The 144,179-nt window shown below is 38.2% G+C and overlaps 1 protein-coding gene across 4 annotated transcripts; it reads right to left on the bottom strand.

Annotated features, from left to right (window-relative positions):
* Positions 1-50,288: 50,288 nt before the first annotated feature.
* Positions 50,289-121,225, bottom strand: SNX13 (sorting nexin 13). Of its 4 annotated transcripts, none has more exons than XM_064444484.1 (26): positions 120,988-121,225; positions 100,288-100,400; positions 94,676-94,778; positions 89,618-89,707; positions 89,069-89,190; positions 86,563-86,684; positions 86,310-86,411; positions 85,579-85,667; positions 85,091-85,174; positions 82,603-82,741; positions 81,980-82,068; positions 80,745-80,844; positions 79,586-79,779; positions 77,865-77,969; positions 76,139-76,271; positions 75,353-75,390; positions 69,389-69,458; positions 66,540-66,712; positions 63,712-63,819; positions 62,640-62,750; positions 61,184-61,345; positions 59,933-60,004; positions 57,273-57,418; positions 55,423-55,491; positions 54,194-54,306; positions 50,289-53,849 (listed from the first exon to the last, which is right to left on the bottom strand). In XM_064444484.1, the coding sequence occupies exons 1-26, from the start codon at positions 120,997-120,999 to the stop codon at positions 53,602-53,604; spliced, it is 2,907 nt and encodes a 968-aa protein (XP_064300554.1). In that variant the 5' UTR covers positions 121,000-121,225; the 3' UTR covers positions 50,289-53,601. The 4 variants fall into 4 exon arrangements, with proteins under 4 accessions (XP_064300554.1, XP_064300556.1, XP_064300557.1 ...); XM_064444486.1 differs by having other exon boundaries at positions 66,540-66,679; positions 120,988-121,224; XM_064444487.1 differs by lacking the exon at positions 61,184-61,345.
* Between the last annotated feature and the right edge of the window lie 22,954 nt (positions 121,226-144,179).

Genomic DNA, 144,179 nt, shown 5'->3' with positions numbered 1-144,179 from the left:
AAAGGTAGTAGTTGCTTCATTTAGGACAGAGAACAGAAAGACTTCTTTTTTTCCCAGATATAACCATAAATCTCAGTAGAAGGCATCAGTTCCAGCTCACTGTGCCACAAGGCTGACTTTTGCATTTCATTGGTTTATTTGAAGTGATCTGAGCAGATGAGGGACGTGATTTGGACATTGCTGTGCCTTGTGATGAAACCCATTTTCTTTTAGAGCTCTGAAGGCATCCTCGCAGAGTGTGTGAAGCAGTCACACCACTCTTCTGTTCAATTTAGATAGTGCTGCTTCTTTTAAAGGCGCTACTAATGTCTTGAGTGACATATTCTGACCATCTATTATTTTTCCTAAAGAAAAAGGTGCAAGTCATGAAATTATTTGAATTTTGATGTCCATGCATATCATACAGTGCTGCTGTCAGCTATAGTGGAAATAAAGCTGTTATAACCACACTGTTCTATGAATGACAGGCAACTCTGCTTTAAGGACTATATGCAGAAACACAAAGGCATGACTCTTCTAAAGAAATAATGACATACAAATTCACTAAAGCAACATAGTTGAAGGACAGGTACCATGCAGTAGTTTTATATCCTGGAGATTCATTTGGGTGCTGTGGAAACTAAAACATCACATGATGTGGATTCTAATGGAACAAAATAAATGAGACTGGGAGAGATGCACCGACCCTGAAAAACCAGGTGTAAAATCCATAAAGAGGCACCCACCAAGCCAGGTGTTATGTCCTAATGCCCTTCTTTAACAAACAGCAAAAGGACAAAGTGCAGCACATTACTAAGGACAATCCTGCTATATTCTCTGTCCTGAGAAATGTATGGTGTTAAAAGATCCATTTAACTACAGACACAGCTTTTTAACACAAGACATTATCCTCACATAGACATCCAAAAAGAAAGATGAAGGAAAAGTTTGTTCAGCCACTCAGATTATCTGTATGCTTGATAAGGAAGAAAGCTCTGCTGCCCTTCACAGAAATAAATAACCATAATGATCTGGTGCCTAAAATTCTGTCAAAATTATAAATATTTTATATAAGAATATTTCAAAGCAGGTGGTGTTTGTCTGAAAATATAAAATAAATGTGATTTTATTTCAATGAGACACCAAAACAAAATCAAAAACATTAAAATGAAATGTAGAAAATAATATGGAGAAGCTGGGTCAATTAGAAGGACATCAAAGAGCCCATTACTGTATCTCGAGTTAAGTAAGCATGCTGTCACTCTAACAGACTGGTTTTAATTTGTTCAAACCACTCTGTTGGAATGATTTATATTCCAACCTTTCTGGCAAACACATTTAGGAGAGTTAATTATCTTTCCTGAAAGGCACAACAGGTTTTTGTTGACTGAACTGAGGTGCAGACTGTCCACATGTATGTTCAATAACATTGAACAGGCTGCTTAAATTGGATATTCTAATTAAGCACCTCCAACCCAAATCAGAATCTACCACTTTCAGTTTAAAAAAGGCCTTTTTACTTTATTTTTTTTCTGATCTTGCATGTTCCGTTCACTGCTTAGTTCTGGAGGAAATTTATGGGATGGAATTTATGGGATAGACTGAGAGCCATAGTGACCCCACAGGAACAAATACTCAGCGGTGGTTTGCTGCCCCTTCAGCCACACCAATGCAACCCGTTACAAGAAGCGTTTTTTTTGCTTTGATTTTTTTAAAATGTAGATCATTTCAGTAATTCAGCTCACTGAGTAGCCCCACATGCTGCTGTTCTTGTGCAATGAGGATGAGGTTTCTCAACAGCTTAAACCAATCTCAACTGGCTTTGCCACCATCCTCCCTCCCTTTCTCTTGCGATCACCACCCCCTCTTACGCTGGTGCTGATGGTTCCCAGTGACTCGGAGCTGGTTCAAAGGGCTTTACAGAAACCTATTAGGGTTTTCTGTAGGGTTTCCTGGCACTGTCAGTGCCAGGGTTAGTACAAGAAAGGCGGTGGGGAGGCCAGAGTAAAGTATTAATATGAGACCATGGCTGTGCTGAGACAGATTGGTTTAATTTGTCACAGAAGTACAACCTGAGGGTATAGTAAACACTAGCATGGGGGGATACAAGGCGCCAGGGCAGAGTGGGGGACTGGAAACTGCTGAAGCCAGCTTTTCCAGCAATGCCAACCTCTTGAGTAATTTCAGCCACAGGGCTAAGATTGGCATAGGTGGAGTCCGTAGCTACTCACAGCATGTCCTGTCACAGCTGGGCCCCCTGCATGTCCCTGCGCTGCGTATTGCAGTAGGGAAGGGAGGGGTGGGAGGCAGAGGACCAGAGGATTTGCCACAGCTAGGAGACTGTCCTGCAAAGGAAAACACTACAGCCAATGTTCAGACAGTTTTTAGATTTTTTCCCTCTCTTAAGTAACAAACTTATTAAAGACACTGCCTGTTATATCACTTTACATGTTGGGTTGCTGCTTGTCTTTCTACTCTTCCACTCATTGCATCTGCAGTGTATTAACAAGTATTAATAGCTAACCCTATTACTTGGATTCTTTCTTCTGGTGATTTTTCACTGGGATTGTTTTTGTGCCTTTTGTGAGCAGAACACTTGGGACCCACATTCACCCAGTAAAGGGTATTCATTTTCAAGCAGAGAAAATACAATCAAGACTGCAAGGGTAATGTCATGTCCGATCGGTGGAGGAGGACTGTAGATTCCCTTTACAGACATAGCACTGTTAGAACTGATTCACAATGAGGTTTTTAAACCCTCTTTTGAGTGCTACATTTTAAAAAAGGGGTTGTCCCATACTCTGAATGTATGCCTTCAGGGAATAGTGATTTGAGATGCATATCAGGATTGGAAGATTATTCTCAGAATTTTCCTGGACAACTCCTCAGGGACAAAATTAACAGTATCATGGAGGAATTCAATTATTTTCCGTACAAATTAATTTAAAAGCATAGGGAACAAAAAAAAAATCACACATAAGTTGGTTGTTTTGGCAAGCATCCTGCTCTATGCAGCTCTGTAGGAGCTGCCAGAGAGTTTATGGAAGGTTCAACACTTTAATTTCAGTCCTTTTGACCATTTCAGATGACAGTGACCTGTGGGATGTATTATGCATGCTTACTCAGAAAAATGTCTGAAATACCACTGTATGCTCCGGATGTTCAAACAAGAAGGAAGAATGATTTAACTGCTGGCCATGACCAAATGTGGATGACAATAGTTAATGTGGGATTCCCGTCTCAGTAGAAATTTACTTCAGCATCTGCGACATTCAACAATAGAAGGAAACAGTGGAAACCAATAGCAGGATTTCCTTTGACAATTCACTTTTATTCTTTCTTCCCTTAAATCCCTTTATTCTTGCCTAGTAAAAATTGTATACATCAGTAGCAGCTGGAGGGAATGCAACTTCAGGCTTGAAAACACCTCAATCCATCAGCAAAGAGGTGTGGCAGCTGGTCAGTCTGCTGTCACGGAGGAAGGAAGCCATAGCCTTTGCTTGGAGTCATGAGAAGCAGCCAAGAAGGGAAACATCCATGCTTAGATGGTGGATACGGTAGGGTCAAGCTCTGGAGGAAAGTTGTGCATAGAAGGTACCATCATGCAAAGCTGCTCATTCATCACTTTCCAGCAAACACCAGTTTACATCTATGTTCACAAGACACTGAGATACTACCTGTGTCTGCATTAGCAAGTGGTGGATTGTAATAGGATCATACCTTTAGAAAGAAAAAGTTCCTGAGGACCCAGCTCATTACTTTGCTCGTTACAGAGGATTTTACTGCAGACTAGTTCTAGCCTGGCCCAACTTGTCAGAAGTGGTGTGAACACGAGGAGTCTGGCTGGATCTCATCTCTGATTTGAAAGCTCTCCAGCTTGGTCCACATTGTAATGTGGTCTTAAAGTGAGCAAAATACAAGAAGTGGGCATAACAGGAGACTTGTTTCAGAAGTTAACTCCTGATACAAACTAAAATGAAAATGCTATTGGTCCTATAGCAGCTGTTTTTTCTCTGCTTCACTAGTGAACGGGTTGTGAGATTAACATCCTGGTAAGAGGCAGAAAGGAGACATATTGACCTTGGAAAGGAGTTACCAGCAATGATCCTTGGAAGAACAGATCCCATCCCTCCCCCTGGGGTCACATCAGAGTGGTGCCTTCTGGTCAGGAGTTGTGAGATCACAGCAAATCTACTGCTGAGAATACCCAAGCAGCTACGGCACGACACAAGGTCTCCATTACAACCAAAAACACCTGTGTGAGAGGGTATGTAGTTTAACCACATAATACATCTCACATGAAAGTCTCTCCTATCCGTCACCTTTACAAGCTTTTTGAAGTTTCTTAGGAATGAAGGCTAAAAAATTTTCACCAGACAAGAATATCATGTTCAGAGCTGGTGAAAATAAATACTCTCTTTCTGTTCCTTTTCTTGTCCACAGCTTATTGTGGTGCATTGTAGTAGAATAAGCACAACCAATAACACTTGGCTGCACAAGGAAGCTGAAGGATACTGGATCAGCTCTTGGTTGGCTGCCTGGCTTTCTCTGAGTTAGCAGCAGGCTCCAAAGAAAACACTTTGAAGAGTTCAGAAAGACTACTGTGAAGAAAAAGATCATATGCAAAAGTGTCTTCTACCCACTGTCAAACAGTAATAAGCCCAAACCTTTGGAAATGCAAGTCATTTATCTCCAGAAGACTACAAGAGAAGCAGTGATTTTTGGAGGAAACAAGAAAAAACAACCTGGCAAATCTCATATTGTGCCCATCCTGCTGACACATGCTATGCGAGAAATGAAAAGGCAGAGAGGCTGATCTTCTTACACTCTGACCTGGCTGCTTGACTACATGCTGTACAAAACATAGTCAAACACCCAGAAATGCTATTAAAACAATGTTAGTGTTCTGGCTTGTATATACATAGGGAGAGGAAATCAAGAACTATGGCTGAAACTCCAGCTTCAACACATACACTGATACTCAAAGATTCCTTTTAAAAGGCTTGGCATGCTTATATATTTAGGAATATGTGGGCCTAGTTAATTTTAAGAAATCCATCCAAATATGCATTTCCTGATTTAGCAAGCTCCGAAAGTCTTTGGGAGTTTTTAATTTCATTTTTGTATAATTCTTTCCACAGAATCAGCTGACTCATCAACATCAGGGCATCCGCTACTGTCATTATTTCTTCACTGAATGTATGTAAAGGCACAGATGTAAGTTCTTCATGCAGTATACATTAGGGGGAAAAAAAACAAACCACAACTGCAAACCCCAAACCAGGATCAACTGAAGTTAGTACAAAGCCCAATTGATTTTACTGGAGCTGAGATTTTCCTGAGGTCCAACAGCAGAACAGGGAATGAGACCAGGTCTTTCTTTTAGTCTTTTCTTTCTACCCTGCTGTGCCAATATCTTGATATTTTACTTTGTTGCTAGTGTCTAATATGTTTCAACCAGCATGAGTTTCGTTATCATAAAATTTTTTATTTTAAGAGGAGTTAGTTATTATTTTCATAAAAATCCATTTTACAATGTCTATGAAATTGCATTATGGTTCTCTGGCCCTTCAGAGCTGAATGTTATTAAGGCAATCCTTGAATGATCACTCTCATTCATTTTAAACAAGAAATCTTTCTCCGTAATGCTACAGCTCTTGCTTTTGATCATTTCCATAACTGATGACTTCTAAGAATTTCCAAAGTAGGATTAAGTGACAAAAACAGTGAACCTGTGGGCTCAATATCTGTTGAAAGAGACCTCTTCATGCCTTATCAACTTCAATCTTTCAAACAGAACATGGTGTTCTTGGGTTGGGTGGAAAAGGGCAGGGAAAATTAACACACTGGGACTGAAGCATGTGTACGAACATGAGTACACACTTCACTGTTAAGTCATCCTCTGCATTCTAAATTTGATTAATGAAAGCTGTTTTCTTCTATTAATGATCAAAGCTTCCATTAAAAGTAAACCGCTTATGTAAAATTGGATGAAATCGTAATCCATCGCCTCAAAGAAAACCTCCAAGGGCGTGTGTACATGCGTGCACACGCATGCTCACATGCACCACCACCTTTCAAAATGTTTCTAGCTTGCTGATATCAGAGCAGATCTGTGGGTATCTCAAATCTGATATGATTGTGCTGAAATTGGACACTTCATAAAAGGGCTTAGAATGAACAAATGGGAACATGTGGCCTGACTCTCCTCTCACATTCTTATCTGTGCAAATTAAGACTAAAACTGAATTAATTTTTTTACAAGTTGCAGAAGTTGTGTGAAAGAATCCAGTTTCTGGGAAACCCAAGGCTTTTGCAAATTTGTGTTTAGCCTGACAAAACATTTCAAACAGAAAAGCATTTTTGGCATTTTGCTTAGAAAACATTTTCATTTTGAAACTAACTTCTTTTAACATAAAAATGTGTTAAATAAATCAAAAGGAAACCCAAGGTTTATGGATTGCTTCTTTGTCCTTTCTACAAATGGGAAAATCAAGTTGTCAGTTCTGTTTCTGTGATGAAAAAAAATAAAGGCGAAGAGATAGTTTAATATAGTGCCCGAGTCAGTTCAACACCATCCTGACTGTACAGAAGTAATAATACACTGTCTTCCTATGGGTCAATTTTGCTTCAATCCTAAAATTAATTAATATTTTCAGATTATTTCATTACACAGATCAGAAATGGCCTCCAATAAATTTGGTAAATTCCTTAAATATTTTTTGCATTTGAAGAAAGGAAATTACAAAGAGCTTTACAGAAAAATCATACTCATGAGCTCTGATTAAAGACAACAGATTCCCACTTGTAAATACATTTTTCATTGCTTGAACAGCACAAAGTAGTACTGTAAGGTATACTCAGTTCATTCCTATTTATATTGACTTTAATTTCCCATCTCCCTCCTAGGAAGCTTCAAAGGGGTCTTAACATAAACTGTGGATCAATACCTTAAGTTTTATTGCCATTTAAGCTTGCAACAACCTTTCAATAATATGACAACGAACATTTTGTTGCAAATAGAGCTCAGCCAGACCCTATTGGCCTGCAATTCCAGCTCTGACAGTCTACCTAATGTTTCACATCTGGCCAAAAAGGAGTTAAAACTGCAATCCTTGAGCTAACTCCTTTTGAGTTGAAATGACAATTCATTTTCTCCACTCAAGAATAGAAGCAGACGCCTCTGCTGAAACCTGTGCTAGCTATGAGGGCAGATTCTGTGAACAGCCCATCTCTGCAACTACCTTAGTACTGCAGACTCAGTTTATTTACTGCATGTTGACAACTTTCAGACTTTTTCAGTCTAAGCCTGGTATGAATTGGTAACAAAAATGTGAACCATTGAGTATGCAATTTCTTTCCAACTGAGCTTTTTTGAAATCTTCATAAGACTGTACGTATTACTAAATTCTAGCCTTATGACTTTTCTTCTTTAGTTAAGTTCCAGTTCTGGAAAATATAATTTTCTTACACTGACCTTTTTTGTTTACCGGAAGCTCACTGTGATGGCCTGGCCCTCTTAGTAACAATAACAACAAAAACACTTTAAAAAGGAAAAATGTATATGCCCAGCAGCTTACCAGCAAATCACACAACATTCTTGATTTCTGAGGAGTTGTTAACATACAAGACTGATGTTACATGTACACATACAGACCCATTGTTCATTTCAGCAATCTTCAACACTATTATGACTATTTACCAGTATATCACTTGACAGCCAACACTGCATGATATGGCCAGAGAGCTGATCCAGTGTACTCTAAAGTCAGCAGAAATCACCCCACGCTTTGAAAGATTACTTCTTGATTTAGTTTTGTCTTTGTATAATATTTGGAATTTTATCTTCTATGTTTAGTCTTCTCTGGTGGACTTTTTAAGGGCTAAAAAGCCCCGTGAACTGTAGCATGGACTGCTCTCTGTGTTGTTTTAAAAGCTGGTAATATAGCTCCTCCCATTGTGATTTAATTTTCTTGGTTATCTATCTAGGTTAGACCGATAGACATCCAGATTAGACAAGTAGATATCTAGGACTGGGGGAGAGAGAGGGTAAAATTATCAGTCCTAGATGGGCAGGATAGATTGATGGCATTATTATTGTCTAAGTATTTATTTAGTTCAGGCACAGGAAAAACATTTTAAAATCCTCTCTGTCTTTGGCGGAAAAGTTGAAGAATGAGCACGGCTTCAAGATGCTAGTTGGCTTTTACCAGACAAAATGTCTATTGAATATTGTCGTCACACAGATAAGTCACTGGTAAAAAGCAGGAATGAAGTCATAAGGATGAGTTATGTCTTGCCAACTCTCGTAAGGAGAGAAAGGATATTGCCAGGCTACCACCGTTAACAAGTTCTCAGACCTTTCCTGCACACTGTGAAGGACTAGGTCATTGTGTTGGAGCTGCAGTAAATTTCCTTCCCAAACCTGAGGCAGGAAACAGGAGCACAAGGGAACAAAAGAAGAAAGAGAAGTCCAGAGACAGTTCCATTATAACCACATGTGACTCTGCAAAATATTTCCCTTCTCTTCCTCCATAAAAGCATCTAAATTAAACTAAGCTATGAACCTAGAAAAGAAGTGGTCTTCAGTCCTCCTTAGAGTTGCCCTCTTTTACTCCACGTTCAAACTTTTATCATATGATTGGTGTTACTTATTCTTTCCTGCCCAGCAAAAAGCTTGAAGCGCCTGACTAGCCAGCCAGGAAAAAGACAGAGAGATTGGTAAGTTACCATAAAACCCTCCTGATTAGATCCCTCTCATTTTAAAGGGGATTCAACAGATTTATTACTTTAAAATACAATTAAAAAAAAAAAAAAGCCTTTCCTTTCCTCCTTTTCCCTGAGCAAAATATTAGTGCTCATTTTTTCTTGGAAAGATATCCTCCCTAGTCTAGCAACTAAAGATTAATAAGTCACTGTCATTGCTAAACCAAAGGCACTGGAAGAATGCTTGCACTCCAAGGCTCCATTGAGTCCAGTAGGCTTTGTACTGGGACCTCTAGAGGAAACATAATATGAGACTAAACAGGTTTTCCAGTAATCACATTTATTCATTCTTCCTAGTGCAGTAGGACACACCAAGGATCACTCATTATTAACCAAGAGACTTTTTAGATTTCCAGATATATCTTTTCCCCAGTTAGATGCATATATATAGCTTGAGGATACAGTATAATAGTTCCCCTCAGTACTAATCATCAAAACACAAAAAAAAATTAATTCACACTTACACTGAAATAGTTAAATGTTGAAATTTAAAAAGGATCCTTCCATAACAGGATTGGGAATATCACTTCTGGGCAAATGCATACAGTAAAGGAAATTAAAAGAGGCTGCAAAGCAAAAGTAAAAGTAGAGCTGGCTCTTGCTGAAGTCAATGGCAAGTTTCCTTTAAACTGCAGTAAGACAAGACCAAGCCCCAGCAGCCTGGATCCACTACAAAGCCAAGGCAGACTTTAAAACATAAGTAATAAAAATAAGGAACAGCAAAACTATTATTAATACTATGAAGTTAGAAACCACACCTATTAATATTTAAAATATTTCTCCAAATGCACATTTTAATTTGTTTTTAGAATTAATACACATGTTATTAATACAAAACAAGGATCTATTTTCTTACTCTAATTGTTTTTTTTCTTCATAGTATACATGCAGCATAAATGCATTCATATTTGTATATATATCTTTACCATGTGTGCCTGCAGAGAGGGAAGGACCATAGTTACACAGGCAGGAAACAGAAAATGTTCCATTTTCCAAGCTTATCCTTGCCTTCAAATCATTACAATGCCAGATTTTATCAAGAACGCTGCTTTAAAAAAATTAAAGAGAATTTCAGTTCCAGATGGAGTCTACAGTGATGTTACAAAGATAATATAAGGAACAGAAAGTGGAAACAGATGTGTCATTTTTGCAGAGGTGGATTACATTAGCGTAAAACTCTCCAAATGTTATGTGAGTTGTGACATCTGCAGCCATATTTTCAGACCTGGGCAGATCTCTCCCCTCCCCCCGTGATTTCCTGGTTTGGATGGTCATTTTTTCTTTACAGCTTCTTAGATTGTAAAAGACCATCTAGCCTGACCCTCTCACAGACTGCAGGACTTCCCAGAGTTAATTTCCGAAACAGGCTTGCCTTGAATTGCAGCAAGAGACAACCTATGCTAGACTTGCTAGCAACAACGATTAATTTTTTGTTGCTATACCAACAAGCTGAAATGAAACTTCTCAGAAGAGCCATCCCCTGAGCCCGCTCACAGGATTGTCACCACTTCTGCACAGTCATTAGCTCCTCTGTTGCATTGCTGTAACTTTTTATTCCTGGATGAATGACCATCCCATATGAAAATAAATTATCCTCTCTCTCTCTCCGTGTATCAGTATTCTGGGCCATTCCTTTTGCACAGGTCCCTTCATGCCCAGCCTCAGTGTCCTCTGAAAACCCTATCAGAAATAATTTTCCTATTTTCTTTTGTATCAGTGATGAAAATGTTACCAATGTAAAGGCCAAGAACCACTTGTCCTCTTATTAATGCCAGCTCCCTGAGATGCTTACAATTTGAGACCTCATGCTGAGGGTTTAATCAATGCTGTATTACTGATTGACGCTTTCATGTCTTGACTAGAATGCCAAATGCCAAAATACTTTATTTTCTCAGTTTTTAAAAAATAAGGTATCAAAAGCTGTTTTCTGTAAACCTGTGTCAGCTGATACTGACACTAGGACCCTTTCTTCATTTTTCATGTAAAAGTTCTTCAGCACCCTCCCACAATCCCTCCAGCTATCAGGGTCACCCTTTTGATCCTTTAAAATATTGGTATGGGATTAATTTTTCCCAGTTCTAGATGAGAACAAATATTTACAGGGAGGTTTATCAAGCTAGCTGATTTTAAAATACATAGTTTTAATGGCATGTGTTCGATGTCCTTAAATACTGGATGACTGGTGTGAATTTATCTCTTGGCTCTTTCTCTGTATTCAGGACATGACTACTTACTGAGCCCTCTGTGTCATTACAGACAACTCTACCACTTTCTTTTAGCGATGAAGTAATACAATTGTAAGATTTCTTAGTGTATTTTTAAAATTCCCTTTTACACTCTAGAAGTAAACTGGAGTCCTCTCTTTGTGTGCTTTTTTTCTTTTGTCCTTAACAAGTGTTGAATGATTCCTATCTTCTGACTTGTACTACTGTCAAATTTACCTTTCTTCCATTTTTATATAAATTTGCGTTTTCCTGCTTTGGGTTTTTTTTTCTTTTTTTGTGTGTGTTTCATATCTGTTTCCACTTTCCCTTTGAGCCAGAGTTTTGTTTTGTTTTGCTTTGTTTTGTTTGGGTGGTATTTTTTTTAAAACCAGTATGGCCTTCTTTCTCAATTGTGGCTTTTGGAGCATTTGGTAAAATATTCCTAAGCAGCTCCCAATTATCATTCACATTTTTCTGTTTAAATGTTTTCTCCCAAATGATTTAGCTCTTAATTGTTTACAGCTTTATGAAACTGCCGCTTTCAAAGCACTAAGAGAGGGGGTGTGTGAAAATTTTTTTACTGTTTTTGCTACTTTGAACACTGCTTTGCTTTCATATGCCTAATATAATATTGCTGAAGATGTATAGCTAAGCATTAACTATAGTATCAACACTGGGTTTGAATTTCCCTTTTACCTATCAAGATGAAGTGCATTAGAGGGCTCAGTATTCCAGAAACATTTTCAGAATTAATAAAAGGGTAAAAAGAAAATCCTACAACTTTTTTAATGTTGAAAATAGGCATATAAAGCACCAGTCATTGTGGTCTGTCCTGTCACTTGTTGCTACAATATTCTTATGAGAAGAACAGAATTAAAAACGGGGTTTGATTTGTAGTTTGTTACCAGAGAAGTAGATAAATCTTCCTGCAAGACTGGTCAGATCTTTTCAAGAGACACACTCACCACTGCACCGTTCCTTTGAAATGTTTCTCAAGTACCTTCACTTTTGCTGAATCTTTTATTTTGACTTTTGCTGGATGCTTGGTGAAAAGGCAGGTAGGCTTGGCTTTTCTGTAGAACAACCAATCTCTTTAGGGAACTAGGAGGAATGGGGTTTGAGAGAGAAAAAAAACAGTACGTCAGTATACAGATATACATATATATATATATATTCAAAAGCAAAATAGAATAAGAAGTTTGATTTTCAAATGCACTAAGTGCTGGACTACATCTGATCAGCAGGTCAAAAGTCAAGCTGTGTCATCAAGATGAGCTGACAGATGCTTCAGTTTGCTCAAAAGAATTACAATTGGATGACAATAAATTTTTTTAGGATCCATTCAGTCCCAAATTTTTAATTTAATTCAGTTGTAACATGGGAAAAAATAAGAAACACTGACAAAGAAAAACATCCTTCTTTGTGCTTGTACACGAAGTTAAATATATTTGAAACTGATATTCATTGCTGACCCACTGGAACAAGCACAGAGATTTCTCCCAAGAGTTACATAATTCAATTAGGGGCTTTGTTTAATGATTCAGAGCACACTTTAGATCATTTTTCCAATGAGCTCCTTAACTAAATAATCACTATTCTCTTCTTAACAGGATTAAAAGATATGTAGTAACTCGCATGAATTACAAGAGAATTAGTTGAAGTAGTCATTTGAAGAGATCCAGTGTGGAACAGGCAGAAGTAATTTGGATGCCAAGATCAATTTCCTTATTATTGTTAAGGGAAATGATGCTCCTGAAACTAATGACACTGAATTTAAAGACTGTCAAGATTATACTGCCAAATAGTTTTAATCAATTAGTTGGAAGCGGTGAGGGATGGTCACTTATGGGCGACGTGCCAAAACAAGTAGCCTTCAGGTTTAGTGATTTATCAAAAGTGTTTCCAGACAGCTTTTAGGTATGAGGTTTGGATTCCCCTATTGACATAATCAGCTACATCTCTTAGGGCTGACGTGCTTTGTCCATGCCTGATCGGTAATAATGCTCATGGGGGCACATGGGCGGTTGAGGGAGAGTGTTTGTTTTACAGTGTAGGCATGGAGATATTTATTCTTCAGCGGCAAACACATTGACACATCAACCACTGTGCTGAACGTTCCCAGTTCAGAACTATTTCAAGAATGAGGGCAGACTTAGTCTGGTCAGCCACTTCCATCTTATGTACCAGAAGAAAGGCACAAAATTTTTCAAAGCAGTTAGTCCTCATTTCACTTATCATGGCAAGAAGTGAATGATCTAAACAGATAAGCAGAGGAGTTCAACTAATTGCTTTTCTCAGTTTGGTGACTGATTTGAAGGAAACAAACAGCACAGAGTGGTTAGAAATAAAAATGCTGTTCTGGCTGAAATAAAAAAAAAAATGTTTTAAAGAGATGTCACAGACTGAAAGGAAAGTTTGATTTAGAGAGTGCTTCCTTCAAAGTATCTGTAGTAAGAGCCTCAGAAAACAAACAAACAAACAAACAACTAAATCCAAGCGGAATGATTAACACTTTCCCGCTCAACAAGTAAAATAATGCTCACACCTACAGGGACTTCCATTTATTAAGGAGTTTTAAACCTACATCACCTCTAGTTTCTTAATAAAAGTCTGAGCAACCAAGCCATAAACTGGCATTGGAGAGGGTACCCTCAATCTCTCATTGCTTTTCCTTACTTCATGTTGAAACACAAGGTAATAATTAGAAATAATCACAGATCAGAAATCTGCTTTCCCATCTCCCAAGGCAATGGACCAAATTATTAGGCTGGAAAGTAATTTTTTCTGTGCTTCAAAAAATATTTAGATAACTTACATAAAGCAAAACACCACTGATAGAAGAGGGTAGCCTGTATCAGGATACTTTAGAAAAGACCACTAGAACACTCTTCAAAATGCAGATTATCCATTTTATATGTACAATGCTGTGAAAACCTTTTAGATTTGAAATGTGCTTAGGATCTAGATCTCCCACTTTCTGAAAAAAGTCCTCTGACTTCTGGTTATTATTCAAAAGACAACTCAACCCCATTCTCCCAGACAGACACCCAACAGCAGGTTAAGACGAATCCTAAACAATTACTATGCATTAGGAACCCTAGAAATCACACACCTAGAAACAAATCTTTCAAGGAACTAAGGCAAGGAGAAGTCTAATTTCTTGACCCCAACCATCACTAAGCAGAAGGCAGGCTGCTGGCAGATTAGACAAACCAAATATGCTTCTCATGCATGACCTGTCACCATCTCAAGTGACTGAGAACGTCTTTTTGCCAGTCATCACTGGGAGCTGTTGCATCAGGTATGTTCCCAAGGGGTTGGATGAGATTTCTAGCTCTCCATCCTCTACACACATACCAAAATTGCAGTTTAGCTACTATTGCAAATCTTGCCTGCTATGCATTTATCTAAAACTTGGCAGTTATCAAAGCAAATTACCAGTTCTGCATGCACAGATGTATTGAGAAAGACCCAGTAAAACCATTCAATATTCTCCCAGGCTTCAGCTGGATTTCCACGTGCCAGCCGTCCACTGGAGTCCTGCCTTATGATGAGTCTCTCCACTACCGAGGCCAAGTGCAATGGTTGATGGTCTTCTCTTCCTCCAACACCTACATTATTAATACCAGCTCAGGAGCTGTGCTTCACACTGTCCATTTCCATTTTATAGGTATTACTGTCAGTCCTTGGCTGCCTGGTGAATTACCTTCCCTCTGTAGCAGGTGCATGCTAGATGGTGGTACTAGGAATCTCTGTTTTTCAAAAAAAGGAGTGAAAGCCTCTTGAGTATATTTTGAGGTTCTATTCACCTCCTCAGCAATAGAGCAGCAATACGATTGAGGACAGAAGAGATGATAGGGGAGAGAAGGGAATGGAGACCTCCAATGACAGAGAGATACAAAGAGCAAAAGGAAAAATATATACATACACACAGATATACATAAGGAAATAAAAATGGAAACCAATAAGAAGACAAAATGAACTGGAAATAGAAGGAGGATTCAAAGGAATGGTAGCAGAAAAGAAAACAAAAAAAGCAACAAAGAAACCATTCAATCAATCACATTTTTAAGTCAGGCTGAAATTAAAAGTAAAGAAACCCCACCTTTTTCAATTAAAAAGTTCTGTTTAGAAAATGTTTTTCTTAGGAAAAGAAATTGCATTATGAAACCATTTCTTTTCATTGCCTTTAAAAGTTATGTGTTTTTTCTTCTCTTTTTTTCTTTTGTAAATAAAAAGCACTATCAAACGGTATTACACTTTTTCTGTTGATGCAAGAAAATCATCTTAGCTCTACTGAAGTGAATGGCAAACCTGTTTATGACCATTTCAGTACAGGAATGCCATCCGTGCTTTTACAAAGGGTACAGACAGAACATTTACAACTTGATCAGGCCACTAAAACTTGAAAAGTTTTAACAAAAGGGAGGAAAAATACAGCAGATTGAAAAGTTTAATTAGGAGATCCTGATGGATTGTGTCAGCTTTTTTCTATTCAAAATTTAATCCGATGTAAATCTGCAGATGACATGAACAGAGTAATAATGATTAGGAGAAAATATAGAGCAAAGGTTCTTCTCATTTCATTCTTATTTATGTATTGTTATATGAGTCAGCTGGCTCTCAAACAAATTAGGCAGTGGGAGAGATTTAAGAGAAATAGAAACTCATTTGAATGGCAGAAGTTTTCCAGAAGAAAGAGGAAAATGTATTTTATTTACAAAGACTCAGCTGCTTCGAAGTGGCAGAATATGTCTCTGAGAAAAAACATCTAGGGTGAAGATAGTTAAAAAACTGAAGCTTTGCAATTGAAACAGCCTCCCCTCTAAATGAAAAAGACATATAGGAGATCTCTTTCCTCCACTGGTAATGGGCACAGACAGCAACGCAGTGTCAGAGCTGCCCCTCTCCCCACGCCAGTGACAGCAGTAATGCTGCTGATGAAAATGAGATTTCCCGGGGTGCACATAGTGTCCGAAAACCAAATAGGAAGGGACAGTGTCAATGAGTTTTTTAATAATCATAGGAATGCTGAGGAGATTATAAGGGAAATGAGGGTTGTGGGGAGACAGACTGCATTGAGGACTGAAGGAGATGTCTTGAATTTCTGGAGTCAAGGGCAAAACTTCTCCTGGCATCTGCAGGGCCAGGAGCTCACCCTCAACGTGTAAAACAGTGAATGCAAAACTTACTAAAGGGGTCAAATAATCTCCATATCAGAAAGGATTCTGTCAAGGAATCACTCCCCGTAATAAACCTACTATGATGATTTAAAATCAAATCTTCTCATTGCATACTAATGGTGATGTAAGTGAATTTTAAAATGTCCATGAGAAAGAAGCTTCTGAAATTATGGGATGTTTGATATGGCAGCCTGTTAACTTGTGACAGAAGTCACAATACTTCTCCTTAAGCTGAATAATTGGAAATAAACTTCAGAGGTATGTCAATCCTGGTATGTCAGGGGAGTTACTGTGGAAAAACTCCTGTGCACCCAGGGACCAATATGGGTGAAGGTCTTCCTATGGCCTAACAAAATTGACTAACATATTGGTGGCCGGCCTTGGTCAGAATGCACACATTAATCATCCTATTTTACCTAGAAACAAATAAAATTTGTAAGATGGCAGTTAGGAACACCAACAACCCAGAAGGGAATTAGCCTGGATGAAAAGCTTACATCCCGGTTTCCAAAAGCTAAAATCTACCCATTTTTATCCTCTCTGCTTGTTTTCCTCTGCTGAAAAGCAACAGTGATTGATGCCTTCTCCCACCCAAAGTATGCTGTGGTTATTGCTCCTCATGGTTAGAATTAAGCTAACAGCCCAGCTCAAACACTCACCCATTTAGAAGTAGTATTTATTAGCCATGAATCCCTCTGTTCTTACACCACCTCAAAGTTCTTGTGTACATCACTGAGGAACACAAAGGGAAGGACTCTGGCATTTGGTTGGAGGCTCCAGCAGCAAACCCTCTAATAAGGCAAGCAAGCATGGAACGGCTCCGAAGGCCCAGATGTTTAAACCATATGAAGCTGCAGAAGAAAATAAATAGCAGCTGAATTACAAAGGAGGGAAGGATACAATGTTTGTCTATGGTTAAACTACCGTAAACTTTGAAATCTGTATTATGGAATTCATTAGAAAACCCATAAATTTGATTTAAAAGTAATCATCGTAAGATTCTTACTTTGCCATTATTTATGGTATAATGAGAAGGTACGTTACCAGAATCCCACAAACTAAATGGATGGATTTCATTAAAACTGTCCTGATGAAGAGTAGAATCGAAGGAAAAAGGAAACAACAATTTTTGTTTGATGCCAATTTGTTTTCATAGTGTGTTTTGTGCAGCAGAAACCTAGGAAGATGAAAAGACAGGGAAAACTCTTCCCTTTCTTCCATAGCATAGTGGAGCTTTTTAATGGTATTTGAAGGGCGGAAATGACCTACTTCCAGTTGCTTCTATATTAAGAATTTGGCTACATATCCAAGACTTGCCTGAAGAATCAAAGCGATGTACAAATTCAGATCAGGATTGATTTGTCAACACATCAGTTAAATAGAAAATTTGTTGCTAAAGAATGTGCTGTAAAAATGAGTACTTGAACGTCTGTTCTGGTAGGGTCCTTCAGGGACATACCTCAGACTCTTGCCTTGCCTCCCTCCCTGCTCCCTCCTGCTTTCCCTTCCTCTCTCCCCTGTGATGGCTGTCCTGGGGAAGCAGAAATCACAGGAGCATTATATCTTTGTGCCCCTCTTTCAGGTTGGCTTCTTACTCCAAAGGGCCCACATACCAAGTCTGCACAAAGTGAAACAAGGACTGCTGCAGGCACTGCACTTTTTGTGGGAATCTCTTTCTCACTGGACTCAGAGGAGCGCCAGGAGCTCACCCACCCACCCCTGCCACAAAACTGCTCCTGCCACAGTGGTTTTTCCCAAGACAGAGCTCTTCCAGGAAGACTACCATGACCAGAGTAAAGTGACTGTCTTATCTTATGCATTTAACTTCAAAATAAGCATCAGGTGAAGGAGACTGGCAGAAGCCTGCAGGCCTCGAGTCCTTGCTGATAAACAAGCGGCATGCCAATGTCTGTACAGGGTGTGCAGCAGAAAGGCTGCTCTCCTCTCCCTCCTCCCCAAGAACACTACGTGGTGGTTTATACTTGTGGTGGGACAAAGGATACATCATGTAGCATCACTTCTGAGCCTGCACCCACTCCATGCAGAGTGCAGGTGGGAAAGGAATGAATGATCCAGCATTTACATATGATTATCTCACAGGGACACAGGAAGGACACAGGCTCTCCTGAACTGTTAACTCCAGTCTTACGTTATCATTAAGGACATGATATGGTCTATAATTAGTTTTACAGTAAATAGCAGAGGTCCTGTCCCCAAACTCCATCCCTCTGCTTTCCAGCTCAAATGGCCACTTTCCTCCTACTAGTTCTGTGCTGCCACTTTCCTGCACCCTAGACGATGTTTCAGGCATGCTACAGTTGGCTTCTCCAAGGATGCTAGTACTTTTCCACTTCCAGCCCACACTCACCACCTCCCAGGGCAAAGAACCAGGGTGCAGCCTTCCAGGTGAGTGCTCAGCCAGCCTCAGGTCAGGGGTGCTAAAGCTCTTCTGGCTTTACTGGAAACAAGTCTTTTATTCTAGGCCACACTTACATTTTTCAATGACAGATTATATCAGTGGCTCCTTAGTAATCACTGTAACTCAAGTTTTCTTCCCTTCACTTGCTGCCTACCAATACACTTCCAGCTTACTGTTCCTAGGTGTGAGCCTTTGCGTTTCATTTTAATATGTATAACTGCTTTGGATGGTGGAGCCCTCATGCTCGTCCACCCTTGCAACACCACATTCCTGTTCTTACCCACATCAGCAACATTTCCCAAATCTGCGTCAGCCACTCATTTCATAAGGGCCTCCAGTGCATTGTGCTGAGTCCTACAGCCCAGTGGAAGCTGAAGTCTGCAAACAAACCACATCTCACTGGATACCTGGAAAAATAAATAGTTTTGTTTGCAGATTTTCATTATGAAGTTGCATCTGCTGGTGCGCACATGTGCTTCTCAGATGTACCCCTGTGTGCACACAAAGAGTATGAGCATTAAAAGACTAGACTTTAAAACTGCTCAGTCATTTTAGTGATTTCACTTGCTCAGCTATTACACTAATAGCCTGAGCAGCTGAATTGTCTTTGGGATAACATGTTCTCAGACAGACTGTAAATCCAAATTATGAAGAAACTTTGATGCTCCCATTTTTTGTTCATATTCTAATATTTTAAACTGTCGATGTTGATTTATTAGGAGTTAAATAATCATTGCAAGAAAATAAGAGCTATGAAGTACTTTTCACCAGTTTATTTTTAAATCTACAGGCTTTTTGACCATCTCTGCCTTACAGTGACACCTTCTGGAAAAAGCTAGGAGAGGGGAAAGCTGCTCCATAGGGGAAATGTGTGGGATGAGCATAAACCAGCACAGAGCAGCTTTGGAGCACTTATTCCTGCCAGACTGCTGTTAAAATACCTGTGCAATATTTTTATAGCCATCATATGGCTTCATCTCTTTTTAAGAGAATTAATCTATTGCTAAGTAATTAATCTGGTCTTATTTGTTTTCTTCCATTAAAAAAGTACTCAAGTGTAGGACAGCAGTAGTATCATACTCTGCTTAGCATTTCACAGAGGTGAAAAAAAAAAAGGAAAACCATAACAATTTATTTTTGCTGGATAAAAATTTATTCTGCTTGAAAACCCCTCTAAAATTACTGCTGTATTTTGAGAGGGACACTTGTGTTAGTACTAAAAGTCTTTAAGGGAGACTAATAGTCGAAGTACACAGACTTCTAATTTGGTTAGGCAGGTGAAACGGGGGGAAAACCCTCAAAATCTATTAAAGAAGAAGAGCAGAAGATGTAAGAATACATTTTCCATTTCTAGAGAGCAGCTCAGCTGCTGACAATGCAGTGTCATGGCACAGCTCCCAGTTTCATCTGCTGCTCTCCTTCAGTGTTTAACTCAGAAGGGAGTTACACCAGCGTCAACGGTAGTTTCTGAGGCCACTTAAAATACACTGTCGCAAAAGTGGCTGTGTTGTGTCTCACTAGACATACAAACAAGGCGGCCTTTAAGGTTGGTTGTCAGTTAAGTAAATACAAGTTTTACAAGTTTTGGAATATGGGGATGGCCAGTCATGTTTGGTTTATTAGCAGTGCTATGCTGAAGAATAGTTTGTGCAGGAAAGGCATAAGAGTAGAGAGAGTTTATTATAAAAAGCTGAAATCTAACTGAAAGCAGAGCCATAGACCCCCACAAAGATCATGGTAGGGTGATTTTCCAAATTCTCAGCTGTGGACATCACAAATAGGAACTCCAAAATGTCTCAACATCCTTACTCACATTGTCACTGATGACCCCAGTGCCATGAGTTCCATGGGTTATACAAATGGAGGTTATCCACTTGTATAACAGTGCTAGCTGTAAATTTCCAGCTCATTAGCTAGTATACGTAAGCATGAAATCAGCACAGCCATACTGATTTAAACCAGATGAGGGTCTGACCTTTAGTTTGGACACAGGATTGTGTGGGAGAGGAAATTGTATTATATGGGAAAGAACCGTTACAACTATCAAAACAAAACTTTAGTCAGGTGTGCTCGGCTGTACTCATAGGAGGCTGAAACTTATGCCCAAACCCACCAGGCTGGCTGGCACTAATTCAGCCCAGAGCATGACATTCTGAGTGCTGCTACCTCCAAGCCCTCCCCCCTGAGAGATGGGGCAGGCTGGCACCGTGGTGTTGCAAACCCTGGCCTGATCTGCCAGCTGTGCAGATAGGCTGTGTCCTGATGTACCTGACCTGGGGACATCCCAGATTTCTGATCTCCAGAACAGTTCAGCCCGCACAATTGGCCCATCTGGTCCCAACGTGGAACTGGCACATGGCTAAAACCTGTATTCTGTCTCCAGAAACTGAAAATCGTCCCAGTGCTGCCAGCAAGAAAGGACTTCAGTCTTCAAAAGTCTGCTGAATTCACAACAGACATAGTCTTCCCAATGACAATCAGCTCAATTATTCACTTATTTCCAAAGGTTTCCATTATCCTCTGTGTTCTGGTAATTCCTTTTTCTGATTCCACCCCAAAAATAAATTGCATTTACACCATAAAAAGAAGCTGGGGAGACTTTGCTACACAGACACACTTTCCAGAAGATAAGAGGACAAAAATTCTTGGTGCAATAAAAAAGTTCTCCTATAATCAGGGTTGATCACAGATTTCATCTAAAACCCGTGAAATTCCCAGGTTTGTGATTTCCATCCCTTAGAATTGATTTAGTTAGGTCCTCCACCCTCACCCAGAAGGTGAGGGCCTCAGGTGACAAAATCCCAGCAGCTGCAGGTTTCAGAAATACCAGGTACTGTAGGATTTGCAATAAAGCAAAGAGTAGGCCACCCTGATTTTCTTTCTATATCAATCTAATCTCATTATATCTGTGTTGCTATTCCCAAAGCTGTGCCCTCTTGTACCAATCCACTACAAAAGAGGTCTCAAGGTTGGGTATAATAGGTGTATTATAGAGAGTGTAAGATGGAAGGAGACTTAAAATTTACTCACTGGAACTCACGGGAGCAAAAAGGGAAAGGAGAAGCAGCAAGAATGATCTGAGACTAGTGAGGAGAGACTAGCACAGTGATTTAAATGAAGGGACTTAGAACTGGAATGCAAACAGATGGCTATCTTCGAATTAAATTATCTTTTTAAAAAAAAACAGTAATCAGATTTGTCAATTAGCTCAAACCAATTTTTGAAGACTTACAATAGCTATCTTCAATTGCTGAGACTAGAAACACCACTGCAGTAGAATAGAGAAACTGAAAGAAGAAGTGGATTTTGCAAATAACAGGTTCAGACAGCGGCTGTGAGGTTTTCTTTTTCCTTAGAGATCTCCTGAACTTTAAGCAGAAATTATTCAAGATACTGAAAGGGAAGCAGTTTTCACTGATAACTATGACAGTCACATGGCTATAACAAGAAGTTTATATCAGGCTAGATGCAAACCACTGGTCTTGAAACTATGGCATTAGAGAGAAAGAGAGGGAGACTGAGATGCAAAGAGAAAAAGAGAGTGCATGTGTATTTGCAAAAGGACACAGTATGCTGGCTGGTATTGCTCAGCAAAGGACAGGGAACCCTCTGTACTGTATACATAGTTATGACAAACTGCCCCTCATAAAATATTTAAATGCAAGTTTCTTTTCAATTCAAGAAGCAAAAAGGACCCTTTTAATGTAATAGTAATCCATATTAATTTACTACAACAATAACAGAAGTCAGTTTGCCAGTTGGTGTTTTGCTTTTACTATAAAGTTTGAAATGGAAACTGTGGCCTTGATGAAAACTGTAAAATTCCAGTAAATGGGATTAGTCATCTTTTTGTGTGCCCCAGTTCCACATATCAAATAACAAGCAGTGACACCCTCAGCTACCAAGTGGAAGCAAGCAAACATACTTCAAAAAGGGGGAAAAAAAACCACAGAGAGGATGAGTAACATTTGACATTTCCGTGTTCGGAATTTCTGTAATGTCTCTTTCCCAGAGGAGAAATATCTTCCAAAATATTTCGTTCATTGTGGTATTTCTCTTTGATAGAGTACTGTGAAATCCAGAGGGAGGAAACCCTTAATGAAAACATCTAATATTTAATTAACTCTTTGCAACCTCGGACAGTTTAAGGAATTTAAAATCAAGATTAGTATAGCAGATGGCAAAAGGGAATGGATTTCAATATAAGAGATTCCTGACACTTGTGGAGAACTTCACTGCCTGCTCTCTCCCCGTCCAATAGAGCCCTGAGGCTTTTAGTTTCATCCTCAAGAGAAGAATTCCATTGAACAAGAAGCTATTGATCATACAAATATTGTATGCCTAATCATTTTGGTTTTGATGGAACATGAAAGCCTTTAGAAAGGATTTTTATTTTCACCCTAGAGCTCAACGCCCCTGGTGGAAACCACATATATATTCACCTTCTGCTCATGTCGGTTACACGGTGTATTGAGCCAAAGATGGATGCAGCCAAATTCTGCTGCTTGTGCAATCCCAAGCAAGGCAACCCGACTGAAAAGTTTGCATATGCAAGTTTCTGAGTTAATTTTCTGTTCTTATTGAGTAAAGCGCCCAACTTTCATAAGATTTTGGCATACTGAGTGGATCTTAAACAGATTTCCAGCACAAACATGCTGCCAAGCATGTTGTATAACAGGGTTTTATTATTCTGATCCATGGTCAAATTACAGGACAATAAATATACATTTTTAAAATGTAGTTACAATTTTCAGCAATTGGCTCAAAATTAAATCAACTGTAGCAAACCCAAATCATTGCAAGTGCTTAGTATTTGTTATTCTAACTTCATGCCATGGATCAAAAATAAAAATCCCAACATAATACCTCACTAACATCAGTTAAATCCTCACAAATACTGATAATTCCACAGCACTGGAAACATGCTAAGTCATTTCTCTCCATCTTGCAAGAAAGCCATGCTCCACTCTTTAGCCTGATGAGGGGTCTGACTTCAGAAATTCAGCCCCAAATGACTTCCCTTGGCAGTGTTGATAAAAAAGACAGAATGGGAGAGCTCAGATATCCAGGAGGCCCATGGCCCATTTCTAAGTGGGCAGATGAAATTCAGAGAGTGGTGTCTCTTCTTCTGCAATGGTAGGATGTGGCCATAAAGGGATAATGCAACATCCCAGTCATCACACCCTGACCAGCTGGCCCAATGGAGAGGTGTGCAGGTGAGGAATGGACTAAAGCCCTCGTAAAAACCACCTGCTCTGCGTCTTTTGGGCACCCACAGGTGTGGCAGCAGGTTTACACCCCAAAATGCTTTGTTTTAAATAATGGTCCCAGAATGGAGACAATCCTGTCTTTATAGCTGATATAGACATTAGTCGCACCACATTCCTATCAGGAAGGATGAAAATTTACCTTGCCTTTTGAAATGAAGGGGAGAATCCATACCACAGAACCAAGTAATTCTTTGCACATAGCATACAAGTATTTTGAGGACTTCAGATTGAAATACTCAATATTTCACTCTTTGGTTTTCACAAGTTTCTGTCAAACATTTGATATCAGCTCTTTCCAAAGTAGCGGTACGTTGAATGAAGAACATTAGGTACCCTTCACCACATTCATTCACAAACCATGCCAGGCAGTCCCCATGGATGAAAGGACAGCTGACACAGGCTGGCCAGGTTAGTTTATACAACAGTAGGAAAAGGTTGTGTTTTCCAGGCTGACACCAATTACAGCAGAGGGGGCAGATAGTGCACACATGTGCTGCACAAAGCCCAGCAAACCCAAGTGGGGCTGCAGGCAGAGCTGGCAGCAATGCCAGCAGAATATCTCAAACACCCTCAAAATTCTCCTTTTAAGCTACAGCTGGCTGCCAACTGTTCAAAAGCTGCAAAGAAGAGGAGAAGGAACAGGGAAACTTCATTATTTACCAGTATATAGCTTTGGTAGAAATAATTTCAGGGAGAAATGCAGAAAGGAAGACAATCCATGAAACATATTGCCCTCCCCCCCTATTTTAAAAGGAAAATAACATGGCTGTTTATGACACCACGTTTCTGTACCAGCCGAAAGACCAGCAATAACAGAACAACATAGACTATACTGTTTGCTAGATGGGAGGACTGGAGTTTACCTGTCCTACAAATATCCAAAGGAGACTCTTCAAAGTCTACAAAATACAAATGCACAAAACCCAGAAATTGTGGCATTTTTAAGAAAGCAAAGGCATATATGACGCAGGACACCTGAATCAGAGCATGATTACCAAATGAGACACAAGACCCATTAGTACACTGCTCTATGCACATAGCATCCCCTGATGAGAAGATGTATCATCCACTAAGCTAAATTAAGATGCACAAAGGAAGAGTGGCTTCTGGGAAAGAATTTCCAGTAAAGCCACACTGGCATGAGTAGCACAGACAATGTAGTCTGACACAGAGCAGACCCACCACAGAATAAAAATTAGTATCAGAGCTTCATGGTTCCCCAGGCTGCCTGCTAAATGAGGCCAATAGGTATGACACAGGAGAGAAAACCCAGAGTAGCATGTTGTTGATTTTCTAAACATATTAATATGGAAGACTTGAACTCACATGCTGATGATTTCCTCATTAGAAGAGCACTGTTGCACTATTTGCAGACTAAGTTACTACTCAGCATGTGCGCTGCTGTGTCCCTAATCTGGCCCTTAATAAGAACATATTGATACACACTGCACCAGATGGAATGCATTAGACATTAAATATAAAAGTTGTTTTTGTTTTTAGAAGTCTATGTAACTTCACACACACACATACAAAAAAAAAATCCCACAGACTATATATTAATCATGTTTACTGATCTCTGGAGAGTATTAGTGCACTTTGAAGTTAGCCTACTGTGCCAAGCCTCCGTCAGTTGGAAGCATAAATTTTCTTCTCTGTGTAACTTTTTTTTCTCCCACCCCCAGCCCCCAATGAAGTAAGGTTAGATTGGAATTAGATGCATTTTTATATTGGCCTGCAAGAGCTTACTAGATGTGTGAATGGGTGACTTCACTTTGAAGGTACGTGTTCTAGTACCCAAGTCATCTTTTCCACCCAGTAAATTTCTCAAACAGGCATCTTTTCTGAATCCTTCTGCAACAAGATGAAAACTTTTTAAAAGTGCAAACCTACACATTAGCACATCATTAGATAGCCAAGCTTCTAAGCTCAGGCTCCAAGTTACCTTTAGAAAGCAGTGATTATAAAGTATCTGAGATATGGTTTCCCCCACATTGTAAGGCATAGTAATAACACACGTCCTTTAACTGAATAGGTATTCTGAATCAGAATACAAAAAATAAAAGTTCCAGTTGAAGAAAACCCAGCTGCAAGGACATAATGAAAAGATGTGCTGATAAAACCGAGCACAGAATCATACAGCATTTCCTTCCTTAATATACAATGCCATCTAGCAGTGGAAAAGGAGTTATCTTTCAGCCATCAGCTGGTGTAGGACATGCACAGACAAGGCATCAGCACAGACGTGGCATTAGCCATTCAGCTAATGGCCAATGTTCTTTCTGCAAATCCTGGTACAGATTCTCCAAATCCTGGGAATACCTCTTGGGGGTCTCTCAGCAAGAGTCACTGAGACTTATTATGAATGCCATGTATGAAAACACTTACTGGATGCCAAAGCATAAACATTGCTTGATAAAAGCAGCTGAGAAAAGTCAGTCCAAACTATACATGCTATCGCCATTAACACCATGTTCAGCAGAGCAAACAAGTAGATGCAATACTACAAAAACTTAACCCTGTTCCTTCACTCAGAAAAGAAACACAGACCGCATATAAAACAGAAAGGTACACGGAAATATCAGGTGTAGCTAGCACAAAAGTCAAAGTTAAGGAAGCAAGATGAATTCCTCTTGCAGTCACATCAGCATAAGTGATTATCTGTGGCTACTCGTAGTAGATATCTATATCCATCTGCATTGCTTTTGAAAACAGGCTTCTGATTTTGACCCTCTGAACTGTACTGAAGCAAGCCTACAGTAGCCTGAAATCAGTGATGAACATACAGGACCCTCAATATATTTTTCATAGCAAAGAATTACTTGAATTACTAGTTCCCATCCCACCACAGTTGCTTAAGATCATATTGCAGCTGGAAAGAACAATCCAATAGCCTTGAGAAAGCATATTGAGAGTCTTTTTCCTCTGCTTTCCAAGAAGACATCCTGCCCACAGATGATCAAACAAAACTTAAAAGACAGAGTGCACAGAAAGCAAAAATGCTTCTGACGCTACCAATAGCACCAAAACTAGCAAAACCTACTAGAGCATTTAAAACATATTAACAGTTAACTTCATTTATTTATTTATTTATTTAGGTGTGAAGTCCTTTTCTGCTGAGCCAGTGTTAAAATCCAACCTGCAAGAAGTGAGTGAACTTCCTCCTTCAGGATGGACCCAGACCACCAAGCAGAGAAAGAAAGAAAAGCCTCCCCTCTGGATGGGGGAATCATGAAGGGGCTTGTAGTTGTCGAACAAGGTCTTCTCTGCACAGCCATGGTGGGAAGCTGCTCAAACACTACTTTTCTCAACTGCTGGTAGGTTGGGAATGTATGACAGACAAGAATGGAACACAGGAGGGACATTTAGGACAGGGATGTGACACAAAAGATTGCCTCCTTAGCACCAGGAAGCTATCATTAACTCAAAAATACCTGGAAAGTCGTTGGTTTGACTCACCAATAAGCAAGTATATTTCTTTCATGTGACCATACAGCTAAACCAATGTGGCCTTTCTGAGCATCTGACTTGTGTGATACTGGGCCAAGGCATGTGCTGGCTTTCAGAAAGAAAGGATTTGAAAGGCATCTGTCTCCATCGTCTTGGAGCTGCCTGTAAACAGTGGGTGCCAAAATCTTATTCCAGCCTGGGATCCTCATCAGATTCTACTTTGCTTTTTCCCACTACTTTCTGGGGACAAGAACCTGAGATTTTAATAAATAATTGTTAAAATATTAAAGAAAAATGCTACATTAGTTTTGAAACTCTGCATAAATCTTAAGACTTTGTAGCCCACTGTCTTCCCATTACACCCTAAACACATACACATTGAAGGGAAAGAGTTATATGAGAGGCACACCCATAAAATATATTAGTAAGTCAGACTAGTCAGTGTTACATGATTGTGTCATGAAAGATCCTGCTATCAAAACAAATGTACATTATTCACAGAGGAGTGTTGTTAATATTACTAGTATTAAGGTAACAACAAGCCACCTGAACTCTAAATTCCCAGCTTTTTAATTTATATCTGAAATTTCAGCTAGTAGGAGTATGATTTAGTGCATTAAACAGAATGGTCTCTTGGAAAAAAGTACCCACCAGCATGCTTATTGTTGCATCAACATAAGACTCTCTCCCTTTTCTTAGCATGCCCAGAGTGCACATGGTCTTTCACCCAAAACCCAGTATGGATAAATATAAAAGATCTGAGACCCTCTTGAAGGCTTTAGAATTTGTTTCTACTTTGAACTGGTTAGTTATCAGGACAATTAGGAAGCAGTTTTCTGATGAGGCTGAAATGGCCACTCTCTGGGGCTGGGAAAGGATGTTACTTAAAGGGCTCCATTAGTCACCAAAGCTTTTTTCTCTTAAATGTGCAAGTTTTTGACCTTGGAGGTCAGCAATAGACTCTGCATCTGTTGTTGGTTGGTTTTCCTGAAGACTCACATCTAAAGCTCTCAGGCTGATGTTTCCCTAATTGCATTTCCTTTCTACAACAATTTGCCATGGCCCCGTTCAAGGAGGAGTTCATCCAGCTTGGAAGTGCTTTTTGAGGCACTTGGGACAGAGCCTGCTCCATTATTTCTGGATGAGAAAGACCTGCCAAGCGGAGCAATCACAGACCTTCACATTCCAGTAAAACTGACCGAAGGGATCCATTCAGAGCAGAGGAGGGGAAAAAAATAAAGAACAATAATAATATACAACTAAATCAGAGTCATCCCACAACAAGGTCCTGTCAGCATGTGCTGGGCCACAAGGGAGCTTTTATTGGCCCTCAACTAGAGGCAGGGAGTTCCTAGCATATAAACAATGGTATAAGAAGGGAAGTGACAGCAATTACTATCAAAATCAACAAGAACTGCAAGAAAGAATGAATTTTTTTTCTAAATAATTCAAACAAATTGAGTAAAACTACAAAGACAAATTTATTCTTTAAAAATCTCTTTCCTCGCAAAAGGCAAATACATCAAAGCCAGAAGCAAGCAGTGTGATGCATCAAGGTTATTGATGGTAAGTGTTCTTGTTTCCAGTAACTATTTTGATCTCAAATGTGTGTTTCAGATGGCTTAAACAGAAGAAAAAACAAAAGAAAGAACAAAACAAAACAAAAAAAAACAACAAAAAATACTTCAGCCAAATACAGAGAGGCATTTTTTTTTTCTTGCTTTTCTTTCCATGTTGCTTGAATTGCTCTTTGTTTGTGTATTTTAAATCAAATACCTTTAAAATCTGCTTGCGTTCACCAAAGTTGTAATGTACAAGAAAGGCTTGAGTATCCTGTATCTTCTGCATGTGTGTAGGACCTAACACTTTATGGTGTACATCTCTGTGCAAAGTTATACTATTGGGCTACAACGGAGAAATTGAGTTTCTGTTCACCCTACCACCTGAGTATGTCATTAGTGGTCAAGAAAGTGCCTGAGTTCACCTAGGATTTCATCATGTTAAAAACAGTCCCTCGAGGAACAGAAAGCAGCCCCCCAGATCACCTTGGAAATGATGGATACAACATATGGATTAATATTTTGAATAAAAACCTAAGCTTTCAAAGTTCCTTTTTCTTAAAAAACAACTAAACAGAAAAAATTCCAGCTGCATTTGATTTCCTGTTGTCATATCCTTAAAGCCTGCAAGTGAAAATGTCTCTCAGGAACAGCATTAAATACACATGCTACCCTTGTGTTTATGCTTGAGCCTAAAAGAAGCTTATACAGACACAGAATGAGAAAATTTTTAGAGGTCAGAAAGAATAACTCGCACTGGCTTTATGAGAAATTACATATCTGAAAAAAACACAAACCAAAACCAAAAAATCCAAAAACACCAGAACGTGATGTGATGTACATCACATTGTGGCAATACGTCGCCAAATAGGAAACCCTTTTCACAGTAGTGCAAGTACAGTCTGTTATTTAAAGTCTAATCATTTCAGGCTTGAAATCCAAGGAAAAGATATTTACTTCTTAAAGCTACTCTTTTACACTTTATGATATAATTGTAGAAGCTGTAAATTCATTTAGTACAGGGTAGTAGAAATTTGCTAATTCTTCCTTATTCACTAGGTGGCACTATTAGCCCGTCAGACCTGGGCTCATGCATTTAAAGCTCATCGGCATTTTCTCCTTACAGATGGCTGTCTGAAAAGCAACGTTATGCTTTTAAGCCTTCTTTAAGAGCTCTTCTGGGTTTTAACTTGGCAGGTTTTGTCATCTTGCACGGGAGAGTAATTTTTCAAAAAGGCTGTAGAAATTAAGGCCACAAAATGCAGCACATACATACCTCACCTTATATTTATAATGCTCTGGATGGTGATATAACCACATAAAACAAAAGACTGAGCATGGAGAGGGAAGGAACAACTAACGTGTATTTGAAGCTTCACTTAAAGTATTTATGCATTGCACAAAAAGAAGAAACTATTGTGAAAGAAATATTGAAGGAGGAAAAAAAACATTCTGAGGCAGCAGAAAATTTTCTCAATTTCTAAACGTTCACTTAAGGAGCCTAAGCTGTAATCATGACACATGATACTTACTCTGTTTGTAGCCTTTTGGTTATTGATTACTAAAACTTAAAGCAATAGCCCATGTAGTAGAGGTGTACTGACCTTTATTGAGAAAACAAGGTGAAAATGAGGGGAACTGAAGTTAGAGCCTGACTTTTCTTAATCTGAGCTCATAATGCAGGACACAGCACCCAGAGTTTTCCACCAAGGACCATACATTAACAGGGAAGGCAGATGTGCCACCCCAAGGGTTTCTCACTAAAGCATGCAGCAAGACTGATCACGCACTAAAATGCGCTCAGACACAGTCTGAGCTCTAACATTGGATTGATCACTAAGTCAATGATTCGCAAGGCTGATTAGAAAGAGAAAGGCAGAAAGGAAAAGCTGATTTCTCTGATTTCTCTCCTTGGCAAAGGAGAGCAGCAGCCCCTACTGTATGCCTGTGTATGCTCTTTCTCGAGCATGCTTGGTGGATTACTTTTCCTGGAGACCCCTGCGGCTTGTCTACAGGCTGTGGACACAGTAAGCACCAGCCCACGGAGAAGGAAAAGACAGAGGAAAGCCGAAATAAGAAATGGACTGAGCAGTACCACAGCTAAGTGAAGACTCGATCGTTGCCCATGAAATGTCAGCACCCACTCGCCGTGGGAGTCTTCTCCTTGATGTAGAAATCACAGACAGGTTGTGCTATAAAGCTCCTTTCCACCAGAAAAGGCCTGTATACATGAGGAACAGTTTTTCAGAAGTGGTCTGTGGTCTGTCCACAAAACAGAGCTTATTCTGAAGGCTGCTTTATGTGACGTCTGAAGAGGAGAGGCCAGACTGTCAGGACAGGTCTGAGAGGCACCCAGTACCTATGGAAGAGATGCACAAGCTTTTTCAAGTGCTTATGAAGGCCATGATTCATGTCTAACTGTGCATCAGAGAAAAGAAAGGTCCATTCACACACATGTCCTAGACTTCCCAGAGGACAAGCTCCAGCTTTGAGCAGAGAATAAATCATGCACCAGTTTCCAAATGACCAAGAGGCCTTTAGGATTGTGTTTTCAAAGGCGCTTACCAGTTTGGTTATTTCTGCAAATCTGGATTCAGGTGATGAAATAGGAGATGGGATAAATCTGACTCTAAGAAGGTGTCTGAATCATAGAGATGAAAATCCCTGTTAAATCATCCCTTCTGTGTTAAACATATTTCCAGCATTTCCATGCAGACCATGCTTTTTTTATTATTTTTTAAATCATATATTAATGTTCACAGGAACGGGTGCTTCTAACTAATTCTTGAGGTCCTTTGAAAGTATTTATTTGAACATTTTTCTTCTTCCAGTTTGTCACTTGCTCACATATCAGAAGTTTAGGAAAAGGCACAGAGCACCACTGTGCTCACAACCAGCTCCCTGAATAGTCCCTGTGCAGCTGTAACTCAGCGGGAAAGCCAGGCTGCTCGGATGTGTTAATTAGTTGGCAGCTCTGTTCAAATTTTCAGCAGTAATGCTTAGTGCTATAGGTCTGTCTCCAGTCATACACTTTTATGTTGCCATTTCACCAAGCAAATCCTGTAAAAGGAAGAACAAGCACTGAGTTTACTAGGAGTTAATGCATTACTTTACAAGCTCTTCACGGTTGAGAGTCCAAAGTCTTCCTTTCGGTGATGTAACTGAGACAGCTGCAAAACGCTAGTAATGACCTCCGCTAAATGAGTCAGTTGGTTCGGTCCAACTCCCAGCAGATAAATAATGGCAGATATATCTACCCTTCAGCTATTTGACTCCGCTTTGGGAAGGAAGCGGCGTTATGTGAGCCCCATCGTAATGTAGCTCCACACAACCAGCTGTACCTAAGTGAGCAAGCGTGAGGTTAACCCCGCAGCTGAGACCTTGCTCCCACACTGTGACTGGACGTCCCTGTCACACAAACCACCAAAGAGCCTTAACAACCTCCAACATGGCATCGGTTCATTAAACATGGAACCCGAGCAACGTTTTTCTGTTTTGTGCTGTGTCAGTGGCTCATTGCATCTCCTCAGCCAAATGCATGATCACCCAAAACTGTAAGATTGGGATTCTTCTTTTTAAAATTCACAGTGGTATCTGCAATGAACAGTTAAGTGGTTCTTTCTCAAAGCAAGATTTTAAAAGTGTTTATTTTATACATTTACTGAGTTACATGAGTATCATGCTTGACCTCCTCAACACTGACAGCACTTTCAGCCAGCGCATCACCCAACACCTTCCACATGTTATATGCACTGCAGGAGGCTACCTCAGTTTTCAAAAATGTTAGGCAAAACCAGAGTCACCTCAGAGCACTGTAATGATCCAGTTTCCAAAAGCTTAGGAATTTTCTTTTTCTCTGTTTCATCAATAAGCAGCAAGTTATTAGCACTCAGGATTATTTTCACCTCTGTTTTCTGGCTGTCCTTAATGAAGTACACACTGAAAAGGTTTCTTTCATGAGTAGGTTTTCTTCTGCATCTTTTCTTTATTGCAGGGTAACATCATAAGAGGACTTCAGTCAGCTGTATGTAGTAGATATGAGTTCAGTTCACTTGAAGTGACATATTGTAACCAACAATCATATATAATTATTCCTACTGGTGAAAAATAAATGCATGAGGTAAAAGTAAAATATAACACACTAACATATTCAGAGGTCAGTTAAGGTAAACAGTGTTTACCTAGTTTTGTTTGGATGCTACAGCATTTAGCCACTTCTCAATACATTGGATAAATCCTTAGTTTGGATGTATAGATACACAACTTCCATACAGTCTGTCTGCTCTTTCTTTACAGTTAAAAAAAGATCAATGAAACAACTTTAGTCTTTATAAATAATTCTGCATTACAATGATATAGCAAAAGTGCCATTTCAAGTGGCATTTGAATGGCAGAAACCAGCTGACAGTAAGTGTAGTCCTTCAAGACAACAAGTCAGGAAGATTAATTTATTGTTTCATGCAAACTGTGCAAAAAGTGCAAGAGCCAAATAGTTTGCTTATCTCTGTTATTAGTGTCCCAGGGGATAGATTAGTCATAGCAAGAACCAGTAGCCAAGAAATAAACAGCACAAACACAATTCATCAGCTGGGGAGAGGACCGTCACCCGTGCACATGGCCAAGGCAAAGGCAACCACCGAGGCAGAGGACCCACAGTGGCGGTCTTCACCCACAGTGGTCCCAGCCAGGCAGCTTTAAAAAATACTCCCTTAAAAATTTTTAGGGATATAGTTTGTTTATAAAATACTGTGTCATAAGGTCTGTAGCCTCACTTTCTTCAAACTGACTTACGCCAACTGTTAAATACACATCTTTAAAAGGAGTATCTTCAGTAGGAGAATAAATGTGGCAATGCTTGCTCCAGTGATAAAATACTAGACTATCTGATCAGTGAAGTGATTCAGTTCTTATATTGCAGCTTCTGTTTTTTAAGGAACTCACCTTTGGTTTGGAGCTGAATAGGACTGCAAGTATTTACCCATACAGCCATACATTGAATACTGAGATATTATCACAGTGCTTAAAACAATATTTGCTAGATTCATTTCCAGGCATTAAACTTAGGAATTAAAAAAAAATTCTGAAAACAAAGTGTTATTGGTAAACATCTACATTGTTCACCACTGGATTTTCCAAGAGATAGTTGAAAGGGATCAGATACGAAATATTTGTCCTTTCTTATCCTCACAGGAATATCTAAGGCACTACAATTCTTTTTCCCTTTTTAAAGTGGCAAAACCAGCTCTAAATAGCTGCACACCCCACACTTGTGATAACTGAATATCTTTCGATTGTTTATTATGTATGTCCCCCGTATTCTCAAGCGTAGAAGGGGCACAGAGCTGGCTAAAGGTGATGAACATCCTCACTGTGATTACAGTGGCTTCCATGTGTGATACCCCCTCTCCTCAGGGTATCACAGACTCGTCATGATGGGGAAACTCAGTCTTTGACCAGCCACGCAGTTAGCTAGCACGTAGCCAGAAAAGCAGACATTAATACTTACTGTCCCCTTAAATCTGTTTTAAAAAAAAAAAAATCCCAAATTGCAACACATCCCATTCAGCTCAGTTTCCAAGGCCTTTCCAGAAGGTGGCAACCTTGTTTCATATTTGTGTCATTTCCAGCCAGAATCCTGCAACAGGACTGTGACCTGCAGGATAAATGAAGGAAAAAAACAACCTGATTTTCAACTGGCAGCAACAGGCTTCTTATAGGCACAAAAAAAATCAAAGGAAAAGGAAAAAGCCCCTCATCTCTAGAGATGAAAATATTGTAAAGGTGAGCATTTTGACCGAAAACAATATAATTTTTAAAAGTTGTTCTTGGTAGGTAGAATTATTTTGCAACTGTCCTTTTTTTTTTTTATAGTTACTTTTTAGGATTGAGAAGCTGATCATAGGCCTGTTTCTATAGTCATAACTTTTAAAGTGGAAGTACGTGCAATGAAAGCTTTTGTTTCTTTACTAAAGGTGCAATTTACCTACCTCACAAAGTGGGCACAGAGGAGCTTTGTACGGGAAAAACACTGTAAATTTTGCCTCCTGGAAGAACCTGGAGTAATACAAAAGTAATAGGGGTCTGAACACATGAAAAAGCTATTTGAATAGGTTATTGAAAGGAATGAACAGACTCCAAAGCAATTCAGCCTTGGTTTGCAGAGAAAATGAGAATATTTTTCCATGAATAAAGGGGAAGGAGTTACTTCTTCCACAGGGCCTAATCACACCTGCAATACCTTAGTCAGTGAAAGAAATGGGAGATTTACCACAGCAAAGTCCGTGAACCATATTGAACTGGAAAAAACATGAGTCCAGGATGATTTTTCACTCCTCAGGTGTACTCTTCTCCCACAGCTTTTCTGTGTGGTTTGGGAAGATTTGGCCATTCTGCTCTTCCAAGGTCCTGGATGCAGACAGATGATACACACCGAGACACAGAAGTGTGTCACAGGAAAGTTTTACTGGGCATCACAGCCACAGGCATCATTGTAACTCTGGCCAGTGAGTGTGCTCTCTAAAGGGGTTACAGTAACACATGAAAAATTTGACATAATTTGGTATTTTGAACCCCAGAAATATTCCCAAGGCCAAGGACCTCCACCCTGCAAGCTGCCCATTAAACCCAGAGATCGATCTCTACAGAGGTTTAATCAGGTAGTAATAAAACATGTCCAACAACAAAGATTTCAAAACATTTAACGTTAAAGAAAGAGCTTGTCCACAAACAACACCAGACGCTGAGGTTTCTCAGGAATGTCCCATAATGTGCCCAGTGTCAGGATTTCCCATCTCTGCACCTTGGAGTCAGGCTTTTGGGGCATTAATCTACTTCTGCACCTACAAAGGTGGTGGCTGTAATGGGTTGTTTTCTCTGAGACTGAGCAGTGCCTTGCAGCAGATGCTTTTCATCATCATGTAAATTTTTTCAAAGATCCTGCCTGGTACTTTAATCAGTCATATTTTATAGGAAATAAGAGCACACAAAAGTAAGATAAAAGTATTTCTGGTTCTTTGAGGCATCATCCATTCAAGCCATGCTGTGGCTGCTGAACCGCAGAGCTCCTCATCCCCTGGCTCAGAAAGTACTGGATTATTTGTTGACATGCAGAGGATGTGTTCGTGCTGGTGTCTATAAGAGCATCAATCTCTTCATCCTCTGCAAGCGGCTGTTGCTCTGGGCATCAGCACAGCACAGTAACTGTAAAGGACAGAAAGCAAGAATTAGGCCAGTAAATTATATGTTCCAAAGCACAGCAATCGTTATGTTGTGCATAGATATTTGCAGTTAGCTTAATGAAGTGCCAGTGAAGGCCCCAAAACCAAAGGGTGTGGAAACCTTCAATCTCTTGCAGACATGTAATAGCAGCAACCACCCAACTCAACATACGGCCAAAATAAATCACAAAGATAAGAGGAGATTTCTCAAGGAGCCTGAAAAACCCAGGAACATCTGGACAGAAAAAAATATCAGTTGAATGTGTGTTTTGGATGCTTTGTAGGAAAAATATCTGCAAAAGACCGTCTTGTCTTTAAGCACTGAACATTGAGACCCAGGATGTTTCCTGGGGATTAATAACTACCTAGCAGAGTTAACGACCCAGAGAAAAGCTGAGGGTCATTAAAACTAGTCAGTCATCAGCTCATCAGGAAATGTCCTCTGCTGAAGTTTGTGCTGCTAGCACCCCTCCTTCTTGGTAAATACAGGAAAATAAAAAAGTAGCAGCATACTTCTTTCTGCATAGCCAGAAAGGCCTGCAGACAAGCCTCCCATGCGAGGGGAAATGTTGGGGGGCAGCATCATTGTGCTAAGCTTTCCAAAAGAGATGACAAAAATTCTCCCCTTGAATTTAGATTACACGAAACAGACACTTTAAAAAATAGCACTCAGCTAACAAGGTACCTAATGAGCTATCAAGAGGAGAATGTCACTAATAGTGCAACACATTAGCACGTGACAGAAGCTGTCTCTCTCCTCCCTGTCAGAAGAGCATCACGGCTACAGCAAAGGGATGGAGAAAAATTTCTGCCGTTTTCTATGTGTCCCCAAAAGTGAACACAGCACAGCTCAAATTATAGAGGAGATGGAAATGGACCACAGAAACACTTCTAGACCTGAGAACAGTTTCTCCCTCCCTTACTTTTGCTCAGCCAGTCACTGTCCCGCTTCCTCTTCAAAGCACTCCCTGTGCCAAGCTGTGCTGCCCATCAACCCACACGTGGGGGATCAAAGGGATGCCCTGGAGCCCAGGTCACCCCCCGGCGGCTCCGTCTCACCCCAGGATTATGGCACATGTGTGAAACAGAGACCTGCCAAAGCACAGTGAGCGCAGCACAGGCTGGGGCACCGCCGGTAATGCACCCAACACCCCCTGCAGCCTTATCAAAACACAGCAAGAAGAAAGAGTAAAAACATGATCTAGAATATATAGTGACTGTACATTTCTTGAAACATTTTGTGTAACCATCGCTTTCTTCTCAGTTTCCTTAACTCTGGAGTGTGAAGAAGCACAAGAGGAAAGGTGATGTTCTGTTGTGAAAGAGATTGAATAGTCCAAGTTAGGCTGCTAGGCAAATTTTTGCAAAATCAAGTATTTAATCTACAAAGTGAGGTATGTATGATTATTAAGGTATTTTATAGCTTGCAGTTTGGGATACATACAGTATCTGCACATTTCAGACATGAAAAATAGTAGTTATATCATATTTCAGTGTCTTAGATTAGGTATAGTTGCACCTGGAAAGCCTCAGACATCTTTCAGTAAATGCTAGATTTCCATTAGTTTAAGTATTACTTATTGAAGAGGTTCTTTACATAATACATTAACTTTATTAGTAAGTGTACTTACAGTTGTTACTAGCACTCTTAGCTCAACAAGGACAGAACAGGTTTCTGTCTTAAGGCACCCAAATATTATCAGTTACTTGAACTCTCTTATTTGGCAATGAACATTAGGAGAGACACGCTTATCTGAACAGTTCATTTGTCTGAGAGTTTGCCAGTAACAAGGGCAAGTACAAGATAGGCAGCAACTACAGTCACATATTTCCTACCTTAGTTATACATCATGATACTGTTGCAGGAGCTGGCAGCCAAAAGCAAAGTCATGATCGTTCTGGAAAAGACATTCTTTCAGGGAAATCTGTGATTGTGCTTAAGTTAAGGTAGACAGCCACAAAAACTTGAGGCAATAAAGTTTCCTTTAACAAGTCAATTTACAAGCAACATGCCTAATCTAAAAATACATTTTTACAAAGCCTGAACAGTAAAAGGCAGGGGGATGCATTTAACAAAGATAGCTTGAAGAAAGAGTAGTTATCAGGTACAGCCATCAAAAGACCTTAAGCACCAATTTTAATTTTCAGCCATACAGAAAGATCCAAGTGGGCATAGACAGTCAAGGCAGTGAAATAGCACAGGCACTACATGACTGGTGTCCTCTATATTGTCCTTAAGGAAGACAGCAGGGCAAGAACAAAGAGGGACTGCCCAGGCCATCGTCTTCAGCAGTAGGGGCTTCAGGTAATTTTCAGAGAATCACAGAATCATTTAGGTTGGAAGAGACCTGTAAGATCACTGAGTTCACCTGTAAATCTAACAGTGCCAAGTCCCACTAAACCATGTCCCTAAGCACCACATCTATACTTCTAAACACCACCAGGGATGGTGACTCAGCCACATCCCTGGGCAGCCTGTTCCACTGTTTGACAACCCTTTCAGTGAAGAAATTTTTCCTACTATCCAATCTAAACCTCCCCTGGCACAGCTTGAGGCCATTTCCTCTTGTCCTATCACTTGTTACTTGGGAGAAGAGACTGACACCGACCTTGCTACCACCCCCTTTCAGGCAGTTGCAGAGAGCGATAAGGTCTCCCCTCAGCCTCCTCTTCTCCAGACTAAACACCACCAGTTCCCTCAGCCACTTCCTCATAAGACTTGTGCTCTAGACCCTTCGCCTGCTTCGTTACTCTGCTTTTGCTGCATGGTAAAAGGCCTGCTGCATTCTTCCCAAACCACACTGAGGTGGGCAGTGGAGCTGTGTATGAGCAATTTAAGAAACACAGAGCAGTTGTTCATCTCACACAGAAAAATTCATATAGACACTGTTGTGTCTGTGCAGTAGAGACCTTCTGGAACAGAGAGGCAATTCTTTCAGAAGTCTCATTTTATTGATTTATTTGGGTAAATTATACAAAGCTGATAAAATAAAGCTCTATACTTTCTTCTGTACAGAATCTCGCTGCACTTTCAACTGGGAAACATTCTTGCTTCTCTTGACTGAACATTTGGCTCCTCTCAGGAGAAGCGTTCCACCAGATTTCTCTTCTTCCCCATTCCTCGCAGGAAAAGGATGCACCACAACTTACAGACTTTGTTTGAATGTTACTCCTCATGACTTTTCAAGATGTGCTGGGGTGGAAATACACAGGATAGCAACTCACCTTTTACTGGAGGAAAGGGAGAAGGCTTATTTTTAAGTAGTCCTACCTTTGAGCCAAGTGCCTTCATCTTTGTTTTTTTTTTATTATAGAATTTCTCTGCACTTAGAAAAATAAAAGCTCACCAGGAGACAGAAGGACCTTAGGAAGTTCAGTCCAGCCTGTGCTCACCAGTGCTAATTAGGCAAATGTATTTCTCCCAGTGTTCACTTCCCTTCCAAGCTTCACTGTTACTTTCTCTGTCTCAGTGTGCTGATCTTAGGCAGCAGCATCCTTCGTCAGAGAGAATGGAAGAGAAATTCAGCAACCTTCACAGATTTACCCGCACATGCTGGAGTTTTACCTGACATGTCTATCAGCAATCGGCACACAAGTAAAATTATTTGCCATACCAGCCCTGTGATACCTTTATGAAAGGACAGGGTTCAATGTAAGGGTTAAAATAAATATGGAAAAGTGAGGCTGGCAGTCTTCCTTCTACCTTACAAGTCAGAAAACTATTCCAACGTTTTATACAAACCTTTCACTTTCTGAGCTAAGCTGGAAATCTGTCAAAATAGGGCCCTACCATCAGCATATTTTTGACCCAAAATAGTGGCAATCAGTACGAGACATAAGTAAATACAGGCAAATGAACAAAAAATAGTCAACCAAATAATTGTATTATGGCAAACCTGCAAGACTGGGAGGAAGGAAAAAGAATATAGGGAAATTTAGAACTTAGAGAAGCTTTCAATTTCACCAGCATAAAGTTGTGAAATATCAGGGGCTATAAGGAGAGCAACTGTCAGCAGAATGAACCTTTATCATTCAGTAGATGGGTCTCATGCATTGCACCAGGATGATTAGGATGGTGATGCTGTGAGCAGGCCCAGGTCTCCTACCAGCTGCAACAGCAGCTGCTGGATTTCACCTGGGCACTAGACTCTGCTCCCAACTTGAAGAACTATTTGCTGTACACAGAAAGTAGGTCTAAGAGGAGTATAAAGTAGTACAGCTTAGAGAGTTGCAGAGGAGGGGTGGGCAGCAGGGGAAGCTTACTGCAAATCAAAACAAGGGGAAGAGGTAATATCTCACGCCAAAAACTGGCAAAGATGACTTTTCAGACTTTGTTATGGGACCTCTCCGCAGCTTAATTTTTCCTGTTACAATTACTGATTCTATGGGTTCTGGGGAACTAAGAAAGATCATATACACTGAAACAGCTACAGAAGGAAAGCAGAAAATTATAATAGCCTAAGTTTAAAAATATGATCTTTGTGACAGTACTCTGGAGAGGCAAGATTGCACTTTCCAAGGCCAGGGGAAAAAGCAACCTACAGTAACCTGTATGTTGATAGCCTTGACACGCGTCAAGTTTCAAGCTTCGAGCAGTAGCCGGCTGCGCCAAGAGTGACTTTTCTAAAAATTCCTCTTTAGTCATCATATGCAAGCAGAGACTAACAAAAAAAAAAATCAAAACCTGAAGACTAGAAGACTGTTTCTTCTCAAATATCAGCCCTAGATCCATGAAACACTTGCAGAATGAGGGTAATATTTTAATAGATGTCAGCTCTCTTGCCTACCAGGAGCTTTTATAGATACATGGAGTCAAGAAACTGATAGAGAAGGGTGAGAGAAAATGACCTGCTGAAACTAAGGAGGATATTAGGCCATCCTTAATAGTAACATGGCAATTGTTTTGGGGTTGAGGGCAGGGGTGGGTGCGGGGAGTTTCTAGAGCTTCCCTACACAGTCCCTGTGAGCTGGTAGGGCTGAAGCTTAGCCACGGCTCCATCCAGGTCTTTGCCCTTTCAACCTATAAGATCATGTGTCTGATGCCTGATCTGCCAACACCTTCTGCAACTACAGACTGCATGGAGTAAAATTGTTTGTCTCTTAGCCACAAAAATGAAATCTTCTTGCATCTCCTCAGTTTAAGACCCATCTTCAGAAATATGTTTTCAACCCAACTTATTATTCAAATACGACTGTTAACATATTTACTGTCTGGAACAACTTTTGGAGGGGAAAAGGATGAATGTCATTTAACATAGGGAGTACTCTACTATTTGGGCTTTTCCCAAATTAAAACTGCAAAACTTGGTAACAGCAGCCATATTCTTGCAACAGTAATAGCCAACTAGTAACTGATGTTTTGTAAGACAATGATCTTATTGGGATGGAATTATCCAGAGCTAACAGGTTTCAGTGGTACTCAGAGCTGGTAATTTAGTTTAGCTTCCATAAAGCGAATTAACAGCCTATTTAATAATATGCACTACCACATAAAAACGCTTTAAATTTTAGAAATTCACGGAGCTGACAGAAGACAAGAAGCATTTGCTCAGAGAGAACAAGGCTGGGCAATTGTCTTCTTTCTTGACCTGGAACGCAGAGATCCTCTACAAAGAGAAGCTCTGGAGATAACACTGGCTTCTGTATCTTGCAAATTCTTCTTCTTTCAGACTGTCTGTTAATTTTGCCAGACAGCCATGCATCTTATTTTTGAAGATAGCTGTTCAAGAGAGGAATGATTAAGATATCATAGCCTGAGGTCCAAGAAATTAAATTTGCTACTTCTCTGAACATCGCTTTGGGACTGCCTTAAACTTTTCTGGGTCACAGGGGTGGGATGTTGGCTTTCTCCAGCCCTGCTGCTTTTTGTGTGCTTGCACATTGGAGGGAAGGAGAATGCAGCCCCTACACGTGATGCACTCGCAGTACAACTGCCAGGCAGCCTACCCTTCTGCAAATACCATTAGGAACTTTTCTGTTCAAAAAACACGAACTTAAACCAACATTAGCACTGTAATTATTGCAAAGCTGCTGAATGGGCCGCTCTGTTACCTAAAGTCCATTTTAATCCCAAAACAACATAGTTAGGATGGGAAAGACTTTTTAAAGGTATTTGAAATATGCATACTCCATTTCAGGTCCAGGGAATCAAATTACCAGCCTGAAAGTGAGATAAGGCAGTGAGAGAGTGCGGAGACCCCGGGCGGCTACGGGACTTGGGTAATTTGCTCAGCTCAGTCCTCAGGCTGAGCAAAGACCCCGGTAACACCAGCTGGAACGTGTGCACTGCAGCCCTGGACAGCTGGGAGGAGAAAAGGCCAGTCACAAATTAAATTAAGAGGTGTAATATGCTGTGAGAAGAAAAACAAATTGAGATTGTGAAAACAGGTGCCAACTGACATTTACTCAATACTCAGTCACACTTTCCTTTCTCTCTATGTGATTAGCAGCTAAGCTGAATTAGGATAGATTTCATGCTTCTGTGACCTCCCAGAACCCCCCTACAGAAAAAGAAAAACACCTGTAGCTAGAAGTTTTTTTCCAAGAGGGTAAAAGTGGCCAACTACTGTGGAGCTGGGTTGGCCAGACTCATACACTAAGGCAAAAATATGTATATATTAAGTGACTGAAATCAGATTAATTTTTTTTAATTAGGCCAATAAGTAGCACAAAACACAGGGTTTTATAGTAGCACCAGTCTGGCAAAGTAATTGATTTAGTTATCTGCATCATTCAAGACCGTCTTGTTGTTGTTCAGAGAATAAACTGAAACCCGTGGGCCCTATCGTGAATTTCCTGGGAAGGACTGAAGCGAAAGGCAACAGGTCCAAAGCCTCATTCTCTTTCCGTGCCTCTGAAAACAGGACTGTGATTTTGTACCAGCTCCATTTGGGGCTCCTTGAAACAGACCGTTTGGCTGGGAGGGCTCTGGACGTCACCCTGTTACCACTATACCTGAACATCATTCCTCTGCTGGAGCTATAGCTGGTCACACTGCCTGGTGAGAAACAAAACTCTTCCACTGCCTGGGCAGCCTCTTCATCCCGAGCACGGAGGCTCCCGTGGGCTCGGCCCTGAGCCTGGCCACTCTTGGCTGGAAGGTTTACTGGAGGTTTCTCAAGGCTGCTTCTGCTTAGTGCAGGCTCCACACAACCGGGTGCTACTCTGAGCTCCTCTCCTAGCATGGAAGCTACTGCAGATTTTCAGCAAATTGACTTGCAAACAAACCAGTCATTTCTCTTGAGCCAATTCAGATGCCAGGGAGGTCCTTGACAAAAACAAAACCTTCTGGTAAGGTAACTTAAGTAGAAGATGTGCCACGTCTAACTGCTAAACCCAGTACAACCTCCTCATAAACTCCCAGCCCCAGTAATTACACAAGTGTCTCCTTTAAAACAAAAGGATTGACTTTTAAGTAGGGTCCTGCGGCCACAGAGCAACTTTCAAAGCAGGCATCTCTCTCTTTCCCAAAAGCACCAGAATTATCAGAACAAACAATTTTGGTGGAGCTTAACACTGGCTACGTAAGGATCTACCCATCGTGATCACGCTTGGCTTGCAGCAAATATTCAGCCCCGTCCTGCAGGGGTCAGAAACACACTCACTCCTGGCCCCCCAAACCTGACTGCAAAACATGAACCATGCCCAAACAACCCCAAACATGCTACCATGCACAGATGCTTTGGGGGAAAACACTTCAAGCTACACCTTCCACTCATTTTTAAGCTCTCAGACTTTTATGCGATTAACATGAAGTTTTGGAACTCTGCTAAACACAGCAGTGTTGAAGTAACTTTTTTTTCCTCAAAACTCTCCACAGCTGAACAGATGATGGCAAGCGTGTATCATAAGACGACTCAATGAAAATGTCAGGGGCCTTAGAAATAGTTCAAATTCTCTGGCCTTCAGTTTCATGATCATTATCACAATAAAATGTTTTTGCTTATTCCTTGCACACCTGCTGTGTGTCAGTTTTGCCGCATTGCAGCTCCATTACCACACGCACTGCTCGTACTGACATATACAATCACTTCCTTTATACCAAGCAGATCTTAGGCACTACTGGCCCATCACACACTGATAAAAACCACAGCACATAAAATGCTTTGTAGAGAGAGAGGAATGTAGACCAGGAACGTGGTTCAGAGTTAGATTAAATGAGAACAGAGGTCTGGAACTTACTGTCATGAAGTTTTGGATCAAAATTCATAAATATTTCCAAAGTATTTGTTTTCATCTCATATGACCAACCATTCTTGTGAAACATCAGCAGCAAATCAAGTCAAGAGACAGGCTCCTTGAATTTCGAAGCCATAAACCATAACCAAAACATTCTGCAGGGAGCGGGAAGGATGGATGGAAGAACAGATGGAAGGGGTATAGATCCAAGAACTCCATTGCCTGACTTCTTTTTAACCTCTACAATTCAAGGGGGGTTACATTTGGAGTTTCAGTTCCTCTATCCCGCTTCATCTTAATTGCTCTCAGTAACTTCATTGCTTGCCCATAAGTACTTATCACATGTATCATTCAATGTAAACTTGCAGTATGCAATCTCCTTTAAAATAAACTTCGTTTTAGAAGCATACTATCTGAGGAATAAAAATGGTTAAATATTGACTACATAATTGAAACAGAGCATGTTTTAAACAGTGTTTTATCTGGTTTAAATATATTTGGAACTTTTAGATTTTTTAAATAAGTTTAGTTAGCTTGACAAAAAGCAGTCTCACGCATATTCCTACACTGAGTAAACAGCAACTGCTGCAGCAAAACCTACTAAGCACAAACAAGACTAGAAATGCCTGTTTTGCTTCAAAAAGATTTAAAAAAATGAATAACATTTTTTTAAAAAAACTTGACATTTTACACTAAGTAAATATTGAAAATCTCAGGTAGTTATCCTTGGAAGGTTTTCTTCTTAGGTCTTGTGAAAGCGTATGACCCAAAAGATATAGCAGGCTATTACTACTAAGCAATGGAATTTATCCTGCTTGTGGAGTTGTTAATAGTAAAGAGAAGATTCATTTAAATTAAAGTATTCCAGGCCCAGAAGAGCCAGGCCTAGAGATAAGAGTCCTAAATGCGATTTCTTCCTCAGTCAACTTAAGGAGCTGCCACCACGCAGAAAGCAAAAGCATACATGGTCAAATGAGGCTCAATGACAGTAAACTTATTCATTTAGCATTTGCGTTACTGTTTTGTTAACAGCTTCTCTTAGCCAAGATTTCACTCTGTGTGCTTACCTACGTTTATGCTGATAAAGCATTCTTTAACAACTCGGGTATTTCCATGCTCTGAACACCCGTCATTTCCACAAAATGCAATTCTTCGCCCACATCATCTCTACAGACACAGCCCTCTACCTTTAGTTGACCGCTCTTGCAACAAGTGGATCGATGGCACCACTCACCATAAAGGTGTTTATGTTGTCCAGATTTCAAGAGCAACTCGATGGAAAATATTCCAAATATCAGAAAACACTCAAGGGCACTGCAAAAGATGTGCAAATGTATGCCAGTCTTTTTTAGCCCCTTCTGGTGTAAGGGTTAGTTGCAAATATAAAAGTACTATGATGATATTAAAAAAACTCAAGGAAACAATCAACCAAAAAGAAGTCTTTGAAACAGGCTATATATTAACAGTTGTATTCTTTGTATTTATAAAAGAAAAATCAAAAGCATATTCTTTGTTGCCCCATATTCCATTTTACAATGCTACAGTTCCTCAAAAGAGTGACTGATCTGTTTGTACTTAATACTTCTGCTTGCCACATATATATATATAAATATACAAAATTTTTATATGAAGTACAAAAAACTTAATGTTATAAAAGGTGGTAATGGATGTATATTTTAGAACTCCTTGTTTTACTTTTCCTTGGAAAAATGAACATGGGATTTCCTGATTATTTTTTTTTTTTGGGGGGGGGGGTGTGGTGTGTGTGTGTGTGTGTGTGTGTAATCAGAGAAAAACTACGTTACCTTCAGCAATTCCTGGTGCTGGTACTTCATCCTTCTTGTCTATTGACAAAAAGACATTTTCTAGCTAAGCCGACCAGCCAACAGAGATTTCACTGATCTTTTTGTGTGTGTGGTCAACAAAAGCAGTTTGCAAAGACTAGGCATTTTATTTGGAAAGTAATTCTTTCAATCTGTGGTAAAACCTACAAATGGTTTTTGGGAAAGGAAGCAAGAGTATTTCTTGTGAAAAAGTATTTTCTGATGTGAAATGCTTAAGGCAAAATGTTTGTCTCAGAACCACACATGCGCACAATATTAGAGATGCAGGAAAAAAAATTAACAGACCAGTAAAGAAACTGCCATTCACAACCTGCAAAGTTCATTTATTTATAGTCTCATTGGTATAATCAGTGTGAAAGCTTAAAGTGGTGGGGCGGGAAGGGAGGTTGGTGGGGTTTTTTGTTGAAGCTTCCACAGTAATTCTGAGGTTGAGGGTTTTCTGACTCATCTCAAGTTTTCATCTGCAGTGCTTTTTTTTCAGTTTATTCAATTCTCTAAAGTAATGGAAACAGTGAGAATATTGTACTTCACATGCTGTTACTAAATGGTTACAAAGTTTTACTGTTTGTTTTCCGAAGAAACTCATTAACGGCCCCATTATGAGAGTACATCTCTCTCAGTTCAGTAAACCATCACTTGACTCGGCATAAAAGAAATCAGCACAATAGTTTTCAGTTAAAATAATTTGCAAAAAAAGGTAGCTTCTTGTGTATTCTCAATAATTCTAGTCCACAATACTAAAATAAAAGCGTTATGGTGCACACTTTTATTATGTGCATTGACAAAAATCAGGTGAAGGATTCCTTCTCAACACGGACAGCTGGAGCTGTGACTGATATCAATGTCATTTTTGTTGAGAACTGTCCAAGATCAATCCCACTTGTTTTAAAATTAGAGTGCGCAAAAAATAAACCAAAGCAATCCCTCCTCCCCCACAGTAAACCCCCTACAATCTACACAGGCTCTACTTGTATTACAACATCCCTCATTATCCAGCATTCTCAATTCAATATGCTACGTAGAAAGGAGGGAAGATGACATGGTCCATCCCAGAGAATTCAGATTACACAAATCTCAGTCAAAGAATCAGCCAAACTAGTAATGGGTAAGACTTCACTTTGCTAACTACCCATATGGATTCCTTCAAATTCTTCCCTTGATTATAAGGAACCCAATTATAAAGAAAATTGCTGAAAACAGTTTTATATACGAATTCTACAAATTGTAGTGAATCACTTCAACCAGTGCTCAGTCAATAGTGGCAGCAACAGCACAGAGAGAAAGAAAATCTTTTCATACAAGCCTAAGGAGTCAGATTCTTGACATTGCATCTCTTCACATACTACTTTAGTGTTTCTTTATTCAGGTTTTTTTTTTTTTTCCTGTTGGTGAGTTGGATAGCCGTTTCTCTCTCCCAACACAGTCAGAAAAATTTGAGAAATGCTTTCTTGTCTGGTATCCACCTGCACTCTAGTCCATAGAAGCTAGTGACAATCTGTTACGATAGCCTGTTACGATTACTAGGCGACTGATTCTAGCGTTCACATCATTGTTCAGCCTTTGCCACAATAAAAATCTTGTATAAACTACCATAATACCAAAAATTTAACTTAAGAAATCAAGTGATGGCTCAAGTAATTCTGTTTATGTATTCTTACTTCAATAAATTACTGCTTCATTTGGAAAGAATATCACTTAATACCCTCTATAGCATCATCCATGAATTTTACTCCTGTCCCCAATATGGTCAAGCCAGAAGAGTCCACCTACACAAACAGCCATCTACTGAGTATTACTGCGCTTCTTATGGCTCAAGACAACACACACTCTCTAGAGACTATACTCTTGGTAATATCAGTACAGCAGATGAAAAAAAAAAATCAGATGGATTCTATAGCAAGTGAAGTAGTTGGCACAAATGTTTATATGTGGATTCAGTTGGAATTGCTCGGGTGCTTCAGCGCATCCTTTCACTGATGAGCGCCCATGTTGTGGTTCTACAGAACCCCTGTCAAGAACACCCACACTTTTGCAGGCTGCATTTACCGTGTTAGCAGAACAGTTAGGCTATAGCACATTTAAAGGCATTTAGCACAACTGCCGACTGGAAGCCTCAGCATTGCTTCAAACCTACACATACGAAAAATACCTTTCACCTTCTTTTTATACATGTGATATAGGGAACCTTGGGCCCGCATTTCCTTTACACAACACTGCACAAAGCCAGCAAAATTGGTGAATTCCCAACTGCATGACATTCCAGTTTCACTTCGCATCAATATGATTACCTGAGACAGCAGAATATTGAATGATGTTTCTACACATTTCTCCCCGATACCTCTTGTGTTTTTACATTAGGTATAACCAGGCCTTGTTCGTTTGCAAGAATGATGTTAGAGATTACTGGCAAGCCAGTGATTTAAACCAATACAGATAATATAAAATTGAGCAGGTAAAATGGGAAACCAGTATTTTAAACAGACTGTAAAGGAATGTTTTGTATGAGGTCCTCAAAAACAAAAAGGAAAATGTTGCCTTTGATAATTAAATTCTAACTATACCTTCAAACTGAAAAACAAGAAACTTGCAGCTTGCTAACATGAGACGACCTGTGCAAAGGAAGTCTTGTACCTACCCAGGTGCTGGCTGGCTATTTTAAGAGAAAGAACAGGAAAAAAGTAGAGGTTTCTTTCAAGTTCTGGCTACTCTGTGCATGGAATAACTAGGTAGCTCGCACAACCATCTTCCAAACACTCTAAACAAAGAGTGTTCCCAATTCTCACAAACTTATCAGAATCTCTTACCTGGATTAGGTACCTTCTCCTTACTGGAGAACTCCAGTTAGTTGGTAACAGAAAATGCCATCAGTATCTCTCAATTTAATTTAGACTTAGCATGTCTCTAGACCTCAAGCTGAGAAAATTAAGAACACAGACTCAAAAGACTCTGGACTTGCTTTTAAAACTGTTACGGTAAGAAAGAGGAAGTCTGTTTTTGAGAGCTACATTCCTTACTCCCAGTAAGTTGGCTCTTGGTTGCCAACAAAATCAGTATAGACTTATTCTACTTCCTCTACTTAAGAGAACTCTATTCTCTACTTAAGCACAACCTCAGAATTAATTTAGGTACTATTTTAATTCTAAAATGTCAACTGAGAATTCCAGTTAGCCCTTTCTGAACCAGGTATCAAACAATTTAATCGACCCATGCAAATTATCCCAACACGCCATAGTAATACAAAGAGACATAGCATGGGAAACAGGTATTTGGGGAGATCTGAACACGAAAGTATTCCAAAGTATTTCTGCGTGCGTGGAGGGGAAACCTGCAGTGGCATAGACATTTCATGAAAGTAAAGCTTAATTTCTGTCAAAGTCCTTAATAAAAGTGAACTAATTAATTGCTTTCACTACGTAATTTCCTTTCTTCCAAGAGATAAACCATGAAATTTGTAGTTAAATAAATCAATGCAGAGTGATGCTTATTCCTCAACTTTACTAGTCCTCACACGGCCACTAGACATCAAAACCAATATAAACCAGATAATGCGATAGATGGGAGAGTTAAAAAAGTTATCCTCACTTAGTAAATGGCAGATATCTTTAAGACTTGTAAAAAAGTTTATAATGGAGTAGGTTTCTTGCCATAAAATTACCCTAGGATAACAGCTTCAACTAATAAGAACTTGCCATCAGCTAGTGAAATTCCTGAGCTGTGTCTCTATCCTGTAGCAAAAGCGTGTAAGTTAGTCAAAGCAGTAAACACCACCCTAGGGTCAAAGAACCAACATCTCTGTAGCTCAGGACATCTTTTTGATGAATGTGAAACAGCTGGAATAAATATATCAAGGGTAACAATTGTGCTCCCATGGTAGATCCAGCTGCTGCAAAAATAAACCCAGGGGAAAAAGCCAGAGAGTAAAAAAATCCAACAATATAAAAAAAACCTCCCACACCAAACAATCCCACTGTTTCTGCATACATCCTTTTAAAATACAGGACACATCGCAAATACTGGTCCAAAAATGAATCTAGAGATTAATTTGTTAAAAGCAAAACCAACTTATAAACTGTTAAAAAAAATAATCAAAGAATGACTTTTATTTAAAGAGTACTTAACAGCAGTATTTTTATCCTCAGTCATTTTTTTTCTCCAGGCTTGAGCAATATTTGTACCTGCTAGCAAGACAGCTACTTTAAAAATACGCATGGGCTCATTATACTCTTGTTAATACTTTATTAGTGTAATTTTTTAGCTTTCTATTGGACAGAACATAAATGCAAACTCCAAAAAAAGAATTTCAGAGTCCTCTGCCATTCAGTAGAAGTGACCATGGCAGCCTGTTTCATGTTCATTCTTTGTTACAGAAACGAGAGGAGGGGGAAGGGAGGGAAAAAGCATCAAGAGAACAATTAGGCACACAGCTGACACTTACTGTACAATGATATGCACAAGTAATTTATAACAGCTATATTCATGAGATGTGCTCTTCAGTTTTTTCCCTTGTAATATATGAGCTTTGCTCAGATGAGCAAGGATCATTGAGAACAAGGGAATTCACAAAGGAGTAAAAATAAGACTTTTAAAACAAGTCCTTAAATAAACTAACGCAACAACAGAATGCAAAATTGTTCAGCTGAGAAGACATTTTTAACCTAGACTTCAAAACATTAAAAAGTCATTTATTTTACAGTTATTCAAATACACATGCATTAAATGAAAATATTGCACAAAATTAAAATTTAGATTGTGGAATTCATATATTTTTATTTTGGTACACATTCTGGTAGCACTTAAAATTTACTGTTTAGTTCTAGAGCAAACACCAGCAGCACAAGCTTGAGGATGAACCAAATGAAAAATTCAATTGCTCATTTTCTCTTAAAAATAATTAAGGCTAAAACATGTGCATTTGTTGACAATGGCACAATTTTCGGCGGCCAGTCACAGCACCCAAAGGCCAGAAGATACACCCAGACACTGAAGTGCTGCATATTAACATTCAGTTTCGGAGACTTTCTAGGATAACAGGCTGCATGGGTTGACAGGGCAGGTATTTTAAATTGTCAACAGGAAAACCATTTAAATAAAGATACATACAAACGCTTTTTAACAAAAAGTGTTCATTTCTGATGATTCTTGCCAGCCAAGAGGCACCACTGAATTAGGAAGTCACATTCTGTAATTAAATACAGAAGACAAAACTTCAATACATATATACATATGCACACACGTGTATACAAATGTGTGTATAGGTATATATATGTAATAAATTCATTAAGTAAAACCACTAATAAACATGGCGTATTATGTTCAGTTCACATTCCTAGAGATATTATTTTACTTTTGTACAGAAATGTACCAGATAATTTTTAAAAAATCCTGAATTCACACATGACCACTATTCTCTTGAAATTTTTCATGGTACCTAAAGATAGATAAAAGGTTCCACAGATTCGACAAAACGGTATTTGAACTTCCCACTTTCATACTGCATAACAAATTCAGTGATTTAAAAGACACAAATTAGATTTGGTAGAATCAATGATATATTTACTATATCGCCAAGAACAACTGCTGAATGATCTTTCATCAGTCTGGTGTCAGGCATGCTTGAGCACCTTGACATCAGAGGAAGATACAGGCATGTAAACAATAGGAGCTGGCTATGTTGATTACTTCACACAGAACTCAATAATTTTGTTAAATTCAACAGCACTTAATCATCACGCTTCTACAGAACCTGCAGAGAGGAAGGGGGAAGGGTTCTTACATATTTACCAACTTGTCTTCCTAAGGATGATAAAAGAAAGGGATTTCACTTACAGTATTTAGTTCTGCAATAAAGAAAAAACGAAGTGCACTTGAGCCCATGCATACTGTATGAGAATGTTAACAGTACAATATGATCATCATTAAGTAGTATGATAAACGGCTACATTGCATTAATAGAGTCCATGAGAAAAAATGATCTGTATAGAGCCTTCAGTCAATTTAACTAGGTCCTTTGAGAGCCTTCTACCTTCTCTTAGAACGCTTTCATAAAAGGTCTATGTTCCTCCCTCACATAAAAGGATCATTTGTTCCCATTAAGACACAAATTACTATAAGGATCCTTGATCAATAGCTGGATCTTACCCTGTGTTTAGCGTTCAGAAAAAAACAGAATCCATAGGATTACTTTCTATTCACCTGGATAGTGGTGCTCAAACAGTTGGGGACTATGAAAAAGAAAACACAAACTGAGATACGCTGTGGCCAAACAGGATTATTCAGTTGTTACTTTGTTTTTAATTGGACACAAATCCTTCAACGAAACTAAAAGATGGATGTGGGGCCTTGATGTCAAATTTTTATTAAAATTTTACACTATGCAAAAAATAAAAAAATTATTTAAAAAAATATTGTAGTTTTATCTCCTTTTTATTTTCATATATACACTGAGATGCATTCAGGAATTTCCAAGTGTTTGCATATGACTAATGAAATCCTTTACCTGTGAGGAACCAACTAATTCTATTATCTTCCCGTATGAGGCTTACACACTAAAAGGTAAGGAATCTTTCAGTTAAGTAGGACATAGTCTTTTGTACCCATAGAGAGTTTCAAATTTTGGTGGGGAGTTGTGTGTAAGCTGTGTCTTAGTGCAATTTCCCCATCTTCTAACATGACTTCTATCCTCTTTGAAACAAGTACCCCCTTCCTTCTACAAGGATCAACTTGACCTATGTCCAAATACGCCAATTGAACATAAATATGACGCCCCTTCTCCGCTGAAGTTACATGCAAAATGTATGCCAGGTGCTATAAGAGCAGAATACGGCCCTTAAAGCTAGAGAATAATCCGAATAAAGGGTTGATTTCTACTGCACCTCTGCCTTTACTAAAACCCCCATTAGATCTAACATTAGTTTATTTTTCAAAACACAGAAGGTGAAGTAAACATGGCATAAAAGCCACATTACCTCAACTTTTCTTTAATAAATTTACTTTTATGATGGGGCTATAACTATTTGTCCCTTCTCCTATGAACCTGCTATTCCAGAGACTGCTTTTCCTGTTAGCTCTGCCTTTACAGGAATGTTAAGAGAGCCCTACAGAGCCTCAACGGTCATAACGCAGAACAATTCCACCTGATTCTCACACATTGCACTATCTCCCAGTGCCAAAGCATCCTTTTCTTCCATTGTATCACCATAGTTGTGCTTTACTTGAACAGTCTGGCACTTCTCATTGCTGGCAAAACATCGACTCAGGAACGGAAGGAATCAGCATTCTTATATATTGGGCCAGTATTCTTCTCAATGTTGCATGAAGACGCACCAAATCATTTAAGACACACAAACCCTTCTGGTAGTGGTTGAATTACAAGTGAAGATGAGAAGATCCACAGGTCTTACAGATGCATTAATAATCTAATATGTGACACTAGAAGACTGGTGCAGAAATAACAGCATGTGAGTTTGAAGCCCCAGAGAATCTGCCCAAGTAATTAGTCCTGGACAAACGTACACCAGCTTAATAGGTTTGAAGTGTCACCTTTTCTGCAAGGAAGGCGCTTGAGTAGAATGTAGTCTCTGCTTATACCTCTGCATCTGCTTTGACCGTGAATGCAGTTTGTTGAAGAGCTCATGGAACTTATTTTGCGGAAATAAGGTTTCTAGGAATCTCTCCAGAAACACGTACACCATTCTCTTATTCAGTTGAGTGTGCTGGAACATCTCAAAGACCCGAAGAATGCCTTTCCGTGTTGTCTCAGCACCTATGATGTGCTTCAGTTCATCTACAAAAATGAAAGTTACACAGAATTTTAAGCTAAATTCTGCTTCTGTGTTAACAAACTTAAACTGAATATTAAGTCTTTCGAACTATGTAGCTCAGAGTTTGAAGTAACAATGCCTCTATTATACATAACATGACTGAAAGTTTTCTTAGAGCAGAAAGGATTTCTGAAAATTACTTCATTTTTACACTACATACGTTGAACCAAGTTATTTTACATCAAATTGTGCTACATTGGAATACAGATATTTCATGCACTAAACTAAAATCAGCAAGAATACTGACATTAATTCCAGGAACAATATATGGTAAGACTTTTTAGGCTTCAATCCCAGACTCACTCACCTGGCATTACCTCCAGTAATTTGGTCTTCCCTGCCACTCTTGTTCTCATTCTAATAGCTTTGTCCCTCCGTGGAACAGTCTCTGCTAAAATGCCGTTGGGCCAAAAAGCATCTCTGTAACAAAAGCAAATCTGTCAAAATACATTAAAATTTTATCAAGTGAAAGGTTCTTTTTAATCCCTCAAAGCTACCTCATAAAATAAATACAAGAAAGTAATTTACACTCAACACACACTTCAATATTAGTAAAGGGTAAAGAAAAGGCAAAAAAGAAATCAAAAGTAATAGGTTGAGACTTCTTGCTATCTACCATATACTTTTTAGTACAAGAATCAGATGAAAGAAAATTTTAAGGAAATACTATGCACCACAAACATTCAGATACCACAGAGTTGTTAAATAAAATATACCTAAGATTTGCTTTTGCCAACCAGTCTCTATTGCCACTGAGAGACTCTAGGCTTAGCTCTATTAATGGCTTCATTAGATCTCTCACAGTTGTTAACCTATCAACAAGCTCCATCTGAAACGTAGTTTCAGTGTACTATAAAGCCCAATACAAAAGACATACCTCTGTCTAAAAAGGTGGTTTGCCTCAGTGAATGACATACTGTCTTTTGAGTAAGGAGCAGACAGCCTTACTCAGTTTTATTAAAGAATAACAAAATATCTCTAAAGTATGACCTTTTGGCAATATGTTTCCTATTTTTTCTTTCACCCTATTAAAGAAAAAAAAAAAAGAATAGGCAAGGGAGGGATCTTGCTCAACAACACTGCTGAAGCCATGGAATGGTAGAGCCTTTGATACTTTCAAACTCAGACTTCAGTTCTGTTGTATCTGCCCACATCTGAAAAATATTAGCTTAGAGCTAGGCTTTTTTTTTTTTGGTAATAATTGCTTGCCTTTTAATGCAAGGCATACACATGCCTTCATCAAGGTAAACAAGACACCATCCAGTAGTATGAGGAAATTCCTAAGTATACCCATACTTTAGCTCTCCTAGACTGGTTAGCAAAGAACTTTCTAAGGAAGAGGAGAAAAGTCAAAAATATTCTTCATGTGACAATTACTTTCCCACACTTAACACATGTAAAAAATAGTGTATGCTCCAACTGGAATTCTGTACAGTAATAACAACTTCCTCACATAAAAAGAATATGAAGGATACACAGATACTAGACATCAAATGGCAAGTACTTTATATTAAACATCTGTCATAGAAGACATACCTGAAGCGTTTCACTGCATCTGCTACTTGCTCAGGAGATGTCATCCAATCAACATGATCAACTATTTTTCTAAAATCAAAACAAGTGTGTCTCAATTTTTAAAACAGAGAACAGATAAGTCTAGCATTTTAAAGAGCACTCTAGGGCAAACAAAGTGTGATTTCAGCTCTCCCCAACTCCTTAATTATGTTCTATAAAACTGCAGACTAGGAAGGCAAACACTGATCCTCAAAATAAAAATCTAAGGTCACTGATCACTCCTTAAGCTAAAGCCTTTTTCTTTATGAGCATGATAACTAAGCAGGCTAGAAAATTGACGTCACATCTCCCATCAATGATAGATAAATGTTCTGCTTGTAGAGCGCTCCTCTTCATGGAGCACTCTTCAAGTCCTGCTTCTGTAAGTAAAGAACCTACTTAAGATCTCAAATTACCATATCTATGTATGCAATTACTTCATGATCTTTAACAGGTGATACAGACTGATTATCTTTGACCTTCATTCGTCAACACATACACACAGCCCAATATCCAAATCGACTATGTTTACAAAAATGATATACACATCAGTGTATCACCACAACACTGGAATTATTTCCCTAAACGTAATTTGAATTTAGTTTTCTAAGAAACAAGAAAACACAATTTTGCTGCTGAATGCTACTGAACCCCAAGAATCTGCTGGGACAAGGTATGACTGCTAAACCGGAGAAGGCTGTATCTGGAATAGCTCCAAATGTAGAAGCAAAATAGTTCTGCACACATCTCTGTAATAAGAAAGCAGCTGCCTGTACACAAACTCAGCTAGTTATACTGCAATCTGAAAACAGCGGAAAGTGTTCAGTGTTGTTCAAAAGGACAGTATGTTTTTGGAAGCACAGGTCTCAAGATAATTATCACCCAGCCACAGGGAGTTATTTGAAAAACACCCAGTGCTATCATAATTACAAAGATGCACCACTACTGGTACAAGAACTATCTGTATGTTTAAGAGTGATAATGAAAACATCAAAACTATACTTGTGAAGGGTAGGAAGTAATGATACAGTGAAGAATGTCCTGAAAAAATAATAGGAAACTACTTCTCACCTGCCAGAAATTAAGTTTTTGATTCATGGCACTAATCCAAAGTGACAATTTGGTGTCAATCCTGTTTCTAGAAATTATTTTGTTCTATATTTTTATTTACATTTCAGAAACAAAGTATTAGAAGGGAAAGCCTGGAAGCAGTAGTTTTCTAAGCTGGAGGGCAAGAAACATTACTTATTTAGCACTATTAATTTGCTTTGCATCTGCATGTAAAAGGCTGTATATGAATTACAGAGAACGTGATGGGGGAGGAGGGTGTGCAGAACAGACCCTGTAACAGTCCTTTACCTTCCCCCCTTCATCTTTTAAAGTGTGAGAGCAGAAACTTAACATAGCAATTCAGTACAGTTCACATAATTTGATGCGCCAGTGTATCATTTGGGGCATCAAAGAGATGTAAACAGAAATAGTGTAGAAAGTAAGAAACAGTATTAACAAAAAGTATAGTGTAAAGCACAGGGCAAAAATCATTTTTGCCACCATCAGCATTAAGATACATTCACATAAGCGTAAACTGTTGTTGATTGCGAAAGATCTTTTTGAGGTTCTCCAGCACAGAAGAGTTACTGGAATTGGTCTTTCCTCATGTTTTGTGTTTATCTCCAGTTTACACCACATTTGTACGTGGTTTATTGATCCTCTTCAAAGGGGAACACACGCAAATTTAAACCACAATAATTTAGTAATACCAAAGAGGATTTATACAGACACAGTCTACACAGTCTCACTCACACAATCGCTCTATATAAGAAAAGCAGTACCTGTTAATCGTGTCACCATATGTTGCTCTAATAAGTTGCTGAAGCAGATTTTTTATATTTCTTCTTAACCACTGATTTCTTTCCTTTAAATCAAAGACTTCATCCATAAGAAGGAGCATTACTCTCAGCGGAATATTGTCATCCACCTGATCAAGTGAGTGAAAGTATAATCATTAATCAGTTCAATCAGTCTCCGTTCAAGAAAGCTACAGTTCTAGTAGCTACTTCACAGGTCAAATGCTTCAGTACAAGCAGAAAAATGACAGAAACACTTTGCTCTATATTTTACTGTAATATGAAATCTCCCCTAAATCGTCTATCACATCACTAATAGCAAAGCAAGACTGAAAATTAAAGATAAACTAGGCTTAATTCCATTACATTTTTAAAATAAGACAAAAAGAAACAGTTATTTCACCAAAGTTGAACAAAGTTAATACAAGTAAATATGTCCTAAAGAGAGAACTTCTCCCTGACCACTTCTTTTGGTAGCCGTGCTTCCAACTCCCTAACATGAAAAAACTCCAGAAGGAGCTTTTCTCTGGAATCTTTTTCATATGGATGCACTGCACCAAATTCAGAACCTCTGAAGAGCAATGACATTTCACTGCAATGAACTGCCTTTTATTTAGATATTATTCAAACCTGCGTGGTTATTAAGTGCTTTTATGCTTGTAGATTAAGAAAAGCATAATTATTACTTAATAGAAGATGTTACACAGATTGGCTTACAAAAAACAACTTTTATGGAAATCCCAGAACAGAGGATTCAGTAACCATGTAAAGGCATTTAAAGATAGATGGCACAAACTTGCAGTAACTGTCAATGTTTTTTTCAAGTATTAAAGTTTGAGGGAGAGTTTACTAAATTCTATAGTAAGAAAGTATTAGATTTTCATCTTAGTTCTTGTTAATGTTTCTCTTCTAGAAACAACAGCAGTTTCTCACAGCCTGCTTACATGCCAAATACAAGCCTTCATATTGTTAAGCTATTGCATAAAAAGACAGCATTTGGAGTTACAGATGTACTGCTCAAGAGACCACAAATACTTATCTCAAATACAACAAGTGAATTTGATTTTTTGACCGATTCCTTGTTTAAGCTTTATATTTATTATTAAAGATTTAAACAATAGCAAGCTAAAATTAAAATCTTACTATACTACAAAATTTATTTGAAGACTGAATGCACTTTTTCTGGGGGCACTTTTTTTTTTTTTAATTAGGATTTTTACATTCTAGGCATAACATTCAGAATTTGGTTTTGTATTTGAAATCTGATACAGCTGTACCTGGAAGAGTAGTAGTTTGCACTGCATTGTTAATCCTGCACTGGAAGAAGTGCCAGCATCTCACAGCTACATGGACTTTTCTTGGTGGACTATACAAGTACATCTTTATATAAAACTGGAGCAGAGACAGTGGAGTCATAATCCAGCTGGAGGTTCTATAGGTCTATGCCTCACTTTTACAGTACTGCTTCTCCAGGTAAAATTCCATTCAAACTGCCATATTTTTATTCTGATTTAGTGACTAAGTTGTGAACAATGTCTTTTTAAAGACCAGTAGAAAGTTTAAAGGTTTTAAAACATTTGAAATCTGCCTTTCAGAAATATTTGGTACGTTAACTTAGAAGCTATCACAAATTGTATCTGCTCTTCATTTTACAGAAGATCAATGAAATATTTGCAGAGAAGCTGCTCATATACTTGAACAATATTTCATTTTGCCTGCGTAAAACAGAAGCCTCAGGAGTATCAAAGATATATATTTGTAATTACAAATTTACAGATACAGTCTGATATAGTGAGAAATAACGGGGAGAAAGAAAACCTGGAAGAACTCAAGGCTATGTTATTTGAGCAAAACTACATCTACCAAACCATCATAGCAGTTATGCACAAGACGACAATCTGGAATGCTTTGATGTGAATAAAAACACAAAACGTAAAGGCCAGAACAGGTGCAGATTTATGACCATAGCAAATTGCATATAGCCACTGGTAATCTTATGGCCTTTCTGACCTACTTAGAGATAAAAGTTTTTTCCAATTGTTTTTACGTTTATGGTCAATGTTTCAACCAAAACAATAGCAAAATACCATAGCTTATGATAACATCAAGAGCTTAAACTTCACTTTCAGGTTTCTAATATTACTACTTTATACATTTTAGGTATCCACATAATAAAAGTTCATGGAAAGAAACTCCTTCAGAATATTTTCCTATATAATAAAAACATAGCACTGAAAGGTCACATCAGAAATCAGAATCCATAAAATGCCAACAGAAACTATGCCAACAGTCTGGTACCATTCTATCTTTGGACAGACAGAAACTGGAGGGAGGAAGGTGGGCAATAAAAAAAAAACAAACAAAAAAAACACAAAAAAAACCACAAACAACCCCCCACCAACAAACACAGAAGCAGTAGCATATACACTCCAAGTTGTTCCACTGTGCTGCAAACCATTTTAGTACTAATAAAGATGTTAATTTTAGAAGGAAGCATGTAACTTTCTTCTTAAAAAGTTAAGAACTGTTTTTAAATGCCTGGTTTAATATCAGAAAACAATAAATATACGGTCTAACATAAAATAAGTAACTCAGTACTTTGGTTTTAGAGAAGTCAACTTTCAAAGGACAAATGTCAGACTCACATTGTCATCAATTGGTGCTGCAACACGGCAATGGTCAGGATCCGAATAGGTTTTCTGGATCAAAGGAGGCACCTACAATGAAAAAGGGTAAAGTAAAAAATACTTCACTATACCAATAAATCAGATAAATTTTCATAATCAATTTGGTCATGAAAATGAAAATCAAATATTTGGTCAAAAGTCGGTTGCATACTACCACAGACAAATGTACAGTAGTCCTTCCACCTTCCAACAAATCAAGCCTGTACGTATTCTCCTATATCTATCAAAGTTATCAACACCTGTAAGACAATCCACATATATTTTCAAGTGCCTAATGCTTCAACTGAAAAACACCCAGAAATTCATATGGGACTGATATTTCTGCTGGTATTTCCTCTCGATCTTAAGTCCTGCCTAGTCATGGACTTCCCGGTGAGTGTAAGTGTAGATATATTGTTAGTCATACACCAGGGAAGTTAACAGCAATGAGAAAGTCCAGAGCCAAATCTCAGAAGTAATGAAAAACACAAACAAAAAAACCCCCACCCCCACCCTGATTTGTTTTTCCCTTTCATGGTTTAAGGGTTAACTCATCTTGGTTGCTGTTTTACATCTGCCACTTTTGGTGACACAAAATGGAACGATACCTGATCACAGACCTTACAGCTACACACAGAAAGAGGAGGGCAAGGGAAAGGGAGGTAAGATGGACATGTTTGGAAGATTACTACTTTCACAGGACTTCTAGATAGCATGCCATGCTACCATTCCCCACCTTTAAGGTATTACATTTTAAAAATATAAGAGATAAGGAAAGATGGCAGGAAAGACAGAAAGAAAATTTAATTAAAAACAGAATTCAGCAAGGAATAAGCAGAAAAGAAGCTATCTCTGTATTCTAAGTTTCATAACATATGGGGTTTTTTTTCCCCGATGAAAGCAGCGGATGCAGCAAACTAGCTTTATGAGGATGGATGGTAAAATATGAAAATCTGTGGTTCTCTTATTTTTCTCAAGGGGCTACACTGAATTAAGTGAAGAAGGATCGCTGTACCATCTGTAGATGCGATCTTAAACATGTTACTCAATAGCAAAGAGAATTCCATGTTTGTAGTATAATGAGTGCTGTACCTTATTAGAAGGTATAAACCAGATTTCTTTCCTATCTAATAACTTGACTCCTCATTATAGTACACAACATAAGTTAAATGAATCAATAGCTAATCTATTAATTCACTAGTACGTATTGACTACCAAATATTTTCTTACCTTGAAAAATGATTGCTTTATGTCTTGTCCCAGTCTCTCTGACATTTTACCCATGTTGTCTGACATTTTAGTCATTCCCTCTGCCAGGCTGTCAGGGAGAGACTTGACTGCATTTGATACATTTCTCATAGAGTTACGCAGGGGATTTACAAATGTGTCCATCTGAAGGGGAAGATGTTTAACCAGAATTGTATAATCTATGAGGACACCACTATATTAATACACTATGAGAAGTATCACACTGTTCCAGAAAACAATAAACAAATTGCTTAACTTCATTACAGAATGCAGAAAAAAGTTCAGGTTCGCTTTCGTTTCTAGATCTCGTTCCTTACAGCCCTGCTGTAACTATTTACATCTTTCAACAGATCTTTTTCCTCAGTCATTTCCACTTCCCATCCCTCAGCTTTTCTTAGCTTGAATTTATTTTCCTTGTCTTCTTCATTCAATGCCATTTCTCCCTTCCAAGCTTCCTACTCCCAGATGTTTCACTTCTGCTTTCAAGTCTTCATCTTTGAAACATGCCTCTTCTAAACAGCACTGGAGTAATATGCTTTAATATCATCGCAAGTAAAATTAAAAACATAAAGTGGTTCCAGAGAAACCATTACAATTTTTCTTTCAGCATATACTCTAAATTCAGTCCAAACTGAGGCACAAATACTAGTGTGATGCCTTTAAAAAGTGAAGTTTATAAAGAACCTGATAAGCTGGAAATCAAATTTTACTCAGTCATTTCCATAAACCTTGATAAATATTTAACTGTTTCACTGACAAGTATTTAAGGAACATAGGTAGAACAACAACTTGCTGTGACAATAACATTGTGGATGGTTTTTATACCAAAATCTCTAAAAGTTTAGAAATAGTTCTATTTGCAAAGCAGATGCTCACATAAACTGATCAACTGAAAAAGAATCACTTGTCTGAAGAGAGTTCTGGTGGCTTAACAAAAAGGACGCACAGCTCAGAGCTCTGAATTTGACCAATGACTCTGAATGGTTAAAACGGCTAAATACATAACAGCTGCTTTTGAAGGGAAATGTATTTCATCTTTTGGGCTGAAGAGTGGAGAGCATGGTAACAGCAGCAAATATAGGGTAAAGAACTGAAAAAAGAAATTGGAAGGAATGAGACTACGAAAAAAAAATCACAGATGTCTGACAGAAAGTAACTTGCGATGAACACACTTTTAAAGTAGTCTTGGTGCAAAACACTGTCTGACTTGAAAATTTATTTCCTTGTCATACAAACATTATGACAAAAGAACCGGTAAATTTTTGGTTCCATATGTCCTCGGATATTTTACCACTCACAAAATATTGAAGCAACTCACTTGCAAGTTGTTTTGAAAGTGCTATATAGCTGTTTGATGTCAGTTCAACACCTCTGTTTACTGCAATCACTGCACTAATGAATGCTCTAAACTTCCCTTGACAGTGCAAAACATTCTTACCTTCCGTGCAAAATCCCCCTTCCCTTTGCTGTAGGCTTTATTCTCCAGGAAGTCATACACATAATGGGCTAAAGCCGGAGAAGCCTTCATCATTTCAGGATTTAACAAGAGCTGAATAAAATAATTTTTAGAAGATGTTTTTTAATAAATAATTAAAAAGACCATACCGTACAGTTTAGTAAAAGTTTACCATGCACAAAGACACTACATCTTCTGATGCATGTTCTCATTCATTCTCTAAATTTTATTCCAACATTACACTATTCTCAAAAGGGAAACATGCTTCTTGGTAATCCCCGTAATTTTAACTAGTGTGTTAATTATAGCATCTCACAATAAAATACACACTTTTATGACCTCTCAAACTGCTTCTAAAACTCCAAAAAAAAACACCAAGAAATAGCTGTGACTGAAAAAAACCCCTGCTATTAAAACTAGCGCACATACCTCACAAAGGAAAAAATATTAGCACTTTCAACAGAACAATCAGACTTCACAATGTTTTATTCATCTTCATTATTTATTGTTAACATGTGCATTGAATTGGTCAACATATTTTAGTGCCAATGACCAGGGAGTCCCTATGACGTAGGACAGCGGAATTCTTTTAATTGGGCTGATACGGGCCTTATCTGAATGGAGAAGCTGAACAGTTGTGCTATACCGCCAGGGCGGGTGCCACGGCAATCCTTATGCAACAGCACAAGAGAAAGTAACCACAAACGTGACTGTAACAGAAGGAAGTTAAGTGGTGTGGTGCAGAGTTCAAAACCAACACAGCTGGAACTTCACCAGCACAGAGAAGCTGGGACAGAACCAACTGAGAATAAACCAAAACAGCTAAGAAAATGCAACTCATTAGATACTATTAAGTTCTTATGGCATGCTATTTAGGATTGTATACCACCTACAACTAGCAAATTTTCTACCTTGGGGGGGGGGGGGGGGGGGGAAATCCAACCTAGTACACAACAACTCCCCCCAAAAAAAACACACAACAAAAAACACCAAACAAAAAAAGCCCACCACCCCATCCCCCCCACTCCCCCCCCCCCCCCCCCCAACAGCTTACCTGCAAATATGCATTTAAATCTTTCTTCCTCTTTTCCAAAAATTCTCTGTCCATGTTGTTAAATGTCTTTTTGCCAGGAAGTTTCAGTATATTTGCAAGGTTTTCAAACTAGAAAAAAAATATTTTTTTTGTTCTGTTTTCAGAAGAGTTTCAAATCACTATGTAAGTTCAGAAATGACAGGGGTCATTATATTCACCTATTCTTATCTACCACATAACACCTGACAAATAATTTCTCCATCAAGCCCAGAACTCAGATTCCTTGGAGAAGCTAAAATGAAAGGTAGGCTATCAAGCAAATGCACAAAAATTCTCAGGAGACTGTCAAAGGCAAAATTTAATTTCTGTACACACACAATATTCACATTTGAAATACAGACTAGTGTAGTGTGCAAATTATTCCTGTCATCACACCTGCTCAAAAAGGTTTAGGCTCAAGATCTATCATTATTATTTGTTCAGCAGTCAGTAGGGTTATGAGGCTACATCAAGAAAACTTGCACATCTTTCTACAACATCTTTCCTTTCCTCTCCTGATCAAAACTACTCAGGAAATGATTTAAGTTTTTATCCCTGGAGCACACGGCAGCATGCAGTTTACAAATAGGTTATTATACGATGCTTGATATGCCATCGCTTGTGCCTTTTCTCCAAGTAACAACAGTGGTTGGCACTGGTTGACGTCTTCCACTGTTCCAGCTTTACATAAAACAGTGGTATTCCAGGGAAGCAGCAGAGAAAGAGAGGCCCTAACACTTAAGAAGATTGAACATATCTGCTATAACGCACAAAAATGAAAAAGAATAGAACTTGAAGAATCAGGATTATCCACATAAGAATCCAGACTTCTTGTAAATAATAAATAATATTCCAAAAAGGGTAAAAGAGAGAATGGCATAGCATCTAGGCTTTAAGAAACAACAGGGAAAAAGGTTGTATCTTTTTCTCTCTAGAGAGGACCAAAAGATTACAGATTTAATGAGCATCTGATTCCATTCAGTCCCTGCAAGGTGTCTTTTTGCAAAGACATCATTAAACTCTGGAAGGTCACAAAGCTCATATAACATTTATAGCCTGAGGAAGCACCAAAGAATAACTATTTCCAACTTTACAAATCCCAATCTCTTGCAGATAGGTCACATGGGAAAATAACTGAACAGAAGATGGTCTAGTTTTTAATTGGATACTTGTACCTAAACAGAAACAATGTAAGCAAAGAACAACCTCTATTTTAAATATGTCTACTTCAAATTATATTTATTACATTACTGACTAAAGAAATTGGTGTGAATCTATTCAGTACTCTCAGGAAAAAAGCTCATACAGATATAACACACAGCTAACTTCAATTCCATTTTGGATTAAGTACCTATTTCTTCTGAAAAACGTAAACAATAATCCCTGTATTTCTAATCATTTTAAACAAAAGATTCTAACCTTTACCCTTAACGTGACAATAAAAAAATGCCTCCAACAAGCACACAAGAAGGGAGTATCAGTGACATTCCTGTGCTCATAAACTCAGTAGGCATGTCTGTTTTATTGTCAAAACAATGCAAAACTGTTGGGAGTTGCTGAGATACTACAATGAAGCACAGAAATTTCTTTACTTTTTGCAGCCTCAGGGCTGGAGGATAACGTTTCCATTTTCTGTAACTTCAAAGAACTCAAGATTTAGCAACAAGAAATTTCTGAGCTTTCACATTTTGAAAATTTTTGCTTCTGCCATTTTTTCTAGTCATTTACTGGTAGGTCAGTTTTAAATAACTACCCATATCAACAGAACATTAACTCATTATAAGGCCAGGGAACCCATACCTCTTTCAGTAGGTCAGGGATTCTTCAAAACAGGGAATTAGTTAAAAAAAAATAAATATTAAGAGGAGTACAAAAATGGGTATTTCAAATTTATTGACAGCACACCAAGATAAGCTCAAAATCAAATGAAATATCAGACTTTGATTACAATTAATACAAATATTCAACAGAATGTGTGCTTTTTTTAAATAAAGCCCTCTCCTTTTTTACTAGTGTTGTGACTTTACAATGCTAACCTATCTGCGCAGAATTTGTTCTCTATGCCTCTCTATTAATAATTCAGGGACGTAATCCAACACTTCTGACTAGTTCAAAGGTTATGCAGCCAGATCTGACTTCTTCAAAGGTTTGATTTAAAAGCGTTTCACCCTCCTCTTTTAAAAGCACTGCATTTTCAACACTTTTTCATGTCAGCAGGTTCTACTTTGTACCAGCTGGGGAATTACAGGTCTCTATTTTTCCTTCTTTCATTTTAGGAGGGTTAAGAGTCTGAGAATACAAGTACAGCAATAAAAGGCAGATCATCTAGCAGTACTCTGAACTGCTAACAGCTGTCCCTTTTGAGACCCCACCAATCCTTAACATTTCCACTTAAAACCTAAATACCTATTTCTCAAGCCCAGTTTTTATTTCTTAATCTCTGTGACAAATATAACAAATGAAATACGCCACTGTTTGAGACCAACAGCACTTCCACACAAACATTCTAAAGTAAAATTAAGCAAGAGCGGGGCGGCAGGGGGCCCGGGGGGGTAGCTTTCTAAATTCCATTTCCTTTTGTTAGAGCAATAATAGAGCCATCAGGTACTAAACTATATAAATGTGCACCTGTAAGCTACTCAGTACAAATATCATATAAATGGTAAAAAAGTACACTATTACAGAAAATAATGTAGTGCTATAACTCCATGTCTTAAGTCACTTTGGGAAAGCCAATACTCATGTCATACCATCACACAGAAAAAGCACATTTCAAAGAAAGATTAAAAGAGTTTTATGAGATTAATTACTTGCTCAGTGATCCTCATGTGAAAGTCATGGAAGTCACTGTAGCGTCGATATGTCTTCCATGTCTCTTCGCTGTTTGCATTTCGCCGATGGACTGTGATAGCATACAGTGCGTATGTCTTGCCGTGGTCATTACACACTCCTGCCACAGCATATGGGTCATAGTCAGCATAGACTAATAGTTTAAAAACAAAAATAAAAAAGGAACAAACAGAAAGAAGGAAGACGAAAGGACACAAATGTGAAGTGAAGAAATGCCTGGAATGACAGACTTGAGAGCCAAAAATGGACATGCAAGCAGAAGAATAAGCCATCCCTTTATCCAAAACACTGTATAAGTGATAACCTCCAGAAACTTACTATGTAAACTCAAATACAGATATTAAGCAGCCTTAAAGATCACCAAGTTTCACTGACATGCAAAACAGAAAGAATAGGAAAGGCTTCAACTTTTAAGAATAGTGAATACATCTTTTAAAAAATAATTTTAACCTAAAGAACTCTAGATACAGGTGAAAGACAACTGTGAAACCAGAAGAAATTCCAGTCTGCAGAGTACTCTAATCATATTGCACAAGTTTGTCCATCAGAACGTCTGTAAATACAAAAGACAGTGCTAGCAAGCTGTAAGCATTCAGTTTTTTAGCATCAGCAGTTTGTTATTAACTTTACAATAAAAAAATACACCCATGCTGTTTAAGGCAACAGAAACTATATTGACACACATACAGAATACCTACATATGTGTGTGTACATATATGTGCGTGTACATTCTGTGTGTGTACACACTCACACACACATTTTGTGAAGTCAGTTTACAAATGGAAAGAACACAGATCATTATCTTAAATAGAAACTAACATCTTTTTGTTCTCCAGCGAATATTTAAGTTCTCTTGGACATTCCTCCATCACAAAATTCCTCCCAGTATAGAATTTGTTTCAAAACTTCCATTTAATCTACGGAATAACCTAGAACCAATATTGTTTACACTGCACACTGTTTAAACTGGTAACATATTGTATCTCTAAGTATTGAACCCAGTAACGACAATTTTCCAGCGGCTAGATGAAGATTCTTTTTAACCAAGTTCTGTGAATTTCTCAATATATCCATGCTCCATAAAATACAGTTTTCCTGACAAATCATCAGCTCCAACCAGAGTCGTGCTTCCAGCCTTGACTTCTCTCAAGTACAATGCCAAGGCCTAACCAGCCAGGGAGCACATCTAGGATAGGGGCAGCTGCTGACAATGTAGGAATTACTCACTAGAGCAAGGTGCACTGTGGACACGAGGCATTTTTTTTTTTGCCATCCACCCTCTAGAAGAAGAATGTTGAGTGCTGAACCAAGAGAAGAGCAGGTAGTCAGGATGCTGCCAAGAAACTGCCCAGAGAATGGATCTGGGAAACCCTGGCTGAGCAAGCTCTATCCTCTAAGTCAGGCTGACCACTTTGCCACGCAGCCACCATATCACATCTCAGGGCGCTATGAAGTTACACCTTTAGGAATGCCACTTCAGGACAGGAATGGCAGAAAAAGAAAGGATTTGTCCCCATCACCCCTTATCTCATCGCCTCTTAATCAGCATTTGTTTTTCCAATACAGGACAAGTCGCATCCTCAAAGATTATGGAGGTCTTCTATACGCCCCACAAGCATAATAAAGGGAGAGTGGAAAGGAGCCTGCACACAGATGCAAGATGCATGCACCGCCTGTAGCATCCAGAAAGCAGAGACTTGTATTTCTTGTTCAAACACAAGGTGAAGAGAAAGGAGACATCCAGTTTAATCCTATCTTACAGGACAAACCTGTATATATCCCCTGGCACAGCTGGAGTATTACAGATTCGGAGAGTCAAGCTGACAGTTATCAATACACGCTGCCATCAAAATTATAAATTTAACATAATTTGGGTGGCTCTAAGTTTACCTTTTTTCTTAGATCAAAACAATGAAACTTCGAAGTTTAATTCAGGAAAAAAAAAGTATCACATGCTGTTTTAAGAAAAGCGATTTTGCTTTATTTAACTGTTACATGATTTTCCCCCTTCTCTGAGGACTGACTACATGAGACTTGGATTCCACCATGCTCTCGCACTTGGCTGGAGTAAGAGAGTTTAATTAAAACACCAAGTAGTTGAATTCTTGCTCACAGTTCATAAGCCTGCTACATAAATGCACAGATTTAAGAGTCTATTGCGTAGTAAAATCTACCAGAATATTCAGTGTCTCAAGATTCATTTACAATTTAATTACCCAGTGCAATCTCATCTAACTAGAATATTTGCAAATAGTATCTGAGAAGTTTGTTATTTACTCTCATGTAATAAACATTTTAATTTATTACTAGGCAATTTTTTTTTCAAGATATAACAAAAGAGATAACAAAAAATGCCACCACTGTAAAGACTGAAGTCACTAACTTAAATTAAACTAAGTCAATGAGGACACACAAAGAGGAGGGCAAAATATTATAGTAACAGAAATCAACAGTCAAGAATTAGAATCGTGTGCCTAGAGAAAAAGAGATGGCTTTTACAATTTGTTCTTTAAATAATTGCTAAAATAAATGCTACTCATTATTAAGCTTAATGAATGATTCTCCAGATACAGGAAAAATACCACTATAAAAAAAAAATTAAATCACATTTTGAGTACAGATAGTCTACAACCTACAGCATCAATACTGTAAGGATTTACATTACAAGGACTTCATGGGAAATATGAAATCAAATGTTTTATGAAGTTAAAAAAATGAAAGGCTTAGGATTTCAAGGGCCTGTAATATTAAAAAACTAAAAATAAATAGTGGAAAACAAGTAAGCAGCCATCATAATGGATTCACTTACCGGTATCTGAGATGTATGCATGGAGTTGAACTGTCTCATCAGAAGGGACATTTGAAAGGTCATCTAAGGACTGCAGGGTGCAGGGAGAGATGGGAAAAGGAATAAACAGGCAAGAGAATAAGATCAGAGATCTTACAACATCTACTTTGAGAGATGCTTTTTGATTAATCTATTTCATTTTCAAACTTTCAGTTCACTACACTAATAGAATAGCTTAATGCACTGTAACAATGCAAATAAGTGTTTGTGTTACCTGGTTACTAAAGCCTTTCTTTTACAGAGTGTAGGGCCCTTCATTTCCCCTACCAGTTTCACAGTTTTGTGATAACTCTAACATATTTGTCACTTTCATTTGACATCTCAACTCTAACAGAAGTACAACTACAAATAGCCTTATACCGAGCATTAAAAAAACCACCAAAGAATTGTGGAATCACAGAATCACAGAACCATAGAATCGTTTAGGTTGGAAAAGACCTGTAAGACCATTGAGTCCACTTGTAAACCTAACACTGCCAAGTCCACCACTACGCCATGTCCTAAAGCACCACATCTACACCTCTTAAATACCTCCATGGATGGTGACTCCACCGCTTTCCCAGGGCAGCCTGTTCCAATGCTCGATAATCCTTTCAGAGAAGAAATTTTTCCTCATACACATTCTAAACCTCCCCTGGTGCAACTTGAGGCCTTTTCCTTTTGTCCTATCACTTGTTACTTGGGAAGACAGACCAACAGCCACCTCGCTACAACCTCTTTTCAGATAGTTGTAGAGAGGGATAAGGTCTCCCCGAGCCTCTTTTCTCCAGGCTAAACACCCCCAGTTTCCTCAGCCATTCCTCGTAAGACTTGTGCTCTAGACCCTTCACCAGCTTCATTGCTGCTCTTTGGACATGCCTCAGTCTTTCTCGTAGTGAGGGGCCCAAAACTGAACACAGTATTTGACCTGTGGCCTCACCAGTGCTGAGTACAGGGGCATGATCACTTCCCTAGTCCTGCTGGCCACATTATTTCTGATACAAGGCAGGATACTATCAGTCTTCTTGCTCACCTGGGCACACTCAATTTAAGCCAGCTGTCAACCAGCACCCCCAGGTCCTTTTCCATCAGGCAGCTTTCCAGCCACTCTTCCCCAACCCCATGTAACACTACAGGCTTGTTGTGACCCAAGCGCAGGACACTGCACTTAGCTTTGTTGACCCTCATACAATTGGCCTAGGCCCATCAATCCAGCCTGTCCAGATTCCTCTGCAGAGCCTTCCTTGCCTCAAGCAGATCAACACTCCCACACAACTTGGTGTCATCTGCAAACTTACTGAGGGTGCACTCGATCCCCTCGTCCAGATCACTGAAAAAGATATAAAACAGAACTGGCCCCAACACTGAGCCCTGGGAACACCACTTGTGATCAGTTGCCAACTGGATTTAACTCCATCCACCACCACTCTCTGGGCTCAGCCATCCAGTCACTTTTTTACCCAGTGAAGAATACACCCATCCAAGCCATGAGCAGCCAGTTTCTCCAGGATAATGCTGTGGGAAAAGGTGTCAAAGGCTTTACTAAAGTCCAGGTAAACAACATCCGCAGCCTTTCCCGCATCTACCAGGCATAATTATCACCTTGTCTTAGAAGGAGATCAGGTTAGTCAAGCAGGACCTGCCTTTCCTAAACCCATGCTGACTGGGCCTTATCACCAGGTTATCCTACATGTGCCATGTGATGGCATTCAAGATGATCTGCTCCATAACCTTCCCCAGGACCGATGTCAGGCTGACAGGTCTATAGTTCCCCAGATCCTCCTTCCAACCCTCCTTGTAGATGTTTGTCACAAATGCTGTATAACAGACCTTTCGGTTTTATCTTTAAACCATTCTGTTTTCTTTCAACTGACTTAAAGCCCTACACAAAAGTTACAGTGCAGTAAAAGTGAATAATTTCTCTGCTGTATGTAAAAAACAGTAAACACTTGTCTCAGAAATGTCTCCCCTCGTAAAAAATGAACAGGTACATCCTCAGCTAGCTAATGCCCTATCTCCCTATCCAGTAATTACTGGGATCAAAAGAAGCCTAATGGGTCTTTCAGAGGAGCTTTGCTATTATTTAGAATTAATACATCTGACTACTAAGATTTAACATAATAAAGCTCTGCAAGATTGTTGGGTGAAAAACTTGGATATGCAACTGAAGTAAATGAAGGATGAGCCACTACATGTGTGATCCTAATCTTAAATTACCAGGTTGTTTGTTTTTTTTAAAAAAAGGAGGTACTTAAGTAGAATTCACAGGCACTGGGATCCCAGCTACTTTATATATTTTACCCCAAAATTCTAAAGTTCTTCAGAGATACAAATTCAGAATGAATAAGCAGCTATCAGCTATCTTTTATAATTTAACCAAGCTAGTTAAATAGTGAGTGGTCTCAAAAAGTTACCTAAAATGGGGCCTACTGGGTAGCACTGCCACACCTGTGTCAACCTCAGCATACATCAATCAAGTTTCTACACTCTTCTGTTCCTTAAACATAAACCAATCTTACACGATTACAATGAAAACATAGGTTGGACTTGAAAACGTGCATTATTTAGAGACTCTGCTCTTGTCTCTTCTTCATCTGAATCTACCTACCTATCATCTCCATGATATCTCTACATAATACTCCACTTCTTCCTTCTCAAGCTCTGTAGAGAGAATGACTCTTCTCTGCTTCAAGCACTTCAATCACTCTCTGCTTAAATATCCACCATGGAAGGTGAGGGGAATAACATTTCTGTTATAAATTCTAGATATTGAATAAATGGCACTGTTAAAAAGGTCTGACCACACTACCTATGCTTTAACATGTACTGTGGTAAGAACTCTCCTAAATATCTTATGACACAGCTTGTAGACTTAAGAGTACAGAAGTCCCGGTTCAAAAAAAGGTAGAATAAAGAGGAGCCCATTTCAGAAATCTGTTTTGCCACTGCATGCTATAGTGCTAAGATGTTATAGCAACTACAGTTTGTAGATGTCTGTTCAATGGTAGGCCAGATTAATTTATGCAAAAATATTTTGAGAGCAGATATCATATTTACCTCAAGAATTCCCAAATCTGTAAGTTACTTTACCAAAATACTCTCCAACATCCAGTATCACCCTAAGCAGGCTGTTCCTATCATCTTCATTAGACACTTGCTTTTGGTCATTGTTGGATACAGAGCTAGACTTTCTCTGACCTAGTCCATTCCTCAGCAATAACCCTGTAAGGCATGCTCTACACTGCCGTGTCAAAATTTAAGAGCAGAATATCACCTGACACTGATGAACAGCAGGAATTTGTGGACGCTTGGTTAAGTGCTTAATATTCTGAGCACTCTAGGATTTGAGTATCAGTAAGATGGAAGGGATGTTATTAAAGATTACAAGTAAGAGTCAACTGCTCTAATATTTTGTTTGCTGTGAAACACATTTAGCTACTATTACATTTTTTATAAAGGCATCATTATTTCTTGTTTTCCTGCCTCCCTTCATTGCCACCCTAACAGTTCAGTTTTCTTTCTAACAACCGAATGGGTTTCAAACTGACATACACTAACAACTGCCAGAAGTTTAACCCAGCAGTTCTGCTCCCATTCAAGGTCTTGCATATGTAACACCTGTCCACCTCCTTTTATTTACTCCATACAAAAGCAATATGTAAAGCTCACATTATGGATCCACTTAGATGAAATCAGCAAGAGTCTACCAATATTCTACAATGGTTTTATACTCCAAAATATGTCCTAGGGCAGAAATTAAGATATTTGTAAAATAGCTGTTCCTCAAAAGTGGTTTGAGACTCACTGTAAGAACGTATTATAGTATTTTTCGGAAGAGAAAGTATAAACTGCAGGCGATGTATTTTATCACAGAAACTTTAGGAAACAACTGCTGTGGCAAAGCACTATACAGCAACAATTAACCCAAGTAAGAGAAATGATTGAAACTTGAACAGGTAACACAACAGACAGTTTGGATTTAATATGACCCAGTATCTTTGACATTAACTTGTGTTCCTGTGAATATATGTAATTAAAAAGCAAAAATATCACACTACAACCCAATCTTATTTAATGCATTATCATTAGCTAGAAGTACAGAAATTCCTTGACCTTTGAAGTAACCTTTCCAAGGTCTATTTTTCTTCACAGAACTGACTAACACAAGGGAGCTAAACTATGTATACAGAAATTTACTCTTGACATGGAATTCAGCCAGGAAAAACTAATCTACCAGCATTCAAACACCTGTGAAAGCACTGAAAACCCTGAAAAATATGGACTCAGAAAGCAAAAGTTCTTCTGCATGAACAGAGATTTATCACAGATTTCTGCTAGAATGTTCTTCACTCTTTAAAAGAGCATTAAACGTAGTATTCTGCAAATACACTTTTCACAACAACAAAAATCAAGACTTTGAAATTTCCCATGAAAACATCTATTTGTATTGCAACAAGGCTTGATAAAGGCTTTAAGACTTTCTAGCTAGGTTTGGAAAGGCCACGTGAAACTAAGCAGCAGATAACCACGAGCTAGATGAGTCATTGCAATGGCATATACCCATCTATAAAATGACTTTGATATGTCAGAACATTCTTAGAAAAAAGTACTTAAGAGACATTTGAAAGATCTTTTTAAGAGATTAGTCAATTGAAAGAACCTCTTGTGAAATGCTACCAGAATTGTACATAAATTTATAAAAAAAATATGGCTAAGTTAAGTTTTCCTTCTGTATCTAACAGGATTTTGGGTAAATTGCATTAGCTAATCACCTCCCCCTTTCTTTGTATTTCAAAATGTAAACATGAGGAAAATGATAGGAAAAAATTTCCAGCTTAAAAACAAAAACACACAAACAAACTACCTCCACACAGAAACACATTTATGTTAAATGTATTCCTTTACAAAATAAACTCTGTTCCTCTGAGTGCAAGCATGACCTAACCAATGCTCTGGAACTCCTAAGGAGCTAAAGTATCTTCCAAGAATGAATTAGAATGGCCTATGAATCACATAAACCAGGAAATTGCATGCAGATTGCAAACCTTCCTAAAAGATTTGGAAAAATACCCTCATATGCACAATTGAATCTTGCGTATCTTGTGGCTCGGCTACATACAGTCTGAAGAAACAAGTAAGAGGGAGGGGAGGAAATACATAAATTTTTTTATTATTCTTTTCTTTTTAAATAACGTATTTGATTTTCCATTTAAAACATTTTAAACCTAGCAAGATCTATGAGGGACAGATTATTTGGAAAAAGTCTGGTAGAAGTATACAGTTCTCTTCATATATATGCACCCACTAGTACATGCAGAAGCATAATTGAAATATTCAGGTAGATTCATGTATCAAAGAAAACGTTCTGACAAACTGACCCAGTCAAGAATTGCTTAAAAAAATACCAAAAATTGAACACGAAATTGATTAGATTAGAAAACAGATTCATATTTTGAGTAGATAAACTCCAGATACTTTTGTTTTCAAATCAAGTCCTAACTAAAACAAAACAAAAAAATCAACTTATGAAAATCAAGTTAAATGCCTCATTTACAGTCTATTTGAATGCAATCCTGTGAGATTTCAGTTTCAGAGGATTTGTTTTCACCTATTATTACCTAACTCCAAAATTATGTCTATTTTAAAAAAAAACAAACAAACAGGGATTAAGAAAGTATGCTTTGCATAAATTAACTACAGATTACTGCCATTTCTGTGAGAAACAATGCAAAGTTTCATTAAAACAGGAAAGTACACAAGGGACAGTTTTATCTTACAGATTAACTGATACCGTGTACATTCTTGATTCAAGAACTGTTTCAGAAATTAAATGGCAGTGAACTAAAACCTCTGATGTACACAATTTAAACTATTTTCTAACACTTTCCCTACCATTGGGGAGAAATTATTATAATAATTAAGAAAAAAAACCAACCAAGCACTTACCAGATTTATGCTGCCAGTAGGAGACCCATTAAAAGATTCTGGGAGCAGTGAGGAAGAAGAAAGAAAAAACATGTTAGAAGATTTTCTCTAGTGTAGGGCCACACACGAGAAATAAAAATGCCACAACAAACCATTACGGAAAATAATAGACAACTATGGCATTGGGCAAAATGTTGTGCCCAACATATAAGTACTTCAAGTTTCCAATAAAGACACCCTGAAGGAAAATGTATTTAAGTTTCTACAGCTATAGATATGAAATAAATATTCCAGAAAACACTCCCTTTAAGACTATCTCACCACATGAAATTGTTTCATTAATGAGTAGGTTTAATAGTTAAACAATTTCCATTATATTTTTACTTCAGTTAATGAGAAGAATGGTTTTAATTGCTTTAAAAAGCCACATCTCCTATGTACTTCCAATTTCTATTTCCAGATTAAGACTATAGTTATGTATTGAAACAACCCAACATGTTGAATAACCTCAAATATTTTTGAATAAAAAATGAGAATGAGTCACACAGTTTAACAACACACTTATTACCAAGTTTTGACAAAAAAGGCACACAAGTATTAATAAAGTTACTACAGGAAAAAACTATTTGACTCCCACTGCAATTAAAAAAAAAGCACAAGGAGGAAACATTCAGTTAAAAATTCATTTAAAAATCAGAGACAGTACAGGAACTTTTTGGTTTCTCAAAAACAGTCGGATAAATTTCTTATTTTCATTTCAAAGCAGAAAAAAGAATGGTCCCAGGAAATCCCCCTTATAGAGCTCACCTCCTTCACCATCATCTGATCCTCTGAAACTAGGATCCTTCAGCATATCCAGCTCAGCTAACATACGCACATACAACACATTCTGTTTGAATGAAGGGTAGAATCTTTCATCGCGCAGCATCAATTCGTATACCTTTGAATATATTTGAAATATTTGTATATATTTTAAATAAAAACACCAACCTTAGAAATACTTACTATATTTTTTAATTAATCAGACAAGTTTTCATAAATTCTACTTGACCAACATGTATCTTTGAATTCTATTATATGTTTCTGGGTTTCCTTTAAAACCCTAATGTGCATTTGTGAAATTTCAATTCAGATTTACTCTTAACAGAGAGGTTCTGAGAACTAATTTTGCTAGAAGTATATAATACAGCTCAGAAGATACCTTCCTAACTAGTAAGACATACACATATAGGAAGGGAAGTAGCATGTTAACCATAAATGATTCCTTCCTCTCCTGTTAACCCTTCCAATTGGACTATAAACATATTTGGTCTTCACCCATTTCACAACAGGTTCTCTGAGTCCTTCTTTGTAGATAAACTGTAAATGTAGACCTGCAAACACCTACCAGGAGAGGCAAGAACAGGGAAAGGAAGGAAGGGAAGACACTGCATACTACTATCCTGAAAATTTCCAGTTGATCCAATACAGCATAACCCTACCTCACACAGATTTAACCACACCACCTCAAAAACATATCTATTTAGCCTGTACAGTCACAGTATATATAGATACACAGATGTATCTATATGTAGTGGGAATTAATTCATAATGTTTGGATATTGATGTCAACCCTAGAATATTTTTAATGACGATTTTTATTATGCATGGAGCACTTTGTGCAAGTGCTATCACCTGGCAAGAACGTAAAAAAAAAACCCATCATGCACATCTGAGGAAGTAAATTTATTTTGTAACAGATGAGAAATTTGAGCTCTTCTGCAGAAATCACATGCAAGGCCCTTGTAATGTACTTTGGGTAATACAGATTTCACAAGGTGTTTTGATTAGTCTTAAATGTGGGCCTCAGTTACAATAAAGTGATTCTAAGTTCTACAGATCATATCACTAATTTTTAGCACAAATGAACATTCAGTTAATGACCTAAAATAAAAACCTCTCAGACTGGGTATATAATTTACTGACAGAATATTAATCATTCACTTTTTAAAATATATATTAGACTTGAGCGATTAAGTCTACATATGCAGGTAGTAAAAAGACTTCTATCCTCAGTACTTGGTGTTTCTGACTGCTACACTGGGCAGGCTTGTAGAAACAGAACTTCTATTAACAGAAAATTAACTTCTGGAGAGAGATACAGAATTTAATTCCATTATATGCTTATATCCACCTTTGAAAAGGAGAGCTAAAACCAGACTAAAATTGTACTATTTAGTTATTCTATACAGGCACTTTTCTTAAATTGGTGCATTAACACAAATAATAATCCCATAATTCTACATTGTGCTTCTTAATTAGTTTCATATAGGACACCTACTCTTTCTGTCTATTGCTTTGAAAAGCATGGGCTACATCTGGCTAAGCAGAAGTTGGCAATTTATATTATGATTTTTATGGAATGGGAAAGTGATAAAACAGGTTTTAGGTTTCAGGTATTTGAGTTCTTTCTGCCTTTTTCGATGGCTGACATGACGTTTAGTACTCCATAGCATTAACAGTTCTTATGAAATACAGGATGAATACAGTATACCTTTCTCTGAATATCATCAAAGATTTCAGGTGTTGGATCCTCATGGTTCAGTGTTTCTGCCAGTTTTGCTACTAAGTTGTCATCAATATTAACTCTCGGAGATGCCTGTCATAGAGATCTAAATCAACTTTTACAGCATAAAAGTAAGAAAGCTTCTATTTTCACAAATAAAATCCAATACAATATGGCAATTCTAAGTAAACTACATTTTTTCTTGATAAGTATCTCTAGAACTGCCTATAGCACAGAGTCAGACCCTCTCTTCCTCCTAAATAGAAGTTCAGAGTTTTGATACGAACTCAGAATTTTCACAATTAAATACTAAGAATCACCTCAAAAAACAATTTGTGCACATTATTCTAAATCAATATCTAAACCAGATTTACCCAGTCTTAAAAACAGATTTTATTGATTTATGAATAGAAATATCTAGATTCAGAAATTACAAAAAAAGCCAGTAAGAAAGTAAATGGGTGAAGTCCTGAAGCATCTGAGGAAAGACTAACAGTTTGTCCACTCTGCCAGTTTCTGGAGAGACTACCAGCAGCTGTAATCATTGTAGCTTTTTATGCAGACTCTATTACAGCTACCATGATATGAACCGTATCAGCCATCAGATTCCCAGTCATCCCTTGGTATGATACATTTCAAATCACCACCCAACAAGCATTCTTTTAGATGGGCGGAAGTTCACACACTTTCCCCATTTTCTGTAACAGAGGCAGGGAGCCAACACTAAACCTGACCCAACATAGCTCACTTGATAGCACAGCTGAGAGGCTGAGTTCATCAGCTTTAGAATAGCTCTGGTGTTAGGTGGCTTCTGACTTGAAACTGGTGAGCATTCAGTCAGCTCAAAAAGCCATCAGAGCAAGCTCTGCACAGTCCACCATGTCAACAGACTATTCAGGTGAAAAACCCATCAAGAGCACACTCTGCACAGACCACCATGTCGATACACTATTGAGGTGAAAAACCAAAGTGAAAGAAATGATGCAGAAAGAGAAGCATTACAAGATATTTGAGGGGTCATTTGTTGAGGAAAGCATCTGAGTGAGTTGAGAGGTGATTTTTATGCATACACAAATTGAGAACAAAGATGCTTTGTTAACACAAGTTGACAAGTGTTTTCTTTCACAGAAGACTCCGTTATTACAAGACTACAGGAAGCATTCAAGCTTAGCCTATTGAAAGATACCCAACGGTGATATTTGAGCAATTTATATAGACATTTGTAGTGAGGCACAGGAAGTTATTTCATTTCAAAACCCAATCCTAATCCAAGTTTGTACAAATATGGGGTTGCTTTTCTTTTAAAAAAAACAACATTTCTTCTTAAGGGGGGGAAAGGGCAGGGTAAAAGGAAGGGAAAAGGGGAAAGGACAGAATACACAAAGGGACAGAATTTCTTCTTCTGTCTTCCCATTTTCTCTAATTACTCTGCTCTAGAAAGTCAGCTTCTGAGGAACATGTTCAGCACATTTGGCAGCACAGTCAGTGCCAGTATGAGCCTTCTGAAATGGAGAGGGGAAAAAGAAGTGGAAGACTTTTTCTTACTGCCTGACATAAGGAGAGAAGATACAGAAATAATAGCTTAAATGTCAACCTGTAAACAATTTGTGCTACATCACATCCATTTCATATTAATGTAGCTGTAACTACCAAAGAAGCATCTGTACAAAGAATAAGTTCCAAACAATGCAGAAATAAGTTATTCCTACCTTTTCTGATAAATATTGCTCATAAACTCCAAATGCAGCTGCTCTTAATAGACCCTTGGTTTGATTAGTTTGATGCTTTCCATCTTTCTGCCTGCTTTGAAGTACCTCCAGCTGTTGCTGTGCTGTAACCCTGTATCCTTCCACTGTCATCCAGAAAAACAGATGTGCTTGGCCACCAGTCTGCTGCATGTAATCTACACAAAACAGCCACCACACAACCATAGTTATTGTTGTGCATCTTAGAATGAGAATTCTCTATGATGTTAACTACATGCGTAACTCCAGGATCTCGTTATACATCTGGAATACTTGTCATCTAGAGTCAAAAAATAAAAAGTACTACATACGTATTGGTGATAATCAATAAACAAAATTGGGAGCAGAGTCTAAGAAATAAGCACTGAATCCTAAAATGCACATGTAAAAGTTAATCCATCATTATCGCGTGGACATAACAAGCTTGTACAGCATGATACAAGTTGAGAGGAAGTTCAAACTAGAATTCTAACAAATCAGGTGCTTCTACTGCAATAAAAGGACTATCACCACTGACAAAACTGACTGATATTCTTTGTGATGACCATCAGCAGCCCAATTAATTCACAGAAGAGTGTCAAGCATAAGAAAGTATTAAAAATCAATTACACTTTAATCCATCTATCAGCTTCTTGATTATACAATAAACCTAAAATAGTACATAAATTACTGCTGTATTTTAGTTCCTCAGAGACAACCTTGAGTAGTCTTAAAATCCTCTAAACTTCAATCTAACATCTACATTCATTAGCTTCAGTGAGATCAACAAAAGTAAGACTAGTGATTGTGATAAGTTTCAGAGTAATTCCAATAATAAACTTCTATGCCATTCTTGACATGGTTCTGTTCTAAACAGAACGAACTTGTTAGTAACAGACTAAGAAACATTGCAAGATCAGTCTTACAGAGAGATCACTATTGAACCAAGCTTTCAGAAGTACCAAGTACAGTGTTCTGAACAGTTAATTATGGACTGATATGCAAAAAAGGTTTAGGTTCCCTCTGGCAAGGGGCTTATATACATTTAGCTCTCAGACACCTGTATTAAGTGACTTCAAGTATACAGTCCTGTGAGTTAGCATATTCTTTACAAGTAAGAACAATAAGATAAATTAAGACTTACCCATAAAAAATTGTAGTGCAACATTGTCTACCAGAATATGGTCCAGAGGGACTGTGCAAAGTTTTCCAAAGTTTGCTGCCAGTTTCACAGTATCTATTTCCTGTAAGACACAGTCCAGCATATTCATAGGCTTTATTCTGTAAAAATTAGCTTTTAAAACTTCTGCTTACCACAAAGCAGACATAATAAAAAGTAATTTACATTATAGATAATAACTAACCTTTGAGAGGCTGCTTTGTCACAATCACTACTAAGTGAAGATCAAGATCATAAGGTCATACTCTTATAACTATTTACCTTCTACATGGATGACTTCTGCTACCTGAAAACTGGCTTTTAAACACTGCCATTACTATAATACTATACAGGTCAAATTAACCCCAAGTCCCCTACCAATGGTGACAGTAGCATGAATTAACAAGAACTAATTTCAGAACTTGATGGCGTGCAGGTCACCACAACTTAAAGTCACGTTTGCCGAACCTTCTTCTGTTAATATGACATTTCTTGGTATTACAATAATGCTTCTGGACACAGCTGTAGAACACTTATACATTTTAACAGTTATCATGTACAAGATTACATTATCTTGGAGCCACATCTAGGCCCAATTAAGAGAGTCAAGAAACTAAGCAAAGTCAAACATACTGATTCCGCCAGCCTTAAAATGTAAGGCAAAATATTAAAAAAAGGCAAACAGAACATCAGGTTCCAAAATTTAACCTCCATTTTGCCTTGGGCTTTTCATTGAACTGAAGAGGGAAACATGTCTGACAAAAGGCAATACATGGAGTCTACAAGGCATCGCAAAATAATCAGCATTACCTTTATCAACAAGAAAAGAGATCTCTGCCAAAGACTAAGCTTGAGGCACAAAAGGTATGCGCTGGAGCAGCAAAAAACCCTGAATCTAGGTGTATAAACACAAAGATGCTTTGCATCTCTGTAAATTTTGGTTTATCTCTTGTATTGAGAAGGTAAGAGTAGTTTTAAGATGTACTGACATATCTAAACTGCTAAAGCCAGAATCCAAAAAACTCTAAACAGACAAACCTTTAGAAAATTTTTCCATACTAAAACTGCAAATACAAGACTCACTACAGTTGTGTAATGTATCCCTATAATGGCATCATTCAAGTTGTGTTTCAAAACCTGAGAATTAAAAAGCTAGACTGACCTAGTAAGTCATTTGCAATTACACTCTTTGAGAACTAAAATAATTCTAAAATACTTACTTTTCCTGACTGCAATCTCTGAATTCTTGAATCACATACTTTAATAACATATAATAAACTGTTTATTTGATTTTTTATAGTGTTGATATCTGAAAGTAAAAAACCAAACAAGATTAAGCAATGCGGATGAGTAAAACTTCTGTTCTGAAATGTTCTAAAAATATCATACAAAAAATGGCATATCATATACAGAACATCAGCTTTGAAGAGAAGGGGTTTTTCAGTGTAAATACCTTACTGATGAAAATGAGCAAGAAGAAATATTTCCTCTCTTTTTTCAGATCAACTGTTAACTGACTACCCATTAATACCTAAAGTATTACTGAAATTCAGAACCACCAGTCAGGCAAGTTTCAATTCAGTGGAATTGAACACCTAACCAAGTAGCCTATATTAAGAAAAACAAAACAAAAAACAAACCCAAATCACACAGATGGTAAAAAGGACACGTTTTAAACAGATGAGAAGATTCAAGTTTTAACATTTTACATAATAAATTTTAAATAACAAAGCATTTTACACTATGCTGCATCAGAGTTTGTATTTTCTGCATTTGTTGAATGTTCTTCAGAGATCATGCTGGCAAATGCATTTCATGTTTTGTAAAACAATACAGTACTAACCATCTCCTGCTGTATCTAGAGATCGAAGATATTGCAGTTCTTCACTTGCTTTATCTTTCACTGCTTCCAACTCTCCTATATTATCACTTAATTTAATAATATTCATAAAGGCCTCATAGTTACAGTTGGAATCACGAATCTGAAACAGAAAATTCTACGGCGTGAATAATGCAAAAATGAGTAAAAGCAGATGATGTGCTTTCTCATTAAATGATTTCTTTTGACGCAGCACTGCAAACTGGCATTTTGCAAACACTTTGATGCTTCTAACCCTCCTCTTAATACTAAAATTATCTTTGGGCCAAGAAAGAGGACCATGCATACAGTCAAAATATATTTCACACAACCATTTTCTGTTTTCAGGAAGGACAACAAAGACACCTGGAAAGTGTGTCAACCTACTTAATAACAATCTTGCCCAAACCCCAATCCATCTTATTCTGCTATTACCCATCTCCTTAGCTAAGTAGGTAGAAACTGGTAAGACCACTGAAAAGGCTTCAGCTTTGCCAAGGTCCCCTGCAAGTGTACAGGCTCCCAATGTAATGGCTTCTTAGGATACAGAATTAAAAAAGGAATTAAGACATCCTACAATGTAACCATAACCTACTGGGGGGGGGGTGGTGTTTAAGAAGAAAGCACTGAATTAATATCCTCTCTGAAACCCTAATTCAGACAGCCTTAGTAAATAGTATTCACCTATTTCAATACATACTGTTTTCCCAGTATTGGCACACGGTGAACCTGCTCAGGGGACTCAAAGAAGTTTATGGTAGTGAAGGAAGGCTGCCATGCTGCTGAGATCACTGGAATCTGTGTTGTGAATGCAGCATGGAGATCAGGGGAAGGTTGGCAGCTTTACAGCATGTGCACACAGGTGCAGAGAGTTCAGTTCTAATGCTGCCTTTACCATCTGAAGCAAAAATAAGTCATTTCACCCACATCCTTTCTAAATGCTCACTTTGATATGGAAATCTAATATGTCTCTACTGCAGAAGTGACTGACATGAGCAGCACAAGCAGAGAGAATGAAGAGTGGATATCTTTGACCAAAGGCAATAGAAAATTGTCCTAGTAATCTGCTATTAAAAAAGTAATAGTACAAGCAATACTTGAATTTCAAACATTCTGTAAAAAAACTGAATTTCACAGTGAAGAGACAAGTTTGGATTAACTTCTAATTTTATATTAAAGCTTTATATTTTATTGCAAGAGAATTAGTATCTAACTAAGGTGTGCCTAGAAACAAGGAATTAAACTTCCCATTTTAGGAAATCAAGTTTTTTTCATTCAAATCTGGTGTTATGTCAAAGGTTCCAAAAGGGACCAGAATTTGAGCCATCTCTACTTTTGAAGTTAATTTCTGCAACAATCTTCATTTCGTAAGAATTGCATTACATTTTTGAAAGCACCTATTCTTCCTTACCCTTCTTCCAGCACACTTACTTCCTCCTCTCAGAAAGCAATTATGAAAATTAATATTTGGGCCACCACCATCATAACAGAAAGCTTTATAAACACTCAGAATTCTATCTTTGGATGCAGCTGGGGGCAGTGCTCAGTAAATAAAGAATGAGGCCAAGTTACAAATAAAGAACATGCGTAGGAGGAAAGGGGAAACAAAAATTGAAAAGCTTGGCCCACATGAGCAGCAGTATTTTTTCATATTAAAGCTAGGTTCCTGTAAGAAAAGCAGTGTGCAAACTTCTACATAATATGTAGGTGGCCGGAGCAAACAAAATATTGTACACGTACACTTGAAATCATTCCATTTTTAAGAATTTTTACGGTGACTCTAATGGTGTTTTCAGCACAGTACTTGAATGTACACTTTAAGAATAAAATGTGTGGATAAACATAGAATGTGGGGAAAGGGGAAAAAAAAAATTAAGACTTGACTCCTGGCCTACAAAGGATAATAAACTCTAAGAGTAAGTTTCAGCTTGCTTTGCAAAAAGTCATTAAAGTGTGAATATTCTATTTTTGTTAATTTTACTACATATTATTTCTTTAAAACATTATTTTTTTTGCAGGTGCCTTGGACAGATGTTAAGTAAAGACTTTGTTTCTTCCCATTCAGTTAAATCATTAAGAGTTACCAGAAATATCCCTAATAAAATCCACCCTGAGATTCTTCGGGGGCGGGGGGAGTGGAGCAGAATCACACAACTTTTCATTCTGGAGGCCTCTTAAGCTTTAAAGGACACACTGAGAAAAGAGTCAAGGAAAAAGAAAAAAAAAAACAACACAAAAAACAGTCAAAGGACTCAGCTTTACACTTTGCCATACATCTGTCCTCAGTCAGCCAACTTTTGCCAAACAACCAAAAAATTGAGTACAGCAGCCAGAAGTTCACTCTGCCTGCCAATATACCCACTGGTAACTTTTCTACCAGATATCTATCTGCCATGATTACAGAAAACACAAGTAAAGCTTTATACAAACGTATTCTGGAAAGAGCACTCCTTTTAAACATTATAAATCTTACCATCCATATGACATACTGATTAATATAATCAGGATCACTGAGCTGGTTTATTAATGGAAGAAGAATTCCTCGGGAGAGGATTTCCTGAAAAACAAAATAACATTTTTATACATGTGTTCATAAAATCAATACAACTGCAACTATTTAAAAAAATCACTGTGTAAAGGCTATGCGTAATGTGTAATTACAGAAAATAGTCAAAAGGCACTAGCACATTCCCTACTAATTAAAATTAAGATGTTAATATCTCAACAACCTCTGTTTTATCATCTTTGTCTAATGTTGCTAGAGCTAAAAGAAACTTCAAGAACACTTCACACAAACCGTTCTCTGCTATTGAATACTTTTCAAGATTGTACTGCATTTGAAATAACCTAATGTTAAATTAGATCAATTCTACAAAATAAAATAAGACGACCAGCTCAAAACTAAAATTTTTGATGGCATTAAACAAAAGAATTGGGATGGCTTTTAGAGTCCATACTTACCCTGACAAAGTATCGCATGATCTTGTTCTGGAAGTCTCCAGGAGGTAGCAATATATACAGTAAAACCTCACACAGATCCCTTAGGAATCCTAGGGACAGAGAACAAAAAAATAAAAACAAAACTCAGTACAATTTTATATTCTGTTGTTTCACATCTTATCTGATATCATAAAACCAACAGATAAATCCTTAAAATGAAATTCAGATACGCAGTCATATATATTCTTACAGTCCAAGCATCACAGTAACACCTTTGAGACTGAATATAAAAAGCACTAATGAAAACCTGAGACAGACCTAGAGTCTCAAAACCAAGACAAAAGAAAACCAAATTCCAAGAACAAAAAAAAAAACTAACTCCAAGGTATTTTCCTTATTTACAATATACAGGTTTTTTTCCCCCTCCTTTACACTTTGCCCAAAAAGATAAACTGATTCTTTTAATGAAGACTATGGAGTAGTGATAAGGAAAGCACATCTAGCAAAAAGCAACAAGAATCTGGAAAGCCATCTCCTGACTCCTAGAAAACACATTTCTACCTTAAAATTAATCACAGAATCACAGAATTCTTCCAATGAAAACAGGAATGGCTACATGTGTACATAATTATAGTATAGCTTTGAAAGTCACGTGCTAAGATTTCATTATATTTCATATTGTTAACACAACTGTTAGTTTTTAATTTTTTCCTGCTATACTGAAATAACTTCAGAAGACAATACTGAGTTACCTTCTTCATCTTTGGGAGAAGTGCAGACTAGATCACGACAGACTTCTTTTTCCATTTCAACTTCAACCTCAAAGAATGTATCTACAAGTTCTTCAGCTTGGTCTATGCAAAAGAAAAGAAACATACATTTTTTTGTAAAGATCAAAAACTTTAGAGTACATTTTAATTATAAAATAAAGCTAACTATATTTCACATATGTAAGATACCTGCCTACTCAGACTCAAATCAAAAGATATTTAAATTATTACAAACCTTTCATCTGATCACCTTTCTCTGCTATTCTTTGCTGAGCTTTTCTGAAGACTCGAAGATGAGTGCCAAAGTCATCAACAAGTCGTGTAGTGAAGTAAGGCTGCCAGTCTGTTTCCTTTGACCTATCAGAAAAGGGCATCCATGAAAATGAATTATTTTACCCTGAACACAAAGAACAATAATAAATTTCTACTTCTCCTTCATCCCTGCCAAGAACCACACTGAGAGCAAACATGGAAAAGCATAGAAATAAATCAGTGTCCCAATCACCTATTCACTGAAAGCAAATAAAATATTGTAAACCACTACTCTCACACCACATTAATATTTATGCTTGATTTACTTTAAGGCGAACATTAATATCTGGAAATAGTGTTCTGATTCATGATATTGTCAAATATCTGTTAAAACCCCTGATATAAACAGTCTACAAGCATCTACAACCTAAAACTAAAATACTCCCCAGGTCTTTTCTAGCCATACTTTCTATCACTTTTGGAAGGCATCTAAATAAAACTATTTTCTTCTGAATTAGCAGATATGCATGAGTGAGAAAACATGTTCCATTTGAAACTACAAGCAACCTAGTATTATCAACAATTGATTCCAGAGCTTATAGAAGATGCTGTTAGCGTGGTTTCTGACAATACACAGATTTGCATCAGAAAACAGTTACTGTTAGATTTGCATAAAGGCATTTCATTAGTGGTATGAAAAAGATGCAGAGATACTCTTGTGATGTCTGTGACTTACTAGCCAAACGAAAAAGGCACTTGTGAGTTATAAGTTTAATGAACTAGATGTGATGGCTTTTACTCTGCACTAAGTATTCTACTACCTGAATTCTCTGAGATACCTACTCTGTTATAGCAAAATCCTTCTACACCACTTCTTTTTTTTGTTTTTTTTTTTCCCCTCACCTGCTCTTTTTTCCCCCCTCAAAAAGAGAGAAAGGGATAAGAAACTCTAAGAGAGGGAAGCCTACGGCAAAATATAGGTGTGGAGACAAGCAGAGGTGTGTCAAAGGGCAATCAACCAAAACCATCAGTCCTCCAGACCTGCCACCCACATAATCAACAAATCATATAAATACACTAGGTGGCAGCCTTACATCATTCTTCCAAATGTGCAACTCAATGAAAAAAAAAATACCCTGCTATAGTCTTTATCTCCAGAAGCTCACAGGGTATATGAAATTAAAGATGATGGTACTAATCTAAGATTGCTACAGCTATATCCAACTACAATCATTATAAATACACCAGACAATTTTCTCTTAACAACAATCAGCTGCTGCAGCCATGTGAAACTGATTCGATTTGTACAGAACAGCAGCAGTGGTGGCTACTTTTGAAGAGCTCTAGTACCGTAGGAAAAAAAAATTAAATCTGCTATAACTTGACCTGTTTTGACAAAAACCCAGTGCTTGATACTGTTCAATGAAGTAGCTTCACCAAATAGACAAAACCATGACAGCTGGGCAGCGAGGTCCATTTCATGAAAGCACAGGATTGTTTGCTGTAATGTACTGTTTATTTAGCCTAGTTTTCACTATTGCCAACACTGTGTCCTAAGATTTCCATTATTTCATAATCAGTAAGGTTTTATTATAGTGAATTTTTCCTAGCATTAAACCTAGCTCTCCATCTTTGACCCTTTTTTGCCAGAAAAGCACACTGACCTGCATTTTCAAGTCAACAGAGGCAGGAGATAACACCACCTCAAAATTGCTAAGAAGTTTATTCTATTTAGGTAACCCACAACCTCTTCTGAAGAGCAAACAGGTAACAATCAGCACAGTGGGATTAATACCTGAAATCATTACTTCGTAAAGAAGTTGGATATAAAAGTATGTGGTACTTTGGCCAAGAAATCAGCCATAAAAGATGATAAAGAATTTCCCAGACAAGTTGTCTGACTTCCTGCTGCTTGATTAAGCAACAGCAGAAAAAAACATGGGACAATTAACAAACTATCCATTTGTTCTGAACCAAATAACTACTTTTTAAAAGGAATTACGTATGTGACACATCATTCCATTGCCTAGATTACTATTCCTTTGAAAATACTCATTGTTCTTACATATTGAATAGCAAGACCACTTTTAAAAGTTCTCTATCAGCTCAGATATTTGAATTAAAGGCTTACAGATTGATTTATGTTGGGAATAGCCCTGCTGTTTCTATGAAACACACCTGCATATAAAAAGGTGATGATTCATGCAACTCAATGCTGAGAAACGGTTATCAGTCATTTTAGACATTGACCAAAATTTTTAAAAGGCCATTTTGCAAAACACCATGACTACAAACGTGATCTCCATTCATTTCATAAGGGATCGGCAAAAGACTGTAGTTCTTAGATTATGATCTTTAAATTTTGCATTTTTTCTGCAAAATGCACTGAACTATGCCAATACAGAAAAATAAATCATTTTACCCTACAACCCAGACGTATTTGTCCGCTTGCCAAGGCAATGTACTGATGTAAATACAAATAATCTTACCTGGCAGAAAACTGAACAAGTGCATACTGAAGAGCCTGCCTGATTTCCAGAAGAAACGATTCGTCATCACTTAGTGTGTAATACCAATACTGCACATAGTCTCTCAGAGAAAACTGGATTACCTGAAATTGGAAAGGAAAAAAAGAAAGATGAACTAATGAATAAGTGACAACAAAATATAAAATAGCTTTTTGCTCCTGATAACCTTTGAAGAAGACTGTTGTTGCATTAACAGTGAACCATACTCCCCCTACCATTATGAAATTGTGAATGGAAGAATACAACGTATGTAAATTGTATTCTGAATTGAAACCTCTTTTTCATATTGGTTTATGTGCATTCATCACCACTATGCTGTGAAACTACAATATGCAGAAAACAGACTCAAATATCACCCAATAACCTGGCCCATCCTCAATGTATTTTTACTTACCACCCTCAAATATGATAATATTTTTCAACTTCTATTTGTCCCTCAACTACCTAGACATTACACACTCAACACTTGCAAAAATAAAAATAGGTTAAATAATCCTGGTTAGAACTTACCTGCTGCAAAGGCTCATCAATTATATTTGCACCTGTCAGTCTTCTGTCAATCTTAATAGGTCTGGCTTCACGTTTCATTTCTTCTATGCACTTGAAAGAGATTAGGAAATGTAACTTTGCAGGTTTTAGCCATAAGTAAAAAATCAGCTCTACTGTTTATGATATATGTATACTTCCAGCAACAACTTTATACAACATATAATTGTTTGGGTTGGAAGGCACCATTAAAGGTCATCTAGTCCAACCCCCCTGCAATGGGCTGGGACATCTTCAACTAGATCAGGTTGCTCAGAGCCCCCTCCAACCTAACCTTGAATGTTTCCAGGGATGAGGCATCTACCGCCTCTCTGGGCAACAACAGTATCTGTATTTTTCACTATATAGTAATTAATGGTGAGGAATTAACCTGAAAACCCTACTTTCTTACTGCAAAGGTTCAAGTTCATTAAAATACTCAATCAGAATGAAGTAAAACTCAAAACAGTTATAAAGGAGGGACGGAAGGGAACATGACAGCAGTACAAGATAGTTTGTGGATAGGATCCCAGTTCCATACTTGATTATGAACTTCTTGTGCAATCTGAGGCAGGTAGTGGTTCAGTTGGGCTTTTTTACCGCTCTCTCAGTTTCTTTATCCATCTCAGTTTATTCTATATGCCAGAGAGAAATTACTTTTTTTTTTTTTAGCCATTGCTACTTGACAGGTGACTCTGAGAAGTTATTGATGAGGGGGTAAAAAAATTTTTTGATAGAAGGACTTGCAACACATACTGAAAAAGAACTCTTTATCAGTGCTTCTCTGAGTGGACTAATATAGTGTCCTTCTACAAAGTTAAGATGAAATCTACAATAATCTCCTTTATTTTCACAGAAATAACAACCAACAACCTACACTATTGTTAAAAAAGAATAAAAAACAAGTTATTTTATTCTTTGATCTAGAAAGTTGGCTATCAGAAACACAGAACTGCCAAAAACCATAAATGAAAAAATTATTAACCATATGTCCAGTGTTTCTATTCTACATGACTCTGCCTAAGTATCTCTCATTCAAATCAGTAACAGTGAATGGCAGAGAATACTGGAGGCCACAAAACCTTCCTCCTCCTACTTAACCAACCCTGTATCACAACACAGAAGTATTTTGTTGCAAAATTCTGTATATCTTTTAACTTCTAAGACAAGAGTACAGTTCAATGCTATTTTAATATGAATAAAGTTGACTCAAACAATACTCCAGCTATATAGTAATGAATTTGCAAAATGTTTTTGTCTTCAGTATCAAAAATTAAAAAAAAGTAAAAATATTTAATAATTCCTAAGCACAGCATAGATCAAATTGCCAAACAAAATTGTTAAAAGAGTTTTGAAGTGTGAGGACTATGTGCATAAAACCACATTTGGAAAAAAAAAAAACACAGAAGAAAATGCAGCAGCAAAAAAAGCAGCAGCCAGAAGAAAAAGAGGGACAGAGAGTAAGCAAGGTTACTTGGTAAAAATCTGAATTTTTAGCTATCAGCCTGAAAAGGCTGATAGGATTCAGGCTTGGGTCTAGACTTGAAGAAATCATCTTTTCCAACCTCCTGCTCAACGCAGACACAGCTACAAGGTGAGACCATTCTTTTATATTCCTTTTTCTCCAGTGAAATATTTATGAACATGCAGTATAATATCATTTGCTTTTGATACGGTCTGAAGATATCGAAAATTTAGAATATCTGCTTTTATTTCATTGCAGCTACCTCAGCTGACTGCAGTTCTCACTTGGAAAGCATTGCCAATTTTAAGCCTGGCTTTCCATACACTGGCTTAGAAGACAGACTTAAAGGATGGACCCAACTTACATGAAGAACACTGTCCTATTTGACTGTCACTTCATACACAGTATTAGTCTGACATACTCTACCTGTATTGAATCATTAATTAGGAAAAATGAGTATCACTTGTTATTGCTAAATTTGACACCTACTTACTTCACCTGAAGTACGTAGGAAGCACTTTCAGGGAATGTGGGACATACACTCCACAGAGATGCGCACAGAGTAAAGGCTCCACACGCACATAATTGCAGTGACTGAATAGACTTCAGACTTTTGCTTCGCTGCACTAGTAGATATTAAAGTCCTTTTTTGAAACTATGCTAGATAACTGAAATATGAAAAATGCCACTATTTTCCAAATCACATACTTGCAGTCACAGGCTTTCGTGACTGGACAAGAAACAGGGGATCTACACATCTGCATCAAATCCATAATATAGCATATAACCAACTGACTCAAAAAAATCAGAGACCCGTCAGGGATCAAATATGCAACTAGCACCTCTAACAGAAATAATTTATCTTATAGTAATTTGGCAATTTTATATCCAGCTTACAGTAACTCCACGTCTTTTGGATAAAGCATAAAACACATCAATTATGATTATAACTGGATGCTCCACACTTCTGTTGAAGTTGGATTGAAGCTATAATTTTTATTGAAAATGTCATTCCAGTTAACAGCTCAGAAGGCTCTAAACTTGCTTTTCATTCAACATTATTCTAATATAAACCCGTAGACAATTTTGTATCTTACCAAGGCAGTACACTATGACATCGAGCACATTCCTGACAAAAGTTGTGTAAAAGAGACATGCAAAAGGAAAATCAAGTCTAATCCTAATCTGTAAAGCTCCCTGCATCTATGCAAACTAAACCAAAATATCAGAAAGGTAAATAATCTTCCATCAAACTTACATAACCCTTTCTCCTTATTGTGAGGCATCCAATACATATTCGCTAATAAGTATAACAAACAGCAACCAAGGAAACCTATGTGCACCAAATCCTGTGTATCAGAGTCTGGTACATTCTACACGTTATTTCCATCCACGATTTTGGTGCTTTGAATTATAATTAATTTCTTAAAAATCAAGCATTTGAACATACATCTTAGCCTAAAAAAAAATCCCAAATGAAAAACCCTTAAAACAACTGATAAAACTCTGCCTTTGAGGAAAAGAGTTTCATATAAAGAACCCATATAATCAGATTACTTCTCAAAATACAATATCACAAAGGAATTTAATATTGAGGAGAATTCCGTTTGTACTTGGTTCATGGAATAAGCATAACATATAGACTAGCCACTTGAAAGAGTATTCATTATTCAAGACTACCTAGGGACACAATGGTTTTAAATATGAAAACAATTTAATGTTAAAAATATTTATTTCCAATAAAGGTAAGTCAGCAGAAATTTAATACAGAAATGGCAAATAAGAATCCCAAGTAAACCATACATTTGATTTTGGTTAGGACTCACCTCTTCTTGCACTGCTACTGAAAAGCTCAGCTAAACTAGCTAATGCAATTTTAATACAGTGGCAAAAAAAGAAATACAGAACTTATTGTAGAAGACAGATTTCAGTTGGAGAACAACTTCAAACAACATTTGGTAAGCCAGCTAAAAATAAATACCTTTGTCCTACAAAATTCCAATCCAGAGATTAGTCAAGGCAGGTCAGCTGAGAAAAGTGACGTGTCAATAATCCACACTCAAATCAAGTCAAACCACTGAATTTGCAAGGATTGGGGGGGGGGGAATATATCACCAACCAAACAAGAAAATACGAACAAACAAACCCACAACACTTGATTCTTTCACAAAGCAACCAGAGTATACGTATGTACTGAGCTCAAAGAAGTAACGTCAACATTAAAAGAGTTTCAGTGATGTAGCGGAAATTTAGGAGACAGAAAAACTTGTAAATCTGCTCTCAAACCACGAGACATAAGCAACACTCCACAATCCATCTAATATAGGCGCTAAATTCTATATAGCACCAAGAACCTTAGTCCCCTAAAATGAGGTTTCATTGACAGAACAGAATCATTAGTTGATTGCTGACTTGCCCTTTTTCAGCCTTAAACTTTATATTTTTCATTTGGACCAGTGACATTACTTTGCAGTTTAGTAAATACTTAAGTTCCAGCTTTACCTGAACAGATTCAAAGACTTAAGTGAGAAGGCCAGCTACCAACTGAGACATGAACCAGTCAGAAAAAAAGTTTTGTGATTAGAAAACATACTGCTGAATCACAAAATAAATTTCTTTCTACGTGCTACCGATTAGCGAGTTGAACACCCCCTGCACTTTCACAGACAACATGAAGTGTAGTGACCTGACAGCTAAGAAAGGGCAGGATGTTCCAGTCAAAACAGTCGTGAGATTAAATATAACATAACTAGCAATCTCTATTCTGATGAGCGCAAACGGATTAGGCCAAGATATATGTAAATTTCTGAGCTGCCAAGATGTGATTTATGAACCAATACAATTCCTAGAAATTTTATCTCTTGGATATTAAGAATTTATTCTGTACTAAACAGATTTATCCAATTATGAACCCTGAGTTTAGGTCCATCAACCAAAATGACGTGTCCATTAACAATTCAGGAAAAAAAAGAAGAGTTGAAAATGAGAACCCACTGCTGCTCCACATTTACCTATGCATTTCCAGGATTTCTGGTTGGTCTTAAAGATAGTCAAATGTAACTTCTACATCCCTGAAGTACTGTAAATCTAAACTTTATTAACAGTTTAATCATCTTAGTTATGCAAGCAACTTTCTGACCAAAAACAATCAAAAGAATCATAACTGGAGAGACTAAAGATCCAGTGACGGATTAATCCTAGTCATGACAATATTCCAAGAAAAAACAAGGGGTTACCGCTCCCTCCCAATAAAAACAATACATACAAGTAATCTAGAAAGGAACAGTTTATTAATTCCCTCACAGATAATAGCCAGTTAACATCTTACTCATTTCTCATAATGAGGCCAGAAACAATATTTGAAACAAACTTTCCATAAATGCTTAAAAAGCTTATATTTCAAAAAGGAAAAATCTTGCATTTCATTTGTACATTGCAGCTGACTCCAAACACAAGAGCAGGCTCTTTTACCTTGGGAAAGGGGTACAATTCTTAGATTAAAGCTGATCATTAGTGTTACTCTAATTTTCAGGTTATAAAATCTGATCTAGAAGTTAAGACCAGTAAACTCTCCTTACCTTAGGGATCCCAACTGATGTACAAGGAAGAAACGAATGTTCACACTGCTCAAGGTATTTTTCTGAGTTGCTTTTTCCAAATAAAAGAGTAACCACAAAACCCCTAGAATGGAAAAAGAAAGACCAGCTAGAACAACAGTCATCTTTCCTCTCCCAGGAAGTATTTCACAGCAAGATAGAAAATGACAACATATAACAATTCTCACTGTTTACTCTCCTAGTACAGTGCTCTTTCACAGCGTAGCATGCTGCTCAAAATAACTGACACAATACTAAGTATGAAGTTTCCGAGTCTTGTATTATCAGTCCTGATATATTCTTAACACATAGCAGATCTATATAGCACAGTCTATACTACACAGCCTGCTACATGAGAAGAACCTGTGATGGCACGCTACCTATGCTCACCAATATTTGTACACAGAAAGAGGGGTACATACATAAGCTGCTCTGGCTGTATTTACACAAAGATTCTCTTACTTCAACACTATGAAGAAATAAACTCTTCAGAGATACATTTAGGCCATTGCATTGTGGCATAAGCCACAAAAACACAAACCAGGAAGAAAATGAAGTAGTAAGACTAATAAGTAACTACTGATTGTCTATATTTCAAGGAGAAGAAAATTTTCCACTGGGAACTTACTTTAAGCTGCAAAGAAAAAAATAAAAATAATAATAAAATAAGAACAACAACGACAAAACAGTGGTCCTGCCAGGCTGCATAAGAACAGAGTCAAGGAAAAAGTCTAGAGGATAACTCAAGGCATTGAGTTTTTGGGAGAGTGTGAGGTTTTTTGGGTGTTGGGGTTTTAATCAACTCAGCACATTAAGTCTGAACAGATGCACTCCTGGACCATTTAGAATGTTAGAGCAGAAATTCATTGTCTTCTTCCCTCACAATTCTACAATGATATTTAAATTATGACTTATAGTTAAGCAGGACAGCAGTTCATTTTATTATTGTTTTCTTTATGATATAATGAAGGCATCAGGGAAAAAGCAACCATTACAAAAAGTTCAGCCTTGCCACAGCAGCAATAATTTATTTGCAGGTTATGACACTAGGGCACAAAACCGCATAAACACAAAGCTGGTTTTACTAAGAAAGAGATGAAAAACCTAAAGGCTCTGCTAATTATAGCATAATCAAAGTATGTAGCTTTTGAAAAGCCAAGCATTTAAAAAAAGAGAGAGATTATGAAGTTACTGCTGCTCAGACTAGCCTTGGGATGGCTAAACACGCATAGGTTTTTTGGTTGTTTTTGTTTTGTTTCTTTTTTTCTTTTACACAAATTTCTAAGCATTCAATTTAAAGGCCAGATCACCAATATTTGCGACCACTGGAACTCACAAAGTTATTCCATCCTCGAAACTTACTGAAATAATACATTCTATTAATATAGACTGCTGTTGATATATGATACTCGCATTTTACCTTGGTTAGGAATTTTATTCTGATCATATGCCATTTTGAAGGCCTTAATTCCCAAACTGGGAATCATTCTTTTTTTAAGTACTCCAGAGGTTCAGTAATTCAGAAGCAGGGAGGTGGCCACTTACACTTGAACAATTCCAGGATAAAAAAACACCCCAAAACAAGCAAACAAAACCAAACACACTAGACAATTATTATTGGCAGCTTAATAATGTCTAAGAAAGTTTCACTTGATACTCTGATTCTCTTACAGCTATCTCTAACTGTCAAACACATGTACTTTCTACATGAGGGCGAAAAACAAAAGCAGGTCTAATGGCTCTTCTGCTCCAGATACCTCCAGACAGCTTTAAAGTCATAACACCAATGGTGCTAGCAGCATCATAATCCAGTTCAAGGACAAAAACTTGCTTAGAAAAATCTCAATATTACTTTCACTATACTTAAACGTTAACTAACACGTGGGGGGGGGGGCTTTTTGGGGTTTTTTTGGTTTTTTTTTTCCTTAAATTATTTTCTTAAATTAAGTTTGGGTTTTCTCTTTATTATCTACCACTTTCCTATTAGAAGCCTCTGGGTTCCTTTAAAGAAAACTGTATACCCAAAATGCCTTTTTTTTTTTTCTTTTTTTGGCCAAAAATCAGTTTTATCTTCAAACATGTATCAGCAACTTTTCATGGGGGCAAGGAGGGGAGAGGTCCTTCCCTTCTTTTAGTCAAAAGGATTGACGCCTTGGAAACAACTAGCTATAGATTATGCATCTGTTTTCTCTAAAATATTATGACATTTCTAAAGTTAATGACTCATTAAAAAATACTAATATGCTACCAAAATAATTTAAATATATGCTCATGTTCTTAGATGCCTCTAAGTATTCCCATTTTTAAGCTAGAAATACTAGGAGGTTCTACCTCTACAGCAGAAATTAATGTTTTACTCTTAAATTTAAAATCTTGTGTGCATTAGAGGTACAGATTGCCTTACCATTCATTGCAAATTATCATCTAATTCATCAAGAGGATATTTAAAACAGTAAATGAGAAATCATTTTAGTCTCTTCTCTAAATGAGTAGAGCAGAAAAAGGAAAAGGTTTTATTTTACTTAAATTTTTGTTGTTAAGTTCTTCTAAAGATTATTGGAAGACCAGTGTTTCACAGGGACAGAATAACAACAGAACAAAGGTGGCAGATAGACAAATTTATCATTTTCCCATCAAGTCTGAAAAGTAACAGCCTTAGCCAAATGCTTTGTAAAAGTCAAAAAGCAGCTTCAGAACAGCTCCCAATTCAGTCAGCAGTTAGAACCAGTGTAGGCAGCCAGTCACATATATACGGACGTGATTTAAGTATCAATAATCATTGATGTTTTTCGCCGACAGAGCAAATTCCTTTAAACAGCAAAGCAACTGACGGTCCAAGACATTTCAGTTCTCACAACATTGTAAGCCTAAGGCTATTGGCAAAGCCACAATTCACATTATTTTTATTTTACTTCCTTCGGACTGAAAGAGGGAAGGAGAGGAAGTAAGGTAAGGTAAGAAACATACATGGTACAAAAGAAAAGCCAGATAATAAGACATGCCCAGCACTCAAGTTAAGGGGTTTGCACCGATACCTAAAGTAGAGGCAAAAAATATTTCATGAAGATTAACATTTTGTAATAGTCTTGACTACACAGGTTAAAGAAACAAGATCTATCTTTTGCCTCCTGCTTTTGGTGGAAAAAGCTCAGTTCCCCAAGCAATGTGTTATCAGATCCTGAATTGAAGAGGGATGTACTACAAAACAAAAAAAGCTAACATTTTATAGATCAGTCTTGAATCAAAACAAAATTAAAGACAACTTTTGATTTAAAGCTTTTATTCATACACACAAATGGCTTCGGTATCCCTCCATGCACACAACAGTACAGTTACTACATGCTATCTGTGTAAGAGGAAACACACAGTTAAAAGTAAATCTGAAAGAAATCACTAGATAGCACATAAGTGAAACTGTATAAACAGATTGATTATGTTGATGCAGCTATGACATCAACATTATTTTCCTTCACAACTCACTGGCATATACTTTAAATGTTTAGATCAATACTAAGGGTGCAACCAGCTACAAAGCAACATTTTCTTTTGACACAACTGCAGAATAGGACAGAAGCTGAGACTCCCAGGTACTGGAAGTCTGAAACTCTTGCTACAGAGTTGTGTAAGAACTCCAAGTTTCAACATAAAACTGTACCATAAAAATTCTTGTCCAAAATTGTTATTTTGCTCCAGCTAAGGGTACTGCAAATATCAAGGAAACTGCTACAGTCATGAACCAATGTTCATTTTTATTTTCTTAATTTATATAAATGATGCTATGATATATAATTGCTAATCATACTTCATAACGTTAGTTTCTGATTGTTTCTAAGAGAAACAGGACCAGGAATTTTACGTAACTTTACAGGAATTAATTAAAAAAGAAAAAGCAGACAAGAATAATTTAGAGATAAATCTACTTGACCTAATTAGCATTCACGGATCCATATGCTGAACATGAAAATTTAAAGTAGGTGTGTCACTTTGGAAAAGATTAACAGCGTAAAAAAGGGCCAGAACACAGTGTTAGCCAAGATGATGTGTATGTTAGAGTAATGAAGTAACGACATTCTAGAAGGGCTGAGACTTCATATCTGTACACATAAGTAAACACATAATAGGAATATGGATACAAATTCTGCTTTAACGTATATACACTACCACAAGATGAATTTATTCTTAAGATCATCAATGTTCACTGACTAGCTACAAAAATGAACCAAAGCAGCAAAAGAACCCCAAAGTGCTATCAGAGCTGACTGAGAACAAGTAAGCCCAGGCACCAGAGGCAGTCTCATGGTGGCAAACTGTAGCTGACTTCAGACATACTCCATGAGAGACTGGTTTGACTGTAAGCTTTGCAAAGCCAAGCAACTGAAATTGAGCAAGAAGGAAGGATAAGCTTTTAAGAAATTATATCCCACATTATTTTTCATACTGCAAACACTAAGGAAGCTGTAATAAAAAACAGTAAATGGAAAAATTCCTGCCCTTTGGACGAACCCTTTGCCTTTTGCCCTGGACAAACAGCCAGCAAAATATGCCAATCACACATGTATCAAGATTTAACAAGACAAAAGCATTTGCTTAAAAGTTAGTTTTACTTTAACTAAATTCTCACTCTAGTAGACAGACTATTCTGATTTCTCAGAGATAGAATTCTAAGTTTAACACAGTTGAAACCCAAGCATAACAGCTCTAATCCTAGCCACTAAACTCCATTACATTTTTTGATGAGACATACACGAACACATACATTCTGTACTATACCCAATATTAAGTTAAGAGTGTTCCAAAGGAAGGAAAAAAAAAATATATTAGAAGATAGCCCAAACACCCCATTAGAAGTCAAGCAGGTCTGGGAGAGCCTAGAAATATTTCTGTCCTGCAGAGTAGTCTTATGAGTGAGAGGGCAGAGGAATATCCCACTAATACATTTAGATTTGGCATTGAAAATGAAAGTTTTAATGGTTACAAGGCAGACATGGTAACATACAATGTAATAACGGTGCTAAAGACTATAAAAACATCACCTCTTTGCTCACTTCCAGTCTATAGATAAAGTATGAAATGTCTATAGCTGCTGAACTCATCTACTTGTTCAAGAAGTAGCAAGATGGAGCATCATTTCCACACACCCAGGAAAACATTCACTCACTTTCCTCATGAATTAATTCTCTTAGATAGGAAAGCGAGATTATGATAAGGGGACATAATTACTTCGTAAGTACCTGGGAAAAGAACTGACATGGTAACACAAAGTATTAACTGACACTAACATTGGTTTTATGTGAGTATCTCTCCTCCAACTCTCATTATAAATAGCTACGTTGTTTTTTTTCTAATCAGAAATCTTTTTTTTTTTTTTGCCTGGGCAAAGGTAGTATAAGCACTATTCAACACCAAAGAAAAAAGTTACTTTTGATAAAACTGAGATATCAAGTAAAAAACCTTGACTCAAAGAGTTGCTCAAATATGGAATTATTAATTACACAGAAGCCACTTCAGATTTTCAGAGCAAACTATTTTTTAATATACACATTAAAATTTTACTTTCATAGTAAATTATACAAAACACTAAGTAGTATACTTACCCACCCACAAAGCAGAGGATATAAAATGCAAAGTAAAATATAGCGAAGGGTCCAAAAGTTACTAGAAAAAGCACAACGCCAAGACTTCCCCATCCCCATATGGAAAGACTGGTCTGTAAACAAGAACACATGGAAAAGGAATAATTAATAAGATATTCATACAACTAAGTCTCCAAAGCCATATTTGTAGTTTCTTTCTTCTACAAAGCTTGATACATTTTAACTAGATATGAATTAAGTTGTGCTTAATGAAGTAAAAATTATGTTTTTAAAAGCATATTGCTATTGAGTTACATTGTGGGCTAGTAGTCCAGTTTACCCAATGTTAGAGCATTTTTCTTTCAAATATTGTTAGTCATCACTCACTTCAGATGCAACTATCACCTTTCAAAGTGTCATTTCTTTTTCTTCTCTATTCTCATTTTGTGCACTTCTGTTTCTTGAGATCTCTTTTTTCCCCCTCCCCATGAAATTGTCCGCTGCTTCCAAGAAAAATGCAGGCTTTGTAACAGAACAGGGAGAGATTAATATAACCTCGCTTTACACAATTAAATGTGTGATTTTCCACAGCCAAGCGACACTATTTCTTCTCTAGATCAAAGCAGCTGCAAGACCAAGGAGTGTCCCTTTCTCCAGCCAAGTCACACATGAGTCAGCAGATGCACCAAGTATTTCGTGCAAGTTTACTTTTACTCTTCCCTTTAAATAAAAGGGAGGAACACTTAAGAAACCGATTACTACCTCTAACAATTTTTACCATAGAAATCATGAGCATTCAAACAGTTCTTTGAAATATCTAAATACAGTCCTGTTTTAAAATCAGGAAATTTAATCTACAAAAAGACAGATCCCAGATTAACATTTCCTCCATGCAGGCATTACCACGTTCCTAGAAGAGATCTGCCTTAGCAGGCAGGACTGACACTTCAGCAGTGGGGGAGACAAGGGTTGTCTGAAAAGCCCGTGGTGCAGCTGAAGTCAGCCACAAGAGCATCTGTGGGGCTGGTGGCTTACGAAACGCAGGAAGCAAAACTTCACCTGTGCTGGCAGATTCACCAGGACAACGAAAAGAGTAGCAAGATTCAGGCTATTGTGCCGATACCTTTATAGTGTAACCTATTACACTATAAGTGCATTCATATATGCATATATATACATACACACTTGATCTATCTAGAGAGACAGACAGATGTGTGTATGTATGTATATATACATACATGCAGGGCAATATAAAAAGCAAAGTAGTGAAAAACTGATTGAACTGAGCTACAATAATTTTGGACCTTCACAATACTGCAATGCAGTCAACAAAGATTATATAAATTTAATTCAATTTAGTCTGTAGTTCAATATGGAAAGCATGTTTCAGCCAAGTCCCAAGAGTGTGAAACCGATGATGACAAGTATTTATAGGCCACCAAAACTGTTCCAGCTCTAAGGTTCTCAACTTTTCTTTTTTTGTTGTCTAATTTACGCCTTTCTTACCAGTGATCAAATGACACCCTGATGGGAACTCAGACAACTGCTATGTCAACAAGTAACACTAAGAAAGTATTTAAATAAACTCGTCTTGCAGTTTGACATTTAGAAAACAAGCAGGGATCGAACACCACACTTGCAGAGAGCCCTTTTTTAGCTTTTAGTATGGAGGACAGGGGAAGCTTGCCTACAGCTCTTATTTCTCTAAAGGGACTATTTAGATTTCATCTTTCCATCTTAGGCATGGGATTCAGAAAAATCAACTTCCTCAAAAAAGTTTTTAAAATCTTATAAACAATGAAAAATAATATAAAGTAAGGCTCCTACATAAAACAGCTTTGGTTCTTCTCTGAGAGCAAGACATCAGACTGACCAGAAGCAAAATCATAGCTCTAAGGAGAGACCTTCCATAGATGTAAATTGTAATCAGAATAATTTAATTCTTCCTAGTTTCTTGTAAATTTAATGAAACACTGAGATGAAATTCTATTTTCTTCCTAGTTAAAGTTTCTTAGCAACAGACGGAGAAGCAATACTGACTTTTTTCTTGGTGTTTGAGGCTGGAAAGAATTACACTCGTGTACATATTTATGTGTTTAATTAAAAGTGTAATTTGAAAACTGGATTGCAAGTGATTTAATTATCTTTAAGCTGGAAAAGTGCTTTACTAGATGATATTAGCCATATAATCCACATAGCTAAAATGCTGAAGAACAGTGTTACAATAAATAAAAAAAAATTCTTGGCCACAGCTGAATAGATTTTGTTGACTCATAATAAGTAAATGCAGCAGATAAACTGCTTGAGGGGTGGGGAGGAGAGCGACATGGAGTTAAAGAACCTGGCAAATACAACAATTAACTAAAAAAGGCGTGAGCTGTCATTATACATCTACATTTCAATACACAAAGAAGATTGCTCATATTCATGCCCTCAGAAGTACATTTTAGAACTTCTGCAGAGCCCTACAAGCAACAGAAAGATACGCACATGGAAGATAACATTTAATCGTGGCCTTTTTTGGTCAAAAAATCAGTATACTTAATGGCATTATTCAAAAAAGCAGAGTTCTAAATATGGGATAAGCACGCTACATGACTTAAAACTTTAATTAAACTAGATAGCAGGATGCATACTCAGAGTTGGATGAATGCATAATTAACAAAGTTCTGTAACTCTAATAGATAAAACAGTCACCTTTTATCCTACACTCTAGTTTTACAATTTACCATATGGCTACAGAGTTTCAAATCTCATTTGGTATTTTAATAGAATTTCTTAAAACTCGCACAACTTGGTACACTGCAGTAAGTACAACAGATACTGGCCCAATTCTTGTATACTTTAGATGAGTGTTTATAGTGTTATGGATTTGGAGACATTCAAAGGGATCTAGTCATCAGCGTGGTTCCATTTAGACTGACTGTAAATAAGACTGCCCCTAACTTCACACTTCTTAAAGGGACTTCAGCAGTACAACTCCCAGACAAAAATGAAAACTTTGTTTGAAGTTCCTTTAACACACCAAATCAACTAGTAAAACCAAAGAAAGTCCAAACATTACACAAATGTGACCATATAGCTGCTCAGTATGGAACTAGCTCAGGTATTTAAATTCAAATCCCACCACTTAACAACTTACTTCCAAGTAAGTTTTATTTATAATGTAGATTTTTTAGAAGATTCACAGATTTTCTGAAGCTCTGCCTAAATTTACTGAAGTTAACCATAGGGTGAATGCTTGATAGAAAGAGCAAGCCAGTCATCTGAAGAGATGGTATAATGCTGGCATTTAAGTAGCAGCTATCCAGACCCTTTAAAAGCTGACATGCCCTTTGCTGGGAGGACAAACTTCCAAGCTGAACTGTCACACTGTATGCATACACATATGTGCACACAGATGAAGGATCTTTATCCTAAATCAACAACCATTCCACCTCATCGGTTTTAGTCACTTTTGCTTACCACGGCTACAGATGCCATGTTAGCCCCACCATCACCGCTCATCTTTCATGTCTGAAGTCTTACAAAGAAAGACTTCTGCAGTGTAATAGTAAGGTCATATACGCAAAGGGCTAATGTAGCAGCACATTCACACACAGTAAGCTTCTTCCCATGCCACAGAACTGCCTTAGGAAAATAAACTGCAGATGAAGTAAAGGACTGCCTGTAAGCCCAAACAGGGTACTGAACAGTGTCATCAGGTAGAAGACACACACCAAGGTGAGTATTCACATAAGCTTGATTCAGCTGTTACAGATAACAAGACTATCACCTCTCAATAACACCTGCTCTTTCTGTTTTTTGTTTTTATTGGCTTTGTCCATTTTCCCCACTGAATGTTCTTTCCACAGTATACAGCCAACTACTACAAGTACATAATGAACTTGCTTTCTCATATACATCTCCTTTTTCTTTCTTCAGCTTCTGCTTTCTAATTAATGAAGCATTTTGATGATCTTTGTTGCACACTGTTACAGCTAACAGTGCTGAGCTAAGACTGACTACGCAACGTAACATGACCATTCACATGGGAGCCTATGTAAATCCACAAGATTCTCTACTTACAAATTGTGTACTAAGGCCACACAGACAGTCTTAAATCCACTGCTTAAGAGAAGAAAAAAAATCCCACTATAATTTAGTATGCATGCAGTTATATATAATGTAATTTACCAGTGACGAACTAAGAGTATTTTGCAGGCAAATCAATGGGAGTGTGGCAACCACAACAGCAATGAGTTATTCCAGTAACAAATACAAATATGTCTTGCTATACTTTAAGTAAGTATACTTACTATACTTCAGCTTCAGTAGGTTTCCTGTTTGCTTAACCTAGATTACAAGCTTCCAGAGCTTTGCCTCTACCCCATTTTTAAGCAAAGTCCTCAGCCTTGATACAGCTTTCACTAAAATGCTTCACTGAGGTAAGCAAAGGTTTGTTGTTTGGATTCAAACTGGTCAATTTTAGCTTGCAACTGGCAGTAATATATGTGTTTTTTAGTTCAGTGCAAACACACTGCTACACCAGAAGCCCAGTTGACAGGTCCTTTTCTTCTTATCATCCTCTCTGTCACCAAACAGCAGACACACACATTCCCTTCCCTCTCACAGGGCTCTGGATGCCACTGTCCTCCCACTCCAGCCAGGAACTCCTGTTCCAGGGACTCAACTCCACAATTCCCCCACACGCTCGGTTTCAAGTTTGGAGACAGGGCAGGAGGGGAAACAAAGAATATCCATATAGGAAAGCTGGGCTCTGGAATAATCCACCTGTCAATCAAAGCTTCAGCAGAATACTATTTAAGTCTTACAACTGTAGCACCAAAAAGGCCCTTATCACTTCAGAAGATTGCCATTTATGATTGTTTTCAACTTTAATGGTTGCAACAGAATAATCTGAACACACAAAGAACCAGGTCGTTTAAAAATTCTTTTACTGTGTACATTCAATTACATTTGTCCACTAATATTTTTTTAAATGGCAGTAGCTAACCTGTCCCTAACTAGGCACTGATACACAAACCATTCTTTGCCATTTGGGTAAACTTTTTTTAAAAAAAAAATATGATGTTTTGCCAAATGTACTTAATACCACCCCTGGGCTCCCATTAAAAAAAATCTGTCAAGGATTGCATGTACAGTAGATGTGTAGAATTAACAAAATTAAACTTGACATCTGCCTTTTAATTTGACTTCCATTTTGAGTGTAAATGGAACATGTTCACGTATAAACCTTTCTATAATTAAGGTGAATGTCATTTTTGCCAAGTGATTAAAAACATTATTTTAGGATTCAAATTACTGTCTCTTCACTAGCATGACAAGTAAAATTGGAAAGCTGTATCAACTGGAGTGCCAACTTCATCTGCGGTGAAATTGTTATGTTACACTACTAAGAGAAATATTTAACAATTGTGAAATAAACCATTAAAATCTTTGTAATTATATTCTCCTACCTGCCAAAATTGCAGCAATTGAGTGAAAGACTTGTCAAGCGGTTTTGAAGAGTTCTGCATATCCTCATTCCCTAACATCACTAAAGGTCTCTTTTTAACCTCTTCCTTTCTTATCCTTTTACTCTTTTCCTTCCTTTGCCCAAAAAAGCAAGGCAAAGAAAAACCCCAAGATCCATTCCTACTTCTGACTACATAAAAATAACTGCAGTGAATCTACACAACAAATTACTGCAGTACTCACAAGAGAACTCTTGGAAATTACTTGTTTTTTAAAGGAGTTGTATATAGTCCATTTTTTTATTGTTCCAAGTTTAGATTTATTTTTTCCAAAGCAAGCCTAAAATATTAAAGTATGTAAACACACACTATTCATTTTTAAATTAAAAAAAAATTACACTATTAAGTTTTAAGAAGCCAGGCCAATGGAGTTCCTTCAGGGTAAGTGCAGTATTCCTGCTGATCCCTCCTGATTACAGAGGCTGGAAACTCTCCTCTCCTCTGCTAAGCAAGAGTCCACTTGTCCTCTACCTACCTCACCTCCTCCGCTTCCGCTCAATGCACGCTTTGTCTGTCAAATGGTTTAAATGGTTAACATTTGGACTAGTTTAAGTGCAATCATCTCTTACTGTATTTAGTTTGGATTTTCCTGCTGCTTCTCACGCTGCACAAGATAGAAAAGTTTTTGGGATCATTTTCCCCTGTGCTTCCCTGCCACCAGTCATAGCAGGTTGTCTAACAAAGCTCTTACTGACATGGGAAATAACTTCTCATTTTAGCCTAAAACCACAATTACTGCACTGTTTCAACAATTCATGAAATTCATTTTTAAAAGTGCAAACCTTTAAATGAAAATATATGCTAACATCTTCTTAAATTATGTAACATTAAAGTACACTATGCAGCTAAGAAGTTCAAAAGCCATTCTGCACATTACTTCAATTTCAGCATTTATCCAGAGAGCAACAAATTCCAATTCTCAAATAAAATCTGCCTGTTTTCTATAGTCAGAATATTACCATTAAAATAAAAACAGAAAAATTATGTTGCATATTTTCATACAATCAATTTGTGCAATAAAACTGCTGAAGGAGGACAGTCTTCTGATTAACACCAGTCATTGTCCTACCAGAACTGGTACATCCTTTCAACACCAAACCCCCTGTTCAAGTGAAAAAAACCACAATAAAATTCAGCCTGGATTCAAGAGTCAACTTTTGGGGGTTTTTTCCTCTCTCACGCCTGCTCTGCTAGCATTGCTGATAACAACATGAAATTAGAAAGTGGAATCTTGAATTTTAAATCAACCTTCATTTTATTAACATTTATTTTCAGCGCTAACATCTATTTTATTATACAGCAGAACTATCAGCAAGGGACAGAAAGCCTCATTATATGTAACCTTATTTTGAAAGTGGAAGAAGCATTTATCTTACTACGAAAAACAAGAGGCCACCTTCACAGATACACACACTCTTTCCAATCACATGCTTGCATTAAAACCCACTCTGAATCATAGTCTAGTTTAAAAGGATATCGAATTTTGGTCAAGTTTAAAAGAAGCACTTGAGCATCTTGTATAATGATGGGAAACAGGAGCTGTAAGCCCACTTTCAGCTGCTTTCTTAAATAGAGAAGCAATATACTCAAATTCATTTTTAATATAATTTCAAAGGAAGTGATCCTTTTCCTTTGTAACAATCCATTTTGACTTGTATCTAAGCTAGTTGAGCCATGTGGACAGAAAACAAGGCAAAGGGATCAAAGCATTTTGGATCACCTTAGGTGATCCAAACAGGGCCAGGCTTACTGCTTGACAGGATCACCTAGGGTGATCCAAGGTGAGAAAATAAAGTAATCCCTCTACTAGCTTGAATTCAAGCCAGTGAGATAATCTAGACTGTACTATGTTCACCCTCTAGCTAAACAGATTACATATATTTCAAATTTTGCTAAGACAAACACTGGCAAAAGGGGGAGGGGTGGAAGACCCCAGAATCTTTATCAAGTAAATGTTCTCCCAAATGGCTAAAAATAATGAAGTCACACGCTCTTTAGTCAGGCAACATTTTTCATATTTCAGTTGTGATTACCGCTCAAGCAGCATTTTAAACTTTTTACTTTCTTGCCTAAGACTGCAGCAAGGAGTTACTTGAAAGTTCCTTTCACCAATGTCATCTTTCTTTCACTGCTAAAGAAACCTGATCCCATTAAATGAATTTAACATCAACTTTGCTTCTAGAACAATTTCTACCACTTAAGAGTTCCAATATGTTCTTGACAGAAATATATTAAATCAGTCTCTCTCCATAAGAGTCAGATCTAGTAGATAGTCTCTTCATGTTCCACCTGATTAAAAACTTGTAGGCAGAGCTCAGGGCTACTGCAAAAACAGTCACAACAGACATGTTTTTTAAAAAGGTTTCTTCATACCTTAAGAGCTATACTTTTTGAAGGTAGAAGTTTCTTTAGTTTTAAGCTCATGTTCCATGTTAGCGTTCATTTCAACTGAGCACCCTTTCTGTGAAGCAATAAGCAGCTGCCTATTCCTTGAACTCCAAACTCCACTGTACTACCGAACTTTTGCCATTAGCTATATTGGCTCATACTTGCTAAGAAACTATATATAAAGATTATTTATATATAAATTATTTGGGGCACAGCCTTCTGTTCAAAGACAACCCATTCTTGTCCACGATTTTTAGAGGGAGGAGAAAGTGGAAAAAGATGGGTTATAAGAGGTCTGATGAACAATGACTACTTTTCTTAAAATAAATCCATTCTCTCTTCTATGGAGATACAACACAATTTCACAGCAGCCGCTGTGTGCAAAATAATTTGCACAATCTTAAATTGATAGAATTACCTTTAAAAAAAAAGGACACAACAATACTGTATCTACTTTAGGAAATCTCAGAAACTTCAAATAATAATAGCATCATAAAAACAGAATGGGAAACTAAGTGAAGGTGCTTAGTTTTTGCAAATACAGAACTGTCTAAGACATGAAGGTATAAAATAAGCTAAACTCTATAAAATTATGAACATTTTGGAACGGGACACTGCAGCAGCAGTTATTGTAGGTTTTTTGCTTTTTTGCTTTTTACTGAACAACTCACCACCTGTGAAACAGCAGACAATACCTTCAAATTTCATACTGAAAATGAATAAAATTGTTTCTACCACACAATGACTTGCTTAAAAGCATCTATAAGCAAATAATTGTTCTCAAACTCCTTAAAATGAGTAGTTTCTTCTACAAGGACTGATAAATTCAATGACATACCTGCAGGGTGTGTGTGACTTTTTTTTTAACCGAGAATTAAACTTACTAAGTGTGTTTATATATATTTCATATATAGATAAATATTTTATATACTTATACACACACCCCAAAATCCAGTACTTAAGTTTACTGTAGAAAGATTTAGCCATTAACTTCTGAATAATCTTTTAGTACCCTGGCTTCCTCAGGCTATAAAATCAGTCACCTGAGAGTTTTGCTTATTTCTTTAATCCACTGGTAATATTACATCTGCTGTTTGCTAATTGCAGCACAATTTTCAGAGTCCTCTGAACTACAACATTATCCCACCAACTTTAAGATCAAACTACTTTGGATGCAGTATAGTATTTTATTGTGGTTTTTCATTATTCTACAAGTACATACCAAGTTCCCAAACAGCAACACTCCTCATCTGGATTAAAAAGTTACTTTAAAAATACTAAGTTAACAACACAACTTTAGAATATTTTTATTGGAGACTGGACTAAATATAAAGAGAGACTCTAGCTGCCTTATTAGGTCAGGCTACAAATATGAGGGAGTACAAGTGGAAGAAGCTGATTCACATTACCTATCCTAATTGCCAGAAGGAGTCCCCCAGTAACAGACATGCTCAACAAGACTAAAAATTAATTTCCACATTGTCCCTAGTGATCAAGGCTGTTGCCTCTAACTACAGTCAGTCATGTCATATCTTTGTGGAGTTATTTTGGTAAATGAAATAATGTGGTTAAAAGATCCCCACCCCTCTCCACCCCTGAAAAAAAAAGTCAAGGTAAGTGAAAAAACTGACTGGATTGCTTGGCAGAGACACGTGATCAGTGGTGCAGAGTTCAGCAGTCAGCCAGTAACTACGTGGGAACCTTCAAGGATGAGGGGACCGATGCTGTTTAAAGCCTTCATTAATGACCTGGGCAATGGGACAGGGTGCACCCTCAGTAAGTCTGCACAGAATACCAAACGAGTGACTGCTCAATATACTGGAAGGTAAGAGCTACTGTTCAGAGGGATGTTGACAGGCTAGAGAAATGGGTTGGCAGGAACCTCATGAAGTTCAACCAAAGCAAGTGCAGGCTTCCATCTGGGGTAGAATAACCCTGGGTCACAATACACTCTGGGAGCGAACTCTCTGGGAAGCAGCTCTGCAGAAAGGACCCAGGGGTCCTCGTGGGCAGCAGGATGAACACAAGTCAGCAGCGTGCCCTTGTAGCAAGGGTGGTCAACAGTAACCTACCCTGTACCAGCAAAAGTGTCACCAGCAGGTCCAGGAAAGTGATCCTTCTCTATTTGGACATGTAAAACCAACCTTGGAGTCCTGTGTCCAGTTTTGGTCTCCCCATTACAATACAAATCCATCTGGAAACGAATGTGCAATATCCAATTCCACCACAAGAGATTTTGTGCCAAAACAAATTACTTCCATATAGTGAAGCCACATACTGGCTACACCGGCCACCAAGGGGACAGTAGATTTAAAAAGTATATTGGTGCTCCAAATTAATATTCTGACCTCCCCTTTATGTGACTAGGAAGTAACACAACTTTTAAAAGTATTATCCCCCTCCTCCCCTCCACAGCACTCACCTTTATCTTCAAAAATAAACAAGCAAGAGCAGTAGTCTCCTATACACATACCACCGACATAATAATGGGCATCTACTGCCTAACCATTGGAATCTTTAGAAACAGCTACCAAAATTATATTCATTGATGTTAATACTTTGAGGTTTTGGAATTAAAAGAATAAAACAACCTCCCAATCAGTGCCAGCACCATGAATCTAGTTTCAGTTTGGACTCCTGCTTGCAGTGATCGCCCCTTCACTTATCTAATTTCTCTTCTCAGAAATTTACTGAGAGTTCTTCAATATTTTTTAAAAAGTATGTAGTGCTTTTTAACCAGCATCATAATTAACAAACTACAAAACGAAATGGATATAAAAATGGAGGAACCTCAAAGATCAGAGCACGCACCACAAAGAAGCAGTTTTCAGTAGCCAAATAACAAATAGGTCCCAAGTTGCAAATACAGTGCATTTTCAAGAATAAACTTAAATCCACTGACAGAACACTAGCACCTTCCTCTGAAGACTGTGATGTCACTCCACTGTTTTCTTCAGTTTAAACTTGCTGCAGTTCTTTAAGCGCTCTAAGTTTTCTCCAGGTACAAAATACAGAAACTCCGATACAACCGCTATTTCACTACAAATTCCCAGTAGCCTCCAAGTGTACATCTGAACTCCTACAAATTTCCTATGAAGCATGCTTACTGGATGAAGACAAAATAACCATGAAAACAGATGTTATACAAAATGACCAAAGCCTTTACAAAGCTAGAGTAAGCCTCAAGACTTCCAGTTCCTTGCAACTCTTTTCCTGGACAGAATATCATCCAGTTGCATAAAATAAAGCAAGAGAAAGATCAGTTCAGCATCTCCAAATTATTCAGTAGTCCACAATACGAAAAGACGACTGCAAATTCTTCAATGACCAGTTGATGCATAACTCTTAGCAGAATGGACAGTGCCAAGAAAGAAAAGCAGCACTTTGAGGGTAGGGCAAAGAAAATGCCTTTAGTTAAGAGGGGGAAAAAGTATTTATTATTGCCTTTTTCCAGTGGGATAAAGGTAATGGGAACGTTAATAAAAACATTCCCAATGTTTCCCCTTCATGTGTTTAATATCCCCTTTCCCAATTCCTCCTTCAGTTCTTATTGCTTGCCTGCTTTACACACACACTTTCAAGAGATCTTTGGTTCACCATCCCTTTTGAGAAAGCATGGTTACTCTGTGCATCTCCTTCATGATCCTCTGTGCCCTTTTGCCTTTTCCTGCATACTGTTACTGAGAAAACCATTCTGCCTGCTGCCTCTGCAACTCCCAAGAAACTTCACAAGTTTTATCCAAGTGATTTGCTACACAACGCTGCTGACAGGGGCTGCAGCGTGTAGCTCAGAAGCAACCGGGTATGTGTAAGTTGATTGGAGCCTCCTACAATTTCTTCTAAACCTCTGCTCCATAACCTCTGTACATCTGGCCTCTCTATGGAAGCCAAGAGCCTGTTGAGTATCCTAGATGAATCTTTTAGCCTCAAGCAGTCTTCCTCCCCTTCCTCACAAAAAATCTGGACCCAGAGTTACTGTGCCAACTACTCCCTGACCATATCTCCCAGGTGCATATACTACCTCCTGCCCACTGCGACACCGAAGAGGGAAAGCAAGGATGAACATCTGCAAATAAAGTTTACACAGACAGTTCTATGAACTCAGTGGAACACTTCATTCTCAAACATTAGGGCATGGAATATTTCCAACAAATTTCAATGAATTGCAGGGGGGAGGAAACCACAGAAATGGTGCATCAACTCTTGCCACTAAAGAGTATAGACTGAAACTAATTATAGATGAAGCTAATTAAGTAATTTGAGTATCCAGCTCTCAGGGCAAGTTTACAGAAGATAGCTAGAAACCTCAATCACTTACACTTGCTCAAGACCAAGAACAAAAAATAAGCCTAACCAAAGTGGAGCTAGATACCTTTACTCGTAACTTTTTCTGGAGGCAAAGATGCATTCAGAAGTCACAGGGGGAATTATGACATTCCCTGTTTTTGAAAGGACCGGAATTATTTGTGATATCGATTCGCTTTAGATCTAAACAGAAGGAAATGCAGGAAAGCACTATGCACTTCCTTCAAACTGGACCACGTAGGCATCAGTTTGGCAACTTCTCCTGTGTTGCCACCCTCATACCTCTCCAGAAGTCTCGTTCACCAAGATAAAAAAATTCCTTGCGCAGTTGCTGCTAGGCCTGATACAAGAAGCAGCAACACACCAGCTTGTGTCTGGTGGGAGGAAGAAAACCTCTTCAGTAGCAGGCCAAACTAGATCCAGCGAAGTCAAACATGAAACTGCAATTTTAGTGTCTTAAATGCCTTTATGCATGTAGGATATCTAAAGAAAAATATACGGCCAACCCAGTGACAGCAGCAGGAAAACAAAGATAAATACACAAGGAAGAAAAATAAAGAGGAAGGAAACACACAAGAGCAACAAGTAATAAACAAAAGAAGAACCATACAGACAGCAGGGTGGAAGCATTCGTAGACTGACCTAGGTATACTATTCCACAGCAGTAACACAGTTACTTCGATCATTGGAAAATTAGTTGAAAATGCACGCAGAAAAATGCTTTTCATAACTTTTGTTTTTTGATGCATAATTGGCAAACCTCTAGAAATTCAGAAAGAAGTGTGCAAGCATAATATTATACTGACATTATTAATCCAAAAATATTTTAAAATAGAAAACAAGAGAAAGGAGGGTATTGGTAAAATAAAGGACAATTAAAAGAAACAGTAATGGGAAACAACAGACCATCATTAACTGGACAATTAAATAAAGGAAAATACCCAATAAAGTAATGGAAGAGCTTAGAAACATTCACAGAAACATCAAGTTTGCATTTTGTCTCACTACTGCTAACTCGTCATCTTCTCAAGAATTCTTTAAGAAGCTGTAGTAGGGCAACTGCCAACTGAAAGACAGAAGACCAACACCATTTAAAGTCCAGACCTTAAAACCAACATAAAGAAATAAATAAGACTTATTTCAAGTCTTAGTCACACATGCAAGTTGAATTAATGCAAGCATGAAGCACAAAAGAGAGAATGCAGTAGATAGTGCTAAGACCATAAGGCAAGGCACTAGTACTAAATGCTTGTACACACGCAGTGAGGGTAAATTATATTTAAGTACAACTACTGCAGAGTACTCAATTTGGAAAAAAAAACAAAACCATTGACTGTGAAAAGGAAAACTGTGGCAAGAATGAAAATTTAAAGTAAAGCCTTATCTTCCTAGCCTGTTATAAAGAAATACCATCTTACCAAAACTATGAAAATTATATTCACACAGACCAATGTTTTCCACAACAATTTTGAAATTATATGTAAGCAATAAATGAACCGTAATAAGTAATCTCCATTTCACTGTATGTACTGTCAGATTAGATCTGTAATTGAGACATTACATCACAAGATTTACGATATCCATAGTACATGATTTTACTTTACGAAGTTCATTAAATTTCAGCATATTAGCATTGTGATCAGAAATACTAATTTGAGTATACAAACGATAAAAAAGTATTTTTATTCCAAGTATATTAAAAGATGTTAGCTACCTCAATCAAACATAGATTTCCTTAAAAATTATGGTCTCTATCAGTAACAAAAAGGCCAAGATATACTGGGGAAAAAAAAAAAACCAACACACTACTGGGCATAGCATTTTAGGGGAAAAAGAAAAAAATATTGCACAACAAAATACAGGTACAACTTCAAGCACATATAGTTCCTTCAGTGGCTAAGGAATACATATCATTATTACCGATCCTAGTATTTTCAAGAGAACACAAAAATCATGACATATGCTTCAGAAAAGTAAGACTATACAGGGTTATAAAATACTACAACATTGGCAAAACTGAAAATAAACAAAGTTTTGAGTTATTAAAAAGAACACGGAATGCAAAGGTTTAAGTGAAGAGGTGCCAGGCCTCACGCAGAAGAAAGGAGCCAAGACTCATCAGAAACATCCCTCCTCAGACTGCAGCAGCAGTTGTTAGAACAGCAGCATGGCAACAAGTAAGGTTTCATCGCGTCTCTCTGTCAAACAGGTCCAAGATCATCTTGATGATGAGCAAAACTTTAAATCAATCACTCTTTCTGCAGTTACACAGGTGGGATACTTATTTCCTAAAGCATGTACACCACCAGACTTTTAACTCATCCGTTCAGTCTGGAACACCAGATGCCGAACACAGGATGACTGGGAACATCAGGCACGTTCTTTCCCATTGCCTTCAGTACTGATTAAGAGCTATAGGAGAAATTATCCCAAGTCTGAGGCACTGTTTCACAATGAGTTGGTTGGCTGTGGCAAGAATTTTGCTATGAACTTCTAGAGTATTTTCTACTTGGCCTTGTCTAACAGCACCGACAGGAAGAGTGGAAATGCAGAGCATCCTACAGGATATGTAGCAATTCAAACTTCCTGTTCAAGTTCGCTCCCTTCACAAGAGATAGCCTAACCTATGCTGCCTCAGAGGCACCAGCAGAAGTGTTGAGTTCAGTTATTTCTTAGAATTGCAAAAATGTACTGACGAACAGGAATACATGATCTTAAAATAGCAATATTTTTGACATAATAGCATTCTGACACAGATTTGATTAAAATAGAACAGGGATCACTCCATTCCTACCAGAAACATGGGATCAAGGGAAGAAAGGCAGAGGAACAGACAAAAAATAAAATCACACTGTAACAAAAGCACAGCTGCATTTAAACAGCTAATACTCTTCAAAGTAAGTCCCCAAATGCATTAACATTCTTTAAAAGAAAATGTGTAAAGCTTGTCTTCCTACCCAAAACTCTGCTGCAACAGGTTACTGAATTAAGCATTTTAGACATCAATGGCATAGACGACAAGTACCTGTGAACTTTTAGTTAGGCCACATTACCCTCACTTGAATAAACACAGCGCTATTTCCACCTGTGACATAAAAAAACCAGTTCTTGATATTTATGTATTTCTGATTATCAAAATTTCTTCCAACCAAGTCAAGGCACAAAAAGAACATCATGCAGGCCATTTGATGCAGGAAGGGACACAATGGAAAGTAAGCAAGCAGAGAGGAGTTTATCTCCTCCTGACGGCAACTGGTGGACTGACTAACTGTGAGGTTCAAATCAAATTGGTCTTGTGCTTACTGTCCAAGAAAAACATGTGAAGCAGCAGGACTGAAGAAGTTTAAGTGCCACTGGTCAAATAGCTTCAAAACTACTGAACTAACCACTGTGGTCAACTCTGTATTCTACCCTGTGAAATCCCTGGATTTTCAGATAATCCCACTTGAACAAAACTAGTTAAAAACCTGTGGGACTTTTTTAATGTTTGTAAAATGCCAATGCTAAAATACAAGACTAAATTTGACTCACACTGTTGTAGCTGCAACACTGAGATTGCATCTCCTTCCAGACAGACCACAGAAAGCTGATCGACACCATAGCTTCTTCAAAAATCCACCTCCCCTCTCTGAGGACTTTACAGCTACTTCTACTTCAGAGCAAGAATAAAATCTTGAAGAGGCATTCCCAAACTCTGGCAGGGTAGGAATTGACCTCCTTTCCCAAACAGGTATGTGCAGGTAAGGGGCTCCTTTTATAACTGCCATCTATCATCTATGCTTACTCACATTAAAAATAAATGCCCTTTTCACCTCATACCTATCATCACAATTACAGTCACCATTTTGGGGTATAATACTATAGAAATTATGTAAACAAGGTTAAAGTGCTCTTGTTAAAACATTTCAATATGTTTATGTCATGAAATAATGCCTCATTTTTTAAATTCAGAAATCACACATTACTTATTGGGGGAGGGGAACAAGCAATTAAGCCTAAGATTGCAATGCCTTGTACTTCTTGAAGTTTCTCTCTCATGTAACTGCAAGTGCCAATTACAATTGATTTTTCTATTATTCCAGCCTCAGTATATTAATTCTTTAGGTGTTGCCAGTAACTTACACACAACACCAATGGTTTCTTTTCTCTAATAATAGCAACTCTCCTAATACTAGTTCAGAGAAAAACATGCTTTGTCATCTTTGTAAGGGGTGGGGGAAAAGGGACAAACACATTTAAAACAGAGATAACTCCCTAGAGTGCAACCAGACAGAGGAAATAATCTTTTGGAGCTCCTTCAGCTATCTAACCAGACAAGCTATTACTATTTTTGTTGAACTAAGAAACTTTCCACCTTTCTTATTCCACACTGTTTTGGGGAATGGTCCAGACTGACATTTCAGAGTTGTTGCAGAACTCTGCATTCAGTCTCAGCAGTTTAAGACCAACAATACACTCTAAGAATAGTCCTAGCATTTAGACATTATCTTTTACTAATAGCCAGCAAAATATTTAAAAACCAATACTAGGAACACGAGACACCCATTCTTTGTAAAAGGTTATTTTTCCTAATTTTACCATTCCTCAAGAAATTTTAACCAGAATACATGAAGGAGAAAAGGAAGGCTTTTTACCTCCCGAGGGCCTGCAACCGATGCTCCAGCTAGATCTCATCTGGCAAAACACTGGCACCAAGGCAAAGCCCCAGCACACAAGTTTCACAGACAGAAAACTAATTTCTTTCCACGCCCTGCTAATTGTCTACACACTTGAAGCTGTCTCTTTCAACAAAACATACTTCAGTCAGATGAAGCATCACAGAAACATTCCACAGCCATATAACAAGGAGCAGAAAAAAATTAACAATGCTATAGTATATCAGGCAGTTAACTATGTTCTGCATCTTTCAGGGCTGGACTAACATATACATTACAATGTGCTACTGTTTCAGTAGGGCTAATTCATTATTATTCTAAAGCAAGTTAAAACAAGCTTCTGAGTCAATCTTCTTTCTTAAAAATCAGGCTATTTTGCTTGGTTTTGCTCAAAACAGTTCTCAATGCTATCAAAGTTTTTAATTAAAAAGTTTGTTAAACATCTCTTATAAATAAAAAGTAGATTGTTTTAATGAAAAGGAAATACTACATGTAGTTAGTAAATTATCTTTACCGGTTGCAATAACAAGAAATATCAACATATCAGAGCTCATTTTGTATGGCTAATTTTTAGTTATGGACATGAAAAAAAAGTTCTACTTTTCTGAATTTCAAAAATTTTCTCAGCTGTCACTAGTGCTGCAACAAAATACTTCTACTAAGCTGAGAATTCAGTTGTCGAAAATTTAGTTGCTGATAAATTCAGAAGGAAGTTCTCACTAAGCATCTCAAAGCGGTTTAATGAGCAACTGGAGGGAAAAAATTATAAAAAGAAATCTACTCCTCACTTTTTCTAAAGCGCCATCTTTAGAGGCAACAAGGGCTGCAAATGCAGACAGCACAGGCCATCAGTTTGAAAGACATTCTAAAACTTCTTGTAAATTAAGTCCCACCAAAAGTCTTATTTAATGTTTGTTCCCATCAGCATTTAAGACACTATTGACCAGCAAAAGCTACAGTGCAAAACACCAGCTGCCTCACTGTAGTCAGGGCAGTACAGTCGCTACCGGAGAAGAGGCAAGTACGGTGAAGACAGTTGTTTGAAAGCACAAGAGACAGACCCTTGCAACTTGTGTCCATCATGGCCTCACCAGACAAGAAAGTGCTGAAACAGTAAGTCACACGGTAACAGGCGCACACACTGGGTCTTGAAAAGCAAAAGACACCTGATGAGCAAGAAAAGGGGAACAAGTGAAAAGACACAGCAAGGCCAACCCAACAGACTAGGGAAATGATCACTGCAGCAGGACTCTGAATGTATGCAGACAGAATGTATTCAATGTGACTGCAAAAGTAATTTCCAATGGCCAAGACATCAAAAAATTGGGGAATGGTGTTTGCTAAGTAGGTGAATAAGCACATGTGCTTGTCATCCAATGACATGATTTCTGATACAACTAAAATAAGATGAGCTACAGTAAGGGCCAAATAAAAAACACACCCGGTATTTTTCTTGACAGGAAGTGTAATCTTCCCCTTAAATTACTGATTACAAGGTCCTAATCCTAACTACATCCACACAAAACTGGACTGAATCTGCTGGGGTCTGCATATATGGACAGAGTCAAAGCATGTAGGAAACTGATCTCGAGGAACTCTAAGTTATGTTTTAACTGCATAATAACAATACATGTAGAAGCAGACTCTACCTTTCCTTCATGCTTTAATATCTTTAAGAATAATATTGTCTCATTGTTAAATTATAAAAGTAACAGCTTTAGTGGGGGGGAATGTTTCTAAATTTTTGATGGCTCTAAAAAAAAAAAAAGACAGTGATCTTGGCCATTCTAGACAGTAGAAAACTACACAAGTCCGCAAATATACAGAAAATTTTTTACCTCATTTCACTATAGGTTCTTAAATAAAATAGTTACTTTGTGAGAGGAAAAAAACCCAACAGGCTTACTGGCTATCCAGTGCTCTCCCTCCTCAAAGTAAGTTATTAAGATAAATTTAGGCAGCCTACAGACATGCAGTTTTCACTATTGTCCTACTCCAGTGTCAGTCCACCATACATTTCACCTCAACTTCCACATATGAAGAAGGAAAAAAAAAAAAAAAAAGAGAGAGACAGAAAGATTTAGGTGTTTATAGAATACTGTATGTGTATCAGTAGGCTTGAGGCAATCTGCATATGCCTGCAAAGTGTGGAAAGGGTTCATGGGTGTGACTGCATGCAGTTTTCACAAGGTGTTTTAGCTACCAAGTCACCATTGGAACACCCAAAAAAGCACACTGGAAAGGACTCCTTCCAGTTCACAGGTCAGGTGGGTCCTCCAAGAGCTCTCTGGTTGTTTGAAGCGCTCCCACAACTGCTTTTCAGGCAGGTGAGCAAAGCCTGCAACTTTGCTAGACACCCCACCCCCCAACAAAATTTTATGAAGTCACCTCTTTGACAGAGGCCAAACTTGGAATACTTCACCCTGAAGCATCCTGCCTACAAATATTTTATATACAGGAACTAGAAGTAAAAAACATCAGAACCCAGTCCTCTAGACACCAAGGCTAAGTATCATCACTGGCCATCACATGCGTAAGCACTAGGTTTTGCCTCAGAAAGCCAAGGGAGCAAGTGTCATCCACACTGCTACACCAGTGCTATCAGAAAAAAAATTCAATTCCAAGATAATCAAGTGCCTTGGATAGGCACACACAGCCATCATCAAACAGAACAAACAGTCGAGTATGAGGCACTGACCCAGAACATTCTATGCCACCCTTAAAATAATCTGAATTACTGTGGTTAATGCTTACGCATCACACTCATCAGCGCTATTTAATGCAGATTATTAACCCTGGCCACCTACCGAATACCCTTCATGCAAAAGTAGGTCACGTATTTTTACAGGTTTAACTCACTTGGCAAATTTTACCCTCCCGGCAAAATCTGAGAGCTCATGGCACTACACAACCACTTTCCTAATGCCCTGAAACTTTGCACTGATGCAAATTGAAAGCTTCAGGATACTTTTTTACCTATCATTCAAGGAAAGCAAAGCTAAATTTCTCAGGTGTCAGAAAGCAAGCCTTCACCCTTCAAGATTTAAGACAATTCAGTTTTGAACGAATAACCTTCAATGAGGATAAAATGACAGATTATAAAACACAGGTAACGCAATCATCATGTTGGAGAAGTATCTGTATACCAGACACGTTATTGACATATTAAAAATAGAAAATCAATTAGTCTGTGTAGAGACAACCGAGTACAGGGAAAAACCTCTTTTCCAGCAGCTAGGAAACACGGCCAGATTCCCCCTTTGAGAGCACCTTTGGACACAGTAGCCATTTCTAGCCCACGCTGGTCCTCAAATACCTGCTTGCCTCACAGCTTAGCCGCCCAGCTGCTCTGGGACAGGAACCCCCTACCAGGGAGAGGCGAACCGAGGCAGCTAACTTCTACCAATTACCTACAACCACAAACTCCTGCAACAGCAAAACCGTTCGGTTTAAGAGGAAATCAAACACAGGAGCCTTATCGAAGGTACCGCAGAGGAGGAGGCCAGAGGGGCTGGAGCCGGCGCCGGGGGCCCGGGCGGGGACATCTCTCCGGCGAGGCCTAGGGCCGCGGCAGGCCGCCTCCTCACCAGGTGTACCTCTTCGGAAAGGGGCCCGCCGCGGAGGAGCGGCCCCGCGGCCCCTCGCCGGGCGGGAAAGCCCCGCCGCCGGCGGATCGCTGGGGAAGGAGGGCCGGCCGGCTGCTGCACGGCGCGGGCACGGCTGGCCGGGCTCCGCCGCCGCGCTGGAGCGTCCCGCCTCCTCCCCGTCGCGGGCCGCGGCGCGCAGCCGCCCGCTCGGGCGGACGGAGAGCAGCTGCCGCCCCTCCCGCATCCCGCCGCCCGCGGCAGGGCTCTTACCTCTGCTAACATTATTACCCCGCTGCGCTGCGGCGCCTGGGCGGCTCTAGCTCCGCAGCATGGTGAAGCCCGGCAGCCGCGCGGAAAGCTCCCTCTCACCCTGCGGGGAGGCGCGGCGAGCGCCGCCAGCCCCCTGCCGCCTCCCTCAGCGGCCGCCCGCCGCCCCCAGCCCCGCAGCTGCGCTCGCAGCTCGGTCCGGAGACGCCGCCATCTTGGGAGAGCTACGTGCGCCGCCGCCGCTCCCCGCCCATTGGGGCTGCGGGACGCGGGGCCGCCCCTGCCGGGGCCGGCCCGGCTCGGCTCACCCCGCCCCGCCGCCGCCGGCGCCCGGCGCGCCCCGCCGGTTTTCCCGTCCGCCCCGCTGCCTACCTGGGCCGGGGGAACCATGACCGGCACTGGCGGCCCTCTGCCACGGCCTGGCCCCGGGCTGCGGTGTAGCAGCCGGGAAGGCGCCGGGGCCCAGCGGGCTGGTAAATGCGGGTATGGCTCAGGGGGTCAGGGCCGGAGCCCGTCCCGCGGCGCGGCGGCCCTGGAATGCCGGGCAGCCCGAGGGGAGAAGTTGAGGGCGACGGAACTCGAAACGTGTCAAAGCCGCTCTGCTGTGGTTTTTTGTGTGTGGGTTTTTTTTTTCTTTTTTTTCTTTTTTTGCCCTGTCTCCCTTGAGACACTGGTGTGCCTTCTCTCTGAGCTCTTCGGTGCCAGGCAGCTGTTCTGAGGACGCTAATTGAAATATCTGTTCTAAATTTGTGACCAAGCAGCATGCCTCTCATCCACCAGTAACATATGCAGCGCTGTGTGACTTTCCCTGCTCTAGATGTTAAGAAAGAGACATCTGTAAGTCTGTCACCTACAGTGTTGTTAAGCAGTGGCATAAATTGTGGAACTGAAACACCTCTCAGAAGCGGAGCCGTGTCCGCACCAGAGCAGCGAGCCCGGCTCATGAGGCAGCATACCCTACAGCTGAGTATTTGAATACACAGAAAGGTTCCTGTCTTAAACTTGTTGCTTTTCCTTTAAACACTGATTTGTGGGGGTTTGTTTGCTCACTTGCTTTTTAACTAGACTTTAAAGTTACAAAGTTGACCTTAGGTGTGTAGAGTAGAAGCAAGATGGGATATTTTTCTGCATTGCCTTATTGGCAACAGAAAATGCATGCCAAAGAAGTAGTAATGGTTATCAGTGAAGACGGAAGAAAAGCAACATTTCTATTATAACATGAAGAAAGCCAACCTTCAATGACAGTGTTTTTTCTCACTGAGTAAAAGCAAAGCCCCTTTTCTTGCAGAGGTGCAAAGGGTGTTAGGCAGTCTTCAAGGCTTGCGGGTTTTATAGAAGTTCTCTAATTTTCCCAGGGATTGTTAAATATTTAGCACTTCAAGATTGCCCACTTCTCAGTTTATTTGTGAGTATTAGCAACTTTCGGTTTTACTCCTACAACTGCTTTTCTCCTGTCAGAGACCCATGTTAGTCATGTGGATAGCCCTTTCAAAAAAGCAGACCCTCGATGTTCATAGGGATTTATTTTTCAAAAAATAGTAACTTTTTAAAGTATCTAGTAAGCTTTGTACTTCTGAGTCTGTATTTTTGAATTTCATGTTAGCATTACTCTTTCCTCCAAGCTGATCCCTCAGAGAAAAATCCAAATCTCACAGCACATGCAACTCTTAAACAATAGGTTTAACAATAACAGAACCATGAAGTGGTCTTGTACATGGTATTTCACCATCCCGATAAATTAAAAATTGTTCAAAACCACTGAGCAGTGGGAGTTGTGAAATACCAATTCCATTGTATTGCTTTGGTCCCCTAACTTTTACTTACAGCATCTTGTATCTGGAAGACAGTCATAAATATACACAGCTGTGGTTCTCTATTCGTGGCTTTCACCACACTTCAGCCAAATAATGCCCTGTGCTCAGGTCTATAGTAGAGGAAACCCTGAAGGGACGTGTGATAGGGCAGAGTGCTCAGTAAATCATCAGTTGTATAATTCCACAAAAACATCAACACATACTTAGCTAGGTAGCAAATATAAACAAAATACTTAAAACACCTTCTGTTTGCCATGCCACTTAGTCATAACTACGTTCTCTGGGCAAGGCACAGTATCATGCACTGGTAAGATAAATTACCCAGCTTATAAAATGTAAGGGGTAAACAGGAGGTAGAAGTCTCATGATATTTACGAATATACGTAAATGATAGTAGTTGAAACAAGATGATGGTCCAGCAAAAGAAACTCTCTTGCCATGATATTTCTTAACCTTGTATGTTTAGAAACATCAGGTAAGGTTTTTGAAAGAAGTAATCACCTTTGAAAACTTACTGCGAAACTGCATATATCCTAAGTGTGCTAGATGTAAAAGAAGAGCAAATCTTAGGCAAATCTCACAGCAAGATGAAGTCACAATTAATACTTTGTACCTGAATTTGAATTTGGCCCTACTTCTGCTTGGGATTTGGCAGCCCAACAGCATACTAGTCAGGGAAGCACCTTCCATTCTTGTAGTGCTGGAATAAACCTACCAATACCTCTGCTGAAAATTGTTTTCTGATTTTACACCTGTCAGCATAGTCTTAATATTGTTGCAAAATAGTTATTAATGTTATAATCAATTGTTCTAATTTTTGGATAATACCATCTCAACTTCAAAGGGAAAGGTAGTATAAATGCAACGGCAGGAATGAGGCTGTGAGGAAGGACTCAACCACACAAAAGTAGACTCAAGGCAGAAGAGGAGGCAGCATCGTAAAGGAGAGGTTAGAAAAGGCAGCAGCTTGGAAAGAGGATGGTATGAGGGACTTCTTGAAAAACTAGTCTGCCAGGAGTAGCATAAAGGAGGAAGAGAAAAGAAAGCTGCCCATCACTGAGGAATGAAACAGTTATGTTGCCTGTTCCCGTTCTTGGAACAAACTGAAAAAATATAGGTTCAAATTCTTTTTTTTTTTTTCTTTCCTGGGGAGAAGGGTGTTTCTAAATTAGTATGAGCAGATCTGGAAACAAGGCTTCAACTGTGATTGAAAGGATTATAAATGGTAGGCCAGGAGCACTTGAACACTTACTTGTTTCCCTGAGACCATCTTCAAGTGACAATAATGCTATTAGACTTGATGAGTCATCTATGAGAGTGTCATATTCCTTGCATTTTATCCTTGTGCATTCGTTACACATACAGCTTGGGACTGGCGGTGCAACGAGCTAGCGTACTTAACGGAAGCGGTGCAGCCACATTAGCACCGTGCTCATCCAGCCAGAGCAGCACACTCATTATTTTTCTTGTCACTTCCACAAACTCACAAGCATTCTACAAAGGACTGTGTTAGGGCAAGTATATATATCTGTAGTCAAATGCAAACCTGGTAGAAAGTTTTTGCACCCAGTCCTTAAAATACTCTGAGAATGTTCTTTCTTATCGGCCTAGACAAATGCTTAATTCAACTAGGAGAATCTCAATGCTGATGGCTGCAAATACCTTTACATTTATAAGACAACTACCTGTTGCCAAACATCTTTGCATTCTTTGCATTTAATGAAGTTTGCACTGACTATAAGCAAAGAAAGCTGTCTCTTGGTCTAGATCCACGTTCTGAGGTCCCACTACAGACACTGGAAGCTGTGGGGGTATCTGCTGAAATTATGGGTGAATGCAGCATTCAAATCTGAAATAGAGCAGGAGGAGACAGCAATAGCACTGGCAGGCTCTCCATCCAGAAGATTATAAAGATTTTTGTAAAGTGAAGCATAGTGAGCGCACTAAGTTGAGAGGCAGGCTCAGAGACAAAAGTATAGTTGTGAGGGGGCGGATGCAGCACACACAGACGAAGGGGCACAGGCAAGATTTAGCAATAAAAGAGCAACTGTGCCACTTGCAGCGAAGCACAAAGGAGTGCAAATTATTTTCCAGCACTGAAAGGAGGGCAGCCCCACAACCTAAATAACTGTTAGCTCACCAGCATATGAAAAATGAAATCAGTGACCTAATTGCCATCAAGATAACCTCTGAAACAGCAGTAACCTGCATTTGGAGGGCAAAAGGATATGTTCTCTAGGCATATACAAGAAGACAAGTGAAGAGTGAGGAAAGGGGAAACAACAGGCAGAATTGGGGGAGGGACGGACTGACCGAACAACAGACCAATTTTGCTTTACCCAGCAGTTTCACTAGAAAGGCTGCTAGGCTGTTTCTAACTTCATTAACAAGCCTGAACTTCTGTACCTTTCTCTACAGTCTAGAAAAGATCTTTTACAAAATTATTTCTGTACAGTACAGATTAGCTCTGATTGTCCATAACTAACCGATGTAAACGAAGGCTTGGCCTCTGTTCTCTTGTTTAAGTTGTTCATAGCCCAGGCTGGCAGTATGGTTGGAGTGTGCTTAGGGTTGTTTGGTTTGGGATTAGTTTTTTTGGGGGGGAGAAGGTGGGGTGGAGGAGGTCTGAAGAATGTGTAGTCATTAAATGTTTCAAGTGTTTAGTCTCACTGTTTAAACACAATTCTCTATCTTTATGGTTGAATTCCATTGCATTTCAAGTAACGTCAGATGACCCCAAAAGTCTGCATAGCAACATGAAGGAAAGGGGAACTCAGAGTGTCTTTTATGTGTGAAATTTGAATATTCTGTTATTTCAGGATGTTGTCTATTCTAAGCTCTTTCGTGTGAGTTGCCTGGTCAGAAGTTTTGCTTCTGATCAGGATCCCGACTCTGTAATTTCCAATTAAAAGACTCATTCACTTTCTGATTTCTCAGCATCCACCTGAGATGCAACACAAACAGAAAATGCAAGATTGTATGTGAAAGGGCCACCCTAGACAATACGATGTGGATGTTGAGCATTAGATAAATAATTACTGAAGAAGCATCAGGTGTAATTCCTGCTTCATCCTTTGCAATAGGAGTGCAATATCTGACCATTGTTCCTGTTCTCAGAATTATTTACTGGAGGCTGAAATTTCATTTAAAGCTTTTGCCAGCTTACATTTCTTCACTATAGTGAACTTTCTGCTATTCAAACAGCTGTCTCGAGGTAGGACAGACACTGTTTGCCTTAGCAGCTTAATCCTAGTTGCTAAGCAAGTGGTAGAATAAAGATAAACTGTATGTCTTAATACAGAGGAAACTGTTTCAAAATTATAATGGTGTCTCTTTCAGAAGTCTACAGTGGCATGACTACAGCCATCTCAGAACTGTAACGTAGATGTTAGCCATCAGCTGCTTAGCTTCTGACCATGGATTTTCTGTGAAAATAATGCACACAAACAGAAGGCTTCCCACGCTATTTGCACACTGCTGCTACAGAGTGGAGCAAGATAGGATACTAAACTCTTTAGACGAGGCGCCTTAATTCTTAAAATTCATTTGGAAGCAACCAATGCAATTCTTTATGTGGGTGATAAGCCAATCTGAAGACAAAACTGTTAAATGGAATGCTTATTCTGCAGTATAGTAAATGATCCCATTCCCTCCTTCCAAATGGGTCAGGGGTCATGAGAATGTATCTCTGTGGTTCGAAGATATTTCTGTTGCTCTTCAGAGTATTTGCTGTTACCCATGCTTGTCTTGAAGACAGCCTCCAAAAAGGGTCTGGGTGGTTTCTCTTCTGACATTTGAACTCCTGAATGTATGGCAGATAGAGTAGCCTGAGTGGTGGGCCTGCAGGTCTGAAAAGTACCTCCTTTTGGTATCTTCTCGAGCGTACATATGGCCGTTTTTAGAACATGTTACAAACAATTTGTGTACATGAGTTGTAGTTTTGGTCAGTACTGGAGACCCAGTTTACCTTTCTGGTAAAAAGAATTTGTTTGCATCATTACATCATGGTTATCCTTCCAGGCGTTAGGTGTATGTCACAAGCAGATGAAGTGTAGGCCTGAATTTTCAGGTTACATACCACTTGAATAGTGACTACAGTGATACTGATACTGTGATAAAGTGTTACGGTGATACTGAACTTTGACAGTGACTTAAGACCAAAATGAAAATATCCAATGGCATGGAGAACACAAAATGAGTTATATCCAAAACATTTGGGTGGAAAATACCCACTTAATAAGACTGACAGCTAGCAAAAGAAAGACAAGTAGGAAGCAAAGTGATCCACTATGCATTAAAAAATTTAGCTCCATTTACCATATTTGTATTCTGCAAAATTGGGATTGATGGCATCCTGTTTATGTAAACCCAGATGAAGATATCGTCCTGAGAAGTCTGAGAAATCTGACTAATGCTACTGCAGTTAACAGATGATATGAGAGGGTTTTTAGTTAGGAAATATACTTAAAAACCAAAAGCTGAGCAGAGGATAGATAGTCTTGTAGTTTAGTGCATTATCTTGGGAAGGGTGAGGGGAATTAGAAGTGATTCTAAAACTTTTTCTTTTTTTTTCCTTTAAGTGATGTTTTCCACTGAGTCCTAAATGCCTAATCCATATCAACAAATTTTCTAAGACAGTTAATCTGCTTATGGGGGGCAGATGGGCCAAGGGGGGTGGGGGGTGGGGAAGAAAATGAGAAGAATAGAATAGCTGTGAGTAAAATAAATACTCTGTCTGCAGTATCAGCAACCCCAGGTGCTCAGAGCCATTAGCCAAGCTCTAAAAATCATGACATTGGAAATGAAAGTTGTTTACATTTTCCTTGTTTCCTGAACCTCTAAGAAACAGTCAAGTTGTATTTTCAGGCTTTGCTTTGCAAACATAAAGGCTACAAATGCTTTTTAAAGCTTGTTTCTTCTTGCATTTAATGGCATGGCTCCACAAACTTTAACAAAGAAGGTAAATATTGTAAATTATAATAAATTTGTATGAATTGGCAAAAATACATTATGATAGTGGAGGACTTATTATACTTTTCTTCCATTGTGCGTCACTCCTATTTGTGGCTTCTCTCCGGGTGAAGGAGTTTATTGGTATCGCATTTGCTCTCAGAGCTGAAGCTCTCACTGCTTAGACCTTCGAGGTCACTTTGCAAATTGGCTTCATTCTTCTGGTTGTTTGTATTGCTGCCCACTTATAGCAGTTTGTTCATAACAAAGACTGATGGAAAAAAAACAAACCCTACAAAGTGGAGAGATTTAATTTAATCATTGAAAAGAGCCACAGGAAATCCAAACTCCTGAAATGAAATGCTGCTTGTAATGTATTAGGAAGAGGACAATACAGAGGACAATACAGCAATCATTGCTTATTTGAATGACGACATTTCCCCTGGTTTTGTTAAAAACAGACCCAGAATACTCTCTCCTGTGTACCTGATAACACAAGTCGGTTGCTGTTCTCCTGAAGGAGGGTTAAAAACTGGTCCTATGTCAACTCCAAATTGTTTTTCATGCGTTACAAGGACTACCAGGTCCCTCCTTCACCAGAAAAACCTGTTCCTCAGGCACTCCTCTTCCTCATAGTTAGGCGCATAGTCAGAGAGGACATTATGAAGAATCTTTAACCAGTGGATTTCATATACAAAATGTGTGCTTGACTAAACATTTGATACCTCTGCTATTTCTATGGTTCATTTAGTTCATCATTGAGATTTTGGTCTTCTCAAATTTTTCACAAGTTTTTTTTTAATGTTACTTTCTGAAAAAAAATTTTTTTTCCTGATTGTAACACTCCCTCTACAAGGTAGGAGTCCTTCTGCAAGACCACTGCAGGCCATTTAGGATTAAATTAAGGATCATTATGCTTTCTAACTTTGACTCTTACTCATGTGTTGCCAGTACTCCCCTTTCCCTTAACGCACAAGAGCATCTCATCTATCAACCTGTGCCACCTAGACAGGGAGGAGTGAGGTGGAGCCCAGCTTTCCTCTGTGGGTTCTTCCTTCAGTTTACCAGGAGGACTAATTGTCACTTGGCCGTTCTCGTAGTTTACATCTAGTTCCCAGAAAGACAGACAGGTTTCTCCACAATTTATTGTGAAAGAACTGGAACAGGGTATGCCACCGCTGCTGACACGAGGACATCAGCAATACATCTAAGGTCATAAAGGATCAGTTAAGGCATAATCTTAGACAGGCTTTTGCAGAGTGACTCACACACCTGAGTGTTAATCCCTGCAGCAAAGACATATGCTAAAGTAGGACAGTGAAATTCTCCACCTTAAATCCCATAATTTCCTCATAATTCCTGTTCTCTCTTGAAATAGTTCCTCTGGAAAGGCCAACTCAAGAAAGGATTTGTAAGCCTAAAATGCATGTTTCGTCTTTCCCTTGCTCCTTGTTGTCAGTGGGTTTAACAAAGGGTATCACATTTTCTTCAGGCTGAGCATACAGTACTTCAGGCTTATTTGTGCCTCACATTACAAGCAGTACAGATGCTGCAGTCAAATTATATCCTCACATTAAACCAACAATACAATCACGTAGATTTTATTTGGAAACACTGAATATAAACCTCACTTGACCCAGACTACTCTGGAGTCAAAGTTGAGATTGCAAAATAACAGAGTAAGCTGAATTCTCTTAAACAGCTGTGCACAGGGGTCTGTAATGCAGTTTTGAGTTGAAATTCAGCTCTGCTTAGTCATCATACTGATAAGAGATTTCAGATTTACGCAGGCTGATTAACAGTGTTTTATAAACCTGTTCTTACTAGATTCTCACAAGGATCACCATTTCACTTCTGAGATATGAAATAACTGCCAGAAAAAGCCCGATTTACTCCAAACTCACCAGTACTTTAAAGGTGAAAAAGGAAAGGAGAAAAGAAAAGATGTGTTCTCTGCAACCCTGATACATGACTTCTTTTAACATTATTTTGAATTTTTGTTCATCTATTCAATTAAAAACTTGCCAGTGAAGAACAATATTGGCTACATCAAGTTATTCCTCAATACAAGATGCGATTAAAAACTTTTTTAATATCTTCTCATGTTTCCAGAGTTAAAACCCAAATGGCAGCTAGTTCCCTAATTTAAGGTCCAAATTTTCTGACAATAGTGACAAAGAGCAAGGCTGGGACAGAGATTTTCCAGTTACAAAACATAAATCAACTTCACTAGATCTTTTCTTGCACCTTTCTGGAGCAGTCCAATGAACACACAGTTACAGAATATATCATGGGAAAGAAACAAAACCAAATTAGAATAATATACTTACTGCACAATTTTAAGATTAAAAAAAACCCCAACAACCCCAAACCCACAGTCCCAGCTGTGGAAAATCCAGCTGTGGAAAATAAACATTTAACCTGCAGAGTCTCCTAGTATTCTCCTATTCTCCTTCATCCATCTGTACTCCCTCTGCTCACCCAGTGGCTTTTTTTCTTTTCCTTTTTTTTTTTTTTTTTTTTGTTCCTGCCCTGCAATATCTCGACTTAATACTTCTTTACTTCTATTCCTCCTTTTTCATACTGGGAATATGCTTCCCTCCTCCTTTCTGCTCCCAGGCCCTCAGTGTGGCAACATCTCCATATTCCTTACAGAAATACCTTTCTTTCTCATGGCTGAGCATGAATATGGGCTGATGTCTTCTGCTTTGCACCTGGGGAGGGTACCATCCCTGGGGAGCGAGCAACCTGCTAGGCTTCCTCCATCTTCTGCCTCTCTATCAAGCCGAAGAGCTTCTATCTCTGAGAGGAAAGGTGCTCTGGGATAAGGCTGATGGTAGCTACCAAAAGCACTTCTGGATCTAATATAGCAGTCATTCTCACTAACGGGGAAAGGAAATGTCTGGTCTGTAACTTTAAACTGTATAGCTTTTCAATAAATATTAAATAGCTTTAAATAGACATATCGAATACAGTTACAGTTCATCATTATAGCAGGCCCTGTGGCTGGTTTTGTTGTTTCACCCAAAGCTGCCATCTGTGGAGTCATGTGTCTGAGCCATGCGATGATGAAAGATTCTGCTCTAGGCAAGCAAGTTTTTGTCCTTCCTCTTGACACAGAATTGCTTACGTATGTGAATCCTAAAGCCTTAGAGAACCAGGGAAGTACAGAAGATGCATTTCCGTTTTGTGATACAGATACCCCCTGATTCAAAACCCTCTATCTTTGTTTTTCCTAATGCTTTGAGCCTTCAAAAACTTTTGCACTGTTAATTTTGCTACTGGAGTAACTTTTATAATCACTCAATGCACAGAAGTAAAGCAAACATGTTTAAGTGCCTTTAGGATTGTGACCAAAACACATTTAGACATTTTCTGCCTGCTGATTTGGGATTTGTGACCTGCCTACTGATTGAGATTGGGTAGCTGTATTCCAAACAGAGCTCCACAAGCAGATTAATATTTCAAAGGACGTCATCAGTATTATTCTCTGAAATCTGGAAATTTCCAGAACTCAGAAGACCTCTTTATTACTTTAGCATTATGTAGCCAAAAATAATTAAAAGGAGACAGAGCTTTCTTCCCCGAGGGCATTTATTTCTGAGATAACAAGGAAAAATACCTTCCTTCTCTTACCTTAGGTAAGAGCTGTGAGTAGAATTGCATTAATTCATTGGGGTGCACATAGCTAGGACTGGGCTAGTTACACAGAAGCTGTCATAGCTTTGTAACTCCTTCTTAAATGTTTACAGTATGTCTAGAGAAAGTTCAGTTGTGGAATGAATTACAATGAATTGGAATGAATCTAGAACGAATTGGATTGCTGCACTGGAGCTAGAGAAAGCAAAATTAGATCTATTTCCACAGAACATTTTCTTTTGTAGTTAACATTCTCATTATGTATGTGAAGTACACAGCTGCTGATTAAAAGATTGCAAAAGGGATGTGGGAAAAAAAGTCTTTTTAAACATACAGAATGAAATAGTTCGAGTGGCACTTTGTGATTTATTTTCCAATTAGGAATGACATTTAATTTTAAGAGTTGAGCTGTTTTTAAGATAACATTTTGTTGGTTCAGGTGCATTTGCCTACTACTGTGATTACTGACTGTAATTTTCAGGATTTTAGGCACAGAGTAGGCCGCAGGCTCCCTTGTATCTTTTTTCCAATAGTCTCAGTTTTAATGTGTAAGACTCTACTTACTGTTGTGAGGGACATGACTCCAAATTTATTTTTGATTCCAGTTTTTATGTATTTCTATATTATTAGGGAAGCTCTAGGTTTTAGATCTTCACTAACTTCACAAGTATTTGTGGTAGGCCTTTCTCTTCAAGAAGAACAAGGGAAAACACAGCTTCTTGTGCAGATCTTAAATCATCCTAAAGTCCATGTTGAGGTATGTAGGCATTAGCATTGATTTGACAGTTTTCACATTACAATCTAATAGTCAAACTAATAAAATGTACTTTCTTCACAATAAATACATGTAAGTTGTTTAGTTTAAAACGGCAACAGTTACAAGGAAAATACACTTTTTTAAAGTACCCCAACTGTAACAAATGCTTCACAGAAATACATAAAGGTACATGTCTACTGCTAACTTGCAAACAAGAGGCCTGCAGTGATGGCTACATGCTCATGTTAACCTGATACAAGTTGACTCTGTCTCCCTCCCCCTGAGTGCAGTTGCTGACTCCCATCATCTTCCTTATGCTGGTACAAGCACTGAGGCTTTCAAGTGGGCACAGTCAGGCAAGTTAAGGAGCACATGCCACCCGTTTGGCAGCAGCCTTTAATCAGCAGGATTTAATCACATTAGACTGGCTGTATAATCATGACCTGATTCTACAAAACCATAAGTTCAAGTTCTGCATCTTAAAAGACTGCACATTTTAATCATGTTATAGCTTATATGATACTTATATGATACAGAACAGGAGACTATGCAAAAGAAACCTATTTCCACTTCAGTATGATACAGCTGACACTAGTACTGAAGGAAAACTGTAATGAGGGAATTAGTAGGTTGGATATGTGCTTTTTCTATAATATCAGAAATAGGTGTGCCACAAAGTAAAAAGAGGAAGGACGGGGAACTGGATTATTTCCTGTTTTGCTTTCAGAAAAGTGTTTACTTCGAAATGCTTGCATGTCTTTAAAAATGCTTTAAACAAACTGCCTGGATTAAATCAAAACAGTAATTATGATTTAATGAGATTTTCTGTAGCTTTTAGGATTGAGGCTTTGATATCTGACATGCTATATCATACTAGTGTTTATTACAGACCACCATGCTGTTACTTGACAAATAGGGAATCTTTCATTATGCTAGGACTTGCATATAGTTAGTCTTGCTGGGACTATAAAATGATCTTTTTTCCTATATAAGCTTAATGCTATATTTGAATTTTGTTCTTCATGAGCAATAGGGAAATTTTCCAAACCAAATAAATAGTCAGCTGTTCTTTATGTATTTGCTGTTGTATAACATGCAGAATACTGCTGAAGGGTTTGTTTTAAATTGTATTTTTAGATTGGTTTTTATAAGATAACAAAGTTGCATGTGTGGGCACATATGTATGTGTGTGAGTATGCATGCATGCACGCATGCATGTTTATCTCTCCATCTGTTTTCCATTAATACCTTTGAGCCTTTGGCTAATTCCAACCAAATTAACTTAGGACCTGTGTTCTAGAAATAAATATCTTCCTACAAGGCTTGGAAAATGGCCAAGTAAAATAAAGAATTCTTATCACTGTTCTGATTAAAAGAAATGTTGTAGTGTAAGTGCATGCATTATTAGGCACTAGAGAATCTACCTTGAGGACACATTGTATAAATATCTCAGATGTGTTAAAAAGGGACTTTCTTGGTCTATGCCTCAACTGGATGGTGCATGTTATGATACATTCAACATGCATAGCTGTCTGGTTTTATGTCTTCTTTCTATACCAGCCCTGGGAGTATTTCCAAGTCCTCCATTCATGTGTAGCCTTTGATGTTACAGATGTTAAGTCCCCAGAATACTCGGCTTCATGAAACTCATTGAAGAGTTTTAAAGGATACCTGTTGCCTCCATCCAGCATGTGTCTGTTGCCTGCAGACAGCAGCATCAAGCAAGCAGAGCCTGCTACGGGAACATATATCCAGCCCTGCTACCCTGTCTTCCACTGTCTGGGATCCCCCTGTGGTTTGTGGAAATACTCTGCAATCAGATAGCGAACTGAAATGTCTAAAGATAGATTTGCAAAAGATTCTCACCCAATTTTCACCTGTGAAATCATAGGCCAGTCTCCATGGACTAGCAAAGACTTAGTGCTGCCAGCCACCTTCAAATGTCTCCAGGTCACATAACTTAAAGGAACTGAAAGTGCATGTAACTTTGCAGGATGTGCCCCACTTGATGCTTTACAACTGGGTTTTTTTCCCATTTGTCTGAGACTTCCAAGCAAAATACTATATGGCAGTATAAAAGTGTATCCTTTCTCATGAGTCTCACATGTCTCAGGTACTTTGGTCAAAGCTCTTAAACTTACTTATTCTTATGTGATCTTGGTTTTCTTGAAAAAAGAAACCCTCACAAAACACAAGTTGCTGAGTTTTGTGGTTGAAGAGAAAACTTTGAGAAGTGATGCAATGATGAAAAAGCAAATCAAAAGAAATAAAAAAGCCTACAACCCTGCACTTATAAAAATAATCTCAGATTGTTTGTAGTCCAGTCTCATGATTTTGAATGTCCTTGTATTGTCCTTGTATATTAATAGCGTATCTTAACTGGACAAAGAAGTCAAAGGGGACATGCAGAACACCCATAGCAACAGAAGTACAGTTACACACTACTTTTAGATTTCTTCTGTTTGCTGTAGCCTAGAAAAGGCACTTTCCATTTGGCATAGAATAGAACTGTACTATAAAAATGTGTTGTAAGTTGTAATTTGGTCTTTTCTGGTTATTCTGTATGCAAATATATTTAAAATGTTTGATGAAGGACTAAAGTTTTCTCCTCCTTGAAACTGCATTTAATATAGAAACTGGGAGGAGAAGAGACCGGTTTATTGTTACTCTTATCTTAACTGATGGGCGTTTGATTGGACAATAGATTTTCCAGTTTCTAAAAGACTAAGAAAATACAAGGACAACTATTTACCTCTTTTAAATTAATTATGGAGAACATTTTGGGAAATAATCATAATCAATGCATTAAACTATTGCTTTAAAGGCAAACAGCAGTCAAAAATAAGTGGATTATGTAGCTTTTTTGTCTAGTGGTGCACCTATGTAGTAAGAATTTAGAAGCTTTTATGGATTTTATGACCTTTTATGGAGCTTTTTGGGAATGTTGGTTTTCTAAAATATTTTACTATAGGAACTCATATAGAAGACCACTGATGATATATAAAACAGAGCCTAATTAAAAACTTTAAGTATCTGTGAATGCATTCCATAGTTCAATCATTAAAACATATTTATAGCCAAGCTATAACTAAATTTATATTTTTATATAAAACACATAAATTTGTATGGTTTATAACTAAAGTTATATTTACTCAAATCCAAAGGCTAAAATGTACAATAGAGAAAAGTTATCATATTAAAGATACAGCTTCTTGCTATTTCAGTTAAGGTATGAGATTTCAAAATAAAATGGTTGAGGCTCCTGTAATGTCTTTCCACATCACAAAACTTAACATTCTTGATAGTTTTAAGTTAAAATATACTTTCAAACCCTAGTTATAAATCATAAGGAGCAAAATAAGCTGCCTTAAAATCTGGAAATTATATTAAAGTTTGGTTTTATGTGGATTTATGACCTAGTCCTGCACATACTCTCGCAATAATCCCATGTTGCCCCAGGTCCATATAGCACACCCACTGCAGAACTCTGGTCTTCTCCAAGATCTTTGCTGACCTCCTCCCTAGCGGTATCTCCAATCTCCACCATGATTTGCAAATATAACCCAAACAGCCCAGCACTCCACGTATCCTAAATTTATCTTCCTTTACCTGCTGGCTGTACAAGAAAAAGCACATGGTATGACTATCTCACAGTTACGCAAGTGCTGGCTGGCTGGCCAGTGTATGTAGATCAGCCAAGCACTTCTTTTAAATAGGAAGTGTCTGCATTCTTCTTGTCTTTATTTTAATGAGCATTTGTAGCAGCTCTCTTCTCTCCTTAGGTGTCTTTTTTTTTTCATTGAACTTGAGAACATATACCGACTGTGACACCTGAGTGCTTTTGTTGTTGCAGATGCTACTAGGTTCCAAGTTCCCAGAAGGGGAACTTGCAGAAGCAGAACCATTTCATAACCCTCATTTTCTGAGGAAAGCACACAAACAATGGCCAAATTAAAGTTTTTAAAAAATCACGTTTCCTTCTGACTCTCTTCTGCATTTTCCCATAGTGTTTTTAATATAAAAACCATGAGCAATTATTACATACAAGTAATTCTGAGCATGTTTGTTTTGAAGCCCATGCATTTCAGCATAATGCATTGGCTCCTAAAGTGATATTGGATTAATTATATGATTGTGAGCTATGACAAAACTGGAAGACCAACAAACGCTGAAGAAGAATGAGCCTCTGAATCAATATGTCTTGTGAAGTCAGATCATATTCCCTGGATATGTATTCAGGGATGACCCTTTAATCTGTGGCTCCAAGCATTTAATATACTAGGCCTGCCATTTCCACAGTAGTTTTGCCATCCCTAGATTTTGAGTACAGTGTGTAACTAATGAGCATTTCAGTTGTGAGGCTCGTTCTATATTGTCTCTGTCAATCCAATTATAATTATGTTTATTCATGAAAATCTGTAGTAGTTTCTGATGCTCTCCCAAGCATCTAACATTAGTGCAGGAATACTGTAGGATTCTTTATTTTGCCAACTTTATAACAATCTGTCTGAATTTCCTCTTAATCACATTATCTTCTTTCTTTTTCCCATATAAGCCCCAGGAGACCTAATTTAGTGCATTATATCTTCCACAGTGATGGCTCTACCTTTACGCTTAGCTGAAGAACTGACTAAAAATTAAAAATAAAACCCTCTACAATCAAACCAGGAAGGGACTAATAGGTGTATAAATTCACAAAATTGTTTAAAAGTCAGAAAGTATATCTAATACAGTTGCTACCTGTCAAACAGACAACAATGCCAAAAACCACACTTATTATAAAACTTGTGACAAAATGTGTTCAAGAATTACTGTCTTTTATTCATCACCACAGTTGCTTGGTAAAAAATCTCTTGAAGACTAAAAATTGCATTCTCCGCTGCAATGCAGATCGTAACTAATTGGAAATAAGTGAGCATTTTCTCCACAGTCTGTCCCAGCCAGTGTTGCTAATGTTTATACACATATATCTATGTTCAATTACCTTTTCAGGATAATTCTCCTTCTGAGAGGATGTCAGAGGCTGTCTGGTTGTTTAATTATATCAGTTGAGCCGTTCAAGGCAATATTTTTGAGTTAATTTTTTTCAGCAGGATAACTGTAATTGTGTAACCAGGGGAATGGAATTCTCCTGGTGAATGAAGACAGATGATTCATGTCAGGGCCCCCAGTGCACAAAGAAGCTGCAATTGCTGTGGGAGGCCTCACCTGGGACCTTCTCCCACACAGCTGCTGCCACTGGCCCAAGACTTCCATTTAAGCTCTGGCCCAGGCCCTTACTTTCTGTTTGAGCTCTGCTATAGGTGTGTTTGTTTTCAGCTTTGTTTGTTGGGGTGTTGTTTTGTTTAGCTTTTGTGGGTTAAATTTGGATTTGTTATGTTTGCCTGATCATGGCTAAGCAGTTGGTGGGACCTGCTGCTCTTGCTGTCCCTGCTCTGCTTGCCCTGCCCTGCTGTGGGTGTGGTGGGACTGTGCCTTGTTGGTGAGGTCCTGCCTGGATTTTCTTTCATTTCTTCAAATACAAAGTCCATCTATAAAAGGAGAACATGTTGAGTCTCCACCTTATATTTCACTGTACTGATTATAAATAAGAAGAGGGACATGCTCCTAATTGTGGAACAGTATTGGGACATTTCCACTAATCTGAAAAGCTGCTGATATGTACAGAAACCTTAGCAAACTTAGCCAATTACTTTTCTTTCCTGGCTGTAACTATGAGTAATTTATTAACTTAAGTGTCATCTAATATACTGAGTGTTGCTGTTTCAAGCCTATTACCATATATTAAACAAACTGGAGAATATTTTATAGTGGAGGATTGCGTAATGTACTATTTCTATCTGCCAGAAACAACAAATGTTCTGTTTGGTCTATTGAGCTTTATTAAGAGAGTGATGCTGAAGAAAAACTTGGTGTAACCTTGTCTTGCCTTTTAACTGAAACCTAAGGCCCTTACCATTGACTGTAATGGATGCAGAACTATGCCAAAACTATGAGCTTTCCCTGCAAGCTACCAACCTATTTCTTCTGAAGCCCTCTTGCTTGACACCTCAGAGTAGAGCTAATAAAACCAGTTCCCCTGTCTAAAAGTCTGCAACTAATTTATAGCTTGATCTACGTTTCCACAGTAGCATGTGAGAAAATGGAGGAAGGAGGGGTGGGGAAAGCAGTATGAGTAAAATAAGCAAGGACATGCTTTGCTAGGAGAATCAAAGGTTACTGGATGTTTCCTTTTACTTTAAAAGATCTTGGGTGGTTTTTCACTCATCTGACAGATGATGTTGGTTTTATATGGGGACTATGAATTGTCATGTTGATCTGTTTGCCATGTGCAATTCTGCAAGAAGTGTTAGAAAATATAGTGCAATGATTTGTTTTGGAATGTGCTAGACCATAAGATGAATTTTCCACTTCAGTAGAGTAAGTCAAATTGTGGAACCTAATTATCTGTTCTGTGAGTAGGACTCTGCTTCCTGCAGAAGTGCCTTGTAGGTACCAAAGGTATTTTGGATTAGCAAAACTAATTTCTGTCAATGAGGGGTCATTTCAGTGTGAAATATAAAGGTTACAAGGCAAGTGTGGAAGGAATGCTTTTGTAGGGAGCAGCTGAGAACTGCAGCTGCATATCCAAGAAGTATAATGTATTTTATACATTATATATACATTATACATTATATACATTATACAATATATATGTATATATATTATATATACATTTATACATCTCCATTGACAGGTGTAACTCCAGATCAATGCTTTGGTTTTGTTTGCTCTGTGGCAGTTGTAGACAGCAACTCTGAACCTATGAAATGCCACACAAGGGCAGGAAAACACAGTTGCTCTTTCCAAGATGTCTAGTTGAAATTACTGTTAATGACTTTTCCAAAAGCTGTTTCCCCTCCTTCCGCACATGCCAGTGCTGCAGTCTCTGCTAGCACCCTCTGGGGATGCTCAGCACTGCCTGAGTGCAGCTGTGGGGCAGGAAACGGGGCTGTGACTCAGCCTGCTCCTTCCAGTCCTCTTTCACCCCAATTCGGTGCCAGCTCAGGCATGCTTTATCAAGATTATTTATTAGCATTAGTTTTTTTGTCAGAAGATACAACTTTTACTAAATAAAAATACCAGCTATTAACTGATAACACTTTACTGATTGGTGCTTTGAGAAACAGGATTTAACTTAGGCTGTGAAATTTAGACATAAGACCTTCTTTCCTCAAGCAAGGACTTTATCCAAACTAATCCTGCATCTCTATCAGTACTTGGTGTATTAGAATTTCTGAAGAAGACTGTAAGGAAAGAAAGACTGTTTGGGCATGGTGTGTTCTGCATTGTGAATTTATCTTTATCTCTTGACCTATTCAGTGACAACAGAAATAAGAGCAGGTTATTAACTGTGGCTTTTAGCTAAGCTCTGCAGCTTGACTTCCACATTGCAGTACAGAGGGTTTCTGCAGCCAGAGGCATATTCAGAATGAAGCAGCATCTCTCTTCAGTACAGCACTATCTCTAGTGTCACTCGTGTGATTTCAGTGGTCCTAGATGAACTTGGCAAAGTATGTGACTTGTGAATCAACTCAAATGCAGCAAAGCAGATAGTGTTTGGAAGGTAGAGACATGGATCTTTCACCCTTTCTTTTGTCTTCCAAGATGGAACCAAGGTTCAAAATTTCAGACTGTGGAGGTCATAGGTTGTGTTTGTTCACATTAGAATTGGGTCATTACAGTTTATTTTTATACCTCCTATTTCTTACCTTGCAAGTGTTCAGGCTGCTTATTGAACAAAGGCTGCCTGGGCTACTAATAGAGGTAGAACATAGCCTCTGCATAGATTTCAGAAAAGCTGATCAGCTAGAAACCAAAATTTTTTTGGAAGGAATTAAGTTGTCTGAGGAGAAAAAATGTATGCTTTTCAGTACTTTGATAGTTGTCTATCACTGAACTTAAATACAGAAATGCAAAAGTACTTAAGAAGCCTTTCTGTAAATACTGTAGATGAAAGCAGTTCTGCAGCTGAAAAAAAATAAGGACCTGCTTCCAGGGAAGAATCGTGCATTCGTGAATGGTCCAGGTATTCACACTGCTTGTCCTAGGTATCTGAGGCCTTCAAGACTGATGCTATGATAAATGTCATGAGTAAGGTATTGTCTTGAACCTCATGATGCAGACCATCTACGAAGATACATATGTGGTATTTAAAGTACATTTATTTGTAAGTTTTTGGAAAATATCACATACCATGTCCCTTTCAAATAATACTAAATGATGCTATAATTCAGAATATCCCAGGTACATTCAGAACAGGATCCTTTAATTACTGCAGACAAGAAATATCCCTTATAATATTGCCTTTTGCTCCTCTGTATCTAAAGAGCGCTAGTGGTAATGAAACTAAACAAACGTTTCCAAAGGTGTGAAATGGATTATCTGCCATTATTGTGTGTCCAAATCCTCATTTCAGTCACTTATACAAAATTAAGAGGATGGGAAGGAAAGGAATTGTTGTGCATGAGGGAGGCAGGAAAAGCTTAAAAGCAGAGCAGACCTGCAAAGTAGGGAAGCAGTCATTATAACTATAGCTTGACAAACAATTATTTGACGTAAGCTGAACTGCAGTTTCCCTGTATTGTGAGAACTTAGTACTTCAGAATTTGCAAATAGATGCAAATTTTGAACATCTAATGGATTGTCATGAACTTTGTGCAAACTCTTCTACTACTTCAATGTTGGTGTTATGATAAGTCTTCTCAAACCATGATTGTGATATAGCAACAATAACAGCATGGCTTCTACAAATGCTTCTGAAGTGCTAGCGACAGACTTAATGCTGCACAACAGCTCTTTAATGGGAAGTAACGTGGTTATAACATGTCAGCTACTGTCTCAAATAGAATCTACTGGTGGATTTGAGGCTTGCTGTAAGATATTACAGAGGAGAGAGACATTGTGCTTCCAGCATATAGTGACAATACAGTGAATATGCACAAAGAACCTACTTTTAAAGTAGTTAATAGCTATCCAACAGTAGAAGCGAACTCCCTGTGGTTGAATTCCCAGTGTTGGGAGGGGGAGTATACACTTCTGCTCAGGGTGATAGACAGGTGTTAAGGAGAGGGGTACAGACAGTCAAACAGAATTTAGCAGTCTGCAGAAGAAGCTGGAGGAAAATGAAATGTTGATTTGTTTGATAAAGGGATCATATTATCTTGTCTGTGTATCCTATACCTAGTGGCAATTTAGAGTGAGGCTGCTAGGTGCTTCAGCAATACAAACATGAAAGCTTCTAAATGAGTATATGTTACTAATTTTTTTAAAGGAAAAATAAATGTCTTCCATAGTGATACATCAGACTGACATACTTTCATGTCAGTGAAAACATTTTTCCTTGCATAAATGTTTCTTGCATTTCACTTTAGGTGGTAGATTAGAGGCCAAATTTCTAAGACAGTAAGTTTGAATATAAAATTCATTTGAGAGAGGTCAGTTCCAGAATAACTTAAGTATTTTTACTGAAACTAAGAAAACCTTGAACCCTTCTGTTTGAGTCAGATGTGCCAGCCGGCTGGTATGCAATTTTACCATAAGATAATTTGTTCAAATGTGATTTTTTGAGACAAACACTGAGAAAATGTAAAAAAAAAAAACCTTACTAATTAGGAGAGAATGACATTGATCCTTGCAGGTCCCTTCCAACTCAGGATGTTCTATGATTCTACGACATAATTATTTTGTTTCTTCTGTGTCTGACTATGGTAGGTATCCCAGACCTACCATTTTATTTACCAATTTATGGGATTGTTATTAAAATTAATGCAGTAGCTTGTCTTTACCAGTAAGATAGACCAAGCCCTTAAAGATAAGATTTTTTTTTAATATGTTTCCCAACGTCTCTGCCTCTGTATGTCACTAATCATTTAGGTGTCAATTAACACCTTAGACTTCCACCTTTATCAAGAATTAAATTTGTTCAACTAGGATGGTAATTTTTCCTATTAATCCATCATACATGAGTACATACTGATAAGATGCCCCTGAGCTTTCTCTGCTCAAGGCTGAACAGTCACAGCTCGCTCGCTCTCTCTTATGAGAGGTGCTCCAGTCCCTTTATTTTTACGGCCTTCCACTGGATTTGCTCCAGTGTGTCTATGTCTCTCCTTTACTGACGGCTTTATCCCCAAACTGTTCCACCTCTGTTTTACATTTTTGTCACGTGTAAGTCTGGTCAGGAGCTCCCTGTTGTCTATGCCTGCCTTAGCTTGACCACCTGCCTTTCAGCTTGTGGATTCTTGATCAACCAGCTCTCTCGGACCACTCTTTCCTCTGGGACTATCTCATGGGAGTTATGCAGCAAAGTCTTTTTTTCCTGAACTCCAGTGTTGTGATGCTGCTTTTCCCTTCTCTCAGGATCTTGAACTCTGCAATATCATGGTCACTGCAGCCAAACCTACCCACACCTTCACATTCCCAACCAGTTCTTCCTTGTTTGTCCAGCGGAATGCCTGCCTTTGTTCATTCCTCAGTGGCCTGCGTCAGGAAGTGACCACCAGTGCCCCCTAGAAACCTCCTGGATTGCTTGTGCCTTGCTGTGTTGTCTGTTCAGCAGATAATGGGTGGTTCAAGTCCTTCCTGATGAACATTAGGGACTACAAATATGAAGCCACTTCGGTTGTCTGGAGGCTTCACCTATTTCTTCTTGATCAGACATTCTGTAGCAGACACCCAACACGACTTGTCCTCCTAGGCATGCCCTTCCTAAAAAACCTGTGTCCACCCATGACAGCTCTCCATTCATGTGAGCTATCCTAGCATATCTCTATGGTCCTGCTGAGACTTTAGTCCTACAATTGTAGACAGAATTCTGCTTCCTCTGTTCTCTCCCCTGTGTGTGTGTTCAGGCACTTGAGAGGTGCCCAGCTGTGCTGATTTCCAAGGAGAGGTGTAAGAGCATTCCCTGTCATACTTTTCACCTTGTCAGTTCCTTATTTCCCACTTCTGCCCTGTTTTGTTGTTTTGAAGGTCTGCCTCATTGTGTCTTCCTGCACCTTTGATTACCAAACCCTCCTCACTTGATTGTTGTTTGTAATCTCTGCGGTTTAAATCTCTCCTTGCTGAGCTGGATAGCCTGTTAATGAAGACATGTTTTTCCCCACCTGGCCAGGTGAATTCAATCTCTTTCTACCTACCCTTAAAGAGCTTCTGTCATAAAAACTGAATCCCTATCATCACCAGTTGTTGACCCATACATGAGTAACTGCAATTCAATGTGCATGCCAAAGTTGGGGGTGTACCTACGGTTATTTGCCAGCAATGCCAGTGGTCACAATTTCTTAACTGAAGACAAGGGTAAGGAAATAATTAGCAAACAAATTTCTGTTGAAGGCAGAAGTAATGATGTCTAGTTTGTTATAGATTTGCCTTTTATTCCTAATGCCTCCCTCTACTGCAATAGTCCCAGTTACCTCTGATATTCCTTTGAACCGCACTGTCCATATGGCAAATCAGAGTAAAGCTAGTATGAGGTTTTCCTAATGTGGAGTTATGCACAAACTTATGAGTTGGCTGCAAAAGGATGAGGAGGGGGAAGGTAAAATGGCTTAACTTTGTTGGTCTTCTCTTTATAGGTGGCTATTAATTTAGGTTTATCCCCTCTACTTGGTTTTCTTCAGAGCTTGTGAGAATTGAAATCTTCTTTCCAGTTTAGGGGCCAATGCATTACAGTCTTACTGGGGACAGGATTCCAGACGTGTGAACGTACAGCATGATTTGGTCAACCTTGCTCTATCAGAAAACTAGCTGAAAAAGGGTATGTAATAAGCCTGTCCTACATGAGGGACAGGTGTTAGTGTAAGGGAAGGTATCAAAGTGGTCTAACTTCCATTTCCCTTTCTGCCATAGACTTGTATGCATCTGTAATGTACTTCTTGTATCTCTAAGAACAATAATTTTTTATATGAAATCTGTGTAAACTGCTATAGGAAGTCAGATTACAGAAGCGATCAGTGTCTGGAAGAGCCAGGTATTTGCAGGACTCTGGGCAA

Source organism: Phalacrocorax carbo, chromosome 2, assembly GCF_963921805.1.
Source record: "Phalacrocorax carbo chromosome 2, bPhaCar2.1, whole genome shotgun sequence".
In the NCBI taxonomy this organism is placed as follows: Eukaryota; Metazoa; Chordata; class Aves; order Suliformes; family Phalacrocoracidae; genus Phalacrocorax; species Phalacrocorax carbo.
Note: the sequence above shows the minus strand (reverse complement) of the source record. Positions and strands in the feature narration are given on the sequence as shown.

What these genes read in the sequence shown, in the direction of transcription:
- SNX13 (XM_064444484.1), bottom strand. An exon ending in TTGATGAGCCTTTGCAGCAG is followed by an intron (nt 89,191 to 89,617) that starts GTAAGTTCTAAC and finishes TTCCAATTTCAG; the next exon opens with GTAATCCAGTTTTCTCTGAG. An exon ending in CTACTGGCAGCATAAATCTG is followed by an intron (nt 69,459 to 75,352) that starts GTAAGTGCTTGG and finishes TGCACCCTGCAG; the next exon opens with TCCTTAGATGACCTTTCAAA.